The sequence below is a fragment of the Lygodium microphyllum genome, chromosome 2 (assembly GCF_053477565.2).
Source record: "Lygodium microphyllum isolate KBCC chromosome 2, Lygodium_microphyllum_v1.1.10, whole genome shotgun sequence".
Taxonomy (NCBI): domain Eukaryota; kingdom Viridiplantae; phylum Streptophyta; class Polypodiopsida; order Schizaeales; family Lygodiaceae; genus Lygodium; species Lygodium microphyllum.
In genome coordinates, this window is record NC_141136.1 from 161,202,427 (window position 1) to 161,346,605 (window position 144,179).

The 144,179-nt window shown below is 38.9% G+C and overlaps 1 protein-coding gene and 2 pseudogenes across 3 annotated transcripts; 2 read left to right on the plus strand and 1 right to left on the minus strand.

Annotated features, from left to right (window-relative positions):
• Positions 1-11,867: 11,867 nt before the first annotated feature.
• LOC148040551 (uncharacterized) lies at positions 11,868-43,379 on the minus strand. 3 transcript variants are annotated; one of them, XM_087700782.1, is made up of 7 exons: positions 43,221-43,379; positions 42,319-42,441; positions 22,313-22,542; positions 22,006-22,199; positions 12,673-12,774; positions 12,433-12,484; positions 11,868-12,309 (listed from the first exon to the last, which is right to left on the minus strand). In XM_087700782.1, exons 2-7 carry the CDS (start codon positions 42,405-42,407, stop codon positions 12,194-12,196), a joined length of 783 nt encoding a protein of 260 aa, XP_087556908.1. In that variant the 5' UTR covers positions 42,408-42,441; positions 43,221-43,379; the 3' UTR covers positions 11,868-12,193. The 3 variants fall into 3 exon arrangements, with proteins under 3 accessions (XP_087556908.1, XP_087556911.1, XP_087556910.1); XM_087700785.1 differs by lacking the exon at positions 43,221-43,379 and adding an exon at positions 43,034-43,214; XM_087700784.1 differs by lacking the exon at positions 43,221-43,379 and adding an exon at positions 42,520-43,214.
• Positions 43,380-72,126: 28,747 nt separating this feature from the next.
• LOC148040552 (70 kDa peptidyl-prolyl isomerase pseudogene) lies at positions 72,127-72,726 on the plus strand (annotated as a pseudogene).
• Positions 72,727-76,942: 4,216 nt separating this feature from the next.
• On the plus strand, positions 76,943-86,545 carry LOC148040553 (putative methylesterase 11, chloroplastic; annotated as a pseudogene).
• Positions 86,546-144,179: the final 57,634 nt, after the last annotated feature.

Consider the following 144,179-nt stretch of genomic DNA (forward strand, 5'->3'; position numbering starts at 1 on the left):
TCCTTTATCCTTGAGAGAGCCTTGCTAGAATATTCGGTGCTCTCCCATGTTTTTTATGAGCTTGCCTTCTGCTCCGCTTTTCCTGCTTGGGCAGAATTAGCTTCTTCATTCACTTTTTGACTTGGGCTTCCTTGGTCTTCCTTTGCTTCTTTTTGGCTACATGGTCTATGTCAGTGACATGTCTTGTAACAATAACCTCGAGCAACAACCCCGCCATGCTTCTCTTCCTCTTGTTATATAAATAATTGCTAGTGGTGGGGCCTTCTCCCTACCCATGTGCCTTGTCAGGTGGCACAAGACATTCTCTCCCCATGTGTTGTGCTAGGTCACCATTACTCCTCTACTCCCATTGGCTCTTCAATGAGTCATCAATGGCTATTGTGATTAATGCCACCATTACCTTTAACAAATTGCAATGCTCCTCTCATTACTCCTCTTGAGGCAATGAGGCTTGTCACTCTTGAAGATGCTCTCATGCAAGCTAAACATATAACCAATGAGATTGCCAAAAATAGCTAAATAAACTATATCATGAATAATAATTGTGGAAGAGCTTATCCAAACCTTGTTGGTTAGATGAACAATGCCAAGACTAATGGGTAGGCCAATGCAATTCTTGAAGATCCAAGAAGGTTAAACAAGAAGCAATGCTATCAATGTATAAAGACCAAAAAACTAGAGATCGATTACACATACCATCTTCAAAACTCTAATCCAAATTAGCAAGCTAAGAGAGGCAAGGAAAATGAAAATAATACCATAGGTCAAGGGTGAGGTAGAGTAGTTGGAGACTAGGTAAACTCTATGATAAGAACTAGAAAGAAAAGAAATACACCCTAAGAGAAGAAACTAATGAGGAACTATGCATATGACCGTCAAGAACAAGGGAGCCAATTGACAATGCTCTTTCAATTAGATACCAATGACTTGTATGGGTAAGTCTTTCTAAATCTTGATTGATTGTGGGAGTACTGTCTTTTGTAGCTCCAAGTATAGTTAAAAGATTGCATCTAGATTCCAAGGCCACATGCAAAATGCAAAGTTGGCTTATGGGAAATAAATCACCTCTAGTGAAATTGTCAAGAAAATTCCATTTGAATTAGATAGGTAGAAAATAGAATTAAAAAATTTTGTCCTATCACTAGGATGTTATGACTATATATTGGGCATGGAGTACCTTAAGAAGAATAAAGTTTGGATCCTATGTGCAAAAGAGAGAGTTATCTTTCAAGTATTAAAAGATAGCATTGTGAAGATACCAAGGAAAGTTGGAATGATTAGTATCCAAATCTAATCAACTTTGAAAAAGGATAAGAAAGAGATAATAAGTTTATCTAATAGAATTGGAAAGGGTACAAAAGCAAAAGAAAATCATGTTACCTTCATGGATCAAAGACCTTGACAACATATTCTCAAAAGATATGACATGGTCATCTCCAAACAAATAAGTTGACCATGAGATAGAATTAATTCTTAGAGTAGAAGGTGTATCCAAGAGACTATATATTATGCTTGTACTTGAAGCTATTGAACTCAAGGAACAATGAAGACAACCTATTGAAGAAGGGTTCATTTTCCCAAGTAACTCACATGGAGGAGAATCTCTTCTCTTCCAAAAGAAGAAAGATATATTCATCAAACTTATATTTACTTCAAAGGGCTGAATTTGGTGATAGTCAAGAACAACTAGCTTGTAACTAGGATTGACACTAAACGAGTTATGGTTTGAAAAGAGGCCTAGTTATGACCATGTACGTATCTTTGGCTATGAAGCATATATGCATGTACCTAAGGAGAAGTAAAGTACACTTAATTCTAGGATATGGGGAGTCCAGAGACATGGGTTATCACTTATGCAACCATGATGTCATTTTTAATAAGGATAAGATGCATAGGTAGTCCATTAAAATAATCGAGATGATCCACAAGGTAATGTTCCAAAAATATGGATGACCAAAAATTAAATAGAATGTACGGCCTAATCCACATGATACAGGGCTCAAACAACCATCTAATATTGAGGTGGAAGTGCCACAACAAGTGGAGAGTCTCATGTTTTATAGAATAGAAAAGTGGGACAAGCAAAGATACCTGTTGAACCAATTTTGTGCTAGTCTATAAGGGTTTCTAACCCACTAGATAGATACATTCCATCTCTAGATTATGATTGAGCCTTCTTGTTATAGTGATACTATGACTAGAGGTGAGATTTGTAAGTAGAAGAGAGCTATGCAATCAAAAGTGGATTCTTTGGTGAAATTTTCTACTTTTGGGAGTTAGTTCCTTTGCCTAAGGGAAAACATGCACTTCCATACAAGAGGGTATCTAATACATTGCCTATGTATAAGGCAAGATTGGTGGCCAAGGGATACAAGAAAGAGAAGGGGATTAACTTTAATGAGATCTTCTCACCAATAGTCAAGATAACCACTCCGTGCAATACTTACATTGGTTGTGCTAAAGAGAATATGGAGTTTGTTCAAATGAATATTAAGACACCTTTCTTGCATGGAGATTTGCATGAGACATTTATATGTAGTAGCATGAAGGGTTTCTTATGGAAGAAAATGAACAATTGATATGTAAGCTATATAAGAGTTGGTATGTAAGCTATATAAGAGTTGGTGTGTAAGCTATATAAGACCTATTGTGGAAAGTAAGGAACGATTCGTGTGTAGGCTATATAAGAGCTTGTATGGTTTAAAACAAACTCCAAGTGAATGATATCATAAATGCAATGTGTTTATGTTGTCTCAAGGTACACTAGAAGTAAGATGACTAAGTATTGTCTATACACTAGAAATGCTAGGGATGGTAGCGTTACGATCTAGATTCTCTATATAAATGACATGCTGATTGTTGGGAAGTCAATCATGGATGTGGATGCACTAAAGAAAAGGTTGCATGAAAACTTTGACATGAAGGGCTTGGGGAATGTTGGTTACATTTGTGGCATGCACATTATGGGGGATCGAGACAAAAATATACTTCATTTATCTCAAAAAGAATACATTGAGAAGATATTGGAGTATTTCAATATGGAAAGGGGATAGAAAATTAGTGTTCCATTGCTTCCATATTTGAAATTTAGCCAAGAGGATAACCCCAAATCAAATGAGCAAAAAGTTGAAATGGCTAAGGTTCTTATGCATTTCTGGAGTTGGTAGCTTGATTTATACCATGGTTGCTACAAGTCCAAATGGCAAGAAGCATTGGGAGGCAATGAAGAGTATCATGAGATACTTAAATAGCACTAGAACTATGTGCATATTCTTTGGAAGGAAGGATGCATCTATTCTTAGATTGCAAATGTTGATTCTACACAATGAATATAGACTCTAAGAGGCCTAATACATGTTTTATCTTTACTCTACAAAAGGTGCCATCTCTTGGGTCTCTCGATAACATGATAAACTTTTATAAGTATGAAGAACAGAAACCATGTACACTTTATCTACCACTAAGTCTGAATACATTGCAGCCATTGAGGCCTACATGGAAGCTATATGGCTTACTCGTCTAGTGGGAGACTTGGGCTTTACATGAGAGATACATTGCATTGTGATAGTTAGAATGCCATTTAGTTGGCATGGAACCATGTCTATCATATAAAGACAAAGCATATTGCAGTGAAGTATCACTTCATCAAGAAGGTACTTGAGGACAACTGAATGATTTGCATACTATAGAGTGCTTATCTACATTTGATAGTATCTTCAATGTCTTCTTATACTTCTATTAAAGCACATTGGCCTTTAATTGGGAGATTATTGGTTCAAAGGCATTGCAATCACTAATAGCAGGGAAAGCACCCTTTGTATAAGTATGCAATTTATAGTCATATATAAGTGAAGACAATAAAGATTAAGTGTACCATTCATTGTATCCACAAAGCTCTCTTGTGATCCTCTTTCTTAACCCTTGCACTCCATAGCTTCTACCTTGCTTCCCTCTCAGAGCCTCTACTATTACTATCATTTGCATGGCCTCTCCCACTAGTTGGTTTGAAGTAGAACTCTAAGAATGGTTTGGGAAATCGAATCATAGGTGTCCAATCTTTCCATATTGGTAGCACTATTAATTTATTAGCCTACTTCATCATCCCAAAGTAATAGCATTAGCATGTATGTTTCCTTTGGCATTGTTTGCATTAGCCTCATGGTTCAAAAAGTTGTGGACCTCACTAATTCAAGATGGGTTTCTAGGGGTGATCCAAACCTTGGTAAAACCTTACAATCTGTTGATTTTCGATCATTAGTAATGGATTCATTAGAGTGATCTTAGCAAAATCTCAAAATGAATATCCATGGCTTTGATCCAAGCTTCTGCATCTTGCTCTACCTTGGATCTTTCTATATTAAATTTTGGTGACTATGCCTACTTCAAATGGAATTTCTTTTCTTGGAGCTCCTTGTAGGTGTTATTCATTTGCAAGCCTTGGTGATTATGGTTCACTAGGTAAATTATCATAGAATTTGATTGCTCAAGAATATCAAACCTTCCTCTCTTACACAATACAATAGCAACAAGATAATACAATTTTCATTATGGCAAAGAAGAGGGATGTATGAATATAATAGAATTTCAATCATGGACTTTGTGTAGTCCAAATACAAAAGTAGGAGGTTTCTCTATTATTTCTAAAGGTCCTATAATCTTTAATCAAAGAAGTTTATCCCTTGATAGCATATCCATTTTGATCATGTCTTGTACCACAATACAGTTAGGGTGTAAGGCTTAGGTGACTTGATCTCACCTCCGATGATGCAAGGTTATCGTCCCTATCAATTGTTACAATATCATTAGTCCTCTATCCGATTAGATTCTCTTGAGATCCAATCAAAGGTTCCAATATCATCTTGATTAATCGTGAAGATGATATGAGATATTCTCCATGGCATTTCTCAAAATGAACCCCATTGGATTTGAATATATTTTAGGTTTGAAAGGCTTTCAAGAATCATCAACATAGTTTAAAGAATTCAACATCTGAGGATTATCAAGCAATTTGGTACACTATTTTAAATATCATAGATCAATTATAGGCATGATCAACATCTTCTAGGATATTTGTATTCATAATAGACAAGTTCTTTGAGCCATTTCAATAACTTAAAGTGAGTTCCCAATCTTTGGAAAGACTCACATCCAGATAGAAATAGGGATCCGACCATCCTTATGTCATGCTCCGACCATAGTCTCTCCATAGACTAAGATAGGTCCAAAAGCACATCACTCATAACATCTCAACATCCTAACACAAGTGATTGATGAGCAATGATGTATATGACTTCCAAAATCAACCATGTATCATGGACCTCATCACTTACCTATCAAAATGACCCAGTCATTAGAACAAGCATGTCTCACAAGTTCTTACAAAAGTGGTAAGGTTCCCTTTATTAATGTAGTATGGTTTACAAAAATTATCGACTTAAGGTCTAGCTACAATCCTTGAGTGCATCTATTCATAGGTTTTCTCTCTATAGAATCAATAGAATTTTCCATCTCATAAGTTGGTGATTTTTCTCATGTATGGCAAATAACATATTACTCAGGGACTTGAGGATAACCCCAACACCTTATTTCAAACATGAATTTTCTTTGCACAATATCCACTCTTTTCCTTGGTGCTCTATATAGCACTTTTGCAGATAGACCCACAATGTGTTAGACAAAATGTATATGGACTAGAAGGGTAAGGGTATGGCTTTACGAAGTATTCAACTTAAAAGTTTAATCACAACCTTGCTATTTGTTCCCATGTGGCAGCTGCCATTATTTTAATAACTACTTTGATATTACTAATGTCTACTAAGTTGTCTTAAAACGAATAAAATGCACACTGAAATCAACACGCCTAGGAAATAAAGATTGAGTCACTTTAAGGTGCTAAGGCCACAACATATAACTTGCATATGGAATAGATAGGTGGCATATCTAGAAGGCCACAAACTGTGGGTTCGATACTCTTTATTTCAAATAGAATCTCTCCCATTTTGGTCCCTGGGGAGCATGCCTAAGCCTTCTAAAAGTTTAAAAAGCTAATAAGAGGACTAACCATACTAGAAAAAGCTAATAAAAGGGGACTAACAGTACTAGAAAAAGCTAATAAAAAAGGGACTAACCGTTTCCTATTCTCACATTGGTTCATTACCAATATCAAGTAATCATTCCTCATATGAAACATATATGAAGTCTATGTTCACTATCTTTAGTCTTTCCACCCACCAACGAATTGTTCATACTAGGAAGTTTTGGCCTACAAAAATTCCCATGTGCAATTGACTGCATGGCCAAAAATTACTTATATACCACCCACCTCAACAAGGTCACAAAAATATCTAAAATAATGATACCTTCTCCATAATCTCAAACACGACTTCATGGCACAAACAGTCCTTTGAGCCTAGGACCACATGATATATCAATGGGAATCTCTATCTGAATTAGAAAACCTCCTTATCTCCAATTTTCTATTGGTCATGATGTGTACTCCAAGAAGTTAATGAGAAGAAATCATTAAGAGTTATTCAAACACGTTTCATTATCTGAAATAGTTTGTTTTATTTATCAATTTTCCTACCCTCAACCTTACTACATGTGAGTTACTTCCTCCATAAACCCAAAGGAGTCCTCTATTAGGTCAATCAAAACTTGAGCCCGTGTGCAAGACCATTCAGCCTTCCCTCAAGAAATGGTGAACTTTATTGGGCACAACAATTCTAGTTGGGGCACATGAATTCTTGTTGTGCTTAATAGGGAAAGTGTGCAGCTGTCGTCCCTCATAGTATTCTAACACCCACATAACAAGGGTCACTTCGCAAAACCTATCAAAGGTGATAGTAGGCTAAAACCATAGTTGGTTTAAAGAGAGTGGAATTGTCTTTTAAACTTCCACACCCATTAGGATCAATACTCAAGTGCATTCTGATCCCCCTAAAATAGTGTTAAGTCGATTCTATTCTACCAAATTGGTGGATCATGTTCTAATAGCTCTATCTAATATTCAGCAAAGTTGCCCAACTTACCAAGTTTTCCCAACCATAAGTGTTCAATTGTTAAATGCATGCTACCACACTATTTGAGCATATAAAAATGCATTGCTTTCACTAATATGTTATATATGATTCATTAACACAGTCTTTAAGCATATAACAAATATTTAAAAATAGTAATTTATATAATTTAAAATATTTATATAAAACCATCACTCCTACAAGAGTGATAAAAAATCATGCCACCTAGGATAGGACCTTCCAACCTTGCTAGAGCAATTGAGTAGTATATGATCACACTCCTTTCACAATCACATGGAATTTATGAGCTAAAATCCTTGCTCAACTTCCTTGAGTCTCTGAAGTTGTCTTACACTATAGGGGTACTTACCACTTAGTCATTTGCCCTATCAAACACTTGAGTTATCACACAAAAAAACACCTATAGCTCTTGCAAAAGCATAGTAAGCTTACCTTGCAAGGCAACTTTTTCAAGTGTTTTGCAAGATGCTAAGATGTGTTGGTGCGGGGATCCCAATGGTATGTACCATTGTAACTTCTTTTCCATTCATTTATTTTGTCACAAGAACCAATTTCTAGGGTAAGATAACTATCATATTCAAAATCAAAAGATAGCTACACCACAATCAGAAAACATCACATTCAAATACTTTGTAACTATGTCGTCCATGACAATACTGTTACTTTTATCCAATTTTATATTCATAAAAATAAAATAATAAACCTAATTTGGTTTTGAGTTCTCTTAGGGTTTTATGAAAGCCAATTCTCATATAATTTTTAGAGCTAAAACACCAATTCTACATGCCTTTTTAACCGTTCTCATTTTTATTTTTATAATCTTGCTAATATATGTATCGCTAGCTACATAATTCAAAGAGAAAAAAATGATAAAATTTAAATGGAATTTTAATTAAATTTATTTAATCACAATGTACTCAAACCTAGTCATCCTCGTTTGGTCATGATCCATATTTGCATGGAACCACAAAAACCTTAAGTTGATGCCCGAAGTGCTAGTAGAAAGAGGGGGTAAATAAGTGGCTTGGGGAATCAAGTTTATGTAAACAAGGTTAAGAGGAGATCCAACATAAGTTTCTTAGCTTATATAAAAGATTGATCGGCAAAAGAGGGCAACATATTTCTAGGATGTCATAGGACATTGTGTTCGATCAGTTTTGTCTTGTCTACACAATTGAACAACATCACTAAAATCTTTGTGATCATGGCATCTCATATCTCATAGCATGGAGAAGTCATAATTTTTTGCCTACAAGGGAAGGTTTATTTAAATGTTTGTTTGGAGAACAAGGAAGAAGAGAGCTAGGCATGCTTCTGTCCTTTCTCTCTTTTTTTATTCAAAAAAAGTCTAATTTGAGTTTATCTTCGTTAAGCATGCCCTCTCTCCTTAAAGAACTCGTTATTTTTAGCTCCTCTATTTTCTCTCAAAAGCTAAAGTCAAATTCTTTTTTTGAGTCTCAAATTATTTTACCATTTTCCAATAGTTTGATACATAAAAAGCATCTTCTTCATGTGCTTTAAAATATTTGGGTTTTTTATATTCTAATGGTATGGGTTGGATTTAATTAATTATGCTTACATTTCAGAATGTATAAATGTGAAAATGTGTCATATTATTCACATTTCATCATTAGGAATGCTTATTCAACACTTTTGCATATTAATCTAATTGTTTTGAAATTCATATTGGTTTACTAATATCAACTTCACAATGGAAACATTACAATATGCTATAAATGTGCTACCCACCATATATAAGGATTGACTTAGTTGTTTCTCACTATAGTGCACTAAAATAATAAAAAGAGAGTAGTGCCCAAGAAGCTTCCTTCGCCATATCTCTTGCAGGAGGTGCACATGAGCATCAAACATATCATACTTTTTATAGGATATTGAATCCTATTAAGGTGCCAAGTGGGGGTGGGAATGACTATCACACATTCAATAGCACTTACTATAATCCAAAAAAGAATCTTACAATTCTTAGTCACCATACTCTAATAATTACTCTATTGTTGAACTCACCTTCTTCGTGTTTCACTTTGCATGGAGCTTCATTGATTTACTATTTTTCCTTTGATTAATGTGGTCTTCAAATGTCTAAGCTTTGTTTAGAATTTTTCATTCCTTTCCAATTGTTGAGAAGCCAATTGCAATTGTGATATTAATTTTTGGTGTTCGAGTATGTTTTGATTAGCCTATTCTAAGCAAAGGGATTACTTGGAGAAACTAAAAAGATGCTCAAAGCATCAGTTAACTTGTCATATTTTGTTTTCCAAAACGATTTGCTCAAAACATGGATTAGAAAAAGTCTTAGAGAGATGAAAAATGATACAATATAGACTATTATTGATCTTGAAAATGTCAATACGATATAATTGTCTTTATGTTTTAGACTATCAAATATGGAGATTCATTTTTCCTTAAGAGGGCTTATTTTGTTGTTACCTTAGATCTCTAATGTTGATGTTGCATTCACTATTATAAATAGCAAATATACATTCCAAAGCCTTATCATCTAATTTTTTGTAATATTACACTAGTATTGAAGCATAAGCTAAACAACTAAAAATACACAAGTGAGCAATGTATGGCTTTTTGCCATGCCATGCCTCATATGAAGTGATAGAGTATAATGCTTTGGTGGACACTTATTTAGTACACAAGCTATACACACAACAACTTCAAGCTAGAAACTATATGGCAAAGCTTAGCTTTTGTTATGGTATCATAATATGGAGTGATAGAGTAATGCTTTCGTGGACACTTATTTAGATTACAAGCTATACACATAACAACTTCAAGCTAGAAACTATATGACAAAGCTTAGCTTTTGTTATGGTATATATAATCTTGTATATTGTTATTTTATCCTACATTCAACTAGAAATGCATTGAACTCTTTAGATATATACTTCTTCCCTTGCTCAATTAGAATAAGAGAGTACTGGCACAAACTCAAGAAAAGTAAACAAATTGTGTTACAAAGTTGTATACTTAGTGGCACCGCTATTGAAGCATCACACATCTTTTTAAAAATTGTACAAAAAGGGTTATAACTGCATTGCACACTAAATGCCCACCATTCTTTATCATAAATAAAGTTTGAACATTCCAAATGAAAAGAAAAGATATCAACAACATTCATACTACCTCTTTCGTAGCCAATTTAAAACCCTCCTTCGCCCTACAATACTTGCAATAGCTTTACTATCTTTTTTTGCACATCCTTGTTAGCCTCCTTTGTTTAACCTACATTTTCATATTTCTATTTACTAGCAAAAGATCATATTTTGCCAAGATTATTCTTTTTGCGACAAAATTAAAACGGACTCATTAAATGACAACATATTGAGACTATCTTTCATCATCAAACGAAGATTAGAAGCTAAACTCTAATAAGAATCAAGGTCATTGATAACACTATCCAACAAAATCTCATTTACAACAATTAGCTACTCCTTAAGATCTTCAATCTTTATCATAAAATCATCTAAATGCCTTTGTCCATACACTCTCTCTCTACTTGTTTACATAAATGAGCAACACAAGCCTCGTCACTTCCTTGATACAAACATGCAAGTGTATCCCAAGATCATTCAACTCTCTTGCATGAGTGAATGTATGGAATCATAGTATGTCTAGCAAATAATGCAAAGCCTCTGCATCTCTACCATCGTGACAAATCTACTCGTTTAACAAATAATGCAATCAAGGCTCGCGCCTCTGCATCTCTACCATCTTGACAAATCTACTCAGTAGGTGGCAATGATCTAGTATTCATTGGAGCAAAACTAGAACCTACAACATCCTCAACAACCCATGTTTTTGCCACACTTCTAACTTCCAAGACCACAAAACAAACTTCCATTCTCTGCACAATATTTCAAAACCTTTTGCAACTAACCCACAATGCATCACAAGCCCATAGTGGATAACTGATTTCATCCAACTTGTCCTAGACAACGAACATCCGTGATACATTTTTATTGTCTACCATGGCCAACTTGTACTATTAGCACAACACAAAGTAGACTACAGAAGCCCTTACAAAAATGACCACTACCAAAAATTCTATACCAAAGAAAAGTATCTTGCACAGTATTGCCAATATTGCAAGCAGAGACAAATGAAACCAAATCACAAACCTCACAATATTAGTCAACCTATGAACACATGTCAAATCTCATCTCAATCAAAGGTGATAAAGCAAAAAGTGTTGGTGACCCTACCAAAGGATTCAAAAAGTCCACTTTGATACCAAGTATTGGATTTAGACTTGAATGGGATGCTTGCACAAAGCTACAAAAGAGGCACAAGAGTAAGGTTTGTCATCAAGAATGACACTTGACATTCAAGGTCATTTACACAACGAAACTAGATGTTTACTTGGATATGCCACCTGAGTGGACTGATATGTGATGCTTTTAAGCAAGCACTTGTAAGTGCACCTGAAGATAAATGGATGTCTGCTAAAAAGGATCAAATTGGATTACTACCATGAGCATGTGTTAACAAAGTGTCGGGAACAAGTACAAGGTCATCAAGTAGCCTCTAGTCATTAGTCAGGACTTTTAAGTGCATCTGTATTTCATCTGAAGACTGATTTTGCAGAGTAAAAGGCCAGGCATTGACTATAGTTGAGCATAAAAGTACATAAACATTGCATTCTCAATTATTCTTCAGTTGCCCGTAACTTTTAAAGATGTGACAAGAGGAAAAACCATATTTGAACCTTGGGAATTGAATGACTTCTCTGACACCAGTGAAGATAGTAATAAAGGAGCTACAAGATTTCAGGAGTTCTAAAAAAATGGAAAGAAAAGCTTACAGTATCACATCAAGTTTTTTAAAGTTTCCAAAAGCATACAAACAGTTTATGAAAAAAATATTGGTTTTAAATTGAACATGAAGTCGTGATGCTCCCAAAAACTGTCACATGATATGGTAAGCATCTTTTGCACAAACCCTAAGGCTTAAGATGTCTGAGTTTACAACATCACTTTGAGAAAGATGAACCACCTGGTAATTATTGACAGCAGTAGGATTACATATTTACAAAGCTGCCCAAGTAAAAGAACATGAATTGCATCCATGCAAAATTCATCTCACTAGCATATATTCTAGCAGTGTCTCTCGAAGTTAAAGCAATGCTAGCCACGTGAAGTGAACTGGTAGACAAGGGCAGCTCGATACACTGAGGCCAAATGAAACAGAACAAGTAGCATCACCAAGAAGTCGTCAAAGAGACCAACTAATCCAAGAATACCTGCACAAAGCAATTGACATATGTGTGGGCTTTTATGAGTAGAACAATGCCAGCACAAAAATTAATTGTACAGATTTTGCATCTGAATATGAACGGTGAAATCAGAAACGCAGAAAAGTTTACCTTCAGGAATAATATCCAGGGGACTAAATACATAAAAAGCCACTAATATCAACTGTCAATCACAATAAGAAACAGATTAGCATTATACTGGCAGTTTTGTATCCTTTGACAGCACCTTAAATATTTGTTAAAATGTCTTCCAGCAAGTACAAAACTGAAATGACTGACCAAGTGACATGCAAAGCAACCGTTTTAAAAACCAAGTCACTTTATGCCGGAAAGGTAAAGGTAGCCTCATACATATAATACAATTTGAGTTCTGTGCACCAGGGGAAGAGCTCTTTGTGGATCCATTAGATCTTGCATCATACGCCGTAACAACAATGGCATGTCTTGCAGACGCTGCAAAAAACAGTGAGACCAACTGCTCAGTAATTCCTACTCAGCCTCTGCAAGTTCCCACTAATCAAAGTGACCCCACGCTATCCAAATTCTAGCACTGCGTAAATGCAGAAATATCAAGAAAATGGCCAATTGTTTAAGAATAGGGCAGGTCCTTAATGATGTCCAATCCTAAACCAACCAGAACTAAGCAACCAAGCAACTCATGTAAACCACATGAAAAGAATTATTATTAAAGGTAAGTATGCAGAAGGCAGACTAAACATGTGCAATATGTACAAAATCCTAGCTCATGAGTCTAGACACATTTCATATAGTTGGCATCTCCCCAGTGCCAAACACAAATGTGTAGATCATAGAGAAAGTATGCAACGCATTTGTGACATGGGAGAATTTGTTCTTCCTTCCAGAACTTTTCCAGGCATCTATTGTGTTTATCTTGTCAATATAGATCCAACAAAATGTATATCTATTGATTTTGTATAATTGGGTCAACAACACCAAGCCTCACTTAAACTCGCTTGGTTGATTATGTAGTATATCAGTCAGCAGGTTTATTCTTCCCAGATATTAATTGGCTGAAGTGCTTCAGTTGTCAGTCTTCCAGTTTTCTAACACACCAGACTCCAGTCCAACCTTTGTTATTATAAGTCCCAGGCTTTAGTATTCAGGCAATTCCATCACTCTACCCTCATTCACAGACTCTTCTTCCATATCGCATGCATGTCCCCAGCATACACCCATTCCAAGCCTTCCACAAACTCATGATCCCTGACACATTGGTAGCATGGTTACAATTGATCAAATTTATGTGAAGTCCCCACACAATGCATTGGCAAGCAATCAAACATGTATTTCGATAAAAGGCACTCGTACATTGGGATTTTTCTATGTTTTAAGACCTCATCCACACTTGAATTCATTTACAAATAGTGGTTGGGCTGGATCTTAGAAACAAGCGTGACAACAAGCAGCAACGATTCCAGGCTTGGGGACTCCTACATTTCTTCACCTAGCAAGAAGCAAACACTCCTGGAAACTTCTAGCTCTGAGGCTCAATTTAAGGCAGCATTTAGAGCTACCTTGAAGGATGTATGACTTAGACATCTGTTAGCCAATCTATGTTAGTAGTAGTCATCAGCAAGACCCATTTACATTAATCGTGAGAGTGAAAGGCTTCATGCTAGTGAGATTGGCTTGCTCTATGTGCCTATCTAGGACCATGTGGCAAATATGTTCACAAAAGCTGTTTCTCAAGAAAAAATTGAAGTCTTCTGCAAGGCTTTGGGTTTATTACTCCTTTTTGGGAACCTTATCTATCAGCCCTGTATCCATTTACATCATTCACTCTGCAGAGAGATTGTTACACCTACATGTCCTCTTATAGTCATTCAAGTATGAATATGCTCTAACACAGGCATTTTTTACTCTTTGCCGGGGTTTTTTTTCCCTCTGCACGATCCCTTTCTTAGACTGTTAGGCAATGATACATTTGTAACTTGGAAGGCAATCCTCTCATTCATTCAACACACCCTAGAGCAAGATATTGCTCTCGCTCTTTTTCGTAATAGTATTGCTCTCTCTTTGTCTCTCTCTCTCTCTCTTTTTTCGTAAAAGGTAATTGTATTGATTACGAAAAAAGGGTACAAGTTTACATGATTACAAGATACCCGAGGGCCCTAAGCCAACGTGTGTAAAATCCCAGTACTAAGCCACGAAAAAGTTACACAAGTCATGGCAAAGTCCCAAAGGAAATTGCCATATGCCAGGGAAGCAAGTTCTCCCGAGGGAGCAAGACTGAGTGCGGAATGAGATCTATCTGCCAATGCAAGAGACCTTTAAGCCGGGCAATGTGTCTCGGTACATTAGAGGCCGAATCAAAAAGAAAGGCATTCTGCGTGGTCCAAATGTGCCAGCATCCCCAGTATCTGAAAAAGTGGAATAAGATCTTCATATGCAACTGTGGCGGTGTGGGGTATTTTGGGCGCACAAAAACCCAATCGAAAGGGGTTAGTGAGGACCCCACCACTGCGCGCCAAACCTGTGACAAGAGTGACCAGATATTCTTGGCGAGCAGGCAAGAAATAAATCGATGCCGCTTGGAAAGGGCCGAGGCAAGAGGAAGACCACCAATCATCACCCGCCAAAGAAAGACCTTGCATTTGAAAGGTGTCTTATTCAACCAGCCCTCCATCACAGTTGCCTTCCACCATGACTGAGATTTCCGCAATCCCCATACAGTATTAGCTTTCACACCCAGCCATTGATGATCTTTAATGAGAAGATGATACACCTGATTAACAAAGGCCTTTTCCAAACTCAACCGGCCTGCAAGGTCCCAGTCCTGCCAAGGACAATCCACAGCCAAAATCTCATGGCAGTACGAAACGATGCGAAGACATTACGAGTGGCAAGGGTGGCATCCGCAATCGAAGTCACACCCAAACGGGCCATACGGTTAAATTTGGTCTGAGCTCATGTTTGTCTTCCCATGAAAGTAATCTCGAGACTGCCAACAATTCCAGCTGAAAGGAGTTAGTATGCAAGCGGTCCCCCACTGGATGCCAACGTGCCTTTTGAAGCACCACTTTCCAGGAACATACCAAATGCAGTAACAGAGAGAAGGGACTGGAAAACTGGGAGTCTACATTAAGGACATGCCACCAGGAGCACCGAAGTCGTGTATTACCATGCCGAAGCCCGCTGTCCTCAAGAAAATAACGGGCTATAATGGTCCATGGGTGATGATCCACACACATAGCATAGCGCGAAAAAGAGACCAACAAAGAGCCAGCATATGAGTTTCAGCATCCAAAATAGCTCCACCACCCAGGCGTTTGGGGGTACATGTATGTGACCATGAAATCCACGAAATACCTGTGTGCAATGAATCCTTCTTCCATAACATGAAACGAATGGGCCGAGTGAGAGCCTTCAAAGTAGTAGGAGTCTACGGCAACAATGGCAAGAAATATGTGAGCATTGGCAGCATAATTGTCTGAGCCACTTTGAGGCGGACATTGAATGGCCACACTTGCGACTTCCAATACATAAACTTAGCTGCCAGTTTCTGTGAAATCCACTCCAGCAGTTCCTTTGGCCGAACATCAACCCCCAATGGGTATCCAAGGTACCTGACAATGGAGCCTGACCTTGCCAGCCCAATGACTCTAAATCAGCCTCCATGCAACTGAGAATGGCTGATTTGAAGGCATTGATGCGAAGACCAGAAGCATGACCAAAGAGCGTCCAAACATCTAATGCCTTGCGAATGTTATCCTTGTCCACATGCAAAATCATAAAGCTATCATCAGCCAGAGATTGGCTAATGAAGTGCTGTCCCAAAGGAAGAGACAATCTGGCCAGCTAAGCAGAAGCTGCCATTGAAGATAACATTGAAAGAACCGGGTGAGTCGCCAAGGCAAAGAAGAGAGGACTCAAAGGGCAACCCTGTCTCACCAAGCGTGCGAGGACAAATGGCTCTGTAACCCCACCATTGAGCATAACGCGTGAAGAAGCCGCAGCACTAATGGTGTAGATCAATCGGGACATCCAAGTACCAAAACCCATAGCAGACATAAGTTCTGCAATAAAAGACCAGTCTAAATAGTCAAAAGCCTTTTCCAGATCCAATTGAATCATTACCACTTCCTGACCGGAGTGCCTCGCATAGTCAATAGCCATTTGCACATTTAAGATATTATGCAGAATGTTGCGGCCCTTAATGAAACCATATTGAAGAGGATGCACAAGAGCTGGAAGGTGCTTGTGAAGCCAATTCGCCAACACTTTGGAAAAGATTTTATACATCGAGCCCATCAAAGAAATTGGTCTCCAGTGTTGCAACATTGACGACGAAGGAACCTTTGGAAGCAGTTTGATAAGGCCTTCTTTCCATGAGGAAGGCATGACCCCTGTTTCCCAAACCTGCTGAAACATAGCCGCCAATGGCTTCACTAGCTGGGTGGCCAAGCTCTCAAAGAATTCATTGGTGAGACCATTCCAACCAGGACTTTTATCCTTAGGCAGGTGTAACAAAACATCCATAACCTCCTCGCAAATATCTGCCTCCAAAGTAGCTTGCATATCAAGTGGAACCTACTGGCGGACCAGATCATAGAAGACCGAGCGTGCATGCGTAACCTGGTTAGAAGGCGACGGAGAAGAACCAAGAAGATCCAGAAAATAATTTCTACACATATTGACAATGGTCTGCGGATCAGTGACCATGCGACCTTCTGAATCCTGGAGTCTAGTCATATTTTCTCAAGCAAGAGAAGCATGCAAGGCGCAAAAGAACTTATGAGTCTGACAAGAACTATCTTGCAATGTGTTAGTCAAGTTGTGCAATTTGGCCTGCTGATAAGATTTCAACTAAAATACTTGAATAAGATCAACCAAACGCATCGCCAGTGACAGCAGAAATTCATCATCTGGGGTGTCCACCAGGAGCGAACAAACCAGAGCCAGTAAGTCCTCCGCTGTGTGTCGATGCCGCCGACAAATAGAGGCATGATGGATCCATATTGCTGAGCAACCCACTGCACATTAGAGAGCAGCCGCGCAAAGGAAGCAAAGCCCTCAGAGACGAAGTCCAATAAAAACCTCTCAATCAATTGCTGCATATAGCCCTGAAAGATTGGATGCTTCAAATAAGACGAGTTGAAGCGTAAAGGGAGTCTATCCAACAACTGCATAAAGGGTGCAATAGGTTGTGCAAGCATCTCAAGCTGGAGAGGGAAATGGTCCGACAAGGCATATTGCTGCAAGACTTTCATTTCCAGCATCTCGGGAAGAAAATCATCCCCCTGCATGATATACATTCAGTCCAACCACGACCAGGTAGTTGCATATTGTGCGGAATGAAAAATAAACCCTAAAGAAGAAGGGTGGAGCCAAGACTAGAGATCTTGCTTAAGTACCTAAAGAGCAAAGGCATTCCACACCCGACTTTCCGGAGCATCCATCACCAAATGCCCTGAAGTGGACTGAGAAGAGTGGACACACATATTGAAATCTCCCATCAAAAAACCCCTTCTGCCAAGTGACATGGAGCTCTGCAAAGTCTTCCAAAGATCCCGTCGGGATGCAAGGTCATTCAGAGCATAGAGACCCAGCAACCATAAAATCTCTCCTTCAAATAAAACTTCGATTACCACAAAGCAGCCCTGTAGATCATTTTTAATAAGAACAGACTGGTATTTCTCATGGACAATCATAAGCACGCCCGAATAGTGCATAGCATGTGTCCCTACATAAAACAGACAAAACCCATGGCAATCCACAACTTTTCCTGCTTCACCGTGACTCTTGTGCTCCACCGCACACAAGACATCCCACTGGTTCTCATGCAAGACAGTCCACATGGCATGTTGCTTATGACGAAAACAAATGCCTCGCACATTCCACGTGGCTATCTTCATATATCTTCAAAAAAAGAGAATCAGGAACGAGACACCTATTGGCTCGATTTCACCTTTTTTGCAAGAGCGTCCAGGACACCTTCATCCAAAAAATCAGCTAACACTGCAAAAGAATTCTGGCGGCCCCCTTTAGAGGTAGATGGAATATCCACTGCCTTGGGAGTGGAACGGGGATAACGACGATCCCAGGGTGTAATCACATTACCTCTAGTATCAAACGCCAACTTAGCACGTGGGCCCTTTGGACTATCTGTATAGACTTTCCTTATAGACTGATTACAGGAGGCAAAAGGAACCATAGTACGCGCAGCATGCTGTGAAGAGAACATTTCTTTCCTGCGTATATACGTGCGCACGGAATCCTGTGATGCATAGGCAGCACAACATGCGCATCATCTGAAGACGGTTGTCTCTTTGGACATTTGGCTATAAAATGCCCCAATTTTCCACACGAAAAGCAATGTCTTGCAAAGTTACCCCATTTCAAGCGAAAGTGCAAAGGATACATGCCAGATAAATTGAGGCGAAGCCACACAGGCCTTTTCCTGGCCGTGTCCCATAACATGCATAAACGGTTTCGATTCATAGCCCTTAGGCTTGGGGGAACCAGCACCGTTCCCACAACTGCCATCGCATCCTTTAACAATGGCCAAATAGACCGCTGGACAATTTTCCACTTCAACCCACACCAGGCATTCACGTTGAAGTAGGCGCTGAAAGTCTACCATAGGGCGCCATGGCACAACATGGACCAAGCGGCGATCAAAGAACAATGGCAACTTGGACAGGAGCTCGACCCGATGCGTCTCTGATTTCAACAGCACCTTATAAAAGCCGCAGGGTCCAAGAAAGATCTCCTCAACACACTCCCCTTATAATAAATGGTGCAGCTACTGGTAAATATGGGAAAGCACTGGGATCCTGCCAGTGAAGAAGAGTATAACCGCACAGTCATAGAACACCGAAAAAAATCGCAAGACAGATTTTAGGTCCACCGTGGCTTTCAGCACTTCATCAGTTCCCGAGTCAGAAAAAGTTTCATGATTATGCTAGACGTAATCGCAAAGCAGAGTATTGGCAAATTCCAACAAATGCTCCCAGTCAATCTCCTGCGAATTCACAAAATCAGAGGCAACCTGTGCATAGGAACGTTCCTGAGGACCCATTGTCTCGTCAGAAGTATGCTTGGAGCATTTGCCCGCAGGCGGCAGGTCACAACCAAAAGGCATCTCCTCCGTGCAAGGAACCATATCCTCCGGCTCCTCTATATTAGAGTCCGGACCAAGGGCTGCCACCATCTGGTCAATAAAAGCCATATCTAGGCCAGCCATACTATTGTCCAGGATGCATGCCAAAGCAATTAAGACGTAACCAAGCAAGCCTTTTCCTAGCAGTGTCCCATAACATACACAAACGGTTACGATTCATGGCCCTGAGGCTTGAGGGGACCAACACAGTGCCCACAACGGCCATGGCATCCTTTAAAAGTGGCCAATAGACAGCCGGACAATTTTCCACTTCAACCCATACCGAGCATTCACGTTGAAGCAGGCACTGAAAATCTACCATTAGGCGCCATGGCACAACATGGACCAAACGGCGACCAAAGAACAATGGCAGTTTAAACAAGAGATCAGTACGATGCTTCTCAGATTTCAATAGCACCTCATAAAAGCCTCGGGGCCCAACAAAAATCTCTTCAACACACTCCCCTTGTAGCAGACTGTGCATCCACTGGCGAATACGGGAAAGCACTAGGATCCTACCAGTGAAGAAGAGTATAACAGCACGTTCATAAAACACTGAAAATGAGCGCAAGACATTTTTCAGGTCCACAGTGGCTTCCAGAACATCTTCAGTTCCAGAGTCGGAAAACGCTTCATGATTATGTTGAACATAATCGCCAAGCAAAGTGTTGGCAAACTCCAGCAAATGCTCCCAGTCAACATCCTGAGAATCCACAAAATTAGAGGCAACCTGAGCATAAGAATGTTCCTAATGATCCATTGTCTCTTCCGAAGTATGCTTGGTGCATTTGCCCGCAGGCTGGAAATCAAGACCAGGGCGCATCTCCTCTATGCAAGGAACCGTATCCTCTGGTTCCTCTGTATCAGAATCCGGACCAAGGGCTGCCACCGTTTGGTCTATAAAAGCCATATCGAGACCCGCCATGTTGTATCACCACTTGCGCAGGTCAGATGCTGAGCCAGGAGCTCATGGGAGGCAGAAACGGCACAGGCCTCTCTCTCTCTCTCTCTGTCTGTCCTCTCTCTCTCTCTCTCTCTCTCTCTCTCTCTCTCTCTCTCTCTCTGTGTACAGGAGCAGGTCTGCTCTCTTTATCAGTGCGCAGGGGTAGATTGCACGTGCAATAGGAGAATGTCCAGTCCGCACGCTCTGCTCGTCAGTAACCTTCAGCCCAGGCGCAGATCTGTCCTTTCTATCTGATTCTGTTGCTGCTGTTACCTGCCTGCATAAGGGCGCACAGGGAGTGCGCTGAAGTCTGCCCCCACACCAGGTCTGTTTCTGACTGGGTGCGTGAAAGCTGTCCACACAGAGGCAGGGCAGAGCTGTCTCTTCTTCCTATTCAGCGTCTCTTTCTTAGGTGTAGATCAGGGCGCCACACAAACATCACGTCACAGAGCAAGACTATTCGCCGACGACTGATTGCAGACGTGCTGGGGCAGGGCTCGCGCAAGGCAAAAGCGGACCCCACGCAGGACAGACAGGAGGGCTCAGGCAGCACGCGAGGCCTCTCTCTCTCTCTCTCTCTCTCTCTCTCTCTCTCTCTCTCTCTCTCTCTCTCTCTCTCTCTCTGTTCTTGCATCATAGTCTGTGTGTATGTGTGTGTGTGCGTGTGCCTTCAGCCTACTCAAGAACCTACATTTTAAGCCATTTTTTTTATGAAGCAAAGATCTTTCCTAGGCAATTTAAATTTGGTTAGGTAAGACTTTTCCTATGCACACAATATCGTTTGTTTGAAGATGGATTTGAACTTGAAAGGTTCTAACTGCATAATAAGGATCAAGTCCCAGCTGCAAACTCCCATGTTTATATGGAGTCCATTAAGGGGTCCCTGTTCAACCAACAGTTAGAACACCAAGTGCCATTCTAACACGACGTAGAATTTAGTTCTAGATGTCACAAAAGCTCTAATCAACACAAGACAAGTCAAAGTCACTAGAATCCTTCTTGTGCAGTCTTCATACCTACATTTATAAAGCCAAAACACCTGCAGTGCATGAAAATTTTGTTTATTTTCTTTTGGTCAACCTGAACAGTTTGCTCTTGGAGAACCATGCAGGTTTCATAAATGACTTAGAAACGCGTAACTGTCAAAATTTGTTGACAATTTTATCCTCCCAGACCCCACAAATTCATCTAGCCCAATGATCTTCACATGCATCCCGGCCCTACCCACTCAGAATTAGGGTAACCACACATGAATTCTATCCAAGTCTTGCCTGGCAATAGATGTCTCAAAAACATAAGAACGGGCCAGTATATCTAATGTATGAAATTGCTAGCAGTGTTTTCAACAGATGAAAAACTTTTAGCTTTCTAGTAGGTTTACAAGCAACAAATTTGAAAAGTGATTCATCCACATCGTTCAATAGCAAATGTTACCAGCATGTTCATTTGTCTCCAGTCCTTTAGATCTTTCCTATTTTGTAAATCAAACATGATGAACACTATGCATATTACATCCAACAAGTAAAGCTTATGCACTCAATTATCAGAGATAGAAACACTGCTAGAACACATTCCTGCCACATGAAAACCACTCAAAAATGCCAGCCAAGCAACTTACCTGAGTGACGCCAACTGAGCCCCCACCATGCCAGCGATTATAATTTGATACTTCACGCAGTATCCTTTGTGCGTCTGAGTCTTCTCTTCTAGTAAAATCTGATGGTATAAGAAGGTTAATGTTTCGTCGGCAGATGGGACATCTGCAAGGCTGCAGAGCTGAAGCATGACGCCAAACACGCAGTATGCAATCACCTTAAAAACAAAATTTAAGCTTTTTGTCAGTTAACTACAGCTGATATTTCATGAGCAAAAAGAGTATGAAACAATAAAGTGTTACCCCCATTGCAGCTTAGACTGGAACTTACCACAGAACCAGTGAGCACAATTTGCCTGACATGGAAAAGTAAAAGAATCGTGACATATGGAGCAACAGTCATTCTCAGGGGGAAGAACCATATTTGCAAGATAGCCTCCCCCACCTTCAGGGACAGACACTAAAGAGGTAGTCCCTCTACCCCACATCATGTTCCGAAGTCCACAGACCAATTTTCGAACTATGGATACTCCTTGCTTGATGAAATATAAAGAATATGTCCTGTATAAAAGCAGTCATATATCTGAATGAGCTCACAAATGATTATTTGACTTCGATACAAATACAACTCTCTCAAACAATGTCCTGTATAGGTAGCATGTTATTGAGCTAAAACACCCTTAATAGCTGATTAGCATTTTTAAACAGCCCCAAAACACACTTAATTAATGAAAAACGCAACTTTGGTGATGGTTCAAAAGAGCTTTAGTGGTCCCCCAAAACCCTAATTTTTTGGGGCACCCTTCAACATCTATATAGACGGGCTGCCCACCATTCAAAATGATCCTTTGGTGCGGGTTTCTCACTCTACCATGCAGATTTCAGCCATCAGCCACCTACCATCTGCTGTCCAGCCATCACCGACTGCAAACCATCACTATCCAAGCCACCTATCTTCAGCCATCACCTTGTTGTTTGGACATTTCCATCTACTGCGTCATCATAGCACCTGATCAAGCTGCATTTACAACATCTAGTGCTAGGCAACAGGCTGCTACCATCTCTCCCACCAAGCGTTTGCTATAGTACCTGCGTTTTTGCTGTCCAACATGCTATCTACATCAACAAATACCTCTCCTATTGTCGCCTAATAGTTCTTTGCCTCAAATGATCAATTTTCAGCCTTCCTTTGGTGGTTCACTGTTGTGTTTACCCGACTTCAGCCTCAAACTATTGTGTTTTGGTGATCAACCTGCTGCCCTTCATTATTCAGCACTCCCTTATCTCTAACTAGTAGTTACTGCACTTGGGATGTGTCTCTAGTGGACATCACTCTCTGGCATTGCATTGCTCTGCCCTTGGGCATTCTATACACTCTTACATTCATTTACAACATTCATTCACTTTAGAGTTTCTTCTCTTTGAGTTTGTCTCTATGTTTGAGTTTTGCATTTTGCGTTTTGCATTTAAGGCTTGAGTTTTGCTTGTCTCTATCCGATTCTTTGTGTTTCAATCTTGCTTATACATGTGTTTCCTCAATGCAAACCCTAGCATATATTCACATTGGTATCAAAGTCGGTGCTCTTCTAAAGAGTATCCTGCAGTGATTGTGAAGGCTAGTTTTTGTGTGAGACTCACATGTGACTCAAGTCTGACTCATAATGTCTCGGGCACCTTCTTCTAGGGATCCTATGACACCCTATTAGGGTTCTCCATCATTGGAGGCTCTGAGAAAGTATTATGGTCTCAAGGAGAAGATAGACACACCTTCACCTTTACCATCTTCTTCTTCCCATTTTGGTCATCTTACAAATGAAGAGTTTGAGGAGTACTTGCACACCACGTACAGTTCGGTTTACACTCCAACAAATGCTACTACTCCATCTAGACCAATTGGTGAGACTAGCCACCTCTCTGATCTTGGAGGAACCATGACATTTGGCACATCTAGCGATCCATCTCCTTCATCTCAACTAAACCTTATGTCAAGTTTGTATAACCCTTTTGAGTCATATGAGCCTAAACCCTCTCTTGTTTCTTCTCTTGTTGAGCACGATCGAGACGATTTTCAATATGTTTTAACTTTAATAGAGGAGGCTCTCAAAGCAAATTCCCTTCATCAAGTATATCTCTATCATCTATTTCATTTAAGCAAGTAAACCACACTTCTCAACTCCCTCCTGTCCCACCACTATGTTCTCCATATTCTGATCTACTCACATCATTCCAAAATCTTGGATTACATTCCACTTCTGCTCAAAGCACACTTGGGGTTAGATTCTCCTTCTCTGCTCTCTTTCTACATCCCACCATCTACCTACCCTCCATTCACTCCACCTCTTGCTGCATTGTTAGGGGGGAATACACCCTTTAACACTATACCTTCCACATACCTCCACTTTACCACATCCTTACACTGTGAGACGACTATGATGGACATCCCTCTCACTACCCCCAAACACTCACAACCCCCCACACGACCTTTCAAATGCAAGGATATCCATCCTCTACTTATGGACTATCATCACACATCATTTGGATCACACCTACACAAGGATTTCCAACCTCTACTCCCTGTGTCCCTATCCCTTCACCTCAATCTCCACAAGCGGTTACCATACCCATACCCAATCTACCCTTGCCCACATTTGGATCCGCTATGCACACTTCTCGTATGTATGGTGGGCACTCTGGGATTCCTTCCCCAAGTGTACTCCACTCCCCCACCCTATTCCCGCTATTCACCCTACCCCCATTACACACCTCCATCTCCTAGCACTACCACTCCTGTTGCAACAGCCAAGAACCTTCATAAATAAGACATGTTTTAACGTGTTGAATTTCACCGCTTAGTCGAACTTCATGCAACAAGTGCTTGAATCTTAGGGACTTTGGGACATAATCGTTGGTACTGAGGACTCTCAATTTGCTCACCCTGAACACATCCATCAATGGAGAGCCCACAATGCCACAACCAATGTTGAGATAATGCAATGGTTACTTCTTGAATTCCACTCAATTAGAGTATTTTTCCCTTGCATCTAAGCGTCGGAGTCATCTCAACTATGTGACTCAAGATCGCACTCAACATATCAATCTCGATTTTGAGCTTCAGGAGTTTTCCATTAAGGAAGGGGATGATCTGAAAGTCAAGTTGACCAAATATCAGAGGTTACTCACAATGTTTGCCACTATTGGCTACCTAAAGTCAGACAACATTTAGGTAACATTCTTCTTGAACAAGTTTTCCAACAAATACTTCAATTTTATCCAACAAATTATCTCACTACCTAGATTGCCAACCTTCTACAAGTTTTGAGTGTCAAATCTTACATTATGCGAGGCTGCACAATCAAGTCCACAAGGAAGCCCTCCACATACATCCATTCAAAAGGGCAAGGATTGATTGTCTCTTCCTTGGAAGGAAAAACCATCAGTGGCAAGAACTCACAAGATATGAAGGCAAGCCCAAACAAGGGTAACACCAATTTTTCTAACAGAACCAAAGAAACACAAGCCTTTTGGCAAATACCTGAGACAAATAGGTTTTGCACACATTGTCGAAGGTCGGGCCATGTGGACAAGGAGTGTTGTACCAAGCCCCACAATCTTCCTCTTAGAAAATCACCATAGACTACTACAACTGCCTCCACTCTGACTGGCGAATCTAGTGAGGCTACGCCTCCCGCTATTGCACCATTTGTTAGTAGACTAGTTAGTTCATGATTGAGCTTGTATATGTGGTACAGCAGGCTTAGTCAGTTCATGGTTGAGTTTGTACATGTGGTACAACAAGATGGACACAGAGACATTTTAGGCATTTTATTTGCCAACATTTATTGTGTTTTGACATTATTTGCAGCTAGTCGACCAGCATTTAACGGCCAGCATTTAATGCTCGCCGACTAGTCGTCTTTTTGACATTTATTTGGCCTATATATATTCTCAGGCTCCCTCCTCCACATTCATTCATCACCTGACAGTTCTTAGAGAGAGGGAGCATGTGCCAGTGTCTCCACAGCCGGTGACTCACATTGCTTCTGTAGTGACTCATGTCTTGGTATATGGATTCCATTGTCCGAGCATACATCTAAGTTCCCGTTTGTATTGTGTTCTTTCTTTCCCTTTCTCTTTTGTCTTGTGTTTCAACATTTTATTACAGCTTATGTTTACACTTCCATTGCTGCACCACTTCTGACATGGTATCAAATTTCAGGATTTGTATACTTGCTGTGTTTTCTTGCTGATTTTAGAACTGTTTTTACCCTTGCTGATCAAGCGGCTGCTGCTCCAACCAAGCGACCTGTTTTACTTGCGTTTTTTGCTGATGTCAACATCCATACAGCTTGCGTGTCCATCTTTGCCTACATTTTGGTGCCTCTACATCTCCTCGTGGCTGGGAACTTGCATTATCAAACCGTTTTTGCTGTTTTTGGCAGTTTTTGACTGATTTTGACTTTTTTCTCTTCTTTTGGACAGATTTTGAACTATACTGTATGTGAACTCTTGTTTTTTGCAATCTATGCTCGTGCTTTGGCCATGTTCCCTCTCCAAATACCTTATTTTCTCTACTTCTTTTCTAAATCCTCTACAAATGGCTCTTCCATGCACATCCACTGACCATACACTACATGGAGATTCTTGTGAGGCTTTTGCAGCTTCAAAGAGCGGTTCGAAAATGAAAAAGTCGAAGGCCCAATGTTACCACTATGGCAAGAAGGGTCATATAAGAAAGGACTGCAAAGAGTTAGCGACTTCCAAGAAGAAAAAGGAACAAAAGATGAAGCGGAATGTGGACTCCTCCAACGAGTCATCATCTACCTCAGATTCCGACTCAGCTTCTCCGACCAAGGCGAAGTTCAAGGCATGGAAGGGATCCTCTTCTTTGGATCGTGGAAAGGGCTTGGTGGCCCCTTCCTCGACTGCTTTCTAGTGGTGGTGATGAGGTCATCATTCACAACTCTCCAATGCCAGAGAGGGAGTGTAAGAAGGTGGTGAGATGGGGCAGTTCTGCCTCATCTATATTTCTATATAGATGCACAAGATCCAGCAAGGGACGTCCCTGGCACATTGACCGACGTCTAGCAGGTTCAAATCCTGGAGCTAGGATTGACATCCAGGTTCATGATGGGCTGGTTACGTGACAAAGAGCGGGTGGCTTTTGTCTGGAGCTCACATGGGGGGACACTTTGGCGGTCTGACCAAAGAAGAGGAATTCATGGTTATTTCTACGCTGCGGCATTGATGGCAAGATGGTCACGTATACTACATCAAGAGCATTGTTGACAAACCTTGATAGCTGCTATAACCTTCTCTATCTTCACGAGCTTGTACGATCGACATCAATATCAAATTCTCTCCGAGGCACCTTGGTGGTAAGTTGCACACCCACTACTTGGGTATCTGTGGTTCTACTATGATGGACATTGTTATATGTACTATGATGCGACATTATCATTGTATATGTATTGTATCAGATCACCCATGATCTGAGAGAGGGTGTTAGCAAATTAGTCATTTCATGGTTGAGTCTATACATGTGGTACAATAGGCTTAATCAGTTCATGGTTGATTCTATACATGTGGTACATCAAGTATTTTAGGCATTTTATTTGCCAACATTTATTGTGTTTTGACATTATTTGTAGCCAATCGACTAACATTTAATATTGGCCGACCAATCATATTTTTGATATTTATTTGGCCTATATATTCTCAAGCTTCCTCCTCCACATTCATTCATCACCTGACAGTTCTTGGAGAGAGGGAGCATGTGCCAATGCCTCCACGACCGATGACTCACATGGCTTTTGTACTGACTCATATCTTGGTATATGGATTCCATTTCCGAAGCATACATCTAAGTTCTCATCTATATTGTGTTCTTTTTTTCCCTTTATCTTTTGTCATGTGTTTCAACAATTTATTACAGCTTATGTTTACGCTTCCATTGCTGCACTACTTCTGACACCATCTGCTCCATCTGCCCCAGTAACTACTAGATATGTGACTTACCAACCTATCTCCTTCACTGCTACTAAAGGATTAATTAATTGACCTACTAGTGGCTCACCTATTCCACTTTACGCATCCGGGTGGTGTTCCTACCCTTCTGTGTTTTCTACTGGTTTTCGCACTTGTCTTCTACATTGACTCCTCTCCCCATTGTACCTTTTCATATCAATTGCATGATTTCATATTTCTACGGGGACGCTTGGGCAAGTGAATGATTTTCCCACAAGGGACACTGTCCAAGTAACACCTACTGCGTAAGCAATCTTTAGCATGTAGCACACTACACATCAAATTGTGCAGAGCACCACTAGATGGATCCTAAGTTGTTTCCATTGACAGATTACACCACCATCCTTCTTCACGTGATACTTCTTCACCTTTTCCTCGTCACTGACATCCTTGAGTGGTTGGTTATGCTTGTACTGTTTTGTGATGTGTGGGATGTAGCATCCCTACTTCCGTCTTCTAGGTCACTGTTACTTAACCGATCGCCTCTCCTAAAATTAACTTTCCAAAAAAAAAAACAAAAAAACCAAAAAAAGTTTCGCCCTACTCTTTGGATGTCTCCATTTGCTACATTATTATAGCACATGATCAGCTTGTGTTTTCAACATCTAATACCAAGTGACAAGCTGCTACCATCTCTTCCACCGGACAACTACTGTAGTACCTACGTTTTTGCTGTCCAAAATGCCGTCTACATCAGCAAACCCCTCTCCTATTATCACTTGATAGTTCTATGCCTCAAGGTGATCAATTTTCAGCCTTCGTTTGGTGGTTCACTACTACATTTACCAAATTTCAACCTCTGACTATATATTTTGGTGACCAGCCTACTACTCATTATTCACACTCTCTCATCTCCAACTAGTAGTTACTGCACTTGGGATCCATCTCTAGTGGACGGCAGTCTCTGACATTGTATTGCTCTACCCTTGGGCATTTTTGTACACTCTTACATTCATCTATAGCATACATTCACTTTAGAGTTTCTTCTCTCTATGTTTGTCACTGTGTTTGAGTTTTGAGTTTTTGCGTTTTGTGTTTAGAGTTTGAATTTTGCTCTCTATCTGGGTGTTTGTGTTTCAATCTTGGTTGTACATATTGTGTTTTCGCAGTGCAAACCCTAGCATATCTTCACACATGCATCCTATCAAAATGCGACTGAGCTCATTAATGACAATTTACATCACGATCTGTAAAAGACTCTTATTGAACTTACATATTACAACCAAACATCATAGAATTACATAGTGTATCACACCATCCACTTGCAGAACAACTACTGTATGCATGCTAAAAACTAATCTCACTTTGGGAAACTTCTATCAATCATCACAAGGAATTGTTAAAATTTTTATGACTTGCCATACTTGTGTTCTGTGATACATCATCCAAGCATCCTCCTCTAAATATAAGGAATGAATAAACTTGTCTAGAGATTACAAATAAAATGATCAGCCTAGTCAACAAAACAATTTGGCATGTTCCACTTATCTAAATGATTGAACATACAACAAGTTAGTAGTCGATTAGATAATAAATTCAACTAATTGTAGGTTAGTGTGTCACTAGCACATTCTCACGTATGTGCTACGAGTAGTTACTGCTCTAGGCATTGAGACCATTGCATTGATAGTGAATTATTTGACATTGCGCATGCAATGGACAAGTGGATGGACTTTGTGGTACAAGGACAAGGCAAAAGGAACAAGATTAAATGTGAAATTTTCATGAAAAGTTTGGACCTTAGAATTAAGCTACATTAAAACTTTCACCCAATGAGTAGCTTTTAAATGTCAAGCAACCCCCTTGTAATTTAAGGGGATTCTATAGAGAAGAGTTCATTTAGAAAGGCATATATTGCAATTTGTGGCTCTCCCTGTTACCTCTTGGCAGCCCGCACCCAGTTTCTTAGCATTCTTCTTCAGTTTGCTACTGTTTTTCTCTCTTACAGCCATGAAGAATGCAAGAGCAGCATATGCAATGGGAGGTCAAAAGTAGCGGTTCTTCTCATTTTGGCATGGTGAATCAAAAAGGGAGCTCTATTATTCCATAGCCAGCTGGTATTGCTGCTGATTTTATTCAAAAACTTATCAAAACAGGCTATTACAGCAGTATGGCTGAGATACTCTCTCTTCTCTGAAATCTCCAGCCTTGTACTATTTCTAGACCCAATCTGTCATGAATAAAGTGATTTTCTCAGAGTTTATCATGAGAAAACCCTCTGTTCATGTACGGAGCAATGTGGGATTGCATGGGGACTGTGAACTGCAGGTTTATTTGGAAGATTGCTTCATAAATTTTAGCTTAAATCTGGCTGCGTTTTCCGGGGTTTGGACAAATGGATGTCTGAACAGTCCAAAGTTGGTTTGAGTCCAACCATGAAGTTGACAGAGTCCTGGAGCACTAGGAAGTCACAAGGTTGACTATAGTCCATCAACAAGGATGATAGGGTCCTTGGGCATCTACAAATCAGTTGCTTTGTGTGAAACTGCTAGAAAAACAACCTAAGAAATTCCTTGAGAGAAATTCTTTATTATAGCCCTTTTGTGCAGTGTGCATGTATTGATGTCAGTGGACAGCTTAGATGGCAGCAAATCAGCATGTGGCTGCTGTATAAACAGTGCAGCAGTGTGGATTGGCTGCTGTGAATAGTTATTAGTCAATTGCTAGATTCCACCTATCTCTCAGCTGTTTCATCACTAAAAACATATTTGGGCACGTCACAAGAAATTCATGGGAAGATTAGGGAAACGCAAGGCAAGATATAACAAAATGCATATAGCAAGAGTCAAAGCAATTGCCCTTTGGTCTCGAGGATGAATTGAACCTTGATTTGTTGAAGCAGCACTGCAGGTCCAAATTTACTGAGTTTGACAATGAATTGGGTATGTATGCAAAGGTCAAGGCAAAGCATTCGGATTGATGCATGAACTGGGTTGAGGCCCCGTATAGCAAATCAAATTAGTTTGGGACTTAGAGTTGCATGTACGAAATATTGCTTGGACTTTGGAATGCACAACAATGTGGGGACAAGTTTGCACCTCCAATGTTGTAATTCCAGGCCAATTGGACTAAGAAAAACATGTATGGATATGTATTGCACTTGTTGGAGTGAATGATCAGGTTTGTCACACATTTGGCCTAGGTAGGTGAAAGCTATTGGAGCTCAGCTGGATGCAACAGAAGTTCGAGGAGTAAGCGTGAGTGTGACGGCTGGTAAGAGAGTCAGAGAGAGAGCAGAGTGAAAGTACAATGCGACATAAGGTGTACCAACAATGTGTGTTGGTACACAAAGAATAAAATGTATTTTTACTTAAGGCATGTAAGAGAGCATTCACATGTACAGCTAAATAATGTGCGTGTACTTTACACGAAGGTCAAACGAGCCTTTATCCCAACAACCTCCCACTTAAAGGTTCGAAGTGAACCTCTAACCAACACCCACTAGTCGTATGCAATGCTCATGCTGAGCTTTGCTTAGATTTTTAGTGAGAACATCTGTAGGGTTGTCCTGTGTTTTGATCTTGGTCAATGTGATTTGACCATCTTCCAGAATCCGTTTGATAAAGTGATATCGCACATCTAAATGCTTTGTGCATGAATGATACATGGCATTCTTAGCCAGATCCACAGCACTCTGGCTATCACATCCCAAAACTACAGTACTCATAGTCATGCCGAGATCCTCTGCAAGTCTGCTCGACCATATAGCTTCCTTAGAAGAAGCTTCAGTAGCTTATATGTATTCAGCTTCAGTGGTACTCAGTGCGACGATGTTCTGCAATCTGGAACACCAAGAAACAACCCCACCAGCAACTGTAAAGACATATCCACTAGTGGACCTATGAGTGTCCAAGTCACCTGTCATGTCTGCATCATAATAACCCTGCAAACTAAGTGCACCCTGCCCATAGCAAATACACTTTCTTTGTGTACCCTTGAGGTATCTAAGAATACACTTGATAACCTCCCAATGCATTTTCCAGGATTTGACATAAACCTACTAACAACTCCCACTACATGAGCAATGTCTGGACAAGTAACAACCATAGCATACATAAGAGAGCCACAAGCCGATGCATAAGGGACTCCCTTCATAGCATTTGCTTCCATGTCATCTTTTGGGCTGTTAGCTTTACTAAGCTTAAGATAAGAAGGTAAGGGTACCCCAAAAGGCTTAGCTTCAGCCATGTTAAATCTGTCCAATACCTTGTCAATGTACTTTTCTTGAGATAAAAACAACAATTTTTGCATTCTATCTCTGTGAATCCTCATGCCCAAAATACGCTCTGCATTCCCCAAATCTTTCATGGAGAAAGCTGATTTCAACTGATTTTTGAGAGCATCCAAGCTAGTCTTCCTTTTCCCAACTAGCAACATATCATCCGCAAATAAAACAAGTATGATGGGACTGCCATTTGTATCATTTTTCATGTACAAACAATGATCTACATGGCTGCATGTTAACTCTTGAGATGGCATAAAAGTGTCAAACCTTTTGTACCACTGCTGTGGTGCTTGCTTCAACCCATACAGGCTGCATTTTAGTTTACACACCATTTGCTCTTTTCCAAGAACTACAAAGCCGTCAAGTTGTTTCATGTAGATTTCCTCATCAATGTCACCATGCAAGAAAGCTATTTTTACATCCATTTCATACATCTCTAAGTCCAATACAATAGTGAGAGCAAAAAGCACATGTAGAGTGATCATCTTCTCAACAGGTGAGAAGACCTCTTGGAAGTCAATCCCTTCCTTTTGTGCATACCCTTTGGCAACTAGTCTTGCCTTGTACTTGGGTTTCCCATCAACTATCTTTACTTTGTACACCCATTTGTTTGGAAGTGGCTTCCTTCCCTTGGGCAATGACACAAGATCCCAAGTATCATTTGCATATAGAGATTTAATCTCTTCTTGCATAGCTAGCTCTCACTTACTACTGAATTCACATTACTTTGCATCTTTGTATGTAAGAGGCTCACCCTCATCTGTAAGCATCACGTAATGCAAAGAGGGGTCAAACTTGTGCGGTTGCCTTCTTACGCGTGTAGAGACACACGTACCCAATGATCCGCGTGTAGAGACACACGTACCCAATGATCAACATTTTCAAGAATTGGGTCTACATCTAGAGGTATATTATTTTCAACATTTATTGGCTGTTGTAAGCCATTTTCAGCATGCTGTTCATGCTGTACAACACCTTCATTTTCATTACCAACAACTGCATTTTCATAATCAGCAAGTCTATCTTGCTGTCCATGACCTCCTTGTGCTCCTATTTGCTGTCCATCATCATCATCTGGCTCAAAAATAACCGGCTGATCATCAATTTCAACCTGTGGTACAGCACCATGAGGCTCATTTTCTGAAGTAATAGGTGGCAGCAAACTCTGAAATTTCACCTTTTTCATATCTTTATTAGAGGCTAAAGTATATTTTAACAATTTTGCCTCATTAAACACAACATTACGGCTACGAATAATTTTCTTGGACCAAGGTAACCACACTCTGTAGCCAAATTCAACCTCATCACCATAGCCCATGAAAATGCCTTTAGGGATTTTAGGTCAAGTTTGTGCCTCAACTCATCTCTAACATGCACGCAAGCATCACAACCAAATATGCGTAAATGGTCATATGAGGCCGATTTGCCAAACCAAACCTCCTCAAGGATGCCATTATTTAAGGACCTGTTTGGAGAGCAGTTGCAAATGTGAACCGTAGTTTTGAGTGCCTCTCTCTAAAATTCATGAGGGAGATTAGCAATCGACAGCATGCACCGCACTCTTTCACATAAAGTCCTATTGTATCTTTTAGCCACCCCACCCCATTTTGAAGAAGGATTGTAAGGGGCTATATGCTCCCTCTTAATTCCATGCAAGTCACAAAAGGACTTGAATTCAATTGATGTGAACTCACCCCCATTATCAATTCTCAAGCATTTCAACTTTCTACCTGTTTAAGTAATTACAAATGCATGAAAAGTTTTAAAAACAGCAAACACTTCACTTTTCTTTTTCAACAGGTATACCCAAATCTTTTTGAAACAATCATCTATAAAGGAAAATATATATACAACACCACCCAACGATTTCACAAGCATACTATATACATCAAAATGCACTAAGTCCAAGACATTGGACTTACGAGAGACACCAAAGTAAAATGAATTTTTTATTTTCTTTCCAAAAAGTCGAGCATTGTCATGATTAAAAAGATCGCCCTCAACTTATCATCAAAGTCCAAATTTGCATCTTTGAGCTGATTTAAAATCCTTGTAAATGCACTCAAGTGCTCAACTGCAGGCTTTGACTCATCCAGTCGCATATTTAACAACTTGCGCATTAAATGCACCTGATTAGCAGGTGTGGTGATCTCATAGGTAGTTTTCAGCTTTTCCCATATTACATAACATGTATCTAAACCCTTAATGTCTGTCGAGATGTCATCAGTGACACCCATCTTTATGTAAGCCACAACCTTTTTATTTACTCTGGCCCAATCTGCATCAGACATTAGTGCGGATTTATCTTTTTGCTCCTCATAATTCTTTAGAAACAAAATGCCATGCATACGGTCTTTCCAAAGGTCAAAGCCATGACCATCAAGCCATTTGATTTTCATCAAACTCTTGATGTCTGAACTAGAAGAAGTTGCAGCCATTTTATCACGAACACAAGAGTAAATACCCCTGAAATGTAAAAGCACAAGTTGAGCCAGTCAACACTCTGTTGTTCTTCCTCAACCAAAAATAAGTCTCTACTGTTTGTACATGAACCAGCCACCACATGGGCAAAGAATGCAGAAATTTATCAAATTCTGCACAAACCCCCAAAAATTCAGGTTCAAAATTGCATAAATCTCAGCCAATCTGACCCAACTAAGCAACATTTTACCAATACATAAAAAACCCCAATTTTTTAGGTCTAATGTCAAGAAATTTTACTCGAACGAGCAAAATTCTAACAAATTTGACAAAGTCCCCAATTTGGTTGAGATCAACACACACAATGTTTGCAATTTTTGACACAAACGTCACTGCCAAGAAAATGGAATCAAATCTGGGAAAAGCCCCAAAATTTTGGCTCGATTTTGCACAAATCTCAGAAGACTACCCATTGTGTGTTGTGCCCCATTTTGGCTCGATTTTGCACCTGCTAACAGTTGCGTGTTGTGCCCTATATTTCTAAATTTGTATATTTTATTGCTTGTAATTAGTGCTTAATTAGGTTATTCACCACCCTTGCCAAGAAGAAAGGCTAGTTTCAATATGTATAACAAGCTATGATAGTATGTACAGCCAAAGAATCTCTCTATTTGGACAGACATGAAGTGCCGGAGACCAAGCGGCATCTCAGCCTAAATAGGTCAAAAAGAATGAAAAAAAAAATTTACAATCAAACAACATTAATTCAACAGGCTGCAATAGACCTGCCCAACCTGCCATGTAGCAAGTTCAATTGCCTACCTAACTATTGCTGCCGCCCATGCTGATCTAGCAACCCTGCCTACAACATACACTCACCTAGCACCCTTGCTTGCTACACACACTAGCATCGCAACTACCTATATTGCTCAACCTCCTCTAGATAACCACAATGCTGCCTAAAGTACCCTGCCTAAGATGATGCATGTCCTAAAAGTGCCCAATCTACTAACGAAAACTTGAACCATTGAAGTGAGTCTTATCACTAAATGCATTCTTCGTTGTAGAGATGGAGTAAAAGGAATGAGGTTTTGGGTACGTGGATAGCAAAGCATGAGAAGATGATCAACTAGGTATTACATGCAACATTGAGACACTCTTTAAGTGCACTATAGGTGGAAGACCAATGTCAAATAGATTTGCTTGATAAAAAGATCAATAGCCCATGACACATTGGTGTTTGTCAAAATGCATCACTGACTAAGTGATATAGGAAGCTTGATATATACAAGATGGATACCTTTGCATGTGAGCTCCTCTAGAGAATGGAACCTCACCACTATGCTTTTGAGTATGTGCCTCAAGGGATAGTATCCCCTAGCATGATGTGCTTAGGAATAGGTGGAGTGAGCAAAAGATACAACCTTTTGGGTATGTGCATTAAGGAATAATACCCTCTAGCATGATGTGCTTAGGAATAGGTGGAGTGAACAAAGCTACAAAAGATGGACTGATCAGTATACAAGGTGGGATGAGTGGGTTTTGAGTGTAATTAGGTGACGCAGCAAAAGCAAAGTCATCAAAATAAACATGTGTTTGAGAAGATATACTTTGTCCTTCTACCTCTAATTCACATACTAATATGGGTTTGGGTCTACATGATAACTAGACCCACCTCTTCTCTAATTCACATACTAATATGGGTTTAGGTCTCCATGGTAACTTATTAAGTTATTCCCATAGCTTGTACCTCAATAGGAGTAACAAAAGAGAAAATAGCAAAATGTAAATCATACATACCTTGCACCAAATCCAATGGAAGTATAGACATTGAAAATCCCATTGTGCCATGCAAGTGTAACCCTTTGAGCTAGGAGTTAAATTCTCGTCAACTTGTAGCTTTGCTTGAAAATCCCATTGCACCATGTGAGTGTACCCCTTTGAGCTAGGAATTGAATTCTCGTCAACTTGTAGATTTGCTTGTTGCACACCTCCTTACAAGTTGTAGACATGGTTATCAAAATGGAATGCCAAAGCTAAGGAGAAGTATTAAGAAATTAATTAAAGTCACAAGGTGGTTTGGACCTGCTTCTTCTCTTCTTTTGTGAGTCTCTAATGAGCATGACAAGACTTCATGTATTCATCACATAAGAGAGAATGTGATCTTGATGGGGGATCATCATCTCCTACAACCCTATTCGGAGATCTAAGGTATCAATCTCTCAAACTTCACAATGAGGGAAAAATCAACATCAAAGAAATAGGCTCCAAAGAAGTTTGTTATGGCAATGTTGGTAGAGACATCTCTAATACCATGTAAAGAAATGCTAGGGAAAATACCAAGAAATGCAAATTATGAAAACCCGATAAACACAAGCTAATGAATGCTCAAATAAAGATGAGTGAGAATAGAGATGATTATACAAGGGGCCTCAAACCTTGATCTCTCAAAAACACAAGTAGAAGTCAGTAGAAGTGATGTCAAAGATGTCCAAAACTTAGAGAGTGTGTCATACTCAAGATAGATCTCAAAACACAACGGAACCAATCCACCAGTGGGAGTAACAGTGGAGGGAGCCAACAAAGTCCTAGCAACACAATGCTCAAGATGATGGCAACACCAAAGGCTTTGTGGCAACAAAATGCAAGTTGCATTGCTCTGGGTATCATAATGACATGTATTTTTGAAACCTCACTTAGCATGTAAATTAATTTTTAATCACATGGTTAAGTAAATGTTACACATGTGAGGTGTAATTGAGATTAGAGTAAATTTACAAGCTCGAGACCCGAGAAAATCACGAGATGTCAAAGGCAAAAGTTGCTATAAGTTATACCGCATAGGTACTTGGTGGTATTTAGTGCCAATCGTTGGCCTAGATCATTCATTTGACTATACGTGTCAATTGGTGACACTAGAGAAGTGGCATTTAATGGTACCTAACACCAATCTTATATTTCCGATGATACATGAACGACTGTGTGTTACAAGCAATTAAAGCCTAGAGTTATCATTAGAAGTCATGCTCCTTTGTATGCATGCCACAGAGGTATTAATGCCATGGTCAAGGCAATGGAGCATTTCTTTTATTGGCCACCTTTGAGATATAATGTAAAACAATTTGTTAAGACATATACCATATGTCAAAAAGTAAAGCATGATAGACAAAAGATGTCGAGTTTGTTGTAACCCTTGCCTATTCCAGATAAGCCTTGACAAAGCATTGCAATGGACTTTATTTTTTAGCTTCCTAAGACATCTATACAGAATGATGGGATATGGACTATCATTTGCAAGTTTAGTAACAAGTCCATTTCATTTCAATGAGAAAGAAAATAAAGGCTGTATGGCACGATTGTTTTTGCAGCACATCTTTAAGTATCATGGTATACCAGAGTTGATCATTAGTGCTTGAGATCCCCAGATGACTAGTTTATTTTGGAAGGGGTTGTTTGAAAATATAAATACCATGCTGAAATTCTCATCATCCTTCCATCTATAGACAAATGGTCAATCTGAGGAAGCAAAATCCATAATGTTAGATCTTTTGAGGTGCTATGTTTCAAACCACAAGACATACTAGCAACAATATTTGCTATTGGTTGAGTTTGCTTATAACAACACAATGCATAATTCTACAGACAAAGTCTATTTGAGGTGGTTGGGGTGGCAAGAAGATACCACCTATTCTGCAAACAAACGATAAGATCTTTGAGGCTAATCGTTATGTGAAAAACTTAGATATAGCCTATGCAAAGATAAAATATGCACTTCAAAGATCGCAAGAAAAGCAAAAGAGGGTAACTGATCACCACATACGTGCTTTGTAATTTACAGAGGGTGATTTTGTATTGCTATGTTTTGAAAAGACAAGGTTGAAAAAGATAAAAGGAAGAGAGATTATATCCAAAGTTGAGTATGAGATAGTATGGGCCCTTCCAAGTGTGTTGGAGAAGATCAATAATGTGACATATCAATTGAAATTACCTCCACATTGGCGGATATACAAAGCCTTTCGTATTAGTTTATTGAGCCTTTTCACGGTGGTGTGTCAGAGGATATGTCTGCTGAAATTCAACCTGAGGTTGAGGAGGTCGATGAGATTTTGAAATCCCAATAAAATTCCGCATATAAGAAAAGAAATATCAAAGCTAAAGTTTCGAAGAGATACTTGGTGAAATTTCATAATTATTCACCAATGGATGCCAAATGGATGAAAGAGGATGACTTCACAGATCATCCTCAATTGTTGCAGCTTTACCTAGATGCCTTTCAATTAAAGCCGACTTAATCGACCTTTGTAGCGACCTCCGTCGAGTTCAACAAAGCAAAGGTTCGGAGTATTGCTTGATACTCAAGGGGAAGGTAGCACTTCCACTCCAGTTATGGACAACTCTCTATGTAATGAATCTCGAATGTATTCAACATGCATCCAAGGTACTTCGCTAACAATATGTTTGCTATGAGGTCACTACTTAGTGTACTAGTCACTATGAGATGTATGCAAATGGGTACGAATTCCAACCAAGCACTAGAACTATACTTTTGCATCAGCTCATGATCAATTTGGCATGAATTTTGCCTCAATTTTGAGATAAAAACTTTAATCAATTTCAACTCAATTTTTTATCAACTTGAAAATCATTTACTACCACTTTTGGATTAGTTTTGCATCAATTTTTGCAATGAGTTTGTGATCAATTTAAGGTCACATTTGCAACAGATTGTAATCAGTTTTCAAATCAACAAGTAATCAATTTATGATCAAATTATACTCAGTTTTCATGTGGTCAAAGATGACATAAAGACACTCGGAAATGAAAGTTACCAAGCCAATTTGATTTTTGGCCACTGATTATTTTTCAAGGCATCAAAATAATTATAAGATTAATTTTTAATACTTAAAGATCGAAAATTAATATTTAATTATAGATAATGTTAAAAAAACCATTTGAAAAGATTACCACTTGTCAAAAATGCCCATGCAAGTTTGAAAAACGTCTCTAAAAGCTAAAGAGAGATATTTTAGTGTCTTCAATTTGCAAGAGTGAGGGAGATGCTGCTAGTTTGATTTGAAGCCATTGAAGGATCTTCTAAGGCAACCAACGGCAAGAGAAGACAAATCAACAAGTGACAATATCTACAAGCTATTGAGACTGAGCAACAACAGTAAATGACTAATTTTCTTCAGTTCTTTACATATGTAGGTTGTTGAAACAAGGCAACAATAATAAATGACAGATTTTTTTCAGCTCTTTGAAAAGAAAGTTTGAATTTTCTTTCTTCTCAATATTCTCTCTCATCTCCCAACTTTTCTATAGGCTTGCTTTAAAGATTATAGCATTGAGATTATCAAAGACAAAGAAATTTCAAATTTCTCTGCTGTAAATTCTAATCTACAATAGAAATTAGAGTTTAGCAACAACCTTGAAAAGCATGACACTTAGATTTAACAATTTTGAAACTATTTTCAATCAAATTCAAATAGAAGAACCAATAAATCAATGAATTTATAGCATTTTTCATCTCCATCAAAGCAGGTGAAGGCCAATTGATTACCCGAATCAAGGAGCAAATCAAATTGAAGACTTGCTAGTCATTCTAGACAAGGAAAGTTGAAATACTGAAAGGGATTAGGAGAATCCCATTGTACATCAACTTCTTTTTCAATTAAGTTAAATAATGCCGAAAGAGGTGCCAGTTTTGAAACCAATAAGATGTCCATTGTCCAAGATTGTAAGTTACTTTGCATTTCTCAATTTTATAATAAATGTTACTATTGTAACTAAGTTGTAATTAGGAAATTACCACCCATCCACGAAAAAAAGGTTGATTTCATCAAACAAGATATCAACAAGGCAAATCAAAAAGACGGCACTATGGGTTGAAAAGTGATGACTTCAAGATCCTTTTTTATGAATAAATATTTTTGGGAATATAAGCGAGATGTATTAAAGGATCCCATTGTTATCTCACTCGCTCCAAATATTCTCCTTAAAAGCTCGCACATGTTTGACTATCCAAGCATCAAAATACAAGATCATCCAACACACAAACCTTTCAATGAAGTGGAGAGTTCTTCTTTATAGTGCTATAAATCTATCAATGTTGATCCTTGAGATTAAAAATGTATCAAAACTAAAATAATCATGAATTGGGTTAGTTCTACCGACGTCTTCCAATAACACTCATTCTTTCACTAAACTAAACCGCTATGCTAATAAGAGGCCCTTCCATTGCATATGGTTCTTCCACATTTAGACTCGTTGGGATTGAAATCCACCCAAAACTGATACGGGGTGTGAGCATTATTATCATCTCTTTTTATTCTTTCACTAAAAGAGACCACTATGCTTATTAGAAGCTCTTCCATTACTTACAATTCTTCAACATTTGGACTCGTTAGGATTGAAGCCCACCCAAAAACTATGTTAAGATATGAGCATTATTGCCATCTCCTCCTTGTGAGTCCCATAATTGTGCCAATGGGAGACATCAAGAGCACAATGTTTTAGTTGCTTATTATTTTTTTCATTCATTGTTCGAGTCTTCTAGCTGGCCAAAAACTAGGTTGGGGTATCATGTATAAGCATTATTGTCATCTCCTCCTAGTGAGTCCCATCATTGTGTCAATGGGGAACATCAAGAGCTCAATGTTTTAGTTACTTATCATTTATTTAATTCATTGTTTGGATCTTCTACCTACCCACTAATATTTAGAGAATCTCATCATCAATCTTTCAATTATACCTACAATTATCACTTTGTGTTTGTCCTTCAACTTGTGTTCTCACTTGTATTATTTTCATTTCTATCCTAACACCGAGTGTAACTATGAAAGCTCAATCTCATTTTGTTTATGTCAATGTTATGCTTTGTAACCATGCACTTTAAGAGTTTGCCTTAGTCTTCACACTCACACTAGCAACCAAATTGGTTCAAAGCCTTGGCTCTAGACTTGGATGCAATTTGGAGCCTCAACTTTTAACCATCTACTCCATGTTGAAAAACCAGTTTCAACCCATAGTAACTATTCCAAGGTTATCTATATCACAAGTCCAATCACACATCAAAACAATATCCACAATCGCATTACATTTCCCATACTATTGCTTGCATTCTTGCCCTCAACCATAAAATACAAATCATGATTGTTTGGACAGCCATCTAATTGTATCATGCAAAGAGGCTATAAAAGTGGCCGTTCCAAATTATGCATCAAAATCAATCAGCTCATACAAGGTCAAATCATGTTCTCGAGCAATTTGCTTTATCTAAGAATCGCTGAGCACTAAGGTACACGTGCATGTCACTTGATGCCTTTTGAGGGATATTACACTCCTAACTTTCATGTATAGTAGAATATGATTAGATGCCCAAAAAATCATCAAGTTTATGCTGACTTAACCCTTGCCTATGACAAGAGAAAGTTGTCATAGAACAACATTTACATTTAGAAGATGGAGAAGTGGAAGTGGTCGAGAGAGGTTGATCAAGGCTTGGAAGCCTATTGAAAAGATATTACATTTCAGTCAGCCAGCCCCATGTTAATGTCAATCAACCATTCTTCTGCACCTAAGATTGAAAGAATACTTATATTCCACTTGAGATAACATGCAGCAGATTTCCAATGGGACGAATAACATAGCCGGCAGAGTATACTAACCTCAGTGATGAATGAAAGATTATGACAATAGGTGCAGCAAAAAGAGCCGCATATATTAGTTCATCACCGATTCCTTCTATGATGGGCATAGGTATTACTTGATAGAAGCTTTACATTCAACACCTGCAAACCAAATTTATTGTACTCAAGTTTCATAGGAAAAAGAAACATTGTCCTTTGGTTTTCCAAATATGTGGCTACCTTGACTCTGCAGCAAAGTGTACATATACAATATATCTCATCTGACTGACGATGGACTTGTGATAGTTCCTGATGAATTTTGACTTCTAGCGCCCAAAAGATGTCAAAGAATCCATGTGCAGCACATTGGTGCAATAGTTCATAGAACATTGTCAAACTAGTGCCGGCCCGTGACTACTTCCTGATGCATGTTTCACGTATAAAGCTCAAGCAATGTTGGCAAATGTAAGACTATCTCCACATGTGCAGAACTATGCCATCGTCTAATTAATAGCGAACCTATGACTGGTTCCTGATGCATTTTTTATATCCAAAGCTTAAACATGTTGGGAATGCAAGAATATTTCCACCCTACAAAATCCATGTGCAGGATCATGTATACAATACATCTCACTAATGGTGGACCTGCGACTAAGCCCTAACATATTCCGATTTTCTAAGCTCCAAAAAATGTTGGAAATGCACAGCACCATGACGGTACAATTCAATCATTGGAAGTATGCAGCTAAAATACACGTATTCATGCGCTTCTGCCATAGCAATCCTGCGGGCATGGCAAGGCCTGTGATGCGCATCAATCCGCGGATCCAATATAGAAGTATATCTGATGGCGATGCTTCGTGAATTATGGACGGTGCCAAACAACAGCTCGTCCGGATCGGGATCTGAAAATAAAGGAACAAATACGAGGAAGAACTCGCCTGGCTATGGCGAGAGGAATCTCGTTGGACTACTCGGACGCAGGTAGGACTGCTTTTCCAACGGGAGCGCTTATGGCGGGGAAGACAACAAGGAGAGAGAGAGAGAGAGAGAGAGAGAGAGAAGAAAAAAGAGAGAGAGAGGAACCGACACCGGGCGGGACCCTGGGAGAAAATTTTTAGAACTGCTACTACACGCTTAGAGGGGTTTTGGCCCGTGGCGCAGTTAAGACATCATTGGGGCTGCCTTCGGGGTCGGTGGCCCCGCGCGCGGCAATTTGATAGTTTGGGCTGCACATGCCTGAGTCTTTGAACTTATGCGAGTAAAACCGGGAGTGAAAGCACCAGTGCCACCCCTAGTTTCATTGGGCTATTGACCACCTATGCCAACAAGGGTTTTTGAGGTGAGATAGAGCCATATAAAAAAACAGAGAAGGTTAATAAGGACAAAGAACATGATTTCTACCAATCAACGATTGCCAAGTCTTTGGATTTCAACAAGTTCATCGACTATACCTTTTTTAGAGGGTACTCCATGGGCTCCCTAAATTTTTGAGTCAACATTAAGAGTGATCAATACTTATGCAAGTAAAATTTACTTGGACATGGCTTTGCTCTTAAAGTTCGTTGCACATCAACCGTCAACGTTAACTTGTACTTGAACTACTTCAAGACTAAGCCTCATCGATATATTACCCTCCAAAAATGAGGGTACTTCTTCAAGTATCCAAAATTAAGATAACCTAGCATGCTAACATTCATTCCTTTTCACATTTTCTCTCCTTCTCGATGTTCCTTCTCCTCTCTCTCTCTCTCTCTCTCTCTCTCTCTCTCTCTCTCTCTCTCTCTCTCTCTCTCTCTCTCTCTCTCTCTCTCTCTCTCTCTCTCTCTCTCTCTCTCTCTCTCTCTCTCTCGTGTATGTCACAACGCATTAGCTCTTCAAAAGAACTCTTCAATATGCACGAGGATTGTTCACCTCACCCTCAAAGATTCATACATAGAAGTCAAGGGACTTGTGCATGGCTTGGGCTTAAGTGTTCACACCATGGAACAATGTGGTGAGCCACACAAATTACTAAAGTGTCATCCCTCTCCACACCCAAAATAGGTCTAATTGACACCCAATGATCACGTTTTACTACCTACCAACAATGATCTTGTGACCATATCAAAAAGAATATTTGCTTTCATCATGTGTAGATAATGGCTTCATTCACATCTCCTCTCTTCTATCTATATGTGTGGTATCCTCTATGCATCGCAATTTGCAGAGGACTCCTTGTCTAATCAATAGACCATTGCACTTCTTACATCCTCTCCGTGTCGTCGAGCATTTGCTCCTTGTCTAATCAATATACCATTGTAATTCCTTACAACAAGGTGATAAAACTCTAGACTTCGATTGAACATTCAAACAACATGCACATTGGGTTCCTTTGCATGACACCTAATAGGCAGTGGTCACCGACTTCACCGCACCACCTTCTCCCCGTGTCCCCCCCACCCACCTCTCTCTCTCTCTCTCTCTCTCTCTCTCTCTCTCTCTCTCTCTCTCTCTCTCTCTCTCTCTCTCTCTCTCTCTCTCTCTCTCTCTCTCTCTCTCTCTCTCTCTCTCTCTCTCTCTCTCTCTCTCTCTCTCTCTCTCTCTCTCTCTCTCTCTCTCATTGTCGAGTTCTTGTATAGTTGAGTTCTTGATTACTTTGTTGCCTTAATAACATGGCAATAGTCAACATATGCTCAAATCTACATATATGAATGATATGATGTATGCATGGAATATTCTCCCAAGGTGCATGAATACTTCCTATGTATTCTAATTGTTTTGGTGGACCGTTATTTTTCGCTTTGATTATGTTGATAGATCACATCATTAAGTACCTCATATTTCTTTTTGGTGAGCTCCATAGCTTGCATTGATTTTTGAAAGGAGTAAGTATTTGGTGGCTTGTGCCTTGTCTCAAGGTGTTGGCATGTAGCTTGTCTCAAGATGGAGTAGCTACTATAAAGGCAACTTCATCAATCACTCTTCTCCCCTAACATTTGTGTAGTTTGAAGCACATGCACCTCTCCATTTCCATTTTCTCTTGAATGCATATTTGACATTTGAAAAGTAGAAGTCGAAATCTCTCTTCCACATATTCCATTCAATATGTAGAAATCAAGCATGCAAACTATATGTGATCATTCATCTTACTTCAAGAAATTTTAATCGAAGCATACAATTAATCCATTCACACATTAGGCATGCATTTGAAATAGGTGTAAAACTTACATGCACCTTTTACAAGTGACACATATGTCCTTTCTTATCATGCTTATCATGCATACACTCCATTAAATTTTAGGATTGTCTTTGTTGTATTCATTTAGGTCTCCAACTAATGCTTTCATGTTCATTTCTCAAGATAAGCTCTCTCTCCTTTTGTAAGTTGCTTCTCTTTTTTCAACAATTGCAAGCTATGCAAAGCTACATCTCTTTAGGACTCCAAATTAAATTTCATGTAGTGTCTCTCTACCAATACCAACTATTCTTGATATGTGTTACATTTTCTCAATGTTTGGAGCTTATGTTTAGGATTTCCTTATGTCTACATTGTCCTTCAATTATTCTTAAAATAACCTTTAGACTCTTGTAGAGTGAATTGTGATTTCTAAAAGTGTGGGCACAAAGAGAGAGAGAGAGAGAGAGAGAGAGAGAGAGAGAGAGAGAGAGAGAGAGAGAGAGAGAGAGAGAGAGAGAGAGAGAGAGAGAGAGAGAGAGAGAGCAACAAGCAAGGGTAACATGTAGCACCCCCAAAGGTTTTGCAAGGGGTGCAAGAGGTAGACAAATGGCACCCCCTACAAAACTTTTTGTTACTAATAAAGGAAGATTGCTTAGGAATAAGCATAAAATAAAGATAGTCCTACATAGATGCAACCTAAAAATAAATAGAATATATTAAATCCCAATCGACATTACTTATAAAAAATAAAGAAAACATAAATGAAGAATAGCCCAAGTAAAACAAAAACATAAAGATAATCACAAATATTAATGATGACCACTTGAAAGTAACCCTAAACATTAAGATGACCCTAAAGAGATGTAACTTGAAAACCTATAGGCAACACTGAATCTTATACAATTAATTGGTAAGATGTGCCTTTTTATTGGATCACATGCATGGAATTGAAGATTGATTGAGGAGGGGGAGAAAGATAGAGAAAAGCAGGAAAGGGGGATTTTCCTAGCCATGCGATGTTGAGACAAGTAGTTGCGGTAGAGGGAAAGGGTGTTGAGGGAGGTTGAGCTCTAGTGAGATGGGACTTCAGTGGTTGGTGTAGCAAAGGCCTAGGTAGAGGAGGCCACCTTGGGATCCAAACCCAAGCAGGATACTACTTTGGTATTGGCAGTGAGGTTGGTGAGTCCAGGCGGGATGGCATCCATCAAGGCATCGCTTGAGACATGCAGGTAGTCCAGTGAGTAGAAGCATCGGAGCTCTAGATATGCTAGTAGTGTTAGATTCTCTAGCTTTTGGTTAGCACCCTTATCAAGTTATCAGTGAAGATCAATAGAAAGGCTAGTGCGGGGCACCATCCTCCACCTCGACACATAGGACCCCCTTTGCAAAGGTGTTCCTACTCAAGTCCTGGTGCGCAGATCGGACGCAGATAGCTCACGTGGTGAATCCCGGAAGGTCCCCAAGAACAAAGTACTCTACTTTTTAGCACAAAAACCCATGTAAAAGCAAGCACGACATGAGACAAGAGACAAATTGGGTTCAATCTCCCCCATGCCTTGTGTGAGCGCTTCACAAAGCATGTATTTAATGTATATTTCCAATCTTTATGCTCAAAAATAGCCCAATTACAAAAATATGACAAGCTTTTAGCTTTTGAGTTTGCTTTCTACCAAAAATAGGAAAATAAAGCTAATGGACGGTGCCCATAGTGTCTGGCACGCCCAATCTCAATGTCCAAATAGAAATAACATATCCAAGCGCATAAGCGCATACAAAATAATAATAAATAATCGATGTCTCTATAGACATAACAAAATATAGGCGTGGCGCCTATCAAAATATAGTCCAAGAGTCGAAAACTCGCTAGACTCCAATGCTTTCCTCCGCCACTGCTGCTATCTCTACACATCAACTGAAGCATTCACAATCGTTAGTAAAATAACACAATTAAACCAACAAAAGTGAATACCTAGCAGTCTTCAACTACATAAATAAATCAACTGGTTAGAAATAAATCCTAACCTTAATTTATTACGAGTGCGCACTCTAAACTCATAAACGTTTATTAATTTAATATGCATTTTGCGGAATCACCCGCTATGGAATCACCCATGTACACACTAAATTAATGAAACACCCGAAAAGGACAGGCGTCCCCATCAACTTCTCGCACAAAGAATCCTCTTTGCGTATGAGCCCCGGTCATCTAAGTTTACGGAATCCACCGTAAAACCTCACGGAATCCACCGTGGAATATGCCTCCTGGCATCAAGTCCATGCTCGTCAGCCCTGTCAACGCCCATCCACGTGCATGTCACCTAGCCTAATGTGTTGCACATCATGCCCATCTACGTGTACATGAAGTCCTACCCTTTTGACCAGTCATTGAGGAGATCATAGTGTAGTGATGTTTTGCGAGAGGCCTGCCACATGAGCACTTGGAAGTTGTAGCTTTGCCACTAGGAAGAAAACTAAGAAGAATGCTACTCCATAGCTTTTTGATCCCCTCCCCCCCACAAACAAGAAGACTAAAAAGAAGAACAAGAGTCTTCCGTGCCTGAGAGCTTGGAGGAGTCCATGCAGATTTGCGAATTATTAGGGAGGAGATGGAGGTCCAAGGGTGTCATGGAACCTTCCATTTGTGCTGGTATTGCTAGACTAATCTCTCTCTCTCTCTCTCTCTCTCTCTCTCTCTCTCTCTCTCTCTCTCTCTCTCTCTCTCTCTCTCAACTTGTGTCTTCAAAGCTATGTTTCTCCTCTCTTAAGTTAGTACCTTCCCCCCTCGGATGTCTTTGGTCAGATGGCTCCTCTCTCAGGGCGATTGTCTTTGTCCATATGGCATCAACTTCATGAATTCCCCCCTCACTACATGCAACCCCCTCTCATGAAGTTACATACATGTGTGTGTGTGTGTGTGTGTGTGTGTGTGTGTGTGTGTGTGTGTGTGTGTGCGCGTGTGCGTGTGCGTGTGCATGCATGTGCGTGTGCGTGTGCATGTGCGTGCATGTGCGTGTGCGTGTGCGTGCATGTGCGTGCGTGTGCGTGCATGTGCGTGTGCATGTGCATGCATGTGCGTGTGCATGTGTGCATGCGTGCATGTGTGTGCGTGCGTGCATGTGTGTGTGTGTGCGCACGCGTGCATGCGCGCGCACGAGTGTGTCCGCGCATGTATGTGCGTGTGTGCGTGTGCGTGTGTGTGCACGTGTGTGTTAAATGTATAGATGTAAATAGTATTGCATAGTTGTATTATATACATCAATACATGCATATTATATATTATAACTATATGTATAGTTTTTATTTATGTGTATACATATCTATAATATAATTACATATATGTATTTGTAATATCGGTGCCAAGCACCAAGAGGAATCTAGTTGCAACTAGTCTCCATTATGTTTGCCATTATCTTATGCTCTATTTTTTTGAGCTAGAATCTAGATTTATGCTTGCACTTCTCTTCCAATACCAATTAATCTCCATCAACTTTTAGGGCTCCCCATGAAAGTTGATGGTTAGGATTTATGGTTACAACTAGGTTTGTCTTTATGGATCCATGCTACATGTCTTTAGGTCTTCAACTAGGTTTTTATGTTCACTTCTCTACATAGCCACTCAAATCATGTTTAACATTATGTTTAAGTTTATATGTTACATTCATTAGTATTGTCTTCATATTACGGTTATCTTAAAGTAATCTCCATCAACATTTAAGTTTCTCTATATATTAGGAGTCTAAGGTTTTAACTAGGTTATCCTTATAGTGCTATATAATATGTCTTTTGTTCTTTGACAAGGTTTATGTTTTTTTCTTTAGATAGCAAATCTCCAGTACATTTTGGTTTTGTCTTGTGTTTCTATATTACATCTCTTAAGGATTATCTTTATGTTACAATTATTTTAAAGTTGTATCCATCGATGTTTGTGGTTATATTTATGTTTTTACACAAACTATTCTTAATTTACATTTTTCATTTTTCATGCAACACTAATGAATGCCCATCAATGTTCAATGTTCTTTGTATATTGGGGTTTAGGATTTACGAGTACAACTAGGTTATCATTATGTTTCCATGGTATATGTCTTTAGGTCTCCTGCTAGCTTTTCATGTCTATATAAATTTATCTCCATCAACATTTAGATTTTTGCATAGATTAAGGGTACATGCTTTATGGTTTCAACTACGTTGTTTTTAAGATTCTATGGTACATGTCTTTAGCTCTTCAACTAGATTTTCATGTTCATTTCTTTGGATAGCTACTCTTCGTTAAGTTTTGGAAGTGTCTTTATGTTTACATATTACATCTCTTTAGGGTCATCTTTATGCTATACTTATATTAAAGTAATCTCCATTAATGTTTACTATTATGTCTATATTTCTATTTCTCCAATCACAAACTCCTTATGTTTATGCTTCCAAGCTACATCTTTTTAAGGTTATAATTATGGTTGATTTTAAGTAATCTCCATTACTATTTGTTCTTATTTTCAAGTAATCTCCATTATTTTTATATTCATTTGGAAATACCCACTAATCTTCATACCTTCATTAATTTATGATAAATGATTTCTTAATTTCTATCAAGTACAATTTACCTTGAAGTTTATTTAAGTATTATTGCATTACATACACATTTCCTACCATTATTAAGTGATATTCATTAAATTACCTATACATTTACTTATTTTTACTCATACCAAGTACTCTACATCAAGGTTTATGGATTTCATATTTTTAAGATACATCTATTTTCATTGATACCCAAATTTCACATGTGCATTTCTTGAGTTCATTTTTGTTGAGTTCTCTCTAGCTTAAAGATTCTATAATTGTTTGCACTTTTCGTTCTTATACTTAATGATTTCGAACATTCATTTCTAAGCTTTTCATGTTTCTCTAATTAGAGAAAAGTTTTGTATTTCACATTTATAAAATGTTTATACTTTTAATTGAAAGTAATTTAGTTTCAACTGAAATTCAAATTTAGGTTTCTTAACCACTAAATTTCAAGTTATCGAGTGCAACCTTTGAAGTTGTGTTCTCCGTTGTCATAGAGTGCAACATTGTCATATTATGATTTGCTCACTGTCAAGCTATGCACATGACAAATGGGGCATTTGATAGACTCTTATTATGTTAAGATCTTGAATGCTCTTTGACTCAAGCATCTCTTACATGGTTGGTTCATATTATGATCTTGAAACTCTTCACTCTCTTCTCAGTATCCCAAGCAAGTAAGAAAACCAATGACCAAGAGCTTGTAATAGACTCACCTTCTTGCTTTTGTGTATTCTAGTCTAAAGGTCTTTGAAGGTTTAATAGTGGCCTCATGATTCAAGCGATGCTCCTTCAATTTACTTCCACCACTATATTGCAACCAATCCACTTCTTGAGCACTCATGAATGGGCTCTCTGGAGCTTGGCATTGAAGGAGTCTAGATCTAGAGCTTGAAGATAAGAGTCTCTATTGAAGAAGAAAGGCATCCACTGTTCTTGTTAAGGTATGCATCAAGGTTTATGCTTTGTGCTTATGCAAGAGCTTGTTGTGGCTTGTTTGGGAGCTTCATAAGGCTTCATTGAGTATGTGTGAGTGGCCATTTGACATCAAAGACATCAAAGCTGAAAAAATGTCATCAAAGGAGATTGTGCTTGCAACCCGTTTTTTTGCAAAAGCCATATCTTGTTATTGTTGGGGTAAAAGGCCTTTGGGCCTACCCGTGTACACTGTGACCGCCCATTCTTTATTCATATATAATGTGATAGTGCAATAAGGCTGTCAGTTCAGTTGGACAGCACCTACATTGTGTGTGCTTTTCTCTCTCGCATCTTCCTCTTCTCCTTCACCACTGCCATTGCATCCCCTTCAATTGGTATCAGAGTGGGTCCTTTTGTGAGTGCTTCCCGGCCTCTTCTCGGCATCGACACGAGGTATGGGAGTTCTTCTCTCACTCAGTTTTCAGCTCATAGGTTCACAGCAGGGTTTGACCTTGTGGCAACCATTGGAGAGCTTGGTTGCTTACCTAGCTTGATCTGGAGTCTTCTTTGGCTTCTTGGCAACACCCCCCAACCTTGGCGACACCTATAGTAGCCCCAAGACAAGGATCTACATTAGGCCTTATCATGTGATGGCCTGCAAGTCTCTTTCAGCTTGATCTCAAACTCCATTAGCAGCTCCTCCCCTCTTATCTCACTTGCTGCCTACCATGGCTTGGTTGAGGCTTGTGTATGCCATCTTTGGCCCCTACTGGTGCCCCCCTTGGGCTCCTTGATGGTCAACCATGTGTTGAATACCCCCAGGCAGGTCTGCACTGAATCTGCGCTTGTTTTTACAACAGCAGGTCACGAGTTCTCCAGCCCCTTTATACTCCTTGGGCAGCCCTCTTATTCCATTAATAATGGACTTGGATGTCTCTATTATGTCCTAAGCATTGGCTCTTGGACTTACCACCAACTTAAGCACTCCCCACTTCAAATTTTTGACAATACCTATAGCACGCATACTGTCATACAGGGCAGCCCCCTGTTCCTCCTGTCTGGAATCAGTAGAGGTGGTCAGATGATGCTCATTTGTGCTCAATGGCTACCTATACATATGGGGATATATGCTTCTTGGTTAGACATCAAATTGATCTTGGATTGAGGACCATTTTGCTCAGTTTAACAAGTTTTTTACATGCTAGAAACAGGGCAGCACACAATTCTTGAGTGTGTAATGCTTATGACTCATGGCTATCTGATGCCTACTAGGCTCCTATTGATGCTATATGACTTGGGAATGTATGTCTTTTATTTGGACATGAAGTTGAGCTTGCATTGAGCACTGATTTGCTCAGATTGAATAGTTTTTTACATGATGGAAATTACAAGGGCTGAAGGTATTTAATGCTTTACCCGGCTATGCCTAGGTCTATGGGGTGCTCCCGACTATTCGGGATGATATGGGTTTATGTTTGGTGGATGCTTCTACATGTATGAGTAGTGATTGCTCTACTCTTTAGCAGTTGTTTGATTGAACTTTGATTGCTCATCGATTCTTGGATTTGTTGTAGGATACCTGGTTGATTAGTGGACTTTACAATGCTTGGGATTGGCAAACAGTTATGACTTTCTTGCTCCTCTGTTGTCTAGCTTCTATGCTAGTTGGCCTACTGCTGCCCGTCCATGTTAGAGAGTGGATGCTATGTATGCTTACTCGTTTATGCACATGGTCTACTATTGTATACCTTACAGAGCCACTTATTTGGATGTTGTTGTATAGATCCAAAGAAGGTACAATGTAGTAAAGATTGGCCCATACCACAAAATTCTACTTCATTGAGAGGATTTCTAGGACTATCTTTTATTGCAACTATTTCAAAGTCAAAAGTGATCGCCGAGTGCTAAAGTATTTTTTTTCACCACCTAACCTATCTCCTAAGCAAACAAGGCGGTTAGCTACATTATAGGGATATGACTCTGAGATCTCTTATATAGCACGTAGTAAGGATAATGTAGTGGATGCATTATCTAGGATGTGGGCATGTTCTATTTCTACTCTCTATAAAGATTGGATCCAAGATATACATGAAGAATATTTATTAGATGAGCAAACAACCAACATCTTGAAGAAATTAGAACAAGGCGATGGATCTGAATTTCTCAATTTCAAGTGGCAAAATGGATTTCTTTGGCTCAAGGTAGAGTATATTTATGAAATGAACTTAGCCTAGATTGAATTAAAATAAGAAGAAATTCAAGAAACAATAATTGAATCAAATGGCATATTATCCCAAAAGAAAGTATATTTCTTCAATCTATCAGTGATTGAGAGGAGTTTAGCTCATCAAAGCTCTTCATGGCTATAGAATCCTAAAAGAAAGAATCACTACATTTATGGTAGCCATTTCAAAGTCAAAAGTGGTCACCAAGTGCTAAAGTATTTTATTTCACAACCTAATCTATCTTTTAAGAAAATAATGTGGCTAGCTACATATATAGGAATATGACTTTGCGAGCTCTTATATGGTAGACAAGGATAATGTAGTGGTAGATGCATTATCTAGGACGTGGGCATGTTCTGTTTCTACTATTTCTACTCTCTATAAAAATAGGATCCAAGACATATATGAAGAATATTTGTTAGATGAGCAAACAACCAACATCTTGAAGAAATTACAACAAGGCAATGGATCTGAATTTTCCAATTTCAAGTGGCAGAATGGATTTCTTTGGTTCAACGACAATGTATATTTGTGAAATGAACTTAGTCTAGTTTGAATTAAAATAACAAGAAATTCAGGAAACAACAATTGAATCAAATGGTAATAGCCATGCCATATATGAAAATATGTTAAATCTACAATAAAAAGAAGCCATAGCTAGATGATATCAAAGGTACAATGAGAATCATGGATTAGAGGCTACTGCAAGAAATCTGTCTCTTCTTATGGTGGGCATCAAGTACTCACCCTCATTGTTGGTAGGGAAGGTAAGAACCCTCGAGCTCTAAGAAATGGAGAAGTTTAAACATGTGCAAAAAGATGTTTATAATGACACACTCTTGCCTTTTATACTCCAATCCCAATTAAGATAAATTTTCCTAAACTAAAGGGCACACAAATTATTTTATGACAATCCATCCCTACCCAAAAATTTTGTCCTAAAAATTTGAAGGTAAAAAAGGTAAATGAATAGTAGAAATAAATAGAAAAGGCCCAATGTTGAAGTAGCCTTGGAGAAACATTATCAAGATCAAATAGTGAATTTCTAAAATTCTATCTTGATTAGGGTACCTATAGAGAAAATGGCCCATAACCTTTGATAGACATGTCGGATTGGTGCATATGAGGTATAGAAATGAAGTATCCTTCATCCATCCTTCAAAATACAATTGTGACATCGGCAGGCCAATTATTTTGAATGCAAAAATTTTATACAACAAGTTTTCCACTATTCAGTGAGATAATATCCTCTTAGTAGAGCCATGGAAATTATTCCAAATATAAAGCATGCTACCAAAAAGATTCTTCCATGGAAAATCCTTTTCATTTAATAAGATATTTCATAATAAAACAATTTCTTAGAACCTTGTCATGCTTGTCACAACAATCCTTTTAGGTTCATAGATGATTAACCCATCCTCATCACAGGGGGAGGTAGTTCTTGAAGAACTTGAATATCAGGACCAATATACTTTTTGAGCTAAGAGACATGAAAAAAATTATGAATCTAGTGGTTGAAGGCAAATCAAGTTGGTAGGCAAGATCTTCAACTTTTCTTGAGATTTGATATGGACCATAATAGCGATGAGCAAGCTTATTATGTCCACCTTTAAGAGAAGTATAATGGGACGATACTTTCAAGAAGACCTATTCTCCCTCTTCAAGGTCTACATGAACCACAATTGTGATGAGCAAGCTTATTATGTCCACCTTTAAGAGAAGTATAATGAGACTTAGGTACTTTCAAGAAGACCTATTCTCCTCTTCAAAGTCCACATGCCTTCGCTTATTATCAATATAAGATCTCATAGTCTCTTGTGGCTTTTGAATATTTTCCTTACATTGCTTCATAAGGATCTCCATCTTTTCTAATTTTTCCTTAGCAAGAAGATTCACTTCATCATTAAACAATGCTTAAGATACGTGAACCTTGTAACCATATAGAGCCTCAAAGGGTGACATGCATATACTCATGTGATGATGTGTTAGCAAAACTCTGCAATATGAACCCAATAATCCCATGCATTTTGTGTGTCATGACAAAAGTATCGCAAGTAGACATCCAACCACTTGTTGAATCTTTTAGTTTGACCATCAATTTATGGGTGGTAAGTTGTACTTGGAGTAAAGAGGATTTTCTAAAAATTCTCCATTCCATGAATTGATATGCCACTTGTTTGGCTAAATACTAGACTTTGTGGATATCAAATGGATTGATTTGGTAAGATGATCAATCACAATAAAAGTACTATCCCAACCCTATTTAGTGGTAGGAAATATTGTATTAAAGTCCATGCTGATATTAGTCCATTTACCATGTGGAATGGGTAATGGCTAAAGTAAACCACTAGGCAACAAATTGGAATATTTATTCTATTAGCATGTATGGATCTTATCAAAGGTTTTAAACAAGCCAATATGCCCTACCAAAGGAGAAGAATGCATCGCTTATAAGGTCTTTTGATTAAAATATATCTAAGGAGTCAAATATAATCTACTTTGTTGTAATTTCTTCATAGTGTTGGGTGGTTGTTTGCTCATCTAACAAATATTCTTCATGTATGTCTTGGATTTAATCTTTGTAGAGAATAAAAATAGTAGAAATGGAGCATCCCCACATCTTAGAAAATACATCTACCACTATATTATCCTTGCATGCCATATAAGAGATTTCAAAGTCACATATCTGTAATGTAGCTAATTGGCACCTTCTTTGCTCAGGAGATAGATTAGGCTGTGAAAGAAAATACTTTAACATTCGGTAATCACTTTTGACTTTGAAATGGCTGTTATAAATGTAGTGATGCCACTTCTTAATAGCATGAAGTGAAAGAAAATACTTCAACATTCGGTAATCACTTTTGACTTTGAAATGGCTGTTATAAATGTAGTGATGCCACTTCTTAATAGCATGAAGTATGGCTAGCATTTCTTTCTCATATATGTAGAGTTCTCTTTCTTTGTCATCCAACTTTCTACTTTCATAGGCAATAACACCATGTACTTGACATAGAACAATCCCAATACCACAACCACTAGAATCAACATAGATGGTGCATTCTTTAGAAAAGTCTTAAGCACACTAAAATAGGTGTTAAAATAAGGAAAATTTTCAGCTCATCAAAGCTCTTCGTGGCTATAACATCCCAAAAGAAAGCATATTTCTTCAATCTATCAATGTGAGAGAAGTAGCTATATGGGCATAATTCTTGATGAATCTTTGACAGAAAGAAGATAGTTAGAGAAATCCTCTTAATGAAGTAGAATTTTGTGGTATGGGCCAATCTTTAATGCATTTACCTTCTTTGGATCCACTCTAATTCCTTTCTCATCTTGAATATGACCCAAATATTCTACCTTGCTAGCAATAAAAAGTACACTTGCTTTCCTTTGCAAAAAGCTTGTGTTGTCTCAATGTAAGAAGGATTGCACCGACATGCTACAAATAATGCTCTCTGTTCCTTCTATATATAAGAATATCATCAAAGAATACCAAAGACAAATATATACAAGAATGGTTGTAGAACCTTGTTCACAAGGGCCTAGAAAGTAGCATGTGCATTGAAAGCCCAAATGGCATAAGCAAGAAGTGGTAGAGAGCCCTTTCTGTTCTAAAAATTGTCTTGTACTCATCACCTTCCTTCATCCTAATTTGATGGTAGTCTCACCTCAAGTCAATCTTGGTAAACACATTTTTATCCTTGAGTTTATATAATAAATCATCAATGTGGGGGATTGGGTACCTATTCTTTATAGTGCTCTTGTTGAGGTTCTTATAATCAATGGACATCTTGTAGGATCTATCTTGGTTAACACATTTTCATCCTTGAGTTTATATAATAAATCATCAATGTGGGGGATTGGGTACCTGTTCTTTATAGTGCTCTTGTTGAGGTTCTTATAATCAATGCATATCTTGTAGGATCCATCTTTCTTCTTATCAAGTAGTATAAGAGAAGCAAAGGGTGATTGACTAGACTGAATAAACCATATTTCCAACAAGTCTTTAACTTATTTCTCCACTTCTTCTCTTTCATACTTTCACAACATGCAAGGGGATTTGTTGATAGGTTTAGTGTCAGGTGTGAAATCAACGGATGGTCCAGTTCTCTCTTAGGCAGTAATAATATAAGAGACAAATATATATTTAAACTCTTTGAAAAGTTTACAAAGACATGGATCATGCTCTTTAAGTGTTGAAGATTGCTAATGTTCATCCACCTTTGAGAGGAAAAGTATGAAAATGCAAGACAATGCATTGATCTCTCTCTTTATCTTCATTTTATTGATTACTTCCACTTGTTTTCTCTCTATGCCATTAAGTGTTACTTGCTGCCCCTTCTAAGTATAAACTTAGCTTAGAATGAATTAAAATAATAAAAAAGTTCAAAAAATAAAAATTAAATCAAATGGCCATAGCCATGCCATAGATGAAAATGGATACAATGAGAATCACGGATGAGAGACTGCTACAAGAAATCCCTCTCTTGCTATGGTGGGCATTGAGTATCCACCCTCAATGTTTGTGGGGAAGGTAAGGATCCTCAAGCTCCAAAAAATGGAGAAGTTTATAAATGTGCAAAAATATGTTTACAATGGTACACTCTTGCCTTTTATACTCCAACCCCAATTAAGTTAATTTCCCTTAAACTAAAGGGTACAAAAATTGTTTAATACATCTTTTAAGCAAATGATCTTATAGGAGATGCATTCTTCTCCTTTGAGAATGTATATTGGTTTATTTAAAACCTTTGATAAGTTCCATAAATTCTTTTAGTGGAAAGGAATTTAGAAAGACATCAAAGAATATGTGATGCACAGCTTACCATATCAAACGGAATAAAGATTCCAATTTGTTGCCTAGTGGTCAACTTTATCCCTGCCATTACCCATTCCACATGGTAAATAAACTGACATTGGCATGGACTTTATTACAGGATTACCTACCACTAAGTAGGGTTGGAATAGTACTTTTGTTGTGGTTAATCTTCTTACCAAATCAGCCCATTTATACTCGTAAATGTTTAGTATTTAGCCAAATAAGTGATAGATAAATTCATGGAAGGAGTTTGTAGACTTCATGGTTTACTTATGAAGATTGTTTTTTATAGAGACACAAAATTCATGGGGAATTTTTGGAAAAGCCTTTTTTTTCCATGGGAACAAATTTAACTCCAAGTATTGCATACCACCCACAAACGGATGATCAAACTGAAAGAGTCAAACAAGTGGTTGGAAGTCTAGTTGCAACATTTTTACCATGGCACACAAAATGCATGGGATCATTGGATTCATCTTGTGGATTTTTGCTACAATAGCACATACCACATGAGTATAGGCATGTCACCATTTGAGACTTTATATGGCTACAAGGTCCAAGTACCTTTAGCATTGTTTCATGATGAAGTGAAGAGCGAGAAAAGATGGAGGCACTAATGAAGCAATGTAAGAAAAATATTTGAAAAGCACAAGCAACTACGAGACATTATGTTGATGATAAGCAAAGATGTGGAATTTGAAGAGGGAAAATGGATCTTCTTGAAAGTACCTAAGTTCCATTATGCTTCTATTAAAAGTGGACATAATAAGCTCGCTTATCAGTGCTATTATGGTCCATATCAAATTTTAAGAAAAGTTGGAGATCTTGCCCAGCAACTTGATTTGCATTCACCCATCCATATTCACAATGTTTTTCATATCTCTCAACTAAAAAAGCATATTGGTCCTAATATTCAAGTTCTTGAAGAATTACCTCCCCTTTATAAGAATCGATTAGTCATCTATGAACCCGAGAAGATTGTTGCAAGTGGGAGAAGGTTCTTTAAAGGAGCTGTATTATCATGGAATATCTTATTAAATGGAAGGGATTGCCCATGGAATAATCTTCTTGGCACTATGCTTCATATTTGGAATAATTTCTATGGCTTTTCTAAGAAGATACTAGCCCATTGAATAGTGGTCAGCTTACTGTATAAAGTTTATGTATTCAAAATAATTGGCCTACTAACGTCAACATTGTATTTTGAAGGCATGGATGGATACCTACTAAAGTATACTTCATTTTTGTACCTCATATGCACCAATCTAACATGTCTATTCAAAGTTATAGGCCATTTTCTATAGCTACCCTATTTAGGACAGAATTTTAGAAATTCATTGTTTGATCTCGATGAGGCTTCGAGAAGGCTACTCCAATATTGGACCTTCTCTATTCATTTCTACCATTCATTTGCATTTTTCGTCTTCAAGTTTTGAGGACAAAACTTTTGGGTTACTAGGGATAGACTATAATAAAATAATTTTTGTACCCCTTTAGATTAGGAGAATTTAGATTAATTGGGACCAGAGTATAAAAGGCAAGAGTTTTGTTATTGTAAACATGTTTTTAGCACATGTGTTAACTTGTCCATTTTCTTGGAGCTTGAGGGTTATTGCCTTCCCCACACCAACAATGAGAGTGAATACTCAATGCCCACCATAGCAAGAGGTGGATTTCTTACACTAGCCTCTCATCCAAGATTCTCATTGTACATGTGATATCATCTAGCTATGGCTTCATTGTGTTGTTGATTTAATATATTTTCATCTATGGCATGGCTATGGCTTGTTGATTCAATTGTTATTTTTTGAATTTATTATTACTTTAATTTATTTTAGGCTAGTTCATTTCAATAGTATACTAGCTCCATCTAATTTAGCATCAAAATCCAAGTTAATCCATTTTTCTTTGGTATTTGAGGCTTTATCTTCAAATTTTCATTGGTAAGCTTATCGTTTGAGTCCTCATGAGATTTATGTCATGCACCTTTGCATACTTCCATTTTTTAGCTTCCAATAGTTCTTCTATGGGCTTAAAATTTGCTACAATATTTTTTTTCAAGGCTTTTTTAAGAAAATTGAGGCTCTAATTAGCTCTAGATTAAAGACTAGCATTTGGAAATTCATACTACGAGGAGGGGAGAAACTACCTTGGGTAGGGCATCCGATACATGGAGCTAACACTTCAACCTTAGAAAATGAGATAGGTGATGAAAAATAGAATAAAAATGATTTATAAGAAAAGGTAGAAGAGTTAAAAGAAAAGAAGGGAGTGGATGAGCTCGATGATGATATTAGAACACCTCATCCCCTGACAAACTAAAGAAGAAGAGAAGAGGGAGGATGAGCTCAGTCTTGCTCTTAGAACTCATTGTACCTGACAACCTAAACCCCAACAAGCAATCCACCCTAATACATTCAATGATGATCAGCTAGAAAGAGAGTTGAAGGAGAGAATCATGAGAATATGGAAAGAGATAGAAGAAGATAATAGGAAAGAAGAAGAAAAAGATTTGTTATATGGAGCCATAGAGAAGATGAGACAAGAAAGGAGAACAAAAGAGATGGAAGAAAAGATAGAGCTAGCAAAGAAGATGAGTAAGAAGGAGAAGATAGACCAAGATGAGAAGAAACAAGTAGAAGAAAACAAGAAGAAAGCTAGGAAGAAGAATGAGCATGTAGAAAGAGTCAAAGGACCCAACTTAGTTAAGAGAGTGTGGAGAGCTAAAAAGCCAAAAGAAAAATATGAGAGGCAAGAGAAAGTTGAGTTAGAAGAGCTGAATGAGATAAGTTAGATCCATGTATAAAGGCCAAGGAAGAGAAGATAGGAGAAGAGTTAGACTCAGAGAAGAAAGAGAAGGAAGAAGAGGAGCATAAGATAGATCTATGCAAAGAAGGCTAAAAAAAAGAAGGAAAGAGGATGAGGAGGAGGAGAAGAAAGCGAACCAAATTCCAAGAAACAGAGGTAGGCCACTAGAGCCAAGTTGAGAGATGAGAATGAGGATGTCTACAAAAATTCCCAAGCTAAGCTTGTGGCTAAGAATGAAGTAAACCCACACTCCATCCTAGCAGAATCAGACCAAAGTAGGAACCAAGTGCATTTCAATAATGGAGTCATTAGCTATGCCCTTAGACTTGAGGAGGTAAACACTTATGATGAAGCCTCAGCAGGGAGAGCATGAGGGAGTGCTCACAATATGGTCCAACCAAGGTAACTTAATGCTATGGAAGGGAACCTTGCTAGTTGAGCCTTGGAAAACTCTCCAACTTACTCTTAAGGTGAATGTATTTGGGTATGAAACCCTTTGGGACCATACTCAATTCTAACAATGATTGAGATCTTGGATTTTAGGCTACATGTAGTGTAAGGAGTCGTCATCTTAATCCTATGAATCCGTGATTGCGCCAAGTACTTCAAACATGGGCATCACCCCAGACCCCACCTAATACCTCTACTTTTGATACCAAGAATCCCATATAATTGCAACAACTTAGTCCATACCCCTCAAAGAACTTCAACTCCAAATGAAGCTAAGAACAAAGAGGTGACATACACCAAGATTGCACCTTTCTTGTGAAAAGGTAGACTAAACCAACTAGTTTGTCTAAGCAAGGCAAGCAAGCAAGATCCGGCAAAGAGACCAAGGAAGATAGCCCAAGTACTTGACTTGGCAATGAAGGAAAGCATATTGGCAACCAAACTAAGAGACCCAAGTCCTCAAGGCCCAAGGCAAAGGTGCAAAGGAAGAGAGGAACTACACAAGGAGCAAACCGAAGGACTACCTCCCTTAAGGTGTAACAAAACACAACAACAATTGAGCCACCATGCCTTGACCCCAATAGCATGACCACTTGGGATCACGCATACAAAGCTTGGCATGCAAAGTCATAAGAGCCAAGCCAAATAAAGTTATGCCTTTGAAGTATCCACTCCTCAAATGGAATTGAGTCGAGGGTGGACTAGATGAAAAAATAATAATAATAATATTCTAGAGGGTAGACACTCACCAGCTTGATAAGAAAATCTTTGTTAAGATCTCGGAGTAGTAGTACCATAAACATTAACTAGCTTGATAGAAAAGGTTGCCTTAAGACCCTACTGATGAGTCAAGTCCAAGACCTGTAGACACTAAGTAGCTTAATAGAATGAGGTGTAAGACCTTGAAATGAGTCAAGAAAATCAATTTTTGAGGACAACAATCCATTGAGCAGGGATGAGTGTAAGGATAAGGGCTTTGAAGGTATACCATGAGGTTTTCCACAAATGCACCTATATAGGGAGTTGTAGGTCACTCAAAGCTTTGCTTGGGTTGTGCTTTTACATGTAATTTCCTAGTAGGGTAAAAGTTAGGGGAAAATTTTAGTCGTACGGGCTATTTTTCAGAGGTTTTCTTGGTCATTTGGATAAATTTTTAGGCTTACAATTTTAAAAATAGCCCGTATATACAAAAATTTGCATATTTTAACATAAATTTTGTGAAAAATAGCTTAAAACAAGATTTCTCTTAGTATTTGCCCAATTTTCTAAACTCTTCACCATTGATTAGCCAAACATTCGCCCACCTATCTACAAACAAAAAATCCAAAGGGTTCATTATTTTTTACCCTATTCCCTAAGCTTAATGATGAACCCTTATATGTGCCGCATCACAAGTGTGTAGTCTTGAGATGTGTATCAATATTGTATCTTTCTATGTTATGAATATAAAGAATTCTTTATATATATATATATATAGTGTGCCTTTCCATTAATGCTTCTATGACTCATGACAAGTTACTGTTGGAAGTTCCATGAAGGTTCATAACCACCCCCGCTGCCTCCCCCCCCCCCCCCCAAAAAAAAAAAATCTTGGGAAGAAAAGAACAAAAAAAGATTGCCTTGCTCTATAGGATTTTTTCTTCCTTCTAAACCTCAACATAAAAACAAAAGTTCCCTCGTAGGTAACAAAGAAAAAAAACCCCTTTAATGGATCAATCAAATAAAGGCACACCCCCAACTAGAAAGACTATTTAAAGGAGGGCCCTCTCTTCACAAATTCAACTCACATTTAAGAGAAGATTATTCTTAAGACAGTGAGAATGAGAGCTAACACAAGAGTAAAAGAATGAGATTAATGAAAGGCAAGGTAACTTTCACAAACGAGGAGATAGCACCCATTTGTTTTCTTTTTAACATTGTTTCTCAGTTACCATGGCCCCACACAAGGGCGTTGATGCGACAGGACTATGGATTGACCAAAACATCGAGAATACAACCATGGATATGACATGTATATTTTTTAAAAACATCTTAAATTTTTAGTATTGCTCAAATTTTAATAGTTAAAATTCTCACAAATTGCAATTATAACTCACCTTATCTCTCTTAACTTTTGAATTATTGCTAAATTATTAAATTAGAAAACATAGTGAAAAATATATTAAAATATATCTAAAATTGATCATTTAAATTTTAAAAATATACTTTAACTTGTATATATAATGCAAAATTATAATGAAGTAAGTAAAAACTAAAAGAGACTTAGATAAATAGAAAATTGATTTAAAAATTAAATTATAATATAAGAACTTAATTATATATAAAATGTAATAAAATTAATTTAAAATATCTAAGAAGAAAAAATTATATTTTAATCCTATAATAATTTAAAATGTTAAATTTTTATTTTTAAATGATTAAACTCTTATATAAGCTTTTAAAATATTATTAAATATTAATAAAATAGTATTTTTTTATCATAGCCTAGAAATCTTATTAGAAAAACTATTTTTCTTATAGATTATGCATGAAATCATGCCGCTTATATTTTTCATAATTAGTAAAAAGTATATAATATATTGTAAGTTTCTCTTTTGATATTTTTCAAGTTGATAAAAAATCAATGTAGACATCTTAGTTTCATAAATGTGTGTTCACATACATAAAGTTAAACCCAAAATCATGAGTTGCATTTCATTGGTTAAATAAAAAATACTAAAATTTCCATTAATTAAAAAAACCCTTTTTAAGAAAAGACTAGCTATTTGTTGGGGTAAAGGCGCCTCCGCCGTGCCGCCCCGTGTATTACTACACTGACAGTACCCGCCATTGCACACTGCAGGTGGCGGGCGCCCGTCACGTCACTTTATTCTTTACATTCATTTTTTAGTGACTAGTAAATAAAGGAAGGCCCGGTCACACATTGTGACTGTTGGAGTTCCCATTTCTTGTCTCTCTCTTTCTTGCTCTTGCTCTCCCGCCATAGCTCGCGTGCAAGCTTCGATCCTTCTCACCTTTCACTATTGATTATCTGTTTGATTGATTTTAGTTGTCTTAACTGATGAAAAGATTCTAATAATGCTCGTGCCTTCAATAGGTCGACAAAATTGAGGCATGATGCTATCCCCAAGGCTACACCTAGGATACTCTTCACCTAGAGTTGGATATAAACTACCTAAGGTGGGCGACCACTGCTTAGGTACATATGGTCCTCTGTATAAGAAGGTCCTCCTTTACGATGGGTGAGAATCATTAAGGCTCTAGTCTAAGGTTATAATCTTGATCTCAATCCTAAGATAAAGGAGAAAACCTATATGAGCTCAATGTGGTATAGCATTAGAAGGCCTAGGATGAACATGGTAGGTTAGCAACCCAATTTTTAGGTTGGTTTGCTCTTTGAAGAAATTGTAATAATGACAATAATATGCATTATCATATTTTTTAAAGAATTATATTGGTGTTTGTATTTAAGAACGTGACAATGAACCCTATGTAAAGATTAATTTAAAAAGCTATTTTTATGTATTTCATAGCGTGAGTAGTATGCTTGCTTAGATAACTAAAAATGCACCATGTTATTAATGGAAAGTGGGTGGATGATCTTTCTAGCAAAACCATCCTACAATTGGGTGGACCTAGTTAGCTGAATGGTTTTTTCTAAAGTTTAGAAAAGGGCTGAAAAGTGTGACTATCCTAGGGTTGAGTCTTAGGACCTACTAAGCATTAATTTAGGAGGCTGATGTGAGACCATGTCTTATGGATGGGTAGATTGATGCTCAATCCCCCCTCATTTCTCACTCTCATTGAACCAAGTGTAGTGCTTGGCAGCTTTGAGTTTCTAACGGCTTCCATAATAGCAACTATCTTACCTTGATGTTAGACTGTTACTAGAGACCGTAGTTGTGTCATTTATGAAACCATAGGCCGATCCTCATGGGATGAGATTGGATGCTTTGCTTGCAAGGTAAACCTAGGGATCACCTGGTCACCTAAATCCACACACTCGCAAGTAGCACTAATAGTAATGGATAGGATCAAATCCTTATATGATTACCAAACTACCCTCCTATGATTTAAGTTCAAGTACATTTCAATTTAATTCCATACATAAATACATTCAAACTTGATGAGGTAGATATACTAGTATATAGTTTCTCCATTATAAAGATTGGATATCTAAGAAAGTCAACTATTTAAATTGAAAAAGAGAAAATCCCTCATTTCTAAAAAGATGATCACAAAAAACCCAAGAGAAATAGATGCATTGGAAGCAAAGTTTAGAATGTGGAAAAGCATGGTCTATATTTAGATGAAAGCAATCTTAGTTTGGATACCAGTAAGAAGGATGGATCATCCAATTGATTGGATGAATGGGTAGAAAGTAGTGACACAATCGATTTGACTTAAGATAAAGACAATGCAAGTGTGTACTTATTATGATGATTTATATTTCTTAGTTTATTTTATTTCTAGATGTTGAAATCTTCATGATTTTTAAGTTACTAAGAGTTTATCGACCATTAGTAAATTATGTTGCCATCCTTAAATAGGACTTCACAATATTTTGTAAGTTTTGTATCCTTATAAAATTTGATTTTTCTCTTATTATTTATTTTCTAACATATTTCAAAAATAAGCTATTTAAAAATATAACCAGGATGGTAAAAGTTTTAAAAATGAGAAATGTCACTTTATTTTTTAAAAATGTTGACTAAAAAATGTAATGTTTGCAAAAGCATATGAAAAGCAATCAGAGTTTTAGGAAATCTTCTTAAAGATTTCTTCTAAGATGAAATATTACCCAAAAGATTTGCAACTATGTTTTTTGTGGCATATACCCATGGTCTCATTGGGTGGAGCTTCATATTTTGTCACTTTCATAGATGATGCCACTAGGAAGTTTTGAACTTACCCTCTTCAAAATAAGAAGGATAATGTGATAGATGCATTTTTAAAGTCCTTAGCATTTGTAAAGAATCAATCATCAATCAAGAGAAAAGCTTAAGTGCTTAAGAAGTAACAATGGTGGTGAATACACTTCTCATACCTTTACAAACTTTTGGAGAAGCATAGAGTTGATAGCTCTCCTAAAAATCTTGCTCAAAATGATGTGGCTAATAATATGAATAGGGCCATTTAGGAAAGGGTCTATAATATGATCTCTAATGCTAATCTCACTAATAGGTTTTGGATTGAAGCTGAAAAGAGAGTAGTGCACTTGATCAATAAGTCTTCTAATGTTAGTGTCACTAATGCTAGTCCCACTAATGGATTTTGAACAAAAGTTGTAAAGATAGTAGTGCACTTGATCAATAAGTCTCCTACTAAACCATTAGATGGAAAATTTCTAAAGAGTTAAGATCTAGAAAGAGGCCTAGTTATAATCACTTACATGATGTGAAGCATTTATACAATTACCTAAGGACAAGCAAAGTAAGATTGATCCTATCTCCATGAAGTATAACATCCTAAGATATTGAGATTCAAAAGAAATGGGATATTGCATATGGTATCTTGAGTTTAAGAAGGTATTATATAGCCATGATATCATTTTTAATTAGGATAGAATGCACATGAAATTCATTAAAATTGTTGAGATCCACACGATAGTGTTTTATGAGGATGGACAACCAACACATGAATAGTATATACGAAATATTCCACATGATGCATGGCTTGGACAACTAGCTATATTGAGGTGAGAGTACCATAGGAATGCCTCATGTTTTACACAATGGGAAGGTGGAAGCACCACATGCTCTAATTTTTGAGCCACTTTTATGATGATCTGGGAGGATCTTTATACCACCAGATAGATACATTCCATCTTTGGACTATGTCATGATTCTGGATTGTGAAGATCCTTCTTGTTATGCTAATCCTTTGACTAGGGATGATAGCCATAAGTGGAAGGAGGCTATACAACCATAGATGGATTCCCTCATGAAAAAATATTTGCAAGTTAGTTTCTTTGCCTAAGGATAGACATGGATTACTATGCACTAGCTCTACAAGTTGTAGGTATCTCCATCTGATACATTGCCTAAGTATAAGGTAAGATTGGTGGCCAAGGGACTTAAGCAAGAGAAGGAGATTGACTTTGATGAGATATCGGCACCAATAGTTACTATGAGCACCCTTTGCACAACACTTGCATTGGTTGCCAAGAAAGACATGTAGCTTATTTAGATGGATGCAAAGACAACTTTCTTTCATGGAGATTTGCATGAGGACATTTAGATATAACAACCTAAAAGTTTGTTGTGGAACACAAGGTACTATTTTCATGTGTAAGCCACATAAGAGCTTATATGGTTTGAAACAAGCTTCAAGGAATTATATCATGCTAGTTTAATATTTTTCTACAATCTCAAGGGTGACTAGTATCTATATACTAGGAAGGGTAGGAAGGAGGCTAGGAATGGTAGCCTTATGATCTTGATTCTCTAGTGGATGACATGCTGATGGAAGTCAATCATTTATATGGATGCACAAAAGAAAAGGTTTCATGAAACATTTGATATGAAGGACTTAAGGAATGTTTGCATATAAAGCATGATAAAGACAAATCGAGTATCCTTTTGTCTCAAAAGAAATACATTGGGAAGATATTAGATTATTTCAATATGGAAAGGGGAAAGTCAAGCAGTGTCTCATTACCTCCATATTTGAAACTTAGCCAAGAGAATAGCTTGAAGTTAGATGACCAAATTGATGAAATAGCCAAAGTTCCTTACGCATCCAAAATTGGTAGCTTGATGTATGACGTGGTTACTACAATTCCAAGTATTGCCTATGCAATAGGAGTGATTAGCAATTATGTGGCAAACCAAGACAAGAAGCACTGTAAGAGGTAGTAAAGAGTATCACTCAATACTTGAATGGCACTAGATCTATGTGCATATGCTTTGGAAGGAAGGATGAATCTATTCTTAGATATGTAGATGTTGATTTTTTAGGGAGTGTAGACTTTAGAAGATATTCTACACATTTTATCATCACTTTCACAAGTGGTGTAGTCTCTTAGACCTTTCAATTATAGCCACGTATGACTTTATCTACCACTGAGGCTAATTATGTTATTGCCCCACTACGGCTTGCAATATATCTAGGGGGAGGCTTGGATATTATAAGAGAGATGGCTACTTTGCATTGTGATCATTAAAGTGTCATTCAATCAGCACATAATCCTATCTTTCATGGAAAGATGAAGGACATTGAGGTAATGTATCACTCCATCATGGAGGTGTTTGAGAAAAAGTGCATTGATCTTGTCAAGGTCCATACAAATGATAACCATACAAGTCTCCTCACAAAGAGTTTGCCTTCAGAGGGTTTTGCATAGAGTTTGCCTTCAAAGCATATTGCGCACTATTGAATGCTAATGGGCATTGCCTAGTATCTTCACTTTCTTCTTATACTCCTATAAGGTGTGTTGGACTTAAGTGGGAGGCTATTGGAGTGAAGACTGATGGTCAATAGCTGGACAAGCATCCATTGCGTAAGTATGCACTCTATAGTCATATATAAGTGAATATAACAAAGAAAAATAGTATCATTCATTATATCCACTAAAATCTCTCATGTGCTTCTCTCTCAATCCTCTTGTATTACACTATCTATTTCACATTCCATCATTGCTTCCCTCTCATGAACTTTCCATGAATGATGGCATCACTTGTGGTATTTCCATGAGCATTGGAACCTTGGTTGTGGTATGTACACATATGCGAGATGGCATTGAGTTGTTTCAAGTCATCCTACCACATGGCAACTTGGTGACTTGATTGTGATATCTAAGGTCCATCTAAGGTTGCTATTTTTCTCACATCATCCTCCCACATGGAAGCCTTAGTACCTTGGTTGAAAAAGTTCATATTCTCTTTTCATATTTAAAAATTTCCAAGGTTTATAAATGCTTAATTAGCATGAAGAAATTGTACGTCAAGGATATACACAAAAAAATAGTTAAAATTGTGAAATTGTGGAACTCTAACAACTAAACCAATCAAACAAGCAATAATTTATACAACCTCTAATATAGCACAAATTCATAGTAAATTAAACAATAAGCCAATAAAAACTTACAAATCACAAGCTTCAAAATTTCTTGAAGATTGGGATTTGGCTGTCAATCAATGTTCATGGAAATTTGAGGTTTCATATGAAATGAATTGAAACTTTTCCAAAGGAGACCTCAAATTTTGAAGGATAGGGACGAAAACTTGGAATTGATCATTTTTAGATATGAAAATGGCAAATAGATGTAGAAAAAATAGAATAGGATTAAGCAAAGCTAAAATTTGAAGACTACCTTTAGTGTTCTTATAGAAAACCAAAATCAAGCTTGCTCTTCCCAATTGACACCTTACACCATGACAAGTCTATAGAATGCACCCCAAAAAGTTTAAGACTCCTCACATAACTTTTGCTCGAAGCTTAGGCTTCTCTATAAATATCAAATCTATTAAAAGACACTAAGAGAGGCTCATACCATGTTCTTGTAGTTTGTTTACATTGTGATAAATCTACCAATAATTTCCAAGATTAATCAATGAAAAAGTCTAATAAGAAATTGATACAAGAAAGTTGGAACTCAAAGTTTGCAGTTTTTAGTTGATAATGTAAATAGATATCCTTTGTGGACATTACCTTTGGGAAACTCATAAAAAAGGCGATCTATAATATATCCATCCTAATATTTGCATGTCAACATGAGAGAATTGAGAACCCAATAAAAGAAAGCTAGACACTTAGAATGGAGCTTAGATATGTCCCCATAACTTTCATAGCAAAAAGTGCAACTTAAATAGATGACATGGTTAGGAGCTCATGTGAAAACTGTTAGAGAGAGAACTAGGGAGAGAGAAAGAGGAGAGAGAAGACTGCAGAAGAGAGAGAAAGACTGGAACAAGGGAGAAGCCATAGAAGTTGTGAGCAAGATGGGAGAGAAAGATTGTAATTGTATTAATGTGTCAAAAAGATAACATAAAATTACATGTCCTCTCCTTTTATACTAATGTCAGTGTGACATGGCAATACACACTAAATTCCTCATTCCCAGCTTCTTACAATCCATCCCTTCCCAAAAGTTTTTGTCCTAAAAAACAAACCTGAAAGACTAGAAAATGATAGATGAAATAGAGTTCTACTCTGATACAAGGGCTACAAAAAATAGGAAAAGCACTAGTTTGTACTAAGTAATGGAGAGGATCATAAGTGGAAAAGTGAATAGGCCATATGAGCATCCGTTTTGAAATAATAATACTGAAAACTAAACCATCATAACTCCAAGAAAGGACACCTGCAAGAAATAGACAGCTTGTTGTCTACTACAGAACCTGCTGTAGTAAAATGGAGATATCTTGTGATGGGCATATCCAAATCAAGTGTGCTATGAGTCAAAATAAAACTCATTGGACATACTTGCAACCCATATAGATATCCTTATTTTGTAATCAAACCAAAATTGAAGTCGAATCAAAACAGTAAGCTGTCTAGAAACTGACTGCAGTAGAACAAGAGATAAATGGACTAATTTTCAGCCAAATAAACCTCTCAAAGATGAAGATTTTGAACCCCAATATGGACGTTGGCCTAATGAAGGTGCAAAATCCTGCTCAAAATCTCCTGGATCTAAAGATATTCCATCATAATGATTGTCCAAGAGAATAGAATGCCCCTCAACCACATACTCCAATCCACCCGGATCAAATGGATACGATGAAGTATCCCCATAATCAAGTCCATAATCACATCCATAATCTCATGAATCATAGGGAAGCACAATGCCATCTTCATATTCATGTATGCCCAAATCATGTATTATATCATCATCGGACATGTGCCAGTCATCATAACCATGATCAAGGTACTCATTATCAAATGCGTTCAATGGCTATTGTAAACCTTGATTAAGTGTAAATTGATGCTCAAGAATATCATCAAGAGGTTTCTCTAAGAGTCTAAAACCTTCAGCATAATCATCTACATCTGTAAGTGCCTCATGTGATTCATCAACGAAGATGCCATCAGCTTGTACATCTTGCTCTTCATTGTTCCCTTCTTGTACATCTTCTTGGTCTTCTTGCTCATCCTCTTGTTGATCATGTTGTTCATTATCCAAATCTTGTTGTTCAGCTTGCTCATTGTTCTCTTCTTCTTCATCAGCACTTGGAAAAGAACTCATCATTACATTTGGGTAATCATGAGGTATGAACTGATTGGGATATGAAGTACCATGGTAGTTATGAACTTGCTGCTGATCAAGCTAGAAGAGTACTGATAAACATGACCATTATTGTCATGTCCATAAGAATTGGGTTGCTCAACTAAGAGAGCTTCACAAGTATAATCATAACTATGTTGCTGAAGAGGTGGATGCTCATAAGCATAAGCATGTTGTCCATAATAGCCATTCTGCTGCCAAGGTTCAATGGAATGATACTCTGCATTATGACATGGTACATCATGTTTATAAGCATTAACATGCTGTCCAGATGTCCTTGCATACTGCTCATATTCATTTGCATGTTGTTGCTATTCATATTCATAAGATGCATGCAAATCATAGTGTGTACCATCAACATATATATGTTGGCCATAAGCATAAGCATTTGATTCAAGCCTTGCTCTTTTTTCTATGCCCGCCTTCATAAGAACAATACACCGATCAACTAAAACTCCAAGTTTGTCAATATTAGCTTGTGTTTGAAGCCAACCTTGTTCAATAGAGCAGAAGCTATTGATCTCAACTGCCATTGTAGTCAAGTTGCTTTCAAAATCTTATTGTTTGATGAGCATCAGCAAGGCTGCATTACTTGTCTACCCCCTTTCACACAGCTTGGACCCTTCTAGAGATGGACTTACCTTTGAGGGTTCAAAGAAGTTGAGACCTTGCAAGGTCAATGAGGTCAAGGTGGATACTGTCTCAAGGAGCTCCACTGAGACAAAACACAAAGGCAAAGGCTGGGATTTCACCTAGGTGTGCAAATGTTGCTCTGAAAAATAGCCAGTCATCACCTGTGGCACAAGATGCTTATGGGGATCCATTTCCAAAGGCTCCTTCTTGTGAAAACTCTTCCACAACCTTGACTTACCAAGAGTCTGATTATGAATTGACCAAACATGACATGGCTCTGTCAATTGTGGAGATGCTTGGAAACTCTTCCACCAAGCTGGTTCATGGAAATGCACTGTACAAGCTTGGGAAGTATGCCAGGGCTTCCAAGAAATATGAGAAGGCAGTGAAGTATATTGAATATGACAGTTCTTTCTCAAATGAACAAAAGAAGCAAGCCAAAACTGTTAAAGTGAGCTGCTATCTTAACAATGCTGCCCGTAAGTTAAAGCTGAGAGACTACAAGGAAGCTGCAAAAGGATGTAGTAAAGTGCTTGAGATGGACTCACAGAATGTTAAAGCTTTATACAGAAGAGCACAAGCATACATTGAAACTGCTGATCTGGATCTTGCAGAACTGGACATTAAAAAAAAACATTGGAGATAGACCCTCTGAACAAAGATGTGAAGCTGGTAGACCATCTCCTCCTGTTTCCAACTCTGTGAAAAGTAGCCAACATTAAGTTTGTCATTTCATTTGAAGCCCAAAGAACAAGTTCTGATGCATATGCTACTTGATCTCCAAAAACTGACTGGAAATCCTTCACAGTTTGAGACACTGTAGAGAATACAAGTTGTGAAAGGTCCACAATGTATGCACCACCATATGATGTGCCAAAGATGAACATGGTCCTTGACTTCTCTTATGTCACCTCTGTATGAAAGCACTTGATGTTGCTGATCATGCTGATCCCATCATTCTAATCATCAAACTTTGACTATAAACTCTCCATTCTTTCCTCAATTGCTACTTCAGTTTGTGGATCCCAGTCGTTGGAGAGATACTACTGCACCTTACCTCAGTAGTTCCCCTTCGATTATCTTGTCAGAGAGACAACGAGAGAGAGACGATATTCTACACCCCATCAAGAGAGAGACCAGCAGATATTCTGCACCCCATTTCACCTGGGCCTACGTTGCCAATGGGTCTCTCCCAGACACTCCGTCTGTGTTTGTTCCTCCAGGTCTTAAACACAGGTATTATGATGGCTTCTACAACTTTAGAGATTTATCGAGCACTTCCTGTCCGCGAAGAGATCCTACAGGGCTTCTTAATGTAGATTTTGATTGGTTTCCATACCTCCAACTATGCCATATACTTCCTTTCTGAAATCTGAAGCACGAGGAGACACTTGAGTTGAAGTCACAATTAGTAGATAAGACTGTGATTCTTAGAGTTGATCCTGATGTTTTTCAAGGCATCAGCCTGAAACTTCTCGCAATGGAACAACTGCTAATGTAGCACCCTGAGTGGAAGGGGAAGTTGGTCATGGTACCGATTGCAAATCCAACATTGCATATTCTTGCATTGTGACTGGAGTGAGAGATGGATTCAATTTGAGCCCTTATGAATACACAGCCAACATGCTCATCAGAAACTTGGGCAATCTCCAGAAGCTGAACTCTGCCCTCGTAAGAAATAAGTGTCCCACCCCTAACATCTAGTAATGCAGTCCCGATGCAGTCCTTGATGAACTCAAAATGTTTCTTAATCGAGTCAGTAATTCCCCACTGTCGATACCGTGCTTTCTCCAACTGGTTCTTATCATGGGAGAGATGGCAGATCTATGATGACAAGGAGAAATTTAGTGGATGATGATGAAAATGGAGTTGAAGGCATGCTCCTGGGTGCAAGTGAACATTACAATGAAGCTGCTCTAAATGCACGGTGAGCTAGATGAGCACAAAAGGCAACTTGAATCTTTGTTGTTGCTTCAATTCCTCGCCCTATAAACCTTCCGTGAAGTCACTCTGAAGATCATCGAATTGGATTCCTTCTGAGATCAAGCCTGTGTCCCAAGGAAAAATGACCAGCAACAATCAGATTGTTGATGAGGAAAATGAAGTGCTACTGAATCTGGTTGTGAAGACGTTCAAGATGATGTTGATGCAGAAGATAGAGTGTGAGATCTCAAATCTGCAGGAGAGGTTGTCAAAAGTGGAAGTTAAAGTTGCCTTAGTTAATGCTTCTTCCGCTGTTGAGGAAGCTTCAATTGCATTACTTGATCATAGTGATCACACTCTGCACAGGCGTGTAGTTGAGACATACATCAGGTGCTTATGAAGTAGATAATTGTGCATCCAAACCATTCACACCAAAAGAAACCATTCTCACTCCTCCTGCAGTCTACTTATGAAGAGCCAAGTTGTGTTACCTTAAGACGGCTCAATATGATGGGTAAAACAAGTGGCAAATGCTTCCTCAAACTATTGACCACTTCAAATCAATCACCATAGATGCATTCAATGCACCGCATATGCAGAGCTATCAAACACTCCAACTGTAATTGCTTTTGCTGCTTGCCATTTTGCTATATCATTTCCATCATTTCTTCCAGGTGTTTTATGGTAACAATAGTAGATTCTCTAAGCATATCCAACTCAAACCTATCATCTTCGAATCAAAACAGGTTCTCTTCATACTGGTTCTTTCACATGTGCTTGAAAGAGTAGTCTTCGCTTCCAGATGTCACAGAGACCCAAACATCATTGAGAACAGAATGTGCCAACTTTGATTGATGACTTACCAGTTGTTCTTCTGCACACCCCTCCACCTATTGAACTTGATGATGTCGGAGTACTGCTTGATGAACCTCCTCTCTAGCTTTACTCCCACAGGCTTGACTATGCTCCTTGAACTTAATGATTTCGGAATACTGCTCGATGAACTCCTGGCAATCAAAGAAACTACTAGACCGTTTGAAAAGCATTCTTGCTAATAAGCCTGTTGCCGTCAAAAGTGGGCATCAAATTGTTGAAGTCAATCCCCAAGGAGTCAGCAAGGGTATTGTGGCTGAAGATTTGCTGCATTCAATGGTAAGAAATGGGAAGCCTCGAGGGTTCATATTGTGTGTTGGAGATGACATGTCAGATGAAGATATGTTCGAAAGTATATCTGCCTGAATCTCTGAAAATTCCGTCAAGTGAAGCTGAATCTCCAAAAAAAAAAATCATAGCCCTCTGCCAATGTAGCTTTGGAAGGAGAGGTTGCAATGGTTAAGGATGAGCTAAGGGAGCATGAGGATTCTCCACTTAGATCAGCTCCCGTGCAATTTATCTCAGGGTTTATAGTGCCCTAGGCTGATGCATTTGCCTTTGGTGTCCCCTTCAGGATCACAAGGGCAGCTTGTGTGTAGTGGTTGCCGAACTCTGCTTGTATCTCCTCAAGAGCAGCAATGTGCTCCTGGAGATGTTGCTGAAAACACCATAGATGCTGGAAAGAAGACTTGAAGAAGAAGAAGAAAAGTTTGCTCCCTAAAGCCTCTTCAAAGCCTTCAATAATGGTACTCCACTTGTTAAGAATGAAGAGTAAAGAAAGTTTCCAGCATGAAATGCCTATAAAAACCTCATGGCTGAAAGCTAGGAGAATATATTTGCTGCAAACTCCATGAAAGCTTGGCAAAAGCTTGGAGAAAGAGGAAAGGAAGACCTCTTTTGAAAAGTAACCATAGTTTAATCCCAAACTAAGCCTGGTTAACTCTTCTTTATCCTAATTACCTCCAATTTTGCATAAAATTTGATGTGACGACCTGTCATTTAAGCCATCCTCCGCCATATCTGACCTTGGATATCTCCAGATGTAGTCTCTTACTAACTGTAGATGATCTGCAGCACTCCACTAGTCACTGTCTTGTACAATTTTTGTCTGAAATTGATTTTGATAGAGGAAAATAGGACTGTAAATAGAAGAAAAGAATGGATCAAAGACCAATGCTTTGATACCACTTGTCAGAGAGAGAACTAGGGAGAGAGAAAGAGGAGAGAGAAGACTACAGAAGAGAGAGAAAGACTGGAAAGAGGGAGAAGCCATAGAAGCTGTGAGCAAGATTGGAGAGAAAGACTATAATTGTATTAATGTGTCAAAAAGATAACATAAAATTACATGTCGTCTCCTTTTATACCAATGTCAGTGTGACATGGCAATATACACTAAATTCCTCATTCCCAGCTTCTTACAAAAACTAGCACTTCGAATCACAAATGTGACATAGAGTTTGTTTATGCTCGAGCTCAAGGCTCAACTCTTAAGCCTCACACTAGCCTTAGACTCTGAAGAGTTAAGGTGAGGCCTCCAATAATAGATATCATCCTACTTTTTCTTATATCGTTATATTTAAAGAAGAGATTGTAATTTGGAAAAACTTGGAATTTAGAACTATCATTATATCATAATATAGAAAAAATTGAAATTTAGTTTAGAAAGAAACATTGAAATTTACTTTAGAAAGACATGATCTTGACACCAAGGTAGGTCTTCCAATCCATGAAATACTTTTAAGTGTGCAGTGTTCACAAAAAATCGAGGTTTAATGTAAAGCGACTTGCAAAAGTTTCAAGAAAACCTTCAAAACTTAAAGAAGAAGGTTTAAAGTGTTGAAATCTTTTAAAAAAATAGTTATAAAAGTGGTAAATAATATAGCTTTATTAAAAAATCCCTTTAAAATTGAGTTAAAAGTTTTTATATCTACTACAAAAAAAAAAATTGTGAACACTATTAAATTAAGTATAGTGTGCCTTCAAAACTGAAAGCCCAAAAACCTCACATTGGTTTACTATTGGAGACCGTAAGCATTGTAGCCTCCTCAAGGGGACCAAAGGGTAACATGGGAAAGTGTCACAATTTTCAAGCATTGCAGCTCGGCTTGCCTCAGCACTATGTGCCACAGGGTGGGGAGAGTCAAGATCGACGGTCAAGGGTGAGTGTGGATCGCACGGACGATCTGGGCCGCCGCTCCTTTTTGGCCAAAGTAAACCCATCCACAAAAGTAAACCCAATCCTGTCAGAAAAGGTGGCAGGTCACACAACACGTGGATGGGGGCCGCGATTTTCGCCGAGGCACATTGCACGGGGCAGGGTAATCATGACAACGAAAGGGAATACGACAAATTCAATGGATATAGTTCGGCTCGGGTTATTAAATGGTTGCTAAGGGGTGATTGGTGGATCAAAAACAAGACATTTGCGCATTTGAGCTCAATAGAACGGTGTGGCCCTTGTTCGTATGGTCTACATAAATGTTGGTGGGTGGGTGGATGTTTTTTTGAGCGTACCTTAATGCAAAGTGGTATGCTCATATCATTCTAAAATATAAAGGGAGGACTTAGTACGAGTATCGTATACTTGTAAAAGTAAGTTCAGGAACCTCTAAAGACCTTTGGAAGAGATGGTCACAATGAAGAGGTTGTAAACTTCTATTGGCTTCCAAAGTTGATAATTTTTTATAAATCTCAATATGCTTATCTTAAGAATATCATTGGTAACAAATAGAGAGGTTGAGTAAGAACCTTCATTCAAACATTAGCACATTGACACAATATTTGGTATTTTATAATGAATGCATATGGCTCTTTATATGTCGCAAAAAGAAGATGAGGATAAGGAATTTACAACTCTAACTTAAGAATGTATTACTTAATAGTCAATTGCTTGACATGTTGCATAAGGATACTTCTCTTTCACTACTAGCAACCTAGAATTTGCTGTTAAAGAGGACATTATGTGCAAAAAGGTGATACATCCTTGGCTTAAGTCGTGGATTAAAAACTTGTCAATGAAAACATCTCACTCTTCGCTTATTGAGATTAGAGAGGGCATTCATTTTTGAGGAAGTTTTTTTGTTGGGGAAAAAAATGTGATATTTAATCAATGCAAACAATTGACATATTCTAATCTGGGTTTTGTTTTTTCACATACATAATATAGTAACTGTATTCCCATGTCATACATTTTCATTAAGTTTACATGTTTATTCTCCAAAAACCTATGCAAGTTAGTAAGTTCCTCCATTCATTTTTAACATAGGTTAGTTTGCAAATGCTATTATCTCTTGCTAATTCAAAACATGAGTTACATTGGATGATTTTGTCATTGGAAGAGAAAACTTTATTTAGGAGCCTAACAGGGCACATGTTGATTATAGCTTTGAACTTTGCTTTGCCTTGCATATGACCTAAGCCCCACCATATCCATTGAATTTGTCGTATCCCTTTCCGTTGTCGTGATTACCCTGTCCCATGCAATGTGCCTCGGCAAAAATCGCGGGCCCCATCCACGTGATGCGTGACCCGCCACCTTTTCTAACAACCCACTTTTTCTAACGACCCACCTTTATGGCGGGTTGGGTTTACATGTGGGGCTAGGTTTACTTTTGTGGACAAGTTTACTTTAGCCAAAAAGGAGCGGCCCAAATCATCCCCGCGACCCACACTCGCCCTCGACCGTTGATCCCGACTCTCCCCACCCCGTGGTACATAGCGCTGAGGCTCGGCCTGGTTCCTGGAATTTGGATAAAGAAGAGTTTGACCAGCCATCACAAACCAAGGGGAGTTGACCCACAAATTGCCGAACCCGATCAGGTGGGAACTTGGAAGATTTAGATGCCTCGGTCGCCACAATGCACATCGAAGCAGTCACACAAAATGTCTATGCCACCTGCAGGGATCATTCACGTTTCTCATCACGTCCCTGTCATTGGCCTTATTCATGTAGTAGACGGACTATACGGCATGGTCCGGCAGGTTGACTCTACCCCCCTTCTCTCTCTCTCTCTCTCTCTGCCTGCAAGGCTGCAATTATATATTCATAAGGCGATCAAGCAGGTCCCCCGAGCAGGCTTAGCCACATCTCTCTCTCTCTCTCTCTCTCTCTCTCTGTCTCTCAAATGGCCTAACGTCATCCACTCCTCCCCTTGATCTTCACGCTTTGCATCATAAACAGTTTCGTGAGTACCTTACCTGCATATTCACAACGTAGATCCTTATCACTCATCATCGACTTCATCGACTAATTCCCATTGATCCTAGTCAACTCCTGATCAGCCCGAGTGCTTGCTAAACACACTTATTAGTATAGTTGACATTCATCACCTGCCGGTATCCCAGATAGCCGTAGCAGGAGGAAGCCCTGCAGCAAATCCTGCCGACGGTCACCATTTTGTGCTGGTGCATGGGCTCGGGCACGGAGCCTGGGGCTGGTACAAGATCGCCACCTTCCTCCGAGGCTATGGCAGCACTGTCACCACCCTCGACCTCACCTCCAACGGCAACAACAAAGTGGTCGCAGACACCGTCACTTCCCTCGCTGACTTTGTCAAGCCTCTCACGGACTACCTTGCTAGCCTCCCTGCAAATGATCACTGTGATTGGTGAATATTGATAAGTAACGACGCTTGGCATTGTTATAACCAACTATTAATCCTAATTACTGAGTCACTTAATTTAATCGCATTGTCATAATTCCTTTTGTTACATCCACATATTAGTGTAGGTTAGAATTCATTTTTAGCGGCATGGGCCTTCCGCTCCAAGTTGTTTACTGAACGTAGTGTTGGTAGGGTTTTGGAATTCGGACTTACAAGTCCTAACACACCACTAATTGAACTCGCATGATTGCTCTTGCCAAGATGTCGGTTTCATATTCTTCCATCTTGAGCTACCTCACAAAATTTTGTGTAAATCAAGCATTTTTCCTGTCCTTGCATAATTATCAACAAGTGACAAGATTAGAACTGGTTGCACTATGATTTCGGCAAATGGATGTCAATCCTTGACATAATGCACCCTCTCTCTCTCATTGAGAACCCTCCATATGCAACGCACCATTGTAAAGAATGGGGATTAGAGGTCTTACACGGGGTTAGCACATGTGAATACCCGATTACACTGATGGTGTATTTAAGGTGTACAAGGACCTAATTAGGGCACCATTTGATAAATACAAATTTGTCTCCTCACCTTCACCTTCAGCTCCCATGGCTTCCCCTCTCTCTCTCTCCCCTCTTTCTCTCTCTTTCGCTCTTTTCCTATCTTTCTCTCTCTTCTCCTAGTCTTTCTCTCTCCTCTGCTCTCTTATTCTCTCTTATGCAATCTTCTTCCTTCTCTCTCTCTCTTTTAGGTCCCCTTCATTACAGTTGGTATCAGAGCTTAGTTCTTGATCCTTCCTTTCTCTCTTCTTTCCCTCAAATCTAGTCTCATTTTCCAACAATAAACCCTACTTTTCAGGTACACAGGGAGAGATGGCAGCTTTCTTGGAAGACACACAAGAGCTATGGTAGGAGGCTTGGCCAAATCTGGATGCAAGGAGACAAAAATGGTAGCTTGTTTTCAACTTTGAGACCTGCAAAGTGATGAAGAAGGATGATGTGAAGTGGACCTGTAGGGAGATGAGCTTTCATTTGATGGTGTATTAACTTTAGATGCCGTATGCATAGAACTTCCTCTAGAGTCACGAACAGAACTACTGCGTATGGGCCCTACCTCATTACTGTCGGTACAAAGCCCTTGTACATTGCCATGGGACCCTCTACCTTCACTGTTTTGATGGCACAATCCAATACACCAGAGTATGTACAGATCTGGCTAGGCTCCATTTTCATCTGACGACAGAAAGGATTTGATGATTTCAATGTACACTATAATCCCTTTCAGATACTCTTTTTTGTTAGAGCTCTTCCGCCTTGCCGTCCTAGGTACAAAGGAGTGCTTTTCGAGCAGGCCCTTATGCCTTACCCTGAACATGTACTCTGCATGCTAGCTGTTCCTTCTCTGCCATAATCATTATCTTGTCCATCCTGATGGACTGTGGGATGCCCAGTGGTGAAACATTCCAATGCCCCAGTGGCTTCTGTGTTCTAGGCCCTTGCAGCAGTAGCAGCAGCAGCAGCCATGGCCAAAACGTGTGATGATCTGAATTGGAAATTCGTCAGCCTCCTCCTCCTCCTCATGTGCATTATTAGATAAGCAACTTCCAATGATGCTTGGACAGAAGTGGATTCATTAGAAAGAAGAGTTGCAAGAGTCCATTACTCAGGTCAATGCTTTGAAGCTGGAGCTTCAACACAAGGATTCAAACCTTTTTGACGGACAGCATCCAAGTCATTGTTTGACAGATCCAGGGTGGTCAAAAGCTCTAACTCAGCAAATATATTAGGAAGGTTGCTTGACAGTTGATTACCATTGACATTCAATGTAGCCAAGTTGCTCAAGTTAGAAAGAGCAAATGGTAGATTTCCTGTGAATAAGTTGGAGGAGAGAAATAGTTGTTGTACATGGGGTGGAAACTCATTTTAGAGTTTCTAGAAGCATTTGGGACAGATATAATTCATGTCAAGGCAAGCAAGGGCACAATTATTGCACGCGAGGAGTGCTGAAAAGACAGTATCACACATCTTGCTGACTCCACTTTCATTGTCTTGCTTCACAAGTTGGGGTTGATCCTCCCTTCTGCAAGAACAATTTTGCCTCCTGACATACTACTTGACTTGTGACATTTTTGCAGCAGCAAGCATATGTAGCTTAGGATTCTGAAGTAACAAAAGGCTTGGCACTTTGATTCTCTTGATAGTGGCACTTATATGCTTATGCTAGTATGAAGATGTTTATGTAAGTGGCAATGGTACTCACGGGGTATGGCTATGCCTTTGATTGGCAATCTTGGTAATGATGCTCATGATTGGTCTTGAGATGTAATGTCGAGTAAGGTTATGCTCTTGTTGGCAATGTATTAGCCCTAATCAACAAAGACTTGGTTCATATTGGGAATGGTTCCCATACACAGTGATGCATGGAAGTTGCAAAGTATTGCAGGGATGAAGACTCAAGGAACTACTGACAAAAGTCAATTACAACAAAGCCTTCTTGTGTGACTGAGCACAAAAACCATAGCTCCATTCAAAGAGGGTATCATCCCCTTTGATCTAAGCCAAAAATATCCCCATTCTGCCCTAAGATTTGGGAGATACGCCCAATTTTGTGCTCAGAGGTACTGTGGGACAGGCAACAGTTAGCCCACAAAAGTCAATTACAACAAAGCCCTGATCATTTACTGTCAGAGATATTTTTACATAGCCTTGTAGAGGGGATCAAGAGCGCTTTAATTTGAATTAGAAATTTCAGTGATCAGAGCTTCCTAGCTCAAGATATTGCCATTTCTGTAACAGGGGTCTAGTGGACTGCACTTAGGATGGCAGGCCACAAGGGAAAAGCAAAGGCCCAAGAGGACTTCTAGCATGAAATAAGGGACTCTTGTGCCTCTATGAATGATCCTAGCTCTGTCCAAGAGGATCATGAAGATATGATTGAAGAAGGGGTCCCCAAGACGGACCATTTTGCTATGCTTAACGACACACTATGTCAACATGAGACCCATCATGATGAGCGACATCGAGAGCTGGAACACCACCATAGGGAGGTGGAAAACCACCAAGATCAGCATCATAGCGAGATGATGGCTAAGATGGACTTGCTCCTAGAGCACATGGGCACCCTCATCTCCACCCTCTCACCCTCCTCAGCTCAGCCCAAGGAGCATGGTCCTCCCCATGAGACCAACCACCTTTCCCCCTTGGAGATGGAATGTGGCCAGCAAGGTTTTGATAGCACCCATGGTTTTCCCCATAGCACCTATGAGCTGGGCGATCCCTCTACGTGACATGATGAGCTCATCCTCCCCTCACCCATGACCGGTAGCACCCATGGTTTTCCCCATAGCGCCTATGAGTTGGGCGATCCCTCTATACAACATGATGAGCTCATCCTCCCCTCGCCCATGACGAACCCTTCCAGACCATCCTTGGGATAGTAGCTCCTCGCGTAGTGGAAGCTATATGCAAGGGCAAAATGCAAATTTTGGGTAGCAAGGCCCTAATACAGGTGCACATGGGCAGCATGCACATGGCAATTTTGGGTAGCAAGGCCCCAATGTTCAGTTTGGTTCGCATGTATTGCATAGGCAGCATGGAAATTTTGGGCAACAAGGCCCTAATAATCAGTTTGGCCCACATGTAATGCATGGGTAGTATGGCACCCATGGACATTTTGGTCAACAAGGCATGTATGGGCATTCTCACAGACATTATGAGTACCATGACCATTTGCATGTGCCTACTTATGGTCAACGTGCATATGATGATTGTGAATATTTTCAGCAGTATGCATATGGAGTTTCTTATGCAATGCAGGAGTAGCAAGCCAGTGATTATGACCAGCATCATACCGATACATATGCTCATGGACTTGCCACTCATCATATTTATGGTCAGTCTAGGATGCAAGGACCCCAATGTAGTCATGTTGGACAGTCATCATGCAATCTTGGGCAACATGTTTATGGGCAACAATATGACCAAAGTTTTGGTAATAGTCAGCAGCAAATAGACGTACATGAGCAGTAGGGCTATTATCACCAAATGTAGTATGGACATCATGAGTATCATTATGAGCAGCAGCCACATTGGTATGACCCTCCATATGGACAGCATGAGCATTATGGTCATTGGCAGCCATTTGTTGTACACGAGCAACAAGATGACTATGAGCAACATGTCAGAACTATTACTAAGCTAACCAGTGGTGATGAGCATGTGTGTAGATTGCTATCTAAGGCTAAATGCATTAGACACCTTACTAGTGATACGATACAGGAACTGCATGCTGCGGGCTTATGTTATCGATGTGCTAAGCCAATATCTTGTGATCATCAAGACAAATGTAGAGCACATAATGCAAAACTCCTATTTGTATTGGAATATCATTATGCCAAGGATAGGATGGATCTTGCTGAAGGCCATTTTGATGTGGGTCCAAAGCAAAACAAACTTTCATTCAAGAAAGAAGATCATGTAGATCTTAAAGATCATGCTCATATTACGGATCAAGAAAACATGTCCTTTCAGGAGACCCTTCAGTCTGTACACATGTCACATATAAGGGTTGATGCAATACACTTTTCAGCTTATGCAGCCCCATGTGTTATTGACAGCATCCAAGCGCAGACGGAGCTTAATCATATGATGCTTATGGCAGACTTGATGCAACAGCTAGTGGTACTGACCATTCTAGCTTTACTTGTGGATGGTAGCCCAATGCATGGAAAGGATAACCACTTTCCATTTGACCCCGGTGGTAGTATAGAGAATCATGCTTGCATGGATGACCTGTTTGCTAGTGATACTTACCATGCAGGTTATCCATTTGATCACAAGGGTCAAAAAAAGCTCTATCTACATCAGAACTCCCCTAGTGCAGTCCCCTCACCTTGAGGTGGCAACCTTGGCTAAAGAACAACTCGATTTGGGCATGATTTGTAGTAGACAACCATATGTTTTCGAATAGTTTTGGGCCTACATTAATTGCAGCCATGCATGACCTACTTGGGCTGAAAGTATACTCAATGATCTTCATTTTGACATGCAAAACGTCTCGTTTGGAGTTGCCCATGGCAAGTTATGATCAGTTTTCCATTGCAGGCCTGATCGGGACAGCATGATTGGGCCTGTTTTGCAATATATAGCCATTTGTTTTCGAACAGTTTTGGGCTTGCATTAATTGCACCCATGCATGACCTACTTGGGTTGAAAGTATGCTCAACGAGCATTGTTTTGACATGCATAACGTCTCGTTGGAGTTGCCCTTGGCAAGTTATGATCAATTTTCCACTGCAAGGTTGGTTTGAGATAGCATGCTATCCAATGTTGTCCAGCCCTTCTTGTTTGGAATTGGTGCCTATCCTTGTACTGACTTACCTTCTTCCCTCATTCTCACACTGCATACATGCTTGTAGGCCACTATTCCACAAGATTTCACCCCCCACCTAGCCATACCAATAAGTCCTCTTTTTGTTTTTGAGGGCAAAAACCTTCCGGGTCATCGTGATGGAATGTAAAGAATGGGGATTAGAGGGTCTTACACGAGATTAGCACATGCGAATACCTGGTTACACTAATGGGGTATTTAAGGTGTACAAGGACCTGATTAGGGCACCATTTGATAAATACAAATCTGTCTCCTCACCTTCACCTTCACCTCCCATGGCTTCCCCTCTCTCTCTCCCCTCTTTCTCTCTCTTTCTCTCTCTTTTCCTATCTTTCTCTCTCTTCTCCTAGTCTTTCTCTCTCCTCTGCTCTCTTCTTCTCTCTCTTCTGCAGTCTTCTTCCTTCTCTTTCTCTCTTTTAGGTCCCCTTCATTACAACCATCATTACAATTCCTCCTGAAAAGGGATGTCTTTCAAGTAGCAAAAGTGAAGTTCAAGAGCTCAAACCACTTGTGCTGATGCTAGAAGGTAGACTCTTTCATCTAAATTAGATACGCCATGCCATTAACCCTTTTAATCATTAGGCTTGTTGTCTACACACACTCACACTTTGATTTCTTTGAGTAAGATTTTTATGCAACCTATTTTGCTAATAACTGGAACCAAGCATCATATCTCAATGTAATAAACATTCTCTACCAGATCAAGAGAAACACAAGAAGCTACTGATGTGATTAATTTTGATGATCACACAATCCATTTTTTGATCTTCAAGTGATTCTTGTTGGCCGTAGCTTAGGAGGATGCAACGTTACATATGTTATGGAGTTATTTCTTGACAAGATCGAAAAAGCCATCTTTCTTGCTGCCCTCATATGAGTCTTCTAATGGCCAAGACTTTGTCCCTACAAAGACCTTTGAGGTGCTTATAATAGCTTATAGATAATCAAATAACGAGAGAGTATACCTTGAATATTTTTGGTTTGTTTTTATTACCCTCTACCCATTTTATGCTCACAATTTTACAGGCCTTGGCAATGCTATTTCAATAAGGTGTTTTGATTCAAAACAATGCCAATGGTAATCCCTCCATACCAACTTCTTTATCTACCAATCTAGCAAAGGCAAATGATTTCTTCTACAATAAGAGCCCAATTGAGGTATTATTCCCCTTCCAAAATAGTATGTTCATCAAAGTTTGGGCATAAGTCTCATGTGTTAACCACATAATAAGATAGCCATTGATGTCTATCCACACATAATATTAATATGTAAAATCTAAATGTAGCAGTTTGATGCATTTTTAACCTTCATTTTGTATGATGAATCGAAATTCTTAGACATAATATTTTTTTACATGTCACTTTTGCCACTTCAAACAAAAGATACCATTTTGCAACTAATTGCCATTTGTGATGTAGGATGTGAACCTTTCCTTGTGAACCTCACTCCCTTTGCACTAGCATTGCAACCCCTCACCTTAACTACAACAAATTATGGAAGCATCAAGCGTTACTACATCAAAACTCCTTTGGACAATGTCATTGTACCAACTTTACAAGCTAACATCATCCAACAAAACCCTCCATACCAAGTCTTTACACTTCCCAAGAGTGACCACTCACCTTTCTTCTCTCGTCCTAGACCCCTTGCAAATCTATTGCTTTCCATAGCATAAAATTAGCAACATAGATTTATTGTGGAGAAGGATGTGACATGCAACAATTAAAAATTTTATGTGTTTCCACTTTCTTTTTGCCCTATCAACCATTATTAACCCAACACAACACATAACGGTTGTACCATCTCTAGTTGGAAATAAGAGTGTTGAACATCACATGTGTACTCTTGTTAATGTGCATAATGAGACATTTTGAAGCACAATCAACCTCATTATAGATTCTTTATTGTGCATCGATTATCTTCCTTTTTTTTGAAATTGCTATGATAGTACCTTCACTTTACAATCGATGAACAATACCATCAACTCCTTTGTGTTTCTCGTAAAGGGAAAATTTAATACCTCTAATGTATTAAATAATTGCCAAGTTCTAAAACCAAATTGAAGTGATTTTTTCATTAGATGGTTGCACTTGATAAGGTCACAAGATTATATTACACAATTGCATAAAATGCAAGAGCTTTTTGGCATTTGTCTTAATTATCCTACAACAAGTGCAGCTTGATAGACCATTTGAACTAGAGAAACTTGAAGAGATACATCCTAAAATGTAATTTTGGAATGCATTGATTCTAATACTAAATTTGAATTATAGACATGTCATGTTTGAAGCATCATGACATAAGCCTTGTGATTTTCTCACTAGAAATGGGCTTTTGATTTCAGATATATGCTATAGTAAGCTCTAGTCTTGTAATAAAACACTTTATGACCTAGATGCACTTAATGGCACCTTCAAAGGCCTTTAAATAGAGTGATCATACTTATTGAATGTGTCTCATCTAGACTTCAACCTTCTACCTTATTAGAAACTTTGGCATTCCTAAAAGTCCAAACATTTATAATCATCATTACTCAGATGATCTTTCATCTCTTAAGAAATCTTTTTTTCCATGCCTTGTGCTTTTGCAAACATCACCAACCTCATTGAGTTATGATCTTCAATGCCTACACTTGTGATTTATTTCTTTATCCTATTCTAGAGAATCATTGTCTCTTAGCATTTCAAAGAAATTGCTCTTCCACCTCATCAAATCTCATGCATAGTGTGTAGTGGGTGCAGAATTAGTTACCTTGCTTAGCTTCAATCTAATAGAGAAGCTTTGTCTCACAAGCTTCCATAATAGGATGTTCAACATGTCGAATGGTGTAGCATGTTGTTAGGACAACTTGGACTTCTTCTATGTGCTTATTCTTGTCAATGGCTACTTGGACTTCCACCACTTTTTGATTTGAAGAAAGATCTATTCCTCTTTACCTCTCATACCTAGTTACTACATCAGTATTTTTGGGGGGGGGGGGGGGGGGGGGGAGGGGGAAATACCAACTACACTAGCTTGGTATAAAAAGTGTACTTTTTTTTTCATCATTTTGTAATAAAAAATGTATCTTTCATCTTCATCTTCTTACTTGGCTTCCATGGCTACTCTCTTTTCTTCTTATATTTCTCTCTCTTGTTCTAGTCTTTCTCTCTCTTGCTTGTTCCTCTCTCTTTTGTAGTCTTCTCTCTTCTCTCTTTCTCCTCTAATTCCTTTCTTCACAACTGGTTTCAAAGCTACATGCATTTGATTTATTTGTAGTCCCCTTCATATCCATTTCATACTTATTTTCTCTCAAACATTCTATTCTACCACAAGTACAATAGGTGCAGGCCTTGGTTTATGACTAGCATTAACTAGTAGTCCATCTATAAGTAACAAACACCATATCTAGAGTTACTCAATAGATCTTTGGATAGGACTTTGATGGGACCTAAAATGGGCCGGTAGTGGCTATAGCACTAGCCGGACCTCATGCATACAACAGATAACCCCACCACACGGCCTCACGGGCCAGGAGCGTCTAAAACTCACTTTGCACTAAATGATTATGATGATTTTGCGTTTGTATCCAATATGTAGTCCAACATTCACCTTCCCTTCTCCTCAGAGGGAGATCCTATGACATATAGGCATAATACCTCGTAATACACACATAGGGAAGCACCTCTCGGTTGATTGCCGCAGCTCCACTACGACTCTCCTACACCTCGAGGATTGGCCCCAAGATGCGTCGCTCACACATATAACATTCACACAAACTCCACTCTTTCATGATTCAGTGTTCCAGGAGATTTTGATTTGCCTCACAAAACTTTCCCCAATGGAAGCACCCATCTAACCTATGACTTAGGTTTCCTGTCCTCTCAGCATTGATTAAAGTTTATCAATCAATTGCAATGCATTCCAGGAAATATCACGTGGCATGCTTGATGCAAGATGAATGACGATTGTGCACAACCATTTTATCATTAAAAAAACCAGCCATGTGAGGTGAGAAAAATAGCCCTTCCATGAATTTTAACTAAGCGTTACGTGCTGCACTGCTTTAGGGACTAGCACCGGAACTTCTGTGCTACTACTCGCCTATATTTAATTATGGAATGACCCCTAAATGCTATGTACAAAGAGGAAAATCAGAATTTGTGTCTTTTTAGTAATTAGATCATCACACAAACTTCCTCCTACCCTCACTGTTTAGGTGTTACTGTGGTGCATAGGTGTAAATGGTTGTTTTGTGTCATTTTTGTATGTAAAAAATAATAAATACGTACTATAACACAAAGGACGAGGCCAAGCTGAGGTTGACCTCATGCTTTAACCTCGCCAAACATTCATGCTCATAAATATTATTTTTTCAAAACTTTTAGTGTGCGAAAACTCTAATTTTTATTTTTTACTATTTTTTCCTATTTATTATTCATAAAAAATAGGTATTTTCTGATTTATTTGTGTTGAATTATTATTTTGACTGAAACTTAACATTTTCTTTGGTTTTATCCCATTTTCATTTCTTTTTTCCAACTCAAAATCGAAAAAACCACTCATTTCCATTGAAAAATGACACTTTACAGGTTTTAAAGAATTAATAACGGCTCTAAATCATTACGGGTTCTCCTTTTTTGTAGTTACAACCCTCAAACATAATGCAAACAAGGTTCAATAAAAATTCATTGCATGTGAACAACATTTGGACCATGAAACAACAAAAACAAGCAAATTTCTTCATAAAATTGGAGCATATTGCGTTATGTGTCTTGCATGTTGCGGGTTTTTCAGCCTCCACTTCATCTTGAAGCAATCCGATCACAACTGGACAAGCATCCTTCAGCCCCTCTTCTTCTTGATTTCTTGCACATGAATTGCCTCTATGCAGGAGAGAGGGAGAAGAGAGAAAGACTAAAAACCAGTTACTTCAATTCTCCACCATATTCTGCAATATTGGAGCCATCATATTCCTTTGAGGGAGTAGATCAACAATCTCCCCTTCTCTCTCTTCATCCCCCATCCTCCAGGAGGCATCAAATCGTGGATTTGAAGTGGTTTTTTCGGTTTTGGAGGGGTAAACGACATTGGATTCGAGATCCGTCTGGACGGATGGTTTCGTGGTATCGAAATCTACAAAGTTGGGCCCCATCACCCTCTTCTCGACTTCCTGATCCAGTATAGCCACTTCACAACCTTGAACCTTGCAAGGATTAAATGGGGGATCAAGCGACCTCGGAATTGAGTTCTGAGACTTTTGTTGGATTCCTGACGTTGCTTTGCATCTAGGAAAACTCCAACTCGATCAGCCACCACCATTTGATTTTCCATGAAAATTAACACTAATGCTTTAGGGACTTGTCGCTTAAAATCGTATTGATTGCCGTCGCCGCCTTCGACGAAGTCTATTTTTCCCTTGATATTCGTAATTTTTGGCTACTTTTAAGCACTTCTCGGCATAAAAAATCATCTATCATTGGCAACCACGGGATAGGGTGACTCAGCCCGTCGAATCCCACGAATAGATTTGCACATAAACAACAAAAAGGAGCATCAAGCTGATACAAAAAATACACAACACAACACATCACATCTCATACGCTACCCCCTGACAAAACCAAGGCATGAAATTCACAAGGAGTAGGCCCCAACATAATCTGATAGAAGGCCCGAAGCTAGTCACTAACCAATTGCTGCAACATAGCCAAGCTAAAAAGAACTATCAAAGAGATCCCCCTAAGTGGTGGTTTGAACTACCTACCTAACTAAGGATAACTCAATCAAGAGCTCCTCCTAGGTGAGGATTCCTATAGCTTGATCAAAAGGTATTATCTTTTTTAGCATAGTTTTTCCCTTTTAGCGTATGATTATCCATACTCGGGCATGTAAAAAGGAGGGAGATGAGCGTAGTGACCCAAGGAGAACACGGCATCGGCCTTGGGTCCTGTCTCAGTACCCAAGAACCTACCAAGCCCTCGCAAGGAGACACTTAATCCTTTTCTAACGCTCGCTTTTATTTTCGCTCCAACCTTCTTTTATTTTCTTTATTTTATGGCAAGATATCACCCCAAGGAAGACAAGGCATCGGCCCCAAGTCTTACTCGTCCCCAAGAACCTACCAGGCCTTCACAAGGCGATAGACAATGCATTAGAAATTTTTCTTTTCTTTCCTTTTCTATTTTTATACGGTTTAAAACCCCTTTTTACACACCTTTGTATATATATACTCTCTTTGAGATATTCTGAGTTTTTCTTCTTTTTATCATCATCATTTTTTTGTGGCAGGCTTCTCTAAATGCCTCACAACTAAACAAGAACTCCTAGAATGGCTGCCTAGCGGACTGGCAGATTAGGATAATTAGAACTCCCATCTAAAATAGGTCTTTCAATGCGTGACAATGCCTTGCAGGAGGCAAGGACTACTCATACCTCCCCCTAGACATACAGAGCCTAAACCTGGGACTTCATGCCTCAAGTGCCGGTTCCTAGCAAACAAAAGAAAGTAACCCTCACCCGCACATATATCACTAATTGCTTAAGGGAAAAACTCAAAAAGGGGACGAAACTACCTGGAATGGCCACAAGAAGCTCCTTTGCAGCAATGCCTCCCTCCAGCAACTTCGTCAACCTATATGGTACAATCACTAAAACAACAAAGCATTAAATGTACCTGCACCAAATAGAGAGAGGGCCCTCTTGGCCTAAAGAAATAGCACATTTCATTGCAAACTAACTGGCCCTCTTGGCCTAAAGAAATCAGACATTAACTACTTAAAGCTACTAGCCCTCTTGGCCTAACGAAATCAAACAAAACAGCTCATAGAGATCCCTCCTTGGAAGAAGGTAGATATATGCAAATACGCTCCATTCCAAGGGGAAAAATAGGGCTCTCAGCCCTAAACTGAATGCATCAAATCATGGCCCATACCTCCTGCATATATAACAAGAGGTGTACACATAACATGTCGAACCTATGGGTCCAAGATAATAGTGGTAGATGGGTCTCGGCTACTCTTTGCATTACCCATATCAACCATCGCCTACCATATAACACGTGGTCTAATAACATTCCCCACAAGTGACCAGGTCCTGTCTTAATATCAATAGCAACATCCGGACTAGGACCACAGTTGAAAAAGAGCTCCTCTTCATAAGCAAAATTAGCTAAGGAATTCGCAAATTGATTCCAATAACGTGGAATCAGCTGAAGAGATACGCTCTCAAATTCATCAAGTAGGGTTATAGTAGTTCGATGATACATACGAAGGAGAGGATTCCGGACTGTATATGTCCCATTGAGTTGATTTAAGATCAGCTGGGAATCCCCTTTTATTAACAGCCGCCTAATACCACCTTTCTTATCAATATTCAATCCCATAATCAGAGCTTTATACTTGGCCATGTTGTTAGTAAATCCTACCTCGAGATAAGCAGCTAATTTCACTGTAACTCTATGTCGAGAATATCAGATAACTACTCCAACACTTCCTTTTCTATTAGGGCTCCTGGACGCTCCATCAAAGTATAATGTATACGTCAATAATGGATTTACATAGCCAGCCATCAAGAACTCCCCTATTCGTAATTATGATAGTCAGAGTTCAACATATTTAGAGGATGAACTGACAGTTCCATCGCACTTTCTTCATTAAACTCAACAGGGATGCTTGTCAAGATTTGTAAACAGTGATGGTAGAAAACTTTAATTCCCCACACAAAGGTATTGTCTTCTTGCTCAATCACTTTATATCCCTTGCTCCACCAGATAATCCTCCGCTGATGATATCTTTGCTCGAGATATGGGTGCTCCAAATAAGGAATTAACTACCCCATCAACCAATTTAAGCTCTCCTGCGCAGGTCTCTAATCAGTCCCAACATGGACCGTAATGCATTTTTCCGCGTTAGCATACTTAGAAATAATAAGGCTTAATCTTATTAAGATTAACCTTATTCTTAAATTCCACTCCTTGTAGATTAGCTAATAGAACCGTGGACTTATTTTAACCTATCCGAACTATCTTGTGAAGGCCATCCCATCTAGATTCCAACTTTCTTGGAAATAGCTCCCTATGCGTATCGTAATATAGAACTAACTGTCCCTTTTTAAAAGTATATTTCTTCACTTTCAAATCATGCAACCGTTTTATCCGATGTTTATCTACCTCCTGGTGCAACAAACTCTACAATTTGAGCTTGTCCAAGTGGGGTATAGTTGTAAACCGCTCAAATAGGGCATCTTCATCACCCAGAAAATGATTGATTGCGAATCTAATGGTCGGAAACTCAATTTCTAAGGGCAATACACACTCCTCCCTGTAAACTAATTTAAATGGGGTGTGGCCAGTGGCTCGTTTAAATGTTGTATTATATGCCCAAACCGCCACATATAATTTTGTATCCTAGTCTCGCTTCTTTTCGAAGACTATCTTGGATAGGATGCCCACAAGCTGCTTATTGGTACTTTCGGCTTGTCCATTTGCTTGTGGATTATAGGGGGTCGTCTTGTTATGCTTGATTTTTCAAGCTTCAGTCAGACTTTTAATCACTTTATTTAAAAAGTGGGTTCCAAGGTCCGATACTATTTCCTTTGACGGACCAAAACGGTAGATGATTTGCTCAAGTAGGAAAATGGCAGCCTCTTTTGCATTATCTTGCCTCGTCGCCCGTGCTTCTGACCACTTTGTAAAGTAATCAATTGCTACTATAATGTACCTCTTCTGAGTAGTAGACGATGGGGTGATAGGACCCACAAAGTCAATGCCCCACTTCTCAAATGGAAGGATAGCCATGATAGGCGTAAGTGGGCATTTCCTATTCTCTATGTTGTCATGCCTTTGACAAGTATCGCATCTCTTAATATACTCAAAGGAATCTTGGAAGATGGACGACCACCAATATCCAACTCTTAAAGCCTTCTATGCCGTTAACCGCCCAGCAAAGTGCCCTCCACAAGTGGAGTCATGGCACTCTTCCAAAATAAAGGGAACCTCATCAGGCATCACACATCGGTGATAGATATCATCAACACCCTGCCGATATAATGTGCCTGCGATCAAGAAAAATTTCAATGCTTGCTATTTAATTTTTCTCTTCTCCGATTTTGATAAAGTAGCTCCAGTCTCTCCTGTAGAAAGATAGCATGTTATAGCAGCATACCACGAGAGAATAGATGCCATAACAATCTTGAACAAAGTCTCCATGTCACTTCCTTCAGCCACGACCTCTTTTGGTTCTCCGAAATCCACAAGACACTCTACAATGCCCTAAAGCTTCAGTGGCTTGCTCTTAATCTCATAATCAAATTCCTACAAAGTGATTAACCACTTTGCTAAATGGTCAGGCGGCTGTAACTTATTCAACAACAATCGAAGCCCTTCCGCCTTCGTATAAAAAACCACCCTCTCATAAAGAATGTAGTGTCTGAACTTTTTGGTCACAAATACCATCGCAAGGCACAACTTCTCCATATAGGTGTAGCTAATTTTCGATACGCCCAACTTTTGACTAGCAAAAGTTATCGGATGGTACCACTTTTCCTCCCAAATTTGAGCTAAATATCAACTTATACTATACATGGTTGCTGCTGAAAATATATAGAACATTTCGCCCCTTTTTGGTGCTTTTAAAACAGGTACTTTGGCAAGCTCGTGCTTCACATCATCGAAAGACACTTTGCAAAGCATCACTCCATGTAAACTGACAGGTAAAGGACAGTAGGTTTGTCAATGGCAACGTTATTTCTGCCAAGGCATTGATAAACCTCTAATAATACCCTACTAATGACACAAAGCTATGCACTTCCTTTGGAGTGCGTGGCAGACTCATGGCAACCTTGATCTTTTCAGGATCAATCGCAATCCCTACAGAACTGACCACATGGCTTAACAAGAGCCCATAAGGGACTCCGAAGACGTACTTCCGTGGGTTAAGAGCTATGCAAAATTGTCTGCAATACTCAAAACACTTACGCAAAATGATCAACAGTCTATCCCTTATGGTGGCTGCCCCCAGATCGCCAATGAATACTTTCAACTCCACTGGGGAGATGTCACCAAAGGTATTGTCGGTTGTTCTTTGCCACGAACCAAGTGCATTACACAACCCAAATGCCATCACATGGTACGCAAAAGGTACCGAAGACTGTAATAAACTTCATTTTTAGCTTGTCTTTCTCAGCAATCGCCATTTGGTTATGCCTTGCAAAGTAGTCCATAAACGAATAGATTTTCCTACCTGCTAGTTGATCCAAAATTTGGTCAATAAACGGCAACGGGTAGTAATCTTTAACAGTCTGCTTATTCAACTCTCTAAAGTCTACACAAAGATGGATTTGATTATTCTTCTTCTTCCTGATCACAACTAGTGAACATCATTCTGTATGTTGAACATGGAAGATCAAACCTGCTTTACGCAACTTCTGTAGTTCCTCGTACAACCCATCCCTTAATTCAAAAGACATACGCCTTACTTTCTAATGTACAGGGCAGGTACCTTCCTTTACAGGAATAGTTGGGAGGAATACCCCAAAGTTCGTCATAGCTCCAAGCAAAGATATCACAGAACTCTCGAATTAAGGACACGTAATCCTCTCTTTCTTCCGAACTGAGCATGGACCCTAATTTAATTTGCCGCGAATCACTTAGCATACCAAGGTCCAGCTCAATAACATCTGCATCTCTTATTCGATCATGAGGCTCTATCAGCTCATTCAAGGTTATCTGATAAATATCCTCTGTAGTGGACCCTTCCTTAGATCCATCGGTCGATGACGTCTCACTACTAGATGGATCATCTACTGTTTCTAGTTTAGTGGAGAATAGTGGAGCTCTCTCACTTTGAGGGGACTCAGGGTAAGCATCCACCATTACACGATAGGTACCTTGACCTAGAATCACTCGATCCCAGCAGGTATATCGACTTGACAGTCTGTCCGTAGAATCCATGGCCTGCCTAGCAAAACTTGACAGCTAGGACGTCTTGCAAACCTTATCACCCTAAAGTCCAAATAGCATTCCACGCTCGTAACTGTAACGTGGACCTTAGCAATACAACCTTCTGGTTATCTTAGACTATCATCAGCCATCCTAAGAAGTTTGGAGCCGTCTTTTTAGATTCTAGACCTAACCTCTCCATCAAGTCTGAACTTATGATATTGACGAAGAATCCAGTGTCCACGATAGCGTGCTCCACTAATATTCCATCCACATATGTTGGAACCCTAGAACAATGCTTTTCAGCATGATTAAACCAATCTTCCCCCACTCTAGCTATGCCCAAAGGTTCTACTATATACCCTATACGCAAGATTTTCTTAAATTCCTTGCATACTCTTGAAGAAAGTTTAATCAATTGCAGGAGATTCACGTTTGGTTTGACTTCGCAAAGGGAACTTGCTAGATCAAAGTTGTGGTAATTAGCCAAAGTTCTCTTCTCGCGGTAAACCATGCTCTCCTTTGGTCTTTCAATCGGCTTTGGTACCTCTTTTTTAGCCTTTACCTTCTTTCTTGGTAATCGTTCATCCTCCTCAGGATTGGCTTTACTACTAAAAGGTCTTAACGGTCTACCTTCCATATCAAGATTCAAGACTCGCTTTTCCCTAGTGTCTTGCTTAGGGCTTCCCTTGACAGGTTTTACAATTCCCTTGTCATCCTCTTTAATCTTTTGACCTCTTATTACGGCTCGTAGATTAGAAGTTTCAGCATCATTAACACGTACAGCCTCAATAAGGCTGACTTCATTGCCATGAAGTAACTCCTCTACAACAACCTTTCCTCTTTGCAGTATTTACCTTGGTCCATCATCTTGCGGGAGATTATTCCCTTGAGCATGATGGTTAACTGGACATGGTTGCTCCAACAGGTAGCAGCTAAGTGGCCAGACTTCCCGCAAATATCACATTTGACATTCTGGCAATCCCTAGGGAAATGTTGGCCCCCACACTACTTACAGCTGAATCTTGAGGACCCACCCTCTTCAGGGCATCAGCTCCCTATCAAATTCTATTGCTTCTTAAGAAAATTGACATCCATAGCTATTTTTCGATACTGTTCAGAGATCATATCGATGTAGTGCTTCATCATGTCCTTAACTTCACCAATGACATTAGAAGCACTCGACTCATAGCCGCGATCATTAGTCTGTCGTCCCATGGGCCTAACCACTTGATTAGGAATTAGCCGCTGACCAATTGGGACAACATTAGGATTCATTGTTTGATTTCCACCACTATTTAGTGAGGTCGCCTGACTATCCATAGGCATAGCTATGCTAGGAGGAGCTGGTAACATAGGCAAATTCGACATAATACTCCCTCTGCCACTCGTATTTAACATGGGTCCCCTTGATTCCCATTGGTCAAGGCCAAATTATTACCATTCCAATTTATCCTTGCTGTATAAGCCGCTTGCAAGCACAACTCTACTCCTTCTGCTTGGGTAATGGCAATGTCAATATCGGCCAAAGCAACACTACTCAGCTGCACCTGGATATTAAAATCCAATCTATGTAGGAAATATTGCAACTGTGCAGCCGCTGGAATGGGAATATAAGCGTTAAGTTTGCGAAGAACTTGCTTTAGTTTCTTGGCATATATGCCTAGACATTCTCATTTGGTTCTTGGCGTGTTACATTCAGAACACCCAATCGATATTATCCACCCTTCTCAGGGGCAAACTCTCTACAAAAAGCTGTAAAGAATTGGGCATTGCTAGCTATGGTTCCAACTTCTAGACTTTGATACCATACTGCCGCTCTTTCTTTTAACATCATGTTGAAGAACATCATTAGGTGTCCTTCGTCTTGGATTCGATAATTGAACATGAGCGCTTGAAACTTCTTAATGTGGAGTTCTCCATCTTCTTCTGCTAACCCATGGAAAATGGACAACGGTGCTCTTAATGCCAATAAATCTGGTGTACCTACTGGAATTGCGATAGGTTGTGCCATGGTTACAACCAGATTGACAACAGGAGTTTGTGTAGGCAACATTACACCCCCACTTGTTGTGGGTTGATTAACCGAAAATAGGGAAGAACCAAGACTTCCACTTGCACTCGAAGAGCTACTCGTAACACCTAGGTTACTAGAACCACTGCCACTTTTGCATAACGGGCTGCTTCTTTGAAGAGAATATCATCTTATAATCTCCAACTGCCGTCTAGCCCTCTCAGCACGTTTTACTTTTTGTATTTCGGCTTGATGGTCCTTGTCAAAGGACATAAACCAAATATTTAGTCCCTAAAAACCCTAGATTCGAGAACCACCACTTGCTTGGTAGCTCCCGGCAGACACACCACTGATGGGACCTAAAATGGACTGGGATTGGCTATAGCACTAACTAGACCTCATGGATATGACAGGCAACCCCACCACACGGCCTCGCAGGCCAGGAGCGTCTAAAATTCACTTTGCACTAAATGCTTATGACGATTTTGCGTTTGTATCCAATATGTAGTCCAACGTTCACCTTCCCTTCTCCTCAGAGGGAGATCCCATAACATATATGCATAATACCTCATAATACACACATAGGGAAGCACCTCTCGGCTGATTGCCGTGGCCCCACTGTGACTCTCCTACACCTTGGGGATTGGCCCCAAGATGCATTGTTCACACATATAACATTCGCACAAACTCCACTCTTTCATAATTCAAAGTTCCAGGAGATTTTTATTTGCCTCACAAAACTTTTCCCAATGGAAGAACTCGTCTAACCTACGACTTAGGTTTCCTGTTCTCTCAATGTTGGTCAAAGTTTATCAATCAATTGCAATGCATTCTAGGAGATACCACGTGGCATGCTTGATGCAAGGTGTATGACAATTGTGCATAACCATTTTATGATTAAAAAAACCAACAATGTAAGGTGCGAAAAACAGCCTTGCCATGAATTTTAACTAAGCGTTACGTGATGTGTTGCTTTAGGGACTAGCACCGGAACTTCCGTGCTACTAGTCACCTATATTTAATTATGGAATGATCCCTAAATGCTATGCACAAAGAGAAAAATCAAAATTTGTATCTTTTCAGCAATTAGATCATTGCACAAACTTTCTCCCCCCCTCACCATTTAGGTGTTGCTGCGGTGCATAGGTGTAAATGGTTGTTTTGTGTCATTTTTGTATGTAAAAACTAACAAACATGTACTATAACACAAAGGGAGAGGCCAAAATGATGCTTGACCTGATGCTTTAGCCTTGCCAAACAATCACGCACATAAATCTTATTTTTTCATATTTTTTTAAGTACAAAAATACTATTTTTTCATATTTTTAACTATTTTTTCTATTTATTATTCATGAAAAATAGGTATTTTCTGATTTATTTGTGTTGAATTATTATTTTGACTGAAACTCAACATTTTCTCTGGTTTTATCCAATTTCCATTCCTTTTTCCCAACTCAAAATCGAAAAAACCACTCATTTCCATTGAATGACACTTTGCAGATTTTAAAGAATTAATAACGGCTCTAAATCATTACGGGTTTTGCATTTTTGTAGTTACAATCCTCAAACATGATGCTAACAAAGTTCAAACAAAAATTCATTGCATATGAACAACATTTGGACCATGAAACAACAAAAACAAGCAAATTTCTTCATAAAATTTGAGCATACCACGTGTCTTACGTGTTGTGGATTTTTTAATAATTATTATGGGCAGCCCATGGACCGACCAACAACCATTCTTCAGTATTGAACCTCTTTCCTCAGCCTCCTCTTCATCTTGAAGCAATTCGATCACAGCTAGACAAGCATCCTTCAGCCCCTCTTCTTCTTGATTTCTTGCACATGAATTGCCTCTATGCAGGAGAGAGAGGGAGGAGAGAGAAAGACTAAAAACCAGTTACTTCAATTCTCCACCATATTCTGCAAGATTGGAGCCATCATATTCCTCTCAGGGAGTAGATCAACAATCTCTCCTTCTCTCTCTTCATCCCCCATCCTCCAGGAGGCATCAAAACGTGGATTTGAGGGGGTGCAAAAAAATTTGCGCCCCCCTCCCTGTCGTATGCAAAAACGTTTTTTTTTTCTTCATTATTAGCTTAAGCTTTAAACCTAAAAAAAAAAAACTAGTTTTAGCTTGTTGGTTTCACACTACTGCAAGTGGTTTTTCCGGTTTTGGAGGGGCAAACGACATCGGATTCGAGATCCATCTGGACGGGTGGTTCCGTGACATCGAAATCTACAAACCTGGGTCTCATTTCTTCCCTAAATTTAGAGCCATTGCATTTTTAGAATCAATCATTTAATCAAATCAATAACCTTAATGGTTTCCTAATTACATCTGTGCTTGAGATATTACTAAAATTTTGAATCATAGCCGAGATTTATTACTCTAATCCTTAATCTTTGTACTCCTTTCATCTTGGTAAATACAAAGTTAATGTAAAGGGATAAGTAAGAAATTCAATGAGTCACTAATTGTTGAGGCATTCACTCTTCCTATTCCATCAAATCTTCTAATTTTTATGCATGTCATCAAAGGCTAAATGTGTGTTTTCGATCAATGTATATCATCCTTCTCTTTTAAATTAGAATGCAACTACCATGTTAAGATACCCATTGAGGAAAAAGATGGATATTGGATAAGGTAGTAAGACAAAATAGACTGGGTGACCCTCACTACTTAGGACTTTGAAGGGGTGTACAATCCAACGTGAGGTGGAAATTTGCACACCCCTCAATGATATATAGCCCTATTTGCTATATTATCCCTCACGTAGGTACCCACGTGTGGAGGATTAAAGACAAATATTGCTAAAAATTTAACAAATTTCATACTCCTATAGGGACTCACAGGTTACTACATACAATAGACAAGAAATCAAAGGTGTTACAAGGATTTATAGGGCATTTGTAGGTCATGCACAAGTACTCTAGGATATCTCCCATAGGTAAATTCAAGTCCCATAGTGTCCCGGGTAATTCACTATATGCATATCCTCTATATCACGTGCATTCAAGGCCTATTTATAAATATCCTTATTTGTGAATTTTCTCTTATTAAAACATAACCCTTTTCTATTCAATCTGTAAGTAACCCCTTTATATTGGACCCTTTTGTATGTAAAAAAAAAAGTGTAAACATGGTATTTAAAAAGTCCTTTATGTTGAACCCACGTGATACATACATATATTTATGACAAACCTCCCTAGGCATAATGTACTATAGAGTACCTATAGGCCTTATACGAGTTCCCATAGAGTTTATAGTTGTTAAATAGGGCATGCATGATATGCTTACACTAGAACAAGGCTTTCACAGGTGAAGACTGTTCTAAATAGCCACAAAGATTTGCTTATAGAAATTTTTGACCTGTTTTAATGGATAATTTCATCACTGATTTTGAAGAGGCATTGTGCCCTTCCATTTAAACTAAATATCTTAGTGTTTGGATATCAAAAAGTAATAGATATAAACATTTTAGTGATTGCATGTCCAATGGATAGTACCTAAAAATGGCATGCAATAGGGGGAAAAATAAGGCTAACGAGGAGATACAGTGACAAATCATGGACTCAATGGTTGAAAATACTCAAGGGGATCATCAAGAGATTCATAAGATCATGGAGCATGTAGTATCATAAATGCTACTCTTACCATGAAACTCGTCATGGAGTTAAGCATCGGTGTCTAGGTAGATCAAATGGTCAAGCAAATGGACCTCCAAGTACTTTAACAAAGAAAGCTATCAATTAAATGGCTCATTCAACAAAGGATTCATTAAATCAACTCTCAACCCAAATCTCCTAGTTAATAGCATTTCAATTGGCTAATAGAGAAATATTAGAGGAATGTGACTGAAAAAGAACCCTTTAGATTAAGTTTTAATCCATTTTCTAATTGCAAAGATTATGATATTGACCAATAGGAGGGGATGTGTGCTCATTTTATCTAGTTTGGAGAACGAGCAATGTTTTTTTGAAAGAAAGTGGTTTCAAATGGGTTCCACTTTTCTTAAAATGCAATTGTGTGATGACATGCAGCAAGGGGGAAGTTCAAACTTTGAAAAAGGATTATTCTTTAATGATTGTATTGGGAGGGAAATTTCGCCTTTTTTGAGATTGCATAGGATTACACCATGTGTCTTACATTCATTACAATGTGTCATGTGGCTCAAGGCCCTTCATCTACAAAAAGTAGATGTGAAATTCCACACACATGAGTGGAATCTGATCCCTAGTCCCCATCTTATGGGCCACTTGATTTGCCACTAAGGTAAAGTAAGCAATCATGTCATGTCATGTAAGCAAAAAATATGTTATATATTGTAACAAAAAAATCACTCCCTTGAAAAATTAACAAATTAATCTCTTCCCTAATCAACTCTTTTGAGGCCCTTTTGGAATTCATATTTTCCCTAATGGCAGAGACAAGTCTAAAGTAAGATAGCATTTTCAACCCTTGCATATGAACTCTCAACTTCAAGCTCTCAATAATGAATAATTGAAAGGAAATACATTTTGAATAGTAGTTATGAAGAATTGGATCAGCTATATCAAAGAAATGAAGAATTGATTGCAAGTACTCATACAATGGGTGTTCTTCTTCCCCATCAAACCTAGAGGAGTGGACATTAAAATTGGAGACTTATTTTGATATATATCTACAATCTAATGCTTAGAAGATCCATTTTTCTAGCCTTCATTTGGTTGAAGGCTTTGCTCATACATGGTGGAGGTATGGAAAATTGAAAAATCAACAAGTTAATCAATGGTATGACTTCAAATTAAAAATGGCATGAGTATCTATAGTGCCATAGAAAAAGAGAAATTGGCTAAGTGATGGTATCATCTTGAACAAAGGAACCTATGAATGGGAGAGTGGAGCCGCAAGAGAAACACCAAGAAAAATGAAGAATCTATTGCAAGAAAATCTATATTGTATCATCAACAAGCATGTTCTTCATAACTTAATCAACCACAACAAGAAAAACAACACCAGTCTTCCCAAATCTTTATGCAACTTCACATAACAATTCTCCCATAGATTTATCACAACAAAGCTTTAACACATTCTTCATATTCTTCATCAAAAGAACAAAAGAACACAAAGGAATTCTCCACTTTGAATGGAAATCATCACGTAGCATTCATCTTCAATAGTTTCATAGCCTTCATAGTCTCTCTCATGATCTCTCTTACTCATAGATACATTGTTTTTTTGTCAAAAATTAGCTAACTTTCACTCATTCAGTCACTCGCTCTCTCTCTCTCTCTCTCTCTCTCTCTCTCTCTCTCAATAGTACATTGGAATCATCAAGAATAATCATCCATAACCCCTCTTTGGTCGTGGATTACCCTCCCAAGCTTATATGAAAGGTCACCAAAGCCACTACAATGTCCTTTTGTAGCTCAACATGTAGCTCAACAATGTCATTGTTACTTTAGTATTTACTTGAGTCTTCAGCAAAACTACTTTTTCCACTTCTTTGAGCTATTTTGAAATTGTATTGATCTCTTTCCAAGGTTAGAAAACTTCCCCAAGCTATACATTCATCCCACAGAACACTTACAGAGGCATACAAAATAGAAATAGAACAGAGACAGAGGGTCTACAGTACCATATAGAAGGACATAAAAAATCATTTAGCTCAACTAAAACCATTCAAAAGCATCAAGAATCATTTAATAAACTTCCAGACACTCTCAAAATCTATCAATCAATATTCCAAGCTCTCATACAAAAGGAAAACATAACAAAAAAAAAGCTAAATAGAACCAATCAAACACTATCAAGACATCAACAAAACACATTAAACATCATATTTCCTCTAAAAACTATCATGAGCTTCTAAAACTGATGCCAGGAGGCATATTCCACGATGGATTCCGTGAGGTTTTGCGATGGATTCTGTAAAATTTTATTACCAGAATTCATACACAAGGTGGATTCTTTGTGCGAAAAGTCGATGGGGACACCTATCCTTTTCGGGCATTTTGTTAATTTAATATGTATGTGGGTGATTCCATAGTGGGTGATTTCGCAAAATACATGTTTAAATTAATAAAAGTTTATGAGCTTAGAGTGCGCACTCGTAATAAATTAAGGTTAGGATTGAGTTCTAACCAATTTATTTTTGTAGTTGAAGACTGCTAGGTATTCACTTTTGTCAGTTTAATTGTATTATTTTTCTAACAATTGTGAATGCTTTAGTTGATGTGTAGAGCAAGCAACGGTGGCATTGGGAAGCATTGGAGGATAGCGTGTATTCAAATTATCATCAATTTTTGATGGGTACGCATCTTAGGCATGGTGCCCATATTTTGACGCGCTTATTTATTAAAGCACTTGATATTTATTTATTACTTTTGTATGCACATGGACGCATGATTTAAATATTTGTATTGGACATTGTATTTGGGTACCGCCTGACTCCTTGGGCGCCCAATAGCTTTAATTCTTTAGTGGCACAAAAGCTAAAGCATGCTAATTGTAAATTGGGCTATTTTTTGAGCTTGAAGATCAATAATATATAAAATACATGCTTTGTGGAGCGCTCACACAAGGCATGGGGAGAGATTGCACCCAATTAGTCTCTTGCTTCATGTCGTGCAAGCTTTCTTCCTTGTTTTTTTGTGCAAAAGTAGAGTTTTTTTGTTCTTGGGAACCTTCTGACGCTCACTACGCGCGCATACAGCGTCCGATCTATGCACCAGTGATATCAGAGTGAAGCTGAGATCAAGAGCTTCCAATCGCTTACCATCTCGCACAAAGGCGAAGCTCTTGGAACGATCGAGCTTTACAATCAGTCTCGTGGCAAACGGTCAATACCAGTGTGTTTCTGGCAGTCAAGAACCCCCTGCTGTACACTCAGATCGCGAGGGACCGGCCTCTGCAGGCGGAGGACCACGCAGGAAGATCCTTCATGAAGTCGTTGGTTTCTTCTCAATAGATAAGAAATTTTTCCCATAGCTCCTAAAGCTTTAAATATAAGCTTGTAAGGCTTCAAGAGAAGCTTATTATAAAAAGCTTCAAAACTTGTTTTAACCTGTCGGTGGCGGTAGCATGTACTGCCCATCGCCGAAGCGGGCGACAACATACTCATGTACTTAAAATCCACGATTAGTCAGAAAGACTAAGAACTCCAAGTCTCTAAGGTTTTAAAGATCATAAACTTCAATCTCCAACAACTACTATAGAGACAGTTCCTTTTCAGCAACACACGAATCTGTTTACTATTCTCTGGAAGCCCCTGTTCACACCTGTGAATTGACAGAATCAGATTCCAGTGAACAATCGGCAACACGCAATCTATACACAAAATTATTTTCTTGGAAGATGACTGTGACATCGAATTTCGCAATCGTAAAGAAGAAATACTACAAAAGCCAAACTTATATATATATATATATATATATATATATAAGCCTCGTAAACCCGTGTTTGAGCTACGCTCATCCCGCTAACAAGGTTTCGAGTGTGTGAGGTCTTTTGGAATTTTCCAGGATGACTGATCAAACCATGGAAGATTTTATGGTTGAAGGCGATCTACTTGAACCAACAATGGAGCAAAAATTGGATTTGATTATGATGCAGCTTCAAGAGGAACGAAGAGCACGACAAACTTTGCAAGCTCAATTGGCCAATCTGAACGATCTACCACCGACCAAGATGGATCGCAACCTGAAGATCTTATACGATGTACTATCGATGCAACACTTGAAGCCCAATCCATTCGGAAAGAAACAAAGATACGTAAAATAAACTTCAAATTTTGTACTTTCAATGGATCACGCGATGGAAAGACTGTACTCGCTTTTATCAGTCAATTTGATGATTATTTCCATGAAGAATCATATGCTGAGAAACACAAAATTAAATGTGTCACTAACCATTTAGTTGATCGAGCATCCTTATGGTGGACTGTTGTCTGCAAAAGCGTTGATTGTCCCACTACCTGGGAGACTTTTCAAAAGAAATTTTTGCAAAATTTTCTCCCACCTCAATTCCATGAAAAAGTAATCAAACAATGGGATCTTTTACAACAAAGGGATCGCGAACCTATTTCACAATATACTGAGCATTTCTGGAATGCTCTATTGCAACTACACATGCTCAAAGATATACCTGAAGCAACTCATAAACGCAAGTTTATGTCTGGTCTACTTGGACATTTTTATGCGGAGGTCAATATGTTCAAGCCAACAACCCTTGAAGATGCAATTTCCTTGGCCAATGACACTGAAGACAAATTCACGGATGAGATAAGCGACCACAACAATTTCCAACTAATGGTAACTTTGGTTCCAAACAATTCAATTCAAATTTTTGAAGATTCAATCAAAGTCGTTTTCTTCCATCTTCATTCCGTAAATCTTGGACACGACCACCTGCCTTGCCATCAAACACAAATCCAAACCCTAAGCCATCTCTTCAGTCAAATCCCAACATTCCTAAACTTCCTGCCATTACCAATAATGTATCCAAAGCAAAACCCATAGTTTGTTACAAATGTCATCAACCTGGACATCTAGCAGCCAATTGTCAATCCAAAAAGCCATCTATTCATATTAATTATCTAGGAGCAATAGAAGATGAAGAACGTGAAGAGATGCCGGATTTTACGGAAGATGACGACGACATTGGTACTACTTCTGATACTTTGCCAGGTATGCCAACTTTCCATTCTTTATTAACAATGAAATATTTTGTGCATGGTAAAGAAAAGACTATTTTACATGATGATGGGAGTACACACGACTTTATTTCTGCAAAATTGATCAAAGAATTGAATTTACATATTGTTTCTACACATTATCGCATCAAGGCTGCATTCCTAGGTAGGAGATATAATGGAACACAAGAGGTGTATAATTTAGAAATTAAAATTGGTGATTATACTGAACGAAGAAATTTCTTAGTTGTATCTTTGTAGTCTAGTGACATTATCTTAGGAATGCCTTAGCGTCATCAATACAATCCTGATATAGATCATTCTATGCATTCAATTAAAATTTATTTTCAAGAAAAACAAATCACATTGCATGGAATGCACACTTCCAATAATTTTCCATTGCTTACTCATACTCAGGCTAAACGTGCATTACGTAAAAGTAGCAAATCCTATTTAATATGGGTGAATGAAATACAAGCTAAAGAAAACCAGATGCATCCTAGGCATGCACAATTTCTTTCCCAATTCCAAGATTGATTTACCACTTAGATTACCACCTGCACGTCCTGAAGATCATAAGATAGATTTAATTCCTGGAACACAACTACCATGTAAAGCACCATATAGACATAACCAAATTGAACAGAAAGAAATTCAAAACCAAATAGACGAATTGCTTAACAGAGGATTAATTAGACCTAGTAGTTCTCCATTTGGTGCACCTGTCTTATTAGTGAAGAAAATAAATAATACCTATCGCATGTGCATTAATTATTGTGCCCTAAATAAAATTACTATTAAGAATAGATACTCGATTCTTAGGGTAGATGATCTTATGGACAAGCTACAAGGATCTGCTATATTCAGTAAGATAGATCTTAAATCTGGATATCATCAAGTAAGATTGGACAAATATGATATATTCAAAACTGCATTTAGAACACAATTTGGACACTATGAATTCCTGGTTATGCCTTTTAGTTTAACTAATGCACCAGCCACATTCAATCGTATGATGAATCACATATTTTTGAAACATCAGCATTGTGTCATTGTTTTCTTTGATGACATATTAGTTTTCAGTAAAAATGAGAATGAGCATTATGAACATTTGTCTTTAGTTTTTAAGTTATTAAAAGACAATCAATTATATGCTAATCCAAAAAAGAGTGAATTTTTTCAAACAGAAATTGAATATTTAGGACATATTATTTCATCAGATGGTATTAAAGTCGATCATAAAAAATAGAAGCAATTTTAAATTGGCCAATACCCAAAAATGTGCATGAATTACGTTCTTTCTCATTACTTGCATTACCTTTGACAAAACTCTTAAAGAAGGGTATCGTGTATAATTGGTCTGACAATCAACAAAAGTCCTTTGATTTGCTGAAACATGCTTTGACTCATGCTCCTGTATTACAATTACTTGACTTCAATAGACCATTTTTCTTAGTAGTTACTGACGCTAGTGGATATGGAATAGGAGCAGTCCTTATGCAAGATTCTCATCCCATAGCTTACTCTAGCTGCAAACTCAAACCAACTAAACTTAAATATTCTACCTATGACAAGGAATTGCTAGCCGTAGTACAAGCCTTACGTCAATGGAATCATTATTTAATGGGATCTGAATTCATGATCAAAACTGACCAACAAAGCATTAGACATCTCCTTAGTCAACCACAAATATCTGATCGGCACATTAAATGGACTGCTTTTATTCAAAGTTTTCATCCCCTTATACAATGTCAACCTAGAAAAGAGAATGTTGTTGCTGATGCTTTGAGTAGAAGACCGGCAATTCAAAATATTTCTATGATATCATTTGTTTCCCTTATTCCTATGAAAGATACTTATCACCAAGATCCTACTTTTCAAGCTAATTGGAATAAACTAGTTGCAAATAATTGGATTCCTATTGATTCATTGTCTTACACTAATGGACTTATGTTTTATGAAAAAAGATTATGTGTGACTGTTCCATTTCGATCATTTGTTTTGCATGAAATTCATTGTCCCCCATATCAAGGTCATACAAGAATTATATCCACTTTGCATACATTGATTGAAGATTTTTATTGGCCACACATAGACATTGATGTATCTAATTTTGTATCTGAATGCCTAATTTGTCAATGAGTAAAAAGACACCATGGTAAACAATATGGTTTACTAATGCCATTATCCATTCCATCATGACCATGGAAACATATTTCAATGGATTTTATCACTGGTCTACCTAACATTAAAACTAATCATGATATGATTTGGACTATTGTAGATAGGTTTAGCAAACAAGCATATTTTATTTCATGCAAGAAAACCTTAACTGCATCTCAAGCTGCTCAATTATTTTTAAAATTTGTTTTCACTAACCATGGTTTACCAAAAGTCATTATTTTTTATCGTGATTCTAGAAACAATACCATTTTAGATCTTTTGCATGCCTACACAATTTCAAAACCATACACATGGGATACATATCTACATTTACTTTAGTTTACATATAATAACACACCACATACAGCTACAAAGAAAGCACCATTTGAAATTATTTATGGATATCGATTGCCTACACCTGTTACATCATTATCAAACAAAATTCAGACTGCTGATGATATTGCTAACATGCATGCTACTATTTTTGATGAAGTTAAAGATATGATTGCCAAAGCCCAGTAATCATACACAAAACAAGCAAACAAGAAAAGAAAAGCTATGAGTTTTAAAGTTGATGATTATGTTTGGTTACGAATTGAAAAGCGAAGATTACAAAGTGTAGATAAACACCTCGTTGTCAAATTAGCACCTAAATTTTATGGACCATTCAAGATCATACACAAAATCAATGACAATGCATTTAAACTAGAATTACCACAACATTGGAAAATCCACAACACCTTCCATATCAGTTTATTGCGACCTTTTAGAGGACAATTACCTATACACCCTGTCTATGAAAACCCTCCTTTGCTAGACAATGAAACTGAAATCCTTGAGCCTGAAACTATTATAGATACTGACTTTATGACCACTAGAATTGGCAGTAGATATTCTAGATATTTGGTCAAGTTTAAAAATCATCCTGTTGAAGAGGCTCAATGGATGCATGCTAGAGACCTAAGTGCTTTTCCCACACTGTTAGCTCCACATTGAGCTAATAGCAATTGAGGACAATCACTATCCCACCTCGGGGGTATGACGCCAGGAGGCATATTCCACGGTGGATTCCGTAAAATTTTATTACTGGGACTCATACACAAGGTGGATTCTTTGTGCGAAAAGTCGATGGGGATGCCTATCCTTTTCGGGCGTTTTGTTAGTTTAATGTGTATGTGGGTGATTCCATAGCAGGTGATTCCGCAAAATACATATTTAAATTAATAAAAGTTTATGAGTTTAGAGTGCGCACTCGTAATAAATTAAGATTAGGATTGAGTTCTAACTAATTTATTTTTGTAGGTGAAGACTACTAGGTATTCACTTTTGTCAGTTTAATTGTATTATTTTTCTAACAATTGTGAATGCTTCAGTTGATGTGTAGAGCAAGTAGCGGTGGCATTGGGAAGCATTGGAGGATAGCATGTATTCAAATTATCATCAATTTTTTATGTGCGCATATCTTAGGCATGGCGCCCATATTTTGATGCGCTTATTTATTAAAGCGCTTGATATTTATTTATTACTTTTGTATGCACATGGACGCACGATTTAAATATTTGTATTGGACATTGTATTTGGGTACCGCCTGACTCCTTGAGTGCCCAATAGCTTTAATTCTTTAGTGACACAAAAGCAAACACAAAAGCTAAAGCGTGCTAATTGTAAATTGGGCTATTTTTTTAGCTTGAAGATTAATAATATTTAAAATACATACTTTGTGGAGCACTCACACAAGGCATGGGGGGAGATTGCACCCAATTAGTCTCTTGCTTCATGTCGTGCAAGATTTCTTCCTTGTTTTTGTGCAAAAGTAGAGTTCTTTTGTTCTTGGGGACCTTCTGACGCTCACTATGCACACATGCGGCATCCGATCTATGCACCAAAAACCTATTCAACCTTATCCAAAACACTCTCAAACACTTCCAAGACAACTAATCAACATAAATCATATCTCATTGAAGGATCTAAAGACTAAGAATTCTGTTGGGCAAAATACAAATAATTCTCAAAAGCTTAGCTAGTAGTTGTTCATTCCCTTGGAATCAATGGCCAATTTATTTGAGGTCTTGTAAGAGAATCTGTTGAATTCATCACCCTCATCTAGGAATATTCTGATAAAAGCCTGTGTGGTAGGAAAGGGAAGAGAAACAAGTAAGAGAGAATGAAGGGATGGATAAGCAAAATCATAAAATGAAGAATGAGATAAAGAGGGATTAGCTAAGAATTTAGGGAAATTAGTCAAAAAGTATGTTAACAAGTATGCTAAAAAAATGGAAAGAAAAGCTAAGGATGGGAAAGGACAAGAAGGAGGAGGGGAGAAAACACGATCCTCAATAAATAAACAATGAGAAAAAATAGGGATCTGAGGAGCACATTGGGGTTGAAATAGAAGGGGTAAAATCACATGTGGACTAGATTGATAAATTGAAATGTATGTTTTATATCTATGGGCTATCTACTAATAATAAGATAAACAAGGCACTGATGGAGATCTACGATGATAGGCATCAAAGAAAGATGAATCAAAAGGAGATTGTTTGGAAAGCTGGGTGCTAAGAGGTCCATCTTCAGTTGGTTAGTATTTTGCACATGAGCAGAAGCTTTATTTTGATGCTGATTCAAAATCATAGAATCAAATTTGTTTTGCCAAGAAGTCTCAAGACAATCAGCCACTTTGGAGGAATATGTCTGGAATATGATCTATCTATAACTCCAAATGTCTGACATACAAAACAACTTGTAATACTACATTCCCCACATACCAAGCCAAGTCTTCATCATCTAAGATGATCAACAAATCACCTCGCAAATACTTGTAAGACATAAGTATGTATATGCAGTCACAAAATCCTCAAAAACCATTCTGACCACTTCAGTCACAACAAATCAAAAGACCAAGATCCACTCTAACCATCCTATGGAAGAAGCAAATCGAGTGGAAAATCTAATATAAAAGGCCAACTTATGTTGTTGATAATGCACAAAGAAGGAGTGATTTGGAGAAACAAACTCCTAGAACTGCTTAAATGAAGACCACAACAAGTCCATTCTTGACTGAAGTCTTTCCACCTTGTCTTGGAATAAAGGGCATAATGTGGCATTTCCTTGAAGCACAGCTATATCTGCATGGGATAAGGAAGGAACTGGTTACACAGAAGGACTCTGTAAAGCAGAATGAGACTAAGCCAATTGTTCCTTAAGCTGTTGAATTTGAGTATTGCTTTGATCTAGGATAGTTTTAGCTTATTTGAGCCCTTCCGTTTGGGCAACTATCAAAGCTCTTGGCTCTTGATTCTCCTTCAACAACCTATCCCTCTTCTCAGTCACAGTAAAAACTTGGGATTTAGTCTCTGCCAACTGAGCTTGCAAAGTGGAGATCTCTTTTTGGGCATTAATGACCTTAATTTGTTGCTCCATCTATATACAAAGGTCAAAAAAATTTATTGGGCAAAGGCTAGCTCATTATTAGCTTTATTCAACTTCTCCTTGGGCTGTTGAACCTCTTCATAACAAGAAGAATAAAGCTACTTGATACAAGCAGTAACTAAGAGCTCAATAGAGCTCTGGATGTCTTTTCACAAAAAAGGAATTGCATCTCCTATCACGAACATTGCATAGAGGGAATAGAAATTTTCAGAATACCATCTCTATGTGCTCTTAAAAGATTTGGCATTGTAAGGAAAGTAGGCACAACTGATTGTAAGATTGAGCAGGAATTGGGACTAGAGGAGTGGAAACTATTACTAATTTAGTCACTCGCATAAGACACTTTCTCTAAATGACCATAGGAGGGGAAGGATCAACATCCTCAATATAACATCATCATCCTCAGTAGAAGAAGGAGAACCCTCTAGAGGATCAACAATAGTGTGGGAATTTCCCTCACAGGGGCAACATAAGTCAGGAAAACCTAAAGGCAAGAACCAAATGTGACATTAGTTACATTACCCCTCATGGCTCTAATAAAATGTTGATCCATCTTAGCTAAGAGATACAAACTCCAATCAATGGTAATACCTTTTAGCACCATGCGAAAGTTGTAAATAACTCCTTTGAAAGATAATTAGAAGGGGTTTTTGGCATGCATAAACTTGTCCTGAAGGAACAGACACAACTGTTTCCATACAGGATTGGAAATCATAGACACACTAACTAGTGAAATAGTGATAACCTGCTTAGGATCCAAGACATCTTGGGTTTGCTTTTGTAACAGCTTCAGAATATCCTCATTAGAGAACAATTGGTGGGTAGTTGGAAAAGGTTCCCCACAATATGGTAAAGAAAGAGCTTTGCCCAGGCTCTTAGGCATCATGTGGATAACTGTACCACGAACAAGACCAGACCTCTTATTGTAAGAGGCTAAAAACTGATCACACGTCAGAATCATCTGGGATAAGTGATAGTGGAAGTGTCATAAATTTAGATAACCCATCCTTAACAATAAGGTCCGAATCCAGCAACATTGAATAATCATGCAACACTAAAGGAACATACTAGATTGGGGGAGGAGTATGAGGTGCTATTTAGATGGTTCACACCCACACCACACTCACACACAAATAATCACAAGGAATGCTTGCAAAACAGTAACATAATAACAGATAAGATATCCACAATAAAAACTCACACTGACTTGACCGACTGACTAACAACCCCAAGCAATCCACATCCTAGAAAAATTTTGGTATGACCTCTGCACTTATGCGATTGAAAGCTTCATGCTATGCATACAAACAAGTACCCAATATCTTTGTAATCGGGTAATCCAAATAAAATATAATTAAATCACACCGTATCCCTAACTCCAATCAAATGACCAATAAAAACCTGAACTAAACCAAATCACAACCAATTGATAACTAAACCTCAACTGATTGAGACAATCAATGGGGACTACGACTAACAACCACATCGCCCAACCCAAGTAATGCTTCATTGAAAAAGATAATTTTGCAATGTGAGAAAAAATGGAAAATTTAATTGAATGTTTATTTTACAATTAATTAACAAGAAATAAAATTTTATTATGTGATAAATCTTAATAAGAAAGTGGTAATTTATTTTATTCATTAAAAACTTATTAATTTTTACCATGCTTGTTAACATCCCTAGACTATGTCCCGATTTAAGATCTCTAAATGCAAGTTCATTTTTTACAAATTAATGTGTGTATAGCAGTTTTTTGTTAGTGCATGCACTTGTGACGACGGGTTCATTTTATTATAAATTAAAATATGTGCTTGGCACATGAAGCACATGTTATGTGAACGGTTGGTTTATTTTAATTCATAAAAATGTGGTCATCCGGTTCCTTTTGATAATTAATTGTGATGTTTGGTGCAAAAAAGAAAATAAGAAGAGGAACGGGGTGCTTGGAGGAGGATGTGAATGTAAATGACTCTGAATGTGCTCTCAACAACAACTGATGTGACAAAAAAAATTGCAACCACAACACAATCCAAAAAGTAATGCATCTAGTTGGAAAATTGATATCATTTTAAAAAAAATCAAACACATGCCTAAAATTTTCAATGTATTTGGGTGTCTTTATTTTAGGGTTTCTTTTCATGAATTCACTTAAAGGTTTTTATTGATTTATTTTTCATTTTTTATTTTATGTTATTTTGGCATGGTTGTGTTTGATTTTTATTTTTCATTCATTTCAATCAATAAAATATTGGCTGAAAATTGAACATGAAAATCTACTTGATTTTTTTATATTTTTAGTAATCTTCTAGCTATTTTACTAATTTTCAAAGGAATTTACTCATTTGAGAAGTTAGTTTTCTTTAAAATAAATATTTTCAATTTATTTTAAAAGATTTTAACTCATATCCATGATTCATAATTTTTAAAGTTTTTGAATTTGTTTATACTTTTTAATTTAGCTATTTTTCAATTGATAAAAAATTATCTAATTTTTTAGGAATTTTTTATTTTTTGGATACTTTTTTGGATATTTTTAATTTTATTTTAATTTAAATGGGTTTTAAACTTTTAAATGTTTTTATGATTTTTCAAAATTTAAAATGTCTAGAATAGGGTACTAGGGTGCCAACTGTGTTTTACTACGTCTGAACCAAGCTCACCACCGCATTGAGAAGACCACATGGGCATCCTCGCGCGTGGATGATCACTATCATGAGCACACCGATGGGGACCAAACCCCACACGCAAACGAGCCCTTCATAGGCAACACGTGAGTCTCATATTGTAGAAGACGTTTGCACGACAAAGAGGTAAGAATAAGCAGGGGAAAGGGTAAAAATTAATGTTTGGGGGATAGGGGGTGGTAAGGTTTGGGGGTGGGTGATTTAGGGGGGTTATGAGGTTTGTGTGTGAAAAAATAGTAAAAACGAGCACGAAAACACAAAAAAAAAAAACACAAAATCGGTGTGCGTGAACATGATGGAGATTTTTTTTTTTGCAAGGGAGTAAGTTGGACAAGGCTATCAAATCAAAGTTGAATTTCAATGCGAATTGGACAGGTTCACATGGAAAAATAAAACAAATCACAGAATACTTAGAAATGGCCTCAATAATTAATAATGGAATGACAAGTGATAAAAATGAAAAATGTAAAGGGAAAGATGTAGGTTGGGGCTATCATATTAGATCATTGTTTCAAAGCGAAAAAGGCACATTCGCATGGAAACATGTCTAATTTTAGAAAATTCTTCAAAAATTAGTAGATCATGAACTGTGGCTCAGAACTAAGGCCTATAAAAATAAAAAGAGGACAAATTGAAGGGACAAACATGGTTGTAAAATTGTAATTTTGGCGAATGTAGGACGTGTTCACATGGAAAAGCTGCAAAACAAAGGATAAAGACAAACTGACAGCAAGGAACAGCCCGAGGGATGGGTGAAAGGAGGATAGTTGGGTGGGGAAGGGACTCCATCGTGGCAAAATCAGGATATGGTATACATAAATGATCAAATAGGGGTTTTCCATGAGGGTATGCAAAATAGACACGTAGGGACGTGTTTCCACACTTAAGACATGAATAGATCAGGTTGACTAATCAACAAGGGCCCAACACTTGGCCAGGACCCATACTCATATGTCCCCACACTTAAAATATGACTGACACTTGTAAGCAAAAGGAGTAAGGTTAGAAAAACTTGGCCCAATTTGCAAATGGTTGCTAACACGTAAAGGAGCGTAATCGTCGGCAAGAGGTACCATGGCTCACCACATCACATTCACCTAGTATGGTAGGGACCATGTAATAGCACTCAAGAAGGTAGTAGGATCGATGAACATGTGATTCAGGTGTTAATGATGAAGAATACCACACTCATCTCAACAGTTGCTCATGTTGGAATGAGAGATCAGCCGCTCACCTCAACATTCGCTCATGTTGGAATGAGAGATTAGCCGCTCACCCCATAACACACATCACTCGAAAAGAAGGATTGAAACCCATGTCTCATGTGGTTTAGAAATGAACAAGAGGGATAGTTTAGAGGGAGTATGCCAGTATGCACAGTTGATGGTGTATTGGTGTGTCCCAACCCATCTAGCATAAGTGCAAGAAGGAAGGCCAAGGAGCCTTATCGTACAGTGCACCAAACACAGTGAGGTGTGTATTGATAGTGGAGGCCCATCCTGTGTGTGCATAGGGAAATGAGAACATACCTGATGCCAATTGTCATAACGTCCTTCAAACCGAACCCCTAAATAATTGATTGAAGAGAACACCGGTCATACTCAATCCCCCCTCTATCTCACACTTTGCTGATGAATACAAAGGGCAAGTCATTCCTAAACCCAATTGATGTAGTCCTCAGAATCACTTGTGCAAAGGTTGTATGCCTTGTGCACAATTAATGATGCAACTGTGTATCCCGCCCTATACCAACATTCGATGCAAGAAGAAAGGCTAGAAAGCCTTATAGTGGCGTGCACAACATGAATGAATTGTGCTTTGTGCTTTGTGCATTGAGAGGCCCATCCCATGTGTACAACACTCCATTTGCACATCTCGCCTCTCATTTGAATATAAAGAGCAAGGACTCATCACTCACCCCATCCACTGTCTCATACTTGATGAATGCAGATGACAACCCATACTCACATCCCCATCCGGTTAGGATGAAAGCTCACATCATTCACGGGTTGTCGATGAAGATCGCTTGTTACTAATATCAAGGTGTTGAGAATGAGGCGTACCTAGGGAGGTAGCCAACAAGTCTAATACTTGGATTGCATATTGAAAATGTCATCTATTGTAGGAATCAAAAGCACTAATGGTGTTGCAGGATACAACGCACGAAGGGAGGCGGCTTCGGAACTGTATCCTGAAAGATCAACTAATGATTCAGCTATCCAAGACTGCGCGGTGTTGCCACCTTTTCTCCACAGCCAACTTATTGTCCAAGAGTGTGCGCTACCTTTTCTTGGAACGAGGCCTGTTATGACAAGGAATTGCTTACTTTTCTTCCATATTATTTTTGATTTTTTTTCCTTGTTTTCTTTTTTTTTTTTTCTTTCTCCCTACTCCGGAGGGTGTTTCTGACTTTTCTCAAAGAATAAGTCGGCATGACAGGGGCCAAGTCCTTTTCTCTCATAACTGATATATATATATTTATATTTATATTTATATTTTCTTTTCTTTTCAAAAAAGAAAAATGGCAAGAATACCACGTATTAGAACCATCCTCGCCACCTCTGCTAGGTCAAATAAAAAGGGAGTAAAGGCGGGGTGGAAGGTGGCTATGAGGGGCCAGAAGAACGATGCCTCCTCATCAAGATAAACACGAGGGCTATCAGGAGCAATAGACAAAGCCTTACCAATCAAAATGCAAGGGATGAAGGGGCTATGATTGTCAGGATCCCCAAGGAGAGTAATACTTCTTTAGGCGATAGCAATTAATCAAGAAGGGATCATCAAAGGCATTAACTTAACTATTTGCACTTGGATGGAGCCATTAGGGTTGATAGAAAGTACCTTATAGGGGCCCATCCAACGTTGTTGAAGCTTGCCTGGAAACTTGCCAAAACGTGAATCATAAGCTAGGACTAAGTCACCTTCCTTAAACTCCTTCTACTTGATGAAGCTATCATGATAGGCCTTTCGTCGAGCTTGTAGAGCCATCCTACAAGTCTCATCTAGACATTCCAAGTAGAGGAGATGGTGCTGCAAGGACTCGTCATCTCCCAAGTACTCTTTGATAGCCATGCGCAGAGAGGGTAGCTCTAACTCAATAGGGAAGGTGGCCTCTATACCATACACCAACTAGAAAGGGATATGTCATCTTGCAGAAGCCTTATAGTAGGTTTTATATGCCCAAAGGGCCTCTGTAAGTCATTCATCCCAATCATAGTGATGTGCAACGATCATCCTTGTCAGGATTGAGCAGAGGATATGATTGGTAACTTTGCCTTGGCCATTGGCTCTCGAGTAGTAGGGGATGGACTTGCGATAGCGGATCTTGTACAGCTTTGTCAATTCTTCCATAATCTTGTTGAGAAAGTGAGTACCTCTGTCACTTACTAGCTCTAAGGGACTGCCAAAGTGGGTGATGTTCTCGTACAGGAACAGAGCTAAGATGTTGCCATCATCCTACTTGAGAGATTTGCCTTCACACCAATTTGTAACATAGACTTAAGAAGTCAATTTCTCACTTCTCGAACTGCTTTAGGGGAAGGATGGGCTGTAGTGGCATAGTGCTAGATTTGGTAGGCTTTCCCAAAGCATTACAATGTTTGTAGTAATCATAAGCATCCTTGTGGAAGGTCGGCCACTAATATCATCCAAGAAAGGCCTTCTTGGCTATCGCTTCTCCTGCAAAGTGTCCTTAGGGATCTTGGCATGCTTTTAGAACTATCATGATCTCATCTCCTGCAATACATTTTCTCAATACTTCATCTTTGCCTCTCTTATACAGAGCGCCACCTAGCAATTTGTAAGGAGTTGATTCCAACAGAAGCTTCTTATTCTCGTGGTGGCTAGAGATACCAAGAAAATACTATTGAGTTGCCAAGAGGTTGGCTATGTCTGCATACTGTGGGGTTACACTTTTGACTAGCAAAAGTAAAGCATTAGGAAGGTTTGGTCATCTTACTCCTCATCATCGCTCTGAGGGATTTACGACAGATGATCAACCTAGGACATGAGAGAGACTAGGCTTGGTAACCACTTCAAAATTGAACTTCTAGAATAGAAGGAGCTATCTCATCATTCGACCCTTCAAATTTGCTTCATTCATCAAGAAGGACAAGGCTTCATGGTTCACATAGAATTTGAAGTGTATCGACATTAGGTAGTGTCGGAACTTCTCCAAGGTGAACACCATTGCCAAGCACTCAAACTTTGTCATTGTGTAGTTCCATTCTCGATCAATTAATTTTTGGCTTGCATAATAGATAGATTGATCTAACTTTGAGGAGCCCTTTTTGCAAAAGAGTGCTCCTAAGCCTTCGAGGACTGATGCATCAGTGTGCACATGGAATTTCTTCATCCAATTAGGAGGCTCCAAGAGGATAGGTGCGTTAATCAAACACTGCTTCAAGGTGTTGAATGCTTTGTTAATCAATGGTCCATGTAAACTTTGCATCTTTCCTCGGGAGATTTGTAAAATAGCTAATTTTCATAGCAAGAAAAATAACTTAAAATACAAGAAAATACACCATATGTGCCAAGAAACCATAGCCAAGGTGGCTAGGCATGAAATTATATTACCATGGAAGGCTAAGAATGATAGATGAATGCTATAACATGAATATTCACCTCATGCCAAGGTGGGACATGGTATGCATCCCATGATCTGGGTGGCTAAGAGTATGTACCCTCTTAGATAGTGGGAGGAAGGAAACCTCAAATCTTGTATTCTTCAAAATGGCAAAAGATCCTTCACATGTTACATCTCCACCTTTTATACTAAACCCTAGGCTAAGGAATTTATGCTTTATTACAAGCCATCTTGGCCTAAAAGAGCTTTGTCCTCAAAGCTGAAATTGGAACAATTCACAAGGATAGCTTTGTAAGTAATGGATCCATGCTGAAATGAAACTCAAAGTTGAAGAAGATCTCATATGTCAATGAAGTACAAGTTGTTGGGGTAAAAGGCCACTGGGCCTACCCATGTACATAGACCGCCCATTCTTTATTCATATATAATATGAAAGTGCAATAAGGTTGTCATATCATTCTTGACAACACCTACATTGTGTGTGTTCTTCTCTCCTGCATCTTCCTCTTCTCCTTCTCCACTACCATTGCATCTCCTTCAACTAGTATCAGAGTGGATCCTTCGCCAATGCTTCTCGCGGCCTCGTCTCAACCTTTCCCACACGAGGTATGAGATCTTCACTTCAGTCATTTTCATGGACAATAGGGTTTTGAAGAGGGAAGCCATTGTTGAGCTTGCCCTTGAAGCTTGAAGCTTCCCCTCCACCTTTGGCTTGATTAGTGACCTTATTTGGCCCCTTGGGGACCCCCGCCCCCCGCCACCACTTGAAACCTTTGTAGTAGTCCCCTCAGGCCCACATCTACAGGTGACACAATCACACTATGGTGATTGACGTTTTTTCCAGCATAACAAATATCTACAGTAACTCCTCACCCACATGGCACTTGTTTATGGTCTATTAAGACCCCCCGAAAATTGGTATTGAGCTTGGGCACTTACACATGACTTGATGCTTTGATCTTGAGCTTCTCTTAGCTGTATAAACAACAATAGGCTCGATTTAGCTTGTCCCAGACATTTACAATAGCCCCTAGCTCATTTACTTTATCTGGCACTTGGTTATGGCTTGTTGAAGCCTCCTAACACTTGGCTTTCGGTTTGGGCACTGATATTTATGGTTGGCATTGATCTTGGAGTTGATTTAGCTTACTCATGGATTGTTTGAATAGTCCCAGGATCTATCCAGAATAGGGCGGCAACCAACATTTCATGCCTATGCTTATTTACCCATATCATTTGATACTCAATGATGCCCAGATGGTGCCTACTTATCAAGAAATGTATGCCTATGATGTGAGATGATTTTGGGGCTGAATTTCTCAGACATTGACTTTTTTACACCGTCCACAAGCAGCCCAAAATAGGGCATCCCCCTGTCACTACATTTTATGCTTATGTTACATGGTCATTTGATGCCCGATTGGTGCCTATACATATGGGAAAGTATGCCTATGGTTTTGAGTTTGGATTGAGCCATTGTTTGCTCAATTTTGGACATTTATTTACTACTAGACTTTAGGGCTAAAGCTATTTATGCTACAGTTGGGTTATTGCCTATTGGTCACGGGGTGCTCCCGACTATTCGAGGTTATGTACTGATGTATTTGGATGATGCCACATGGTTCTTTTTGCTCTTCACTGAATGCTTTTGAGCAAGAATTAGAGCTCAATTTTATGGTTCACTGTAATCTTTTATTTGCAGCTGGCATTCCACTTATGACCGCTTATGCCTAGGTTACTCATGTGGGTTTATGTCTTGGTGGATGCTTTTGGGCTTGTAGCTGCAATATGGCAGATGTTTGGGCTTGACAAGACTTGCATTTGAGGACTTTTGTGGAGCCTTTTGGCTATTTTCATTACAAACTTGGATGCTACTTGTCCTTATGCTCCGATGTTATGGATCCTTGGATGTTTGGTTGATGCATACATGTATTGAGCAAAGTTGCTTCATTGTCTTGGTAAAGTTTTATTGAGCTTTGTATGCTCATTGGTGCTTGGATTTATTGCGGGTTATTTTGTCAATTAGTGGACTTCACAATGCTTAGGCTGCAGTTATGGCTTTCTTGCTCCTCTATTGTCTAGCTTCTATGCTAGTTGGACTACTGTTGCATGTCAATGTTAGAGAGAAAATGCTATATATGCTTACCCGTCTATGGACATGGTCTACTGTTGTATACCACTTGTCGATCTTTACTTGACTTGGATGGTCCTAGGTGGCATGATGTACTGCAGAGCTATGAGTATGCATATGGTTATGGGATGATTTCATGTGTGAATATCGTATGCCCTTGTGATAGATGTCTTATGCTTTACCGTACTGTGGTTGGTTATGTCATGTAATTGGCTATGACTCTTATTCATGTGGGAGATTTTGCATCCTTGGTTGATGTCTTTATGTTCGGAGTCCATTGAGGTTTCATGAGCCTTTCCAGCATGCTTCTACCACGAACGTACTTGTAGATGATTATCTTTATGAGCATGTTCCCTTTGTTGGGACAGCCCTCTACTCCTTGAGCTTTGTGGATGCTATGGATAGCCCTATTCATGATGACTTGGATTCCTTGTCATCTTCTACAGGTTCTTCAGTTATAGATGTTGTATGCTTCCATTGTGGAAAGCTTGGGCATGTTAAAAGAAATTTTTTTAGACAGATTAGAGAGCAACAGAGACAGATATGAACTTGACATGAGCAGAGAGTCAGCGATTAGTAGGTGTTACCACTCTTTCTAGTGGTGAGGTACTTGCAGTTACCCATGATGATGCAGTTGAATATGTCCTCTTGTCATCTAGTTTCCCTACATCTTACTTGCTCAATGATCAGGCCCATGTCTTTGATTGGCTATTGGATTCTTTAGCCTCTTGTCATGTTACCCCTTATAGAGCATGGTTCTCTTCTTACAAGGAGGTTGACGAATGTATTGATTTGGGCCTTGAGCAGTATTATGCTATTGTTGGTACAAGGGACACACACCTAGCTTTGCGTAATGGGACTCCTCTTGTGCTCAGGGATGTTCTACATGTTCCCATGCTCAGTAAGAGCTTGATTTCTATTAGTCAGTTGCATGATGCAGGTTACTCTATTTCTCTTCAAGATAGGTCATGGTGATATGTTATGGTTGCTTGGTTTTGGCCAGAGGTTCTAGAGTTGGTTATCATTACCCAGTGCATATCTCTCATGTGGGAGATTCTATGGTTGCAGTTATCCGGATAGCACATGCATTGTTATGGCATTATCACCTAGGCCATATGCACCACAGAGAGATGGAGATCTTATCTCATTTAGACCCATTGCTGCCTCCTATGTCACAAGTAGAACTTGATGCTTGCCCTAATAGTACTTATGGTCCTTGTAGAGCCCCTTTGGCTCATAACAATTGTGAGAGACATGATCCTCTAGATCTTGTCTATTGTGTAGTATATGGGCCTATGCCTTCCCAATCACTTGAGGGAGCATCATAATTTATGACCTTAGTGCATCATGCTATCCACCATGTTTGGGATTTTCCCTTGGTACGGATTGAGGATGCCATAGTTATGCTTGACAAGTTTATGGATTCCGCTAGTTGCAAGCCTAAGTGCTTGCAGATGGATTATGAGAGTCATGCTATCTCTCCCAGCTTTCAATCCTATTGTCAACAGTGTGACATTGATTTCCTATGCCCATGGTATTACAGGATTGCTCATGGCATGTGCCTGACTCTATAGGCAAAGGTTTCTTCTATGCTTACTATAACTGGGTTATCTTATGGCTTTTGGATTGAGGCCCTTATGATGGCAGTCTACTTGCTTAATAGGACACCGTGTCTAACTTTGGATGGTATTACACCACACGAGGCATATAGTGGCATGAGACCCTCCTATGATAACTTGAGGATATTTGGCTCTACATGGCATTTGTATGTATGCCAAATATGCCTATGTCACACAGGTGTATCTTCCTTTGTTATGGAGACGGCGACTTTCAGGCTTATAAGTTATAGGATTTGGATGCCCAATAAGCTATACGCAACTGTCATATTGCCTTTTATGATATGTAAACATCTCTCAAGCCTCTTGATGTGCGTTCAGTGCGCTTTATGATTGATGCTACAGCCATATGTCAATCTTTCGCTTAGCTGAGGCCGCATACTATTTTGAGACCCCGTTCGGAATGCTGGCCCTACTTCTATGATTGATTTTGGAGAGTCTTTGTGCTCTCAGCTATCTCCTATATGCCATGCTGATGCTATGCACTACTTTGATGCTTATGCATTACAGCCTTGCACTCATGAGTTGTGCTTGCTTCATGAGAAGTATTCTTGGATGTCTCCACTGTATGGAGCTGTGGGATCACTTGTCTCCTGGATGTCATGGACTTGGGGATGCTTCACTCTTCTACAGAGGTTCCTGATGCTTATTACATAGCTCACTTTTCGATTGGGCATTGGGTGAGATGTCATGATTCCTCATCTTGTCTCTTTTCCTTTTTCTTTTTGTTTTTTCACTCCCTAGACCACTGGCCTTTTAGTGGAAGGTCATTGGGATAAAAGGCCATTGAGCCTACCCATGTACATAGACTACCCATTCTTTATTCATATATAATATGAAAGTGCAATAAGGTTTTCATATCATTCTTAACAACACCTACATTGTGTGTGCTCTTCTCTCCTGTATCTTCCTCTTCTCCTTCTCCACTACCATTGCATCCCCTTTACAAGTATGAAATCTGAGTATACTGCTGGAATTGTCTAAAATAGACTGTTGCACAAGAATGGCCATAACTTGAAGAAGAAATATCCAATCACCATGTATAAGCAATAGAAATATAAAGGATGATCCCTAGTATCCAACCATGCCATGAAAATCCAATTTTTATGATAGTAGAGGATATGACAAAATTGTTATACAACAAGTTTTCCTATTCAAATTTTACTTTGTTTCCTACAAAAGCCATGGAAAAGAATCAAGGTATGATGATAGTTTCCAAGTAGATTCCTCTATGGGCAAACCTTTCCATTTATTAAGGTATTCCAATAGTGAATGGTTCCTTAAAACCTTTTCTCTATTTTCAATAATCTTTTTGGGCTCATCAATGATGAGACCATCTTCATTTATAGGAGGTAACTCCTCTAAAACCTTGATAGCTGGACCCACATATTTCTTAAGTTGGGAAACATGGAAGGTAGAATGAATCCTTATTGAAGAAGGCAAATCAAGCTTGTATGCAAGCTCACCAACTCGTTTGAGGATTTGATAAGGCCCATAATAACAACGAGCCAACTTATTATGACTGCCTTTGAGAGAAGCATACCTAGACTTAGGCACTTTGAGAAATGTCTAATCTCATTTTTCAAACTCCAAAGGCCTCCTCTTTCATCAACATAAGCCTTCATAACATCTTATGCCTTTTAATGTTTTCTTTGCATTGATGTAAAAGAGCTTCCATTTTCTCAACTTCAGCCTTGGCTTGTGGTTCACATCTTCATAAAAGAGAGTTGAAGGTATTTGCACTTTATATCGATAAAGTGCTTCAAATGGCAACATGCCAATGCTCAATAATGAGTGTTATTATAAAAAATTTTAGCAAGATGTAGTCAATGATCCCATGAAGCTTGAGTATCATGGTGAAAATATCGAAGGTAGACTTCCAACCATTTATTGACATGCTCCGTTTGGCCATCCATTTGGGGATGATATGTTGTGCTAGGAGTCAAAATTGTTTCCATAGAAGTGAACAAGATCCTCCAAAAGCTTCCCATAAACTTAATATCAAGATCAGATACAATCTTCAATAGCAGACCATGAAACTAAAAAATATATTCCATAATTTGTTCAGCCACTTGCTTTGGTATAAATTGAGCCTTGTTGGTAGGGATGAAATGAGTTGATTTAAGTCAATCGTTCTACCACCACATAAATGTTATTATGCCCATGCTTAGTTGTAGGTAATCCCCCAATAAAATCCATTATAATATCAGTCCACTTGCCTTGAGGAATAGGGAGTGGTTGAAGTAAGTCGTCGGGTAGAAGAGAGGAGTCCTTATTTTTTCGATACGGAAGACATTGCATAACATAATCCTTGATATCCCTCCAAATGCCCTTCCAATAGAAGCTCTTATAGATATTGTCAAGTGTTTTGAACAATCCATGGTCTCCTACTAAAGGAGAAGAGTCCATCTCATACAAGATCGGTTTCAAGGAGCTTCAATAATTTGGCTTTCATTAGGGCGGAGTAATTGGGATTCATGTGCCTCTGTGTTTGCCTCACAGGCTTGGCATTAGGCTCTAGGTCGATGTGGTGTTGGCACACCATGGAATCAATCCCCTTTAGATCTTTGTATGACCATGTAAACACATCCAAGTTCTCCTTTAGAAGGTCATGTAAGACAGACAGCTCCTCTTTTGGAAGACTAATACCCACCTACCTTTAGATGACGTTCAGTAACTTCTGTATCCACAAAAGTTGGTTACTTTTCACCTTTCACTTCATAAAAGAAGGTTGCATTGACTACTTCTAGATATAAATCCCCCGACTCCTTCAAGGAAGTGGTCTCCTCTTCTGATGCTCTACTAGAATTGACTTCTTCTATCAATGAGAATTCTACTTGCTCCTTGGGATGCTGAAATGGTATCATTACTATTTCAGGTGTGGTTTGGAAATTAGTTACTTCTTGGCTCAATGACTCATCTTCTGAAGTTGCATCCAAGAATGTAACATAACAAGAACCTTCAAAGTTTTGTTTGGGTTGTCGGATTGGTGGTTGTTGGCAAGGTGCATCATCATTATCCTCTCTTGAGAAGGGTAACTTGGGGCCACAATAGCCACTATTGAAGGGAGGATTATTTTTCTCAATCAATTTCTTGTGGATATTTTGCATATGACTTGACCCATTAGCTAGTCCAAACGGTACCAATGTCATTCTGTCTAATAGCATGGGATATTCAACTTTTGTAGCCTCTAGAACTTCTTCCTCATTTGTATCTTCTTTGGGTAGAATAGATTCTTTCAGCTTTCTTTCATAGTCTTCTTCTACACGATCATCTTCGTCCTCATCAAACTACTCTATCTCTACCTCTATGATAGGGGATCTATAAGAGAAGAATAAATTCTCTCTTGTATCCTCTACCTCTACTTCTCTCTCTCTCTCTCCCTCCCTCTCTCTCTCTCTCTCTCTCTCTCTCTCTCTCTCTCTCTCTCTCTCTCTCTCTCTCATGGCCATGTAACAAGGAGAACAATATATCCATGCCTCTATCTCATTGTCAAAAGTGATTTCAGAAGTCATTCTTGGGTCAAGCACGAGGTATTTACCCATTGACAAAGACTTTGCTTCTTTGGAAAGTTGGCTATAATGCCCACTATCAAGGATTGTGTCTCTGTTTTCTTGGAAAAGATCTATTTGATAGTTTCTTTGTCTCCATGCCATCTGTTACTTCATTAGATGAGTTTGTTAAGACTTCAATAGAAGTGGATTTTTTACCTTTTTACGATCCAAACAACTTCAGTACCACTTTGTTAGGTTCTTTGCCTAGGGTTAGGGTTCCTTTGAACTAATCTGTATGTACCCTTGCTTCAAAAAGCCATGGTCTTCCTAGTAATAGAGGATATGAGGTCCCGTAGGAATTCAATTTTACCACCAAATAGGTCATCTAATAGTCTCTTCCTACGAGGGTTGTCTTCATATATGGAAAAATTCCCAAAGACTTAATTTTATTTTGATCTGCCAGTCTGATAAGCCACTACATAGGTTGCATTCCTTGCAAGCCTAGATCCTTCATTGTCACATCCATTATTATGTTTACTAATGAGCCTCCATCAATTAATGCATCCACTATAAAGTATCCTTCAATCCACATGCCAATCTTTGGGGTACTAGGAAACAAAAAGGTGTTAGCCACATCCACTTCTTTCACTGGCTCTGGGACCTTATTGGACTTAGGGACAATAGTAAGAGAAATCCTTAGGCCTCTTGTACTAGTCAATATGCTTTTGAATTTCTTTTGACATCTAGTAGACAACATTAGTGATTGTTGAAATGTTAGGTTTGGTTTGAAGGTGTCTAGGTCTTTGACCAAGTCATATTCTTTAATAGGATTCATGGGCTTTTCCAATCGGCTAGAAAATTGGACAACCCGTACTTTTATCTTCCCTCTTTCTTCTAGAAGTGGCAACATATGTACTTCTTCTACTACTGGAGGTACTTTAGTATCCTCTCTCTCTTGGATCTTTAGTCATGTCTCTGTAACTTTCTATGTATCCTTCCATACTATTGGGCAGCTCTGTATTATACCATAATGTTTTGTATTGCTCCGTTTCTCCTTATGAAGATTGAACTTCACTATTTTGGCAAAGGAAACATTCTCTTTTGGAGCTGTGGGTTCTCTTTTCTTGGCATGCATTATTGTGGCAACTTCTAATTCCACCAAGTTGGAAGCAGGTTCTTAGGTCTTCTGTTGGGTATCATGATAGCTTTTACATGAGTTAGATTCGGGTAGTCTTTTGCAATATGTCCTTCTCCTTTGCATTGACTGCATAAGGGTTTGTAGTCCATGGACCTTCTAGAGTTTGAACTGTTTGGTGAGATATGTCCCTTCTCACTACATCTGTAACACTTAACTTCTAATCTCTAGCCACCAATAAACTATCATCCTCTGTAACTCTAAGAGGAAACCTCCTTGGACCAAATTTAGGACCGAAATATCTAGGCTTTGGTCTGATATCTTGGGTGGTCATATTGGATTCCAACAAGTTGGATCTTGCTTCTTCATCTTTCTTCCTTTTTTCATGCATATCCTTTAGAGAGAAAATATCCTATGTATGGTTGTTCCTTAAAAAATACAAATAGAAAGCTCCAAGGATGGTTGGTTTTTGGGTACATTCACTAGCTAAATATCCCACTTGATGGCACTTTCTTTACCATGTATTAGATCGCATCATATTTCTTCCACCTCCTGCAGAATTGAATATGTTGGTGATATTCACCTTCAACGTCTGCAGCTATTCTATAATCATATCCATCAACTCTTTCTTAATGCTTGCAACTGAATTGGACAAGTATTCCTTCAAATTTTCACCTCTTATAGTACTCACAATAGGGTTTTGGGAAGCCTCTATAATAACTACATAGACTAATTGGGTTGATCTAGAGGGTTTTCTATTCTGATTCTGATTCATTGCTCTTATTGAGACTGGGGGTTGTTTGTTCTAGTTGGTAGGGTTCCACTGTTGTTATTGAGTTACCATTGGAGAAACTATTTGAGGCCATTGTTGTGTTGGTTGAGCCATTATTTGAGGTACTGCCATCTATGGCCACTGTGTGTGGATGACCTCAAGAAGCGGAGTTTTACCTCCTCCCATACCAAGAATGGTATACGCACCAAAAGCTTGCACCTTTCACAGTAGCTTGCAGATTGACTAGTCTTCTTAATTCCACAAACTCACAAACTTCTAGTTGTAGGCCTCTAACAAAAACTCCCTTCTGGAGACCTTCATCTAAGTGATGGTTAGTCCATCTCTTCAATATGGATTCCATTCTAGAGACATATGCTTCCACTTATTCACCAAGAGGACTAACTTAAGTTCATGAACTTCTCTCGCATCTGTGCGTGGCTAAATTTAGTGCGGAAGGCCAACTTCAAGTCGTCCCATGTGCCAAAATTTCATGTTACTTGTCTCTCATATAAATGAAATGCCACACCTTTAAAATGGCGGAGAATATCGCCAATCAATGCTCAAGGGTTCTAGTATTATTAGCTACACACACTATCATAACTTAGCTACCTGAAGATCAAGGTGTTCATTGTACTCTCCTTTAAAGATGGGCAATGGGACTACATTTGTTGGCCTACCATCAATATTTCTGTTAACGCCAGTTTGAGAGACAGAGAAAAAGAAGTCCAATAAAACTCCAAATGCGGACATAAAGAAAGAAGAAAAAAGATGCCAAAAGCACAAGGATAGCCTCAAAAGCTAAGTCAAAGGTAAAATCACATTTTTAAATACAAGGCACTCCTAAAACTTTTGTAAAAGAGTACCAAGCTCCCTTCTGTGCAAATTGTAAAGGGTAGACAAGCATAGGAAATGAGAAATGGCAACTAGAAGGGAATGGAAAAAAGGGGGACCTTGCCACAATGGCCAGTCATGTATAAAGGGATGGGTGTCCAAAGGGATAAGGACTTTGTATATAATCTCAAAAGTGAATGAGAAGCTCATTCTTTGGTGTGTGACTAAAGTGGAATCTTCTTCTTCCCTTCTTCTCTCCTTCTTGCTTACTTGTGTGTGCTTGAGAGAGAGATTGTGAGAGTGTGAGAGATCTTGAAGAAGAAGCTCTCCATTATCTCCTATCTTCTTCTTACCTTCTCTTCTCTTCTCTTGTCTCACACGTGGCTATAGAGGATGGAGCTTGGAGGTGGAGGCTTGAGGATGCTTGAGCTTGCATCATGAATCGTGGAGCTACCAACTTGTTTGAAGGAGAAGGCTACTCATTCATGTATCAAGATAAGGTCACTACACCCCTGTAGGATCAAAGACGTGTTGGCTAGGTGAGAGATAGCTATTTGTGCCTCGCTTGAAACACTTGAAGCAATAAGCGGTTTGTGGGTCTTGACAGTTGAGTGTGAGCTTCCCTCTACATTTTGATTCCATTGTTGGGATTAACAGATTCAAGCTTGAGCACTTGCGTGCCTCAAATCGAGTAACGAAGTAAGGGTTTCATCCCCTCACCGGAGATTAAGATAGGTAGGAGATTTTGGGGTTTTCATCTTCACAACAAGTATTTTGGTTTTTTGATGATTAAGCAAATAGGAGGAATCATTTTAGTATTTGGTCTTTTATTTTTATTGCATTTAGAGTAGGATAGGATCAAGAACCAAAGCGCAAAGTTTAGGGTTGTTGTTGTAAAACAGGCCCGAACAAGGCACAAAACAAGAAAAAATGAAAAAAAAAGAGCACTTAGATGTGTTAATGTTGCAAGGGAAGTGATTGGAGAGGTCAAGCAAGGGTTTAAAACCCAAGAGTTGTTGCTGTAAAATAGGCCCAAACAAGGCACAAAACAAGGAAAAATGGAAAAAAATAGCATTTAGATGTGTTAGTGTCACAAGGGAAGTGATTGGAGAGGTCAAGCCTTAAGCCATAGTTGGGGGTAAGGGTTTAAAACCCAAGAGTTCTAGGGAGAAGCTCATTTGTAACAATAGCATTGAGAGAGAGAAAGCTGGGAAAGACCCATTCCTTGCGATCAATCGATCGGTCTCTACGAGTGTTTTTTGAGCACATCAGGTATATATAGATCTTAATATTTCTCCATTGATCTATTCTAGAAGTTCTTGTCACCTAGTATGCTATAGATCATGCAAAAAAATTGAAAATCATATTCACTATTACTATGCATTGTCGCACTCGACTTGGAAGTCACAAACTCGGATGGCGACTTCGAGCCAACCCCTAGAATGCCTTCAGCCCACTTACATTCAGTCTACTCAGTCCTACTACCACTCGAAAAACTGAGACTTAGCCCTCGACCATTCGGCCCAATCTCATTCAAACGCTTCATTTGGTCAATTCGACCCACTCAGCATCGCCCACTCTCTCAGACCACCATATTTGGTGTGTTTGAATCAAACATTTAAACACTCGGCCCACCTTTCCATGTGGCATTCGGACACATCATTCGGCCATTTGGCCTGACCAATTCAATCCAGTTGTCACTCAGTCCACTCAACCTCGAACGGGTCGAATTTGACACCCAAACCCTGTGATCCAACCAACCTAGTTGGATGTAGATTTTGCCTAAATTGACACTTTTTGACCATGATTCACCTGGCCAAACAAACCCTCGAGAGTGATACAGATGGCACAAGAAACGAGAGAACTAGTGAATTGTAGATCTAGCAATGATGCTAGAGCCAACTTGCTAATTGTCCACTCTGCTAAGAGTGCCAAATTGAGTCATAGACCCTCAATTAGACCTTGACTGAGCGGAAGGACACAACACAAACCCTAGAGACCAACGAGAGTGGCCAACAATTGAGCTTGAAGCCCTATTAGGCGAAGAATGTAGAAGAGTGCTAAAGCTACAATTACCATTCTGCATTGCATCCCACATTGTTTTTCAACACTTGAAGTACACCTAAAGAAAAGCTGAAAGCTTGATTTCACACACTGCACATAAAAGAGCATACACAAATACACACTAAGTGATGGTAAATTGAGGATTTTCTGTAAATAACAAGAAACTCACTTAGACTTAAGAAACCGAATAAATCCACCAATAGGAGAAGACCCTGAGACTTAGATGTCAAGAATTGCGTGATAGGGGGATGTGCTTAAGCTGTTGCGCCAAGCACACACTGTATACACAAGAGAAAGCTCACTCAAGAACACAAGAAGAGAGATGGAGGCCAAAACGTTTTCTTGCTGGGTTTTTCTTCTTCTTCCACACACTATACAATGTATACAAAGTATAGATAAGATACAACATAAAGAAAAGTGGCCTACTAAGTCAAACACTATATAACTGACTACACTAATTGAATGGCGCTAGGTCTTTGCCAACTGCAGGTAGGTGTAGTAAACTAAATATAATAAGTGATAAGTCAGTGGCCATGTGAGTATCATAATGACCACCAACATGCTAAGTGTAGACGTGCAGACCCATCTAGCTAGGCGGTCCATAATCAATGTCTGCATGTGTTGATCTTGCTATCTCAATACTCCCCCTCAAGCTCAACTCTATCTCTGCAACTCCAAGTAAGCTTTGGAAATTTTGAAGCTTCTCTACACCCAATGCCTTTGTGAAAATGTTAGCTATCCGATCCCGTGTGCTGACATATACCAAGTTAATCTCTCCTGCAAGTACATTCTCTCTCACAAAGTGGTAGTGTACCTCAATGTGTTTTGTCCTAGCATGGAACACTGGATTCCTAGCTAGCTGTATGCTGCTCATGTTGTCATAGTGAATGACAACTGGACTATCTCCCTACACGTCCAAATCACCTAATAACTTTTGCAGCCATACCACCTCACATGTTGCCATAGCAGCACCTCTGTACTCAGCCTCTGTACTCAACACAGCAACTATAGGTTGCTTTTTGCTACTCCATATAACTGCTGCATTACCAAGGGAAAACATGAATTCACTTGTAGATCTTCTGTGTTTGACATGCTACCAGTCCAATCTGCATCTGTGTATCCAAAGACTTGTACGTCCTTACCTTCCTTATAAAAAAGTCCATAATGTAAAGTGGACTTCACATACTTCAATATGCGTGTAACTGCATCCAAATGAGGCTTTCTAGGCATCTGCATAAACTGACTGATAAGGCCAATAGCATAGCTCAAGTCTGGCCTTGTGATAGTCATGTAAATCAAACTCCCTACTATCCTCCTGAACATAGTAGGGTCTTCTATCTCATCTCCAATGTCAGCACTCAACTTCACATTTTGCTCCAATGGTATTGAAAGAGGCTTGCATGCTATCATACCATACTTGGATAACATATCCAAGCCATACTGCCTTTGGGATAGGCATATACCATCATTACATCTGATCATCTCAATACCAAGAAAGTATCTCAGCTCACCCAAATCTTTTATCTCAAACTTCTTCTTCAAGAAGTCCTTAACTTCAGCAATCCCATTGTCACTATCACCTGTAATAATCAAGTCATCCACATAGATGACTATGATGACCAACCCTGCATCTCCCTTTCTCACAAAAGTGAGTGATCAACATCAAAAATACAAAATCTAATATTGACAAGATACTCTCCAATCTTGTTAGATCATGCTCTAGATGCTTGCTTCAACCCATAGAGTGCATTCTTTAACTTGCACACATATGTGGAATGCTCTAAATCCTCATAACTTGTTGGCTGCTCCATATACACTTTTTCTTGCAATTCACCATGCAAGAAGGCATTCTTAACATCCATTTGCTGCAAACTCCAACCTTTGGCTATTGCCAAGGCAATCACACATCTAACAGTTGCCATCCTAGCAACTGGACTGAATGTCTCTTCATAATTTATGCCATATATTTGAGCTCAGCCTTTTGCAACTAGCCTAGCTTTATACCTGCTAGCTAAACCATTTGCATTATGCTTGACTTTGTAAACCCACTTATAGCCGATAGCTTTTTTACCCTTAGGTAAGGGTACCAAATCCCAAGTCTTATTGGCTTCTAATGCAGCCATCTCCTTATCCATTGTTGCATCCCAATGAGCATGACCAACATCATCCTCAAAATAAGTGGGCTCAACATCTTCAACTAGTTTCACCATATATGCATAATGGTGAGCTACATAACCTTCAAAACCAAATCTTTTAACAGAGTATTTGACCCTGCTAGATCTGCGTACCACCGGATCACTCAATGGAGCCTTTACATTACTATGAGCTCTCTGTACACCTGGTGTCTTGACTGAAGAAATACCAAGCTCATCATCCAAGCTCTCCGAACCACTAGAATCTCCATTCAATCCCAAATGACTGGTAGATGCATCATTACTATCCAGCACTTTCTTCTTTCCTTTGTCCTTCCTTGCAACACTTATAGATCCATCTAAAGATGTGGGGCTACTCAGTCTCCTAGACCAAGGGCTCACTGTAGGTATAGTACCAAATGATGTTTCTGGTCCACTAAGACTTCGTAATTCTTGTTTATCTTTCTACACATAGCTATCCTCATCATTAAAATAATCCAAAACATTACCAGCAGGTGTATACCAACTTCCCATCTCATCGAAGATAACATCCCTGCTCGGACAGCCTCAGACAAAAAATGTTTGGACATATTCTTTTCAGTCATTAATGCTCATGAAACTTCTATAATATGCCTGTTTTTTCTTTCTGCAACACCATTTTGCTGTGGAGTATACCTGCAAGTAAATTACCTCTTTATCCCATGAGTCCTCAAGAAGCCATTGAACTCATTAGAGAGGTACTCTCCCCCTCCATCTGATTTCAAGCACTTCACTTTTAAGCTTGTTTCTATTTCAATAGTTGCTTTAAAGGATTTGAAGTGCTCAAACACATCACTTTTTTCCTTCATGAAGTATACCCATAACTTTCTTGAACAATTATCAATAAATGTGACAAAGTATTTGCTGCCACCAAGAGATACATTTTGTGTAGACCGCCAAACATCTGTATGCAGTACATCAAGTATTTTTCTACTCACTTCTCTATCATGCGAGAAGGGTTGTCTTACCTGCTTACCAAACTAGCATGCTTCACAGACTTTATGCAATTCTGCAACTCTAGAAGAAGTCAACCCTGTAACCAATCCTTTGGACTGCATTAATTTCAGCCTTTACACATTTCTATGTCCAATACATTTATGCCATATTTTAATATCTGCAACTACTTCTTTTCCTTTAGCATACATAGTAGCATCCATTGCGAGAATTCCAGCATCGAAAGTGAACATTCGGCCAACTCTACTTCCTTTTGCAACCAACCTACACTCATTATTAAAGTCTTCTATAAAACAACCTTTTGCATTGAATCGAACATGCAACCCCTGCTCTACTATTTGGCCAATAGATACTAGATTCTTTGTACTTGATGGCACATGTAATACATCTATCAGACTCTTTGTCTAGCCATCATACAAGGACAAGGGAACCTTTTTAATCTATGAAATTGGATGGCATGAATCATCACCCGTCTGTACATAACCTAGGTTTTGTAAGTCCTACATCTCTCCAAACCATTTAGCATGACTAATCATATGATTAGATGCACCTGAATTGACATACCATACATCGTCATGTGTCCCCTTTCCTATAACTACATTCATCATATGCTGCATAACAAACAAACACTCATTTTTATCTTCATTCTGTCGTGAAGACAATGCATAGTTTCCTTGATGCAATTTAGTACTATGAATATCATCCTTCTTTGCATAGCAATGAGCTGCAATATGGCCTGTTTTGCCACAATAATGGCAAACAATAGCAAAATTTCTAGAACCTCTATTCTGCCATCCACCTCTTCCTCTAGAGCTCCCCCTACCTCATTTTCCTCTGCCTCCAGAAACCTGTATTTCACCAAACTGTTGATTGAACTTGTTTTGATGGTTATCGCCAACACATTCCATACCACGACCTCTCAAAGAGGATCTACCATGTCCCGTTCTTGAACTCGAGTAAAATATTTTGACCTGTTTATCATTTCTTTCAGACGAATCACCCTCCATATTGATCTCTTCAGTAATCGTGAGAGAGATTAGCTCATCAAAATCTGAAAATGGCTTCTGTATATATATTGAAGTAACAAATGATTTCCATGTCCTCTCATTGTTAAGGATACTCAGAGTGGATAAAACCAAATCATCATCATCCGGCATTGCATCAATCGCTGCTAGAGCATCTGCAATTCTCCTCACCTTCAACACATACTCATTGACATACATTTTTTCTTTCTTCAAGGCATTCAACTCTTGCTTGAGTTGAATCTTTCATGCCTTTGCATTTACTGAAAACATGCTCTCAAAAATTATCCAAGCTGCATATGAGGTTTTTGCATTCCTGATATATCCCAGCATAGTATTATCAATGACTGTAGATAGCCAGTACATCACCTTTTTGTCTTTCATATTCCACTCTTTTCATACTTTTAACTCATCTGCAGTCAGAGGGATACCCAACTCTGGCTCCTTTTCTTCGCCTAAAATAAACTCATAAAAGGCCTTTCAAATGAGGAAGTTTGTCACATGAAACTTCCATGAAGGGTAGTTGTTCTTGTTGAGCTTCTTAATAATGGGATTTTCACTATTCGCAGCCATTATCACAAACAAGGATACAACATAGCAAGCTAGTCTTCTGCAATCTTTCACAACACATGCACAATAATACACCAAGCAGCCTTTTTCACCGATTGCTCAATAGTACATGTAATCTGTAACATATTTGTAGATAAGCCTTATGTTTACTTCCTGCAACCACCTCAAAAATTATAGATTTGCAATTTGTAACCTGCGTACCCACTTTCGGTCAATACACCTGAAATCACAGTGTACCCTAAAATTATTATCCGTAACCTTGCGGTTCTAAAACGAGGCCTGAAACGGCCTCAGATACCCAAAATAACTGCGAAAAAGCTCTAAAGGATCAATTTGCAGAATATATAGTGATCTGCTTACACACCAAATCTCATAGCAATCTAAGATTTTTGCTTGACCCTGCTTCCGGTGCCTCCATAGGCACTATCCACCAAGAGAGAGAGTGGAAGAATGGGAGAGCTTCTTACCCGTTGCATGCTTGCTTGAACCTTGCTTCTTCTCCTTCACTTCAGCCTTCAAAATCAACCTCTCTCAATGGCTTAGCTCTGATACTATGTCAAGAATCGCGTGATAAGGGGATGTGCTTGAGCTGATGTGCCAAACACACATTGTATACACAAGAAGAAGCTCACTCAAGAACACAGAAGAGAGATGGAGGCCAAAATGTTTTCTTGCTGGTTTTCTCTTCTTCTTCCACACACTATACAATGTACACAAAGTATAGATAAGATACAACATAAAGAAAAGTGGCGTACTAAGTTAAACAGTGCATAATTGACTACACTAATCGACTAACACTATGTCTTTGCCAACTAGTAGGTAGGTGTAACAAACTAAATATAATAAGTGATAAGTCAGTGGCCATGTAGGTGTTATATGACCACCAATGTGCTAAGTGTAGACATGCGGACCCATCTAGCAAGGCGGTTCATCATCAATGTCCGCATGTGTTGAGCTTGCCATCTCAACATTGGACGGGTAATCGAGAAATCCAAGTTGTAGAACAAAGAGAAAGACACGACATAGGACTCAAATGCATCATGGACCGATATCATTGGGGAATTGAATCTACCCAACTTGATCAACCTCATGAACAACTCAGTGAAACAAGAGACCACAGACATGGCAAAGACCAACTTAAACCACAAATACAACGAAGAGCTCAATTTGGGGAATTTTCCAAATAAAATCCAACAGATTGTGAGTAAGTATGACTTGCAGACAACCACATTAGGTCATTTGAGGACATCTTTGCATATCTCGAAGAGAAGAGGAAATCAGCGCGGAAAGCTTTGCAAGACATAGTGGTATATAATCAGGAACAATAAGCTAGAAGCTTACAACAAAACATAGAAATGCAAGAGACTTAGCAAATAGAAATCAAGTAGAACCTAACGTAGAGAAAGAGAGAGCATTACTCCTTACACTGAGTAAGCTTCTCATGAAGTGACTATTAGATAACACATTGGCATAGCAAAGCACAACATCACTAGTTAGCAACTTCATTGCTTGCAAGATTAGGAGTCACCCAGGGCTCTAAGAGCCTATTGAAAATCCCTGTTGTTGCTAAGCAATTAAATAAGTACCAACCAAACGATGACCCCATATAGCTTTGTGGAGCAATTTGAGTAGGTTTGCAAGGCTAACAACCTCATTGATCTTGCTCAGCGCTCGCAAGCTTTTGGTCTATGCCTAGGCAATAAGGGTACGACCTGGTACATGAGCTTAGATGCCATAGAGCATAAAAATTTCAACCATCTTAAGAACCTCTTCATTAAGAGATTCTCGGAGGCTAGGTACTCAAACAATCTGATCATACGGCTCATGAACATGAAGTAGAGAGATAAGGAAGATATCAGGGATTATATGACCCATGTGAAGATTCTCTTTAAGAGAAACCCAACAACCAAAAGAATGACCCACAGAAAGAGGGGTGTCCATGGTCTTTATCAATAAAATACGAAGTGAGAAACTCTACAAGGCCTTGGCAAGAAACTCAAGCTTGCAGCAAGATGAACTAACTAGGGTCTTTGAAGAGGCCATAAGAGTGAATGACCAGCTCAAGGAGAGGAGCTCCAGGAGCTCAAGCCATGATGAGACTAGTTCTAGAACCTTGGAAAGGGCAACTACATCTAGCAAACCGTCGGTCCCAAGTAGTCAAGATAAGGGAAAGAGTGTTGACCAAAGCCAAGAGCTACAAAAATGAAGATGGAGGTAGTGAGACTACAAGAGATGATGAGAAGACCTATGCGCCCACACGTCCAATGTGTATATTGTGGCAAAAACCACCTGCCAACTGAGTGTCAGGACCCTAGTTCCCGACCATATGCCAATTGCGGTACGTTCAGCCATGATGCCATGCATTGCAGACTGTCAAGGAGACTCCCATACTCGCAACCCTACAACCGGCCTTACCTAGGGAATAGGCCATCGAATTTCTTCAAGAGGGGAGCCCCATTAGCTCTCGCCACATCTAATGATGCTAAACCAACCATCCCTAGGATGGAGATAAATCCCACAAGTATACCCATGCCACCTGGACCTTACATCACCCATCCACTGAGTGACACTCCAATCCACTATGTAGAGGAGTCGAATGACAACGAGTCCTATGTGAACCCTTATATCTCATATGATGAAGAGGGCAATCCAATCCTCATGGGTTATCAACCAGTACTATTGATGGTGCTAGGTAGAGGTAGAGGCAGAGGCTTAGGGGGGCAGACCACCCAAGAGCCTCTCGTGGACTTGAGATCACCCAGGACACATCTCTTCATGCTGCCCTAAGTGGGAGCAAGCGAATCAAGATAAGGTTGATCTTAGATTTACTGAGTGTGGAATCACGCATCTCTTTGCCGATTGCCCTAGGCAGAAGCCATCCACTAGCTTGGCAATCGTGCCATCAGTCCTATTGGGGTTGTTCAATGTCAAAACACTCAATGGTGAGGCTATGCCCATCCCATTGCATGTCATGACCTAAGGGTAGACAAAGCAAGCCGGCATATCACTATCAAGGCCTAGCTTCTTTATAAATGGCAGTTCCAAAGTGGAAAGAATGTGCATCCAATCCTACTCATCCTTAAGAGACAGAATATAATTTGGCCAATGGTTGAGAGGTTGGAGGGTCATTAGAATCTCCATGTAAGAGTACCAATATAGTGTTTAAGTCAATGGGTGAGGTTTTCCAAGACTCCATCTCAATGTAGACTACCTTCTTATTTCCTAGACAGACTAGATTGTTGCCCTAGTCCTTGATGAGACATGTGTTGCACATCCATGGTTAGTCGAGAAAATGCAGCCTCAATAAAAAAGAAGAGCTATAGGAAAAGAAAAGAAAAAAACCAATGTAAAAAGGTCACACTTAAAACCGAGAGTGCCACAACATTGCCTGTTGGAAAGGTCACAAACGCATAGGTAGGGACATCCGCTCCAAAGACTATTGAGAAGGGGAATACTAAGGTAGGGGAGTACCCCAACCCAAAGTGCCAGCTAGAAGCCATAGAAAAAGTGAAAGGGTGGGTGAAATAAGCCCAAGAACACCTAAAGGATGTTGAGGCCATCTTGGAGGACATCGAGTACGGGAGTCACTAACGGAGTCATAGGCACGGATAACAACCCTTTACTAATCGCGATACCATAGGTTTTTCAAAAAAAAATCTATCCAAATTCAATAGAAATAAGATAAGTCTCTTAAGAAATATTGCGATCTTAGAGTATTCACTTGGTAAATTATTAGAACATCGTATAGGCTAAAAACTGTCATGAAGGAAAATACAACATTAATATTTGCACCTTGGATTAATTCCAGCCTTTATAAATTTAGCTTTAGCCTATATGTACATGTGTGAACAGCCCTTAAGTTTGGAAGAGGGTTAGAATAAAAGGGACTAGAGGCCAAAGGCAAGAGATCTTTTGATCATTCAATAATCTTGGCTTTACCATTTTCTTGGAGTTAGCTTCTTTCTAGCCTATGAAGCACTCAGCCATGGCCGTCATGTATTCTGGAATCTCCAACCATTAATACATGATGAGGATGTCTTGGTGCAATAGATTTGTTAATCCTTTGTTGTAGCTTAGTTAATTTTCAATTTCAGTTAGATTTCATTCCATGGTTGATTGCTTTCATTACATTGGTATCAGAGCAGTAGCTTAGATCCTTGCAGAAGTCATTTTCAAGTACTAGATTCAGTTTCCTAGGCTAGAGAGAGCAAACCATAGTTAGGGATTTGAGTGACAGGACTTTACAGGACATGAAGATTTCAAACCGGAGTTATATGTGAAGGTCTGCTACAAACAAGGATGAAGATGGTGATTCTTGGCATTACCAAGGGAAGAAATGGAAGGCTCCAGCCAAAATAGCAGGACGTGATCAAGATTGAGCCAAAATTTGGGGTAAGTGTACAAACAAATGGTTGCAGGACATTTTAACCGTGGTTACTTTTGAGAAGGAAGGGTTTCTTCTTCCCTTTCCTCATTTCTTCAAGCTTTCCACAAGAATCCATGGCCAAGACCACATCAAATCTTCTTCTTCTCACTTCTATCATGAGAATGGGTTGTATGACCTCTTCCCCTGCCTCAAGAGCTTCAAGAAGAGTAGCTTATGTAGCTACTTAGTGTCTTTGCTGATTTCCAGGACGTGAGTATGTACTCACGCTGTCTGCGCCGCCAGCACATACTCTTATACTGCGTGATCAAATTTGGAGTAATGATGTCCCTTGAGCCTTGCTATTGATCTTCAAACCTTTGGCAAGTGATCTTTCACCAATTTCTTCAAGATCCTTATTAGTTTGGAGTTTTCCCTCTTCTTCAAAACCCTGGTTATGGAGTTTTATGACAGTTCTGGACAGCACTCAAATTTCTTAGATTTCTTCATCAAGATCAAAGGGGTTTTGTTCTATTATACTCCCTGAAGCCTCTACATACATCCTAGTACCAACATTGACTGATCTTGAAGCTTGAAGCTTTGTTGGAGCTTGGATATGGAGATTGCAAACTCTATGTGTAACAGTTTGGGACAGCATTAAAGATTCCTGAAATTTTTAAAGGAATTCAAGGGGCTTTTGTGGGCAAAGCATCTCTGAAGCTTCCTTAACCATTCCCCCTCAAGAATCCATCAACATTGGACCGACATTGAAGTGATTGAAGCCAATGGAGGTCTAGGTGTTCAATGGACAGCCTGAAGCTTTTATGCCATTAAATTTTGGCATTCCCTCTCAAATTTCGGGATCTCTTGGACACATTGAAGCCCTCTCTATTACCTATTGCAACCTACTTCAAGTAGAGAAGGTAATTGGTCTTCATCAACCCTCATTTGGATCATTCATGGAGTCATGGAGCTTTCATGGGATTAATGGAGCTGAAGCTTATCAAGGAAGGGATTATCCTTGAATATTGAAGATCTCTTGGACTGATTTTAGTTGGATTATCAAGCTCAGCCCACCTATGTCAAGCATTATGGATTGAAGGTCATTCCATCAACAATGCTCTTCTCCAATCAATCAAATGAGGTACTCTAATCACTCTTAATTTCTCTTTACATCCAATTGTTGCTAATCTCATTTCCAATTGTTGAAGAGAAATAAGAGGATTAAATGAAGCTTTCATTCATAGCCTAATGCATTACATGAAGCCTATAGGTTATCTCAGTCATTGTCTTTACTAAACCTCTTCAATTTTACTGAAATGGCCATCTCTAAATGTCTCAAACTCTTCCATAATGAATGAGCATTACCCATCTATTTCCATTCACTGAAATCAGTAATTTCTTGAGCTTCATTACTCAATCTTTCATTGCCTAACCCTGACATGAAATTGATTGCCTATTTTGCCTCTTGATCATAAGAAAATCATTACCCAATTGGTAAGTGAGAAAAACTTTGTAAGCAGTGAGTCACTGCTGAGGTAAATACCTCTCCACTTCTCATTTACATTTCAGCCTTTTCAATTTCAATCTTGCATATCATGAAAAAGGGCAAATGAAAGGCAATTGTATTTCCTTCCTATTCCATGCATATCATACTGATTTTTAGAGCTAGAATTCACTTGCCATGTACTTGCCCACGAGGAAAAAGTGGATGCCGGGCGAGTCGGTAGGACAATAGTGAGGTGACCCTCCCCTACCGACGAGGACCCTGAAGGGGAGCGCAACCCGGCCCGAGAGGGAACTTTGCAAACCCCTCGGGTCTTGGATCCCACGTATTTTCAAGTTTAGGTGCAGGTACAAATCTCAAAGGCATTTGAAATCAGCCTACAGCATGAGTATGGACAGTGGTTCTTATGATATTGGCAAATGTATGGTATGGCAAATGTATGAAGACATATGGCTACAGTAAAATGTATACATCCTATGGTAAAGACACTATGGTTCAGTCTGAAAGATTGGAACAGAGTATGTATACATACCCTCATTAAAGATTGCAGTCTACTTTGAGTCAGACAGCCATTTTACTGGTTACTGAGGTCATTTTCAGTATGGGCAGACGTATGAGACTCTCCTACAAGGTTATGAAGTTGGTACATGCTGGGTATTGATGGTACAAGCCATTAATTGACTAGAACAGGGTATTCACTGCCTGCAGGAATTTTCAAACAGCAACAGAAAATCCCTTACAGAAATTTCTGTACTCATCCATTTTCTGCATTTGATAGATCATTGGATAGAGGACTCTTCAAGCTTTGAACAGAGCCAGAGACCTCGTAATTTGGAGCTCTAGAAGTAGAGTTAATCAAGTTTTTCTACTACAAAAATTCAGGACAGAAATCAACCCATGGCTAGAAATAAGAAGAGAGACCCTGTTTTGGATACTATCAATGAAGAATTGAGGGAATATCAGCAGGATAGGGATGAACATCAACAGGAAAGGGGTGAACATCATGACACTTCTCAAGATGCCATTTATCGAATGCATTATGAGAACGATGAGGTCGATGCAAGCTCCACTCACTCCCCTACCAATCAACCCATAGAGACGTCTCATATCTCAATGAATTCAAACAGTTTTCAGCAATTGTCAAATGATATAAAGGATATGAAATCAGGTTTCGAAGGTATGAGGTTGGGTATTGACAAGCTTGTAGCACTTCTTGGTGAGAAAATGTTGCCTACAGCTGGTCTTAATATCCCATACCCGCATAGGGCTGAAGAACCACCTAAACCACTTACTCCTAAGGTGGTAGGTCAATTTGAAGTTGGAGAATCATCTAAAGCTAAGGATTTTGCTCATCCCACTTCACTTCAGCCACAATTCCATCAACAAAAGGGTCACTTTCAGCCACATGGGCAGGATTTTCAAGAAAGAGTGCAAACAAACTCAAAGCATGATAAAGACATCCATGGGTGCAACTCTTTCTACAAGCAATTTTACCCTCAAGCAAATGTTGGTGGTTATGAGCAAGTCCATATTAATTCAACCCCAAACTCTTATGGGCAGCCACATGGACATGTGAATTCAGCCCCAAATGCTTTTAGACAGCCACAACAAAATTTCTCTCCTCAAGTGCAGGCCAATAGGCCAAGTCCCATGTCAAATCATGGTTGGAATCAACAAAATAATGGGCAGCAACCACCTTTCAATTCACCGATGCATGGACAACCTCCCAATGTGAGCAATACATACTTTCATCCTCAAGGACATTGTTTCCAGCCACAAAGTCATGGTATGCATTATGGACAGCAAACTCCTTATGCACAAGGGCATGGAAATAATGAATATCCTAGGCAAGGACCTTTTGGCAATTCTTTTGGGCCACAAAACCATAGTGGGCAGCAGCACCCTAATGGACAACCTCCTCAATACGAGAGAGAGTACAAGGAGAAAATAATTATCTCAAACTTCAAGGGAGAGAATCCTTCACCCACGGAGTTGGAGGAGCGGTTTGACAAGTTAGAGATGTATTTTTCTCTTTACCCAAGGCCCGAGAATGCCAAAGTAAAATTCGCAGCCCTTCATCTAGAAGGCTATGCTCACACTTGGTGGAGATATATGGCGAGGATGGGACATGACTTCTTGTCTTGGGATGCATTGAAAAATGCTATGATTGAAGTCTTTGTTTCCCCTATTGAAAAAGAGAGGTTAGAGAAA

What these genes read in the sequence shown, in the direction of transcription:
- LOC148040551 (XM_087700782.1), bottom strand. Translation starts at nt 42,407, where the DNA reads ATGCCCATCATAGAAGGAATCGGTGATGAACTAATATATGCGGCTCTT. An exon ending in TTGTGCTCACTGGTTCTGTG is followed by an intron (nt 22,200 to 22,312) that starts GTAAGTTCCAGT and finishes TTTGTTTTTAAG; the next exon opens with GTGATTGCATACTGCGTGTT. An exon ending in GCTCAGTTGGCGTCACTCAG is followed by an intron (nt 12,775 to 22,005) that starts GTAAGTTGCTTG and finishes TGTTTTTTGCAG; the next exon opens with CGTCTGCAAGACATGCCATT.